General features: G+C 41.5%; 4 protein-coding genes across 5 annotated transcripts; 3 read left to right on the forward strand and 1 right to left on the reverse strand.

Moving 5' to 3' along the window:
- The first annotated feature begins 14,147 nt into the window (after positions 1 to 14,147).
- Positions 14,148 to 16,143, forward strand: LOC118793664 (protein FAM111A-like). Its single transcript, XM_036551893.1, has 2 exons — positions 14,148 to 14,210; positions 14,384 to 16,143. The coding sequence occupies exons 1-2, from the start codon at positions 14,169 to 14,171 to the stop codon at positions 15,662 to 15,664; spliced, it is 1,323 nt and encodes a 440-aa protein (XP_036407786.1). The 5' UTR covers positions 14,148 to 14,168; the 3' UTR covers positions 15,665 to 16,143.
- Positions 16,144 to 38,390: 22,247 nt separating this feature from the next.
- On the forward strand, positions 38,391 to 52,278 carry LOC118793132 (ubiquitin-conjugating enzyme E2 D2-like). Of its 2 annotated transcripts, XM_036551153.1 has the most exons (8): positions 38,391 to 38,714; positions 48,845 to 48,908; positions 48,995 to 49,026; positions 49,115 to 49,192; positions 49,361 to 49,466; positions 49,932 to 50,025; positions 50,287 to 50,336; positions 51,765 to 52,278. In XM_036551153.1, the coding sequence occupies exons 1-7, from the start codon at positions 38,691 to 38,693 to the stop codon at positions 50,333 to 50,335; spliced, it is 447 nt and encodes a 148-aa protein (XP_036407046.1). In that variant the 5' UTR covers positions 38,391 to 38,690; the 3' UTR covers position 50,336; positions 51,765 to 52,278. The 2 variants fall into 2 exon arrangements, with proteins under 2 accessions (XP_036407046.1, XP_036407047.1); XM_036551154.1 differs by lacking the exon at positions 50,287 to 50,336.
- Positions 52,279 to 59,106: 6,828 nt separating this feature from the next.
- Positions 59,107 to 90,992, reverse strand: LOC118793025 (nuclear factor NF-kappa-B p105 subunit-like). The gene is made up of 17 exons (XM_036550970.1): positions 90,973 to 90,992; positions 83,880 to 83,923; positions 82,698 to 82,788; positions 78,613 to 78,653; positions 78,195 to 78,293; positions 73,095 to 73,243; positions 72,060 to 72,223; positions 71,340 to 71,498; positions 69,789 to 69,893; positions 68,156 to 68,247; positions 67,806 to 67,944; positions 67,452 to 67,589; positions 67,049 to 67,156; positions 66,267 to 66,500; positions 63,782 to 63,915; positions 63,287 to 63,353; positions 59,107 to 59,769 (listed from the first exon to the last, which is right to left on the reverse strand). Exons 1-17 carry the CDS (start codon positions 90,980 to 90,982, stop codon positions 59,582 to 59,584), a joined length of 1,962 nt encoding a protein of 653 aa, XP_036406863.1. The 5' UTR covers positions 90,983 to 90,992; the 3' UTR covers positions 59,107 to 59,581.
- An 18,119-nt stretch (positions 90,993 to 109,111) lies between these two features.
- On the forward strand, positions 109,112 to 111,683 carry LOC118793026 (class I histocompatibility antigen, F10 alpha chain-like). The gene is given in 6 exon segments (XM_036550972.1): positions 109,112 to 109,415; positions 109,640 to 109,918; positions 110,075 to 110,353; positions 111,014 to 111,115; positions 111,350 to 111,370; positions 111,655 to 111,683. Coding segments are annotated over 6 exon segments (1,014 nt in total).
- The last annotated feature ends 6,704 nt before the right edge of the window (positions 111,684 to 118,387 follow it).

The following is a 118,387-nucleotide window of genomic DNA, read 5'->3' on the forward strand; positions in this document are numbered from 1 at the left end:
ATTACACTCCCTTATGTGTATTTTTGCATATTTTTACATATTAAGATTCAAAAATATATACAAATGAAGCTGAGATACGTGTTATTTTTTTTTTTCTATGTACTGTTAATTTTCTTACACATTCAAAACTTTGAAAAGTAATTTCATACTTTATTTTACATGTTATTATCAAATTCAAAAATGTTTACAAATGAAGCTAAGATGATGAATCTTATTTGAAATTCTCATTCATTTCCACTTGTGACCTTTGTAGTGACGCTACAGCATGGCAAAAGTAGCCCTGCTGGTCTTCTTTGCTCTGTCTGTGGGTAAGTTATTTACTTTTTTGTGTAGGTATATGTAATTTGGAAGGATTTGTGATGAATTCTTTCACAAAATATATTTTACATAAGAAATGGAATGGGAAATTTTCTTGAGGATCTGTCTAAAAACAAATTAAAAATCTAATAATAGGTCAAAGACAAATGCAGTTTTAAAAACTGGAAAAAAAACAAATGTGACACAAAAACCTTCAAAAGAGGAATTCTCAGAATTAATATGTTTATAATAACTATACTAATACAGATAGTTAACAAAATGTAAGGCAAATTCTCTAAATTCTAAAACATAGACATGACATAAGAAGGGTAGAACCAGAGGAAATTAAAAAAGTGGTGTGTTGGTTTCAGTTAATGATGTCAACACCTTTGAGTGAGCTGGAGATAAGGCAGTGAGTCAAAGTCATAGCACTAAGTTAAATATGAGCACTAGTGCGTATTCAAAATATATTTATTAGAGCATTGCATATTTCATGCTGATCATGTTATTAATTTATTAGTTTGATAATAATATTTACTTAACTGTGATTATTATTTACTGCTATTATTACTTTTATGTCTGCAAACAAAGTCTCTAATCAAAGAGTAACCTTTTATGCATCTTCTTTATTCCTTGAATGATTGCATATCAAAGATCACATTATTGATTTTTGACTTGATTTAAGCTCCCCCGTAAATTAGAAATAATTGCAGAGGCCTTTGTGCAACCATACAGCAGTCTGCTTTCATGCTTACCATGTAGCAAAAACAAAATCTAACAGTTCTGCTGTTCTGCTATATATTTAATGGTACTTCCACCTGTGTATTTATATCAAACATGGATAGAAAAAATGTTTCCTCAGATGTAATATGTGTTTAAATCATGTGACGTCATGCTTTTGTCATTTCTTCAAGGGAGTGGTCAAGAGATGGGCAGCACAAATCTGAATGAGTACATCAAAATAGTTTCAATGACTCAAATTCAATGCCAAGGTTTGTAATAAATCAGCTCTGACAGTAACTCAAACCCAGGGAAAGTTATTGTTTTGATATGCCAAGCAATGAGTCTCTGAATTATGTATAAATGTGGCTGGTATCTATGTTGTGTACAGTGTCTACATACTAAGCAGACTTACTGCACTCAGTTGAAAACCGTAGGCATGTTAGAGTGAGGATTGTATTATTAATTGAAATGACCCTGTTGAAGGCACATTAAAACAAAAAGCTGATGAAGATTGTGCAGATTCTTCTGTTTGTGTTCACGGCCTTACTTTACTATTATTGTTGTAGTATATGCAAACAAATAACTTCCCTGAGTGTTACATTTTTGCACAAATTAAATCATGCATAATAACAGAAAGCTCTCTCTCTCATGTACGTGTAATATAATAAGATCAGACCAAATTAGTTTCAGGAAAAACACTGGGGACACTTTAAAGAGGAACATTTAAGGTGTTATCACTTTTACAACATTTGACATAAAAGCAAATTTACAGTTATGCTTTCATGAATCCATGTAGTTTTAAGCAACATTATGCTGAAGCACTTCAATGTTTAAGCACACCTGCCACATTGAATGGAATCACTTCTTGGTGTGTGTCACTGCAGATTGCTTGTATGTCTGATAACTGCAAGTGTTACCTGTACTGTGAGGTAAGAAGAGAGTTTATAGTGAAAGAAAAGTTATAATACATAAAAAACAGTTTAATCCTCGTTTTAATTTTTCATTAACAGCCTGCAAATATTGGCATATCGACCCCATGATCCACAAATGCTTCATGGAGTTCTTCAGCAATTTAAAATTTCCACAAGCTAAAGGTATATGTATTTTATATATTGTAATTACAAAGTGCAAATTACTTTTTACTTTTTACAATAAATAATTTCTGTTTTGTAGCATGTTTACGTGAGGATGGAAACGCTGCGGTCATTGAATGTACCAGAACGTGTTTTAAGAACATTATGCCAGCTAAGTGTAAGCCTGTGATACACTTCATCTTAAATACGGGGTATCTATGGTGCCAATTACAGTCCTGCTCTAACAGGAAATACGGAATTCTATGGTACCAGTTACTCATGTCTTCTCACAATGCCACACAGCAGTACAGCTGTGCTAGGGGAGGAGTGGAAAGGGAATTAAGGCATTTTCTCTCAAAACTGTCAAAAATTCATGCAGCATGAAAATATTATGTCATAGAACATGGCCATTCACCAATATCTGCTTGTAATATTTTACTCCTGTTTTTCAGATTATGACCATTTGGAAATGCTAATTGGTAAATACAAGATAAGTAATTCATTCACACACACACACACACACACACACACACACACACAAATATACGTACATGCAGGTTAAATTGCACACTTACATAGTTCTAGATTAACAGTCTAGTGGAATCAAAGTAAACAGCAAACTAAAAAAGAACTTTTAAAGCAAACCAGTATATTCATATCTTTAGTACATAAAGCACAGAAGCCATTTACTTCTGATGCAAGTTCATGTTTATCAATAATAAATTTTAGCTAACATTAGGGTGCTTTTCACCTAATCGAGTGCAACACTTCTGTGTACTGTGTGCTATGTAATTATGTTATGCAGTGTAATCACAATTTACGCAGCCAATTCCTGTCTGGCCAAAGAAAACCAAAAATTCTAGAAATCTCCTCATTCACAATACAGTTGCAACAGAGCACTTTTTTTTTGTTTTACCGGTTTTCACATGTTCACAGAGAAAACCTCAAGTACTAAAGTACTGACTTTGAATACTTGGTGTGAATATCATCATGTGAAAGGGTTTGCTGAATCAATATAAATATTCTTCATTTCATCCAAAGGGCCATCAGGCACTTTTCTCCTTCTTCTTCGTAATTTGATCTCGAACAGTTCCTCACTTGCGCATTGTCACTCCAGTTATAAAGAAATACACAACTTAAATTAATTGCTTTTGGAAAAAAAAGCTATGCATTTTTAGTCATTAACCACAGGAAGTAATACTTTAACCTTGATAGCTATAATAAATTATTCTATACCTCTAATAGACATGTACTTCATGTGTTTCTGTAGGGACGGCATACAATGAAACTGTGGAAGGCGTCATTGATTGCTTTCCAGCCGACATCATTCCTCTCAGTTCTTTTATGGATTGGTTCAATGACCTTGACAATATGGAAGGTGCTGTAAAACATGACATGAACAGCAGTGGATGTGACCTCTTTATAATGTTAATTGTACATCAATCCTAACTGCACTTACCATTGCACATATACCTTTATACTTTTGGCTGTTTGTATTATTTTTGCTTCACAATGCTGTAAAAATGCCTGACATAAATCTATTAATTTATTTACTGAAATTAAATGTACACACTTCTTTCACTCTAACGGAACAAAAACTTGATATATATGTATTTCAGTGTTCAGAGAGTTTTCATTACAGATGTGTATGATAAACACATGCAGTTATGTGTGATAACATCCTGCATGCCTGTCATTTAAAGTACACATTCTCCTGTATGTTATAAACATGTGTATAAATATGTATGTACATGTTAAATTTGTTGCCACAGTAAGTTGTGTTTGCCGATACTGTTTTTCACTGAAATCTGCATGTTCTTCCTTTTAAATTGGAAATTTCTTCTGCAGAATGTCTTGGCCGCTCAGTCACAGCAAGATTGATGAGATTTTTAGGAGACAACGTCTTGAATATTTTTGAGAACCAAGGTAAGCATTGCATATTGGTGATTTCTCTGAGTTCATATAAATGTTAATCCTGATAATTGCATATGGTTGAGATCATTGTGAAATAATGCATTTAACCAGAATATGCACATAACAGTTAAGTCAGATGGATTATTTCTATCTTTCATTCAAGTATTCATGACCTGTTTGGCAAGGAGGGTCTTGACAAATCAGGCACAATGTTCAAACCATTTCTTCAGTCCTACCGGCAAAATAATTGGTAAGCAATAAATATTTCTTAAATATTTATGAAATCATCTTACTTTCTAATGTATTGAAATAATTTCAGTGACTGAATATAACATTGAGACCAATGTAACACTGAGACCAGCATCAACACTTCAGAGGCATACAATGGTAGATACTTATAAACAGTGTTGAGTATTGTTATTGAAAAATGTTTGACAGGCCAGAACTGGTTCCTTTTGCATTACCAATACATAATATATTTCTAAGCAAATGATGGAGATGAGTCTACCAAATGTATGTACATGTATTATTTTATTTTGTACCTAGCATGTTGTATAGAGTAGCATGTGAAGCTGTCATGAATGCTTTATAAAGGCCTTATGAAGTCATACTCCATATAAAGTGTGACCTGAGATTCTTTGCCATCATCTGTTTCTCCTACAGATCTAAACAGCTCAGTGTACCCACGGGCCATGAAGGGTATAAAACTTTTATCTGTATTTGGTCCTAAGCTTAGATCATACATAGGCTGCTCTCCAAAGTGTACAATCCACAAAACTTTACTCTAACAAAAGAGTCCCCCCTGCTGTTAATCTTTCAGTTTTAGCAGAGTAACGATTTTAATATTACATTGTTTGCAAATGACAACAGTGCGGTAACTAAATTGTAGCAAAGGGCGGTCACTTGTAAATCTGGCTTTGTGGGCACAGTTTCTGTTCACTTCTATTTGAAATGCATTGGAACCATACAGGTCAGTGAGACTTCTATTTTGTGATGGTGTGTGTGAACCACCAAACTTTATTATTCCATATCTATTGGTAAATTAAATCTTAAGTCACCAGTTCACCCTAAAGTTAGCAGGCTAGCTAATAAACAACCTGTAGTCCACTAGCCATTTTCTGAAAGACTACCAAGCAACTGCCACCCTTACTTGATTTAAATAATTAGTGTCCCCTTCATTATACACTGGGAAGAAAACTGCACATATCACCTCACATTATCTGATCACCTTTATCATTTTTTGAGTAAAAACACCCACTAAAAGACTATAAATAGAAGCAATCTCTGCTAACTGCACTATTTATGAATTTGGCTTGCTTCAAAATTTAATAGTTCTAAATTTGTTCTATATATGTGTGTATATGCATACACACACAAGCATACACAGTCACAGACAATCACGCGTGCATGTACTCCAAAATGACAGTTACTTGCAACAACACACAATTTTCACATTTCAGCACTTTCAGTAACATCTCTGATGCTCTGTTCTTAGACGCACTGCTCTGCATGATCCAGAAACTTATACAATCTACAGCAGAATGCTGAATATTTGAACCAGACAAGGTAATGTGAAAGTGGATGTTATTATCATCAAAATTAAGTAGCTCTCCAAAAAGGGGTGGAATTTCTCCCTACTTTCCTAAAAAAAGCTCTGCAGAAGTAGCTCTGCAGAAATAGTCCTCAATTCGTAAATTAATGACCATAAATTAAAACAGCAATGCTAAATATTAACCCTGACTCATTTTACGAATACTTATTCAAATAAGTATTATAAGTAAGATACTTCAGGTCCCTAAATGTATGTCTTTAATATTTGGCAAGCTGCTATTAATGAATAACTGAGAAAAATATCATTGTAGAATTAAATGTACTTTATAAATGAAGTATCGCTCTGAGCCACCAGTAGGGGGCCTACTCAGCTTTTTCTATCTCCCACAGGGATCAAGAAATGAAGGACTGGAGTGAGGTTTCAGACCACCAACAACTCTGCAACACACAGAGAAGTATCTGATCCCTGGGAGCCAGACAGTGAGAGGAAACAAATGCAAGCAAACTGAAAATACAGATTGAAACTGGACTGCAGTCATTTATGTAACACAAGTTTTGAAAATTTCATGAGGTAGATGTCTTAAGGAGTGGTGTGACTTCAGAGTGGACAGAACGCATGGTCTGGGTCTACGCTTGCGTTTCCAAGGATCTAGCCAATTAATTTTTCTGATTTAGGCACTATGTATATCTTCTGCGTCTATTTTAATTCTTTTTATTTTCACAATATAGAACTAGTAAATCATGTTGTAAGCATTCAGCACTAAGTCTTGCATGTGTGTCTTGTAATGCAGCCTCTGGCAATTCATACCCAAAAGTCAAAACAAATGCTGCAGGTGATATTTCAGATTAAATTAGTATCTGAAAAGAAAAATTATATGTGTTTCTCAAGGCAGCGTAAATGTTTTTGTGGTACATAGTGTACAATCACTGCACTATCATTACCACTGACTGTACTGAACATATATGTGAAGCCCTTCTGCAAATAACATTCTAAGGGCATAAATGTGTATATATGTGCAATAAAACAAAGACACTGAATGTGCTTTTGTGTTGCTATGAATTCGTCAACCACCCTGAAAGCACTAACACCTGCTGGCCAATAAGCAGTAAGCATGTGAAGGCCATCAGGTGATTCTAACTACAGTGTATAAAACTCCATACAATACCTCTTCTAATGCATTAATCATACTCCCTTGTTTAAACTTCATTTGTTTGAGTTCAAGAAGACATGCCCTACTAATGATACTTTTTGCACTGTAAAAATTATTGTAGAGATTTTTATAAGTGCATATTGTCCTTATGGGGAGCCTTCCTAAAAATCAATATGTAATAAAATATGAAATCAAAAATGTGACAAATACATTTCTAATGTATGTCACACTATGTGGCAGCAAAATATGTCTATATTGTTGTTGTTTCATACATTTCATTTAATGCAGATATAGTGGTAAATATTTTATAATACATGTAATTTTAAAATACATTCTACTATATGTGGTTAAAAGAGAATAAATTATATGATGTGATTTGGTTTGAGTGATACCACAGACAATATAAGAAATTGAATAAGAGTTAGTCAGGAGTATACTGTCAGGAGTTCCAGTACATTTGTGATTTAAGTGGAGTGGAATACCAGAATTTTTCTGTGGTCTTCTCTTCCTTCTTCACTCCAACTATGAAATCACCAATTGTGTATTAAAGTAGTGCGACTACAGATCTCCTGCAATCTTCCAGTATGCTTCCTATAGTCAGCGACAGTTTCTGACACTACATATCCCACAGTGCACTGCAGGAGCATAGCAGTTGTCGGAGAGGCGCTTCGCCAGAGAGTGCTGATGACCAATGTGAGGAACCCACATGTAAACCCACGCTTCCCTCCAGAAAACATATAACCAGAAAGGAAAACTTGAGGACGAACTTTAAAAGGGCTTGAAAAAGTCATTGGTAGTCATGGTAGGAACTAGTCGTTACAAGCCTTGGTCAGCAGATGGTCTGTATCCGTGGTGCTGTAGCAGGCCCATTGTGACAGCTTCCTGTGACAGGATGATCAGATACTGAACATTTCATCCATGGTAGTCCATGGGAAATGTTTTGATGTAATTGTAATGTTATTATTATTATTGTTCAAACCTACCTATTTATGTTATAGGATGTTATTGTGTTATAGACTAAGATGGTGGCGCATGCACAAGGCTCAGTGTCTTACCAGATTACTGCATTTCATTGGCTTTGTACCTGTACTCTGCGCAATGACAATAAAATTGAATCTAATCTAATCTAATCTAAATGTTCTGCCACTGTAAAGTCACAGTCATAGTCAGCTGCAGATATATCCTGACATGAATGTAACTAACGTGGAGCACCTGAGTACATAGACGAGAAAATAAATAGTTTACAGGAGTATATAAAGTGCTATTGTTTATTGTTATACATGTCCTTAGACTATGCATGTTTTGAGGGCTACAGCAGAGCTCTTTTTTCTGCAGACACTTTTCTGAGGGCTCTGTGTCTGTGACTCATTTTTCACTTCCTGCCTTTCCTCTGAACGGAGCTGTGGGGAGGTGTGTGGAGAATTATTTCTGGATTGCCTTTTGACTTTCAGACTTGGACATAATCAAACTGCACATTTCAGTAAGTGATACTAATTTACTGTAATGAATTGATTTGTGCTGAAACTGTAACGAGGAAAATGTAAGTGCATTGAAAAATGGGAACTGACCTGAGATCTAACAGGGTAATTCAGAGACGTCTGTCTGCACAGGGCAAAGCAAAAACAGGCTATTGGAAATGCCGAGTAAGACTTAAGGAAGCCCTATGGAGATGTATTTCCAGTGCATTTTTCATGATTCGATGTCCTCTTGTTTATTTACGTGCAGCAGGCTATGTGCTTACTCACAGGAATCACACTGACAGGAAGTCAGAACTCTTAATGGTTTCCAGTTGCGTATACAGCTGTAAAAAATAAAAAAAAAAACTCACATCAAAACTGCAAAAAGCCAAGCTCAGATGCTTAATTCTGTACTTAAGCATGTCACAAAATCCACTTTCTTTAAAAATTATTGAACGAATTTAACAAGAACTGAAAGCATGCATGCGTAGGATCTGTGTTCATATGGAATGCAAACAACGGGAGGCTGGTGTGAAGCCTGCATGAGCCTACATGTCTGAACCTTTGCTTTGGCACTGCTTTGCTCGACTCCTGTGCCAGAAGGGACCTCTGACTTAAACTGCCTACCTTTAGTATTCAGTCGTTTACATCGCTAGTTCATAGACAGCACTGTCAGGTTTAGCAATTCTACAAATGTACCAGCAACATGACTGGGACTTGTTAAAGGCACTTGCAGAAGATCACAAGCGTATGTACTCTGTACTATGCTTGTGGTGTACAATTCAGATTAAAATCATGCATCAGGATACATTTACATGCATATTACATGGACAGGAGTGTTTTCTGTGCAGCGCCTACTCAGACTCAGCGATATGTATTCATATGAAAGGGCTGGTCACAAGCACAGAAAATGGAGGGAACTAGCTGGAGGGAACCTCAACCATTCCCACCCCTGACCTTGATTGGTGCAATCTTTCCCGCCGCTGAACATGATTGGTTCCACCGCATTTACACACTTATCATCTGCTGCTCTAAGAAGAACAGTGTGCTGCACCTTTTTATTTGACATTGATAAAATTGCAACAGCACACCCATTTTATGATTGCTTTGGTTGCATACTTTGACCACACCTTCCGATGAACAAAGTTAACCATTGACAGGAACAGGTTTGTTCAAGTGAACAAGTCCAGCCTCCCAGGTCATGTGGAGGTGCAAAGTCCTGCCCCTCGGGAAGCTGCTCACGGAGTGCGCAGACTTTTGGCTGCAGGTTTCTTGCAGATAGTCAACAGTGCTAGGCAGCAACAGTAACTAGTAGACTGAAAATCCTATTGCATATTTTAAATGAGCAATTAAGAAAAGGTTTCCCGTGACCAGTGCTGTGTTCTACCTGCTGCCAGTGTGTTTCTCTCATTCATTTTTCTTTTTATAGCCCGTTTCCACTTCCTTTTCTGACATCTGCAGTAAAAGATAATGGTAGAGATGGGAACTGATGAGGTAAGTATCTTAAGCTTGCACTGTGTCTTGTTGGAGAAGCAATATTTGAAGCTTATTTACCTCACTGAATTGTAAAACTGAAAGTTGAAAGTTGAATATGAGTGAAAGCAAACACACCCGATCAGGAGAGGAAGCAGATGAAAGCCCGCCAAAACTCGCAGCACACAATTGGCTCCGTGTGAGCAGAATAGAAACAATAGGCAAAGAACTTGCACACCTGAAGGGAACTAACCTATTTAAATGTTGGATTGTTTCTTTTTAATGTAAATACAGCAGTTACATTACATAAATGTCAAAAAAGACAATAAAGAAAGCAAATGTGTTTTCAGTGTTTGTGATGGGGAAAATGATAGAGCAAAGATAGACAGCACTAATTACTAATAGTAATTAAATGACCTGTAATTAGTAATTAAAGGTCATGTGGAACAGAAGTAATTACTCTCTAAAAAATGCTTGTATTTTGACTAAAGTACAAATACATGGACAAAAGTAACCAAAGTAACAGAAAACACAATCTTGTACACAACATGAGTAGAAGATTTTAGCATAACAGTCATAATGTATTGCATATTAAACATATCAACCATAATATTTCAGTTTTCACTAAACATGTTTTGAACAGTGGATTTGCTTGTTACAGCATATTTCTATGGATCGAGCTGTGTTCCTTTCATACAAGGTTATTAAGATATGTGGCAATATATGCTTCATTTTCTACAATAATCTGTATGAATTTATACACTTTATAGACTTTGTCGTTGTCTTTCAATGACTTTGACACTTTTCTCATTTCTTTCAGAAACTGGTGGAGAAATCTTGGAGACCTGAGGACACAAAGCAGACCAAAATTCCGCAATATATGAGGGTGAAACAACCTAACTCTGCAAAAGCATATAACACCACAATGCTGTCGTTTATAGCATCTCACATACAATCTTCTATACTTGATAATTATTGATCAGAATGCATCTTCGTTCAGGGTGGTATAGCCATACAATCAAAGCTTAACAATCCTGAAGAAGAATGCACGATCATGCATCAGATACCTTAAGTGGAAATACAATTTGTGTGCATAATATTTAATTCACTTCACATTAACCTACACTAATCAACATGACACATGGATAACTACATGAAACATGGATAATTACAGCAACAAAAGCAAGGGTAATTAGGGAAACAGGAGTCTGCAGTCCTACTGTTGGTAAGGCATTACTTCCACAACTGGGGCAGCTATAGAGGGAGTAGGAGATTTATCCCTGAAGGAAGAAAGCGGTAGAGGTAATCAACCCAAAGGTGATCCCTAGGAATAACATAGGCAATTTAAAATGTTAATGTGATGATCAGGCAAAATGATAAGCACTGTGTTTAAAAATAGCACATGAAGTGAATTCAAACAGAGAGGTCTAGCATGTGAGAAAGGAGGAAGAGGGATGATACCTCCGTTACAATAGTGACATCATTAATCTTCATATTTCCATAGTAATGACACCGTTGATGCTTATGTTATTATGAATGTGCATGTTGTTTGTTATGATATCATTAATGTTGATAGTCCCCCACTAAAGTACCATTTTACCATTTTTTAGTTATTGCTATGGTCTGTGCTGTATATATGACCAAACCTGTCCCACACACACATACACACACACACACACACACACACACACACAAACCCACACATTGTGAACGAATGAGCAACTTTCTAGCTAACCAGATGTTCCCCTCAAGCTACCAGTTAGACATCTTTGAATACCTTCCCACCTTAGCAACTGATTACTGCTCTCTAATTTCTTATAGAAAAGGAAAAAAATATGGAGCCTTGAAGCTGCAAAGGATACACTGCATACACAGGTAAAACAGTTGCATTATTATTATTATTATTATTGGGGGCCAAAACACTCAATAGCTTTTGAATGATTCTATTTGTTCAGGCTTGGAGAGGGTAATACATAGGGATGTAACGATACATCAATTCTTATTGATGTATTGATACAAAAGCAACAATATAGCTGTATCAATCTTGCATGTTATTTATTTGTTTTTATTGATATTAATGCAGTAATCTGGATGAAGCAATCCTAGCTATCATTATTTATTTCAGTGACGTCTAATTACCTAATGGTTCCATATATTTAAAAGCAGACAATAATTTTAAGGTTTTGTTGATATTGTCATATTGTATTGAAATGTATCAGATCTTATCACATCATATTGCAGTGAATTATTAGATATATTCTAATGTATTTTATTGGTTCTTAGGTATCATTGTATTGTATTGCTGTTAGGCCAGCATGGACGCATTTCCTCCCGTACAAGTGGTTTCCACTTAAAGTCACACATTTTAAAATCTGATATGGTTTAAAATCGAATATGGTTGCCAATATCTTTACTAAACAGAAAAAGACAAAGAAAATCAATCATATTCCCCACAGAATACCAATACTTTCTGCATATGTATTGTAATTAGATCATTCCATTATGTTGGATTTTCTTTCTGTTCAAAAAATTACAATATTAGCCAAAACATGTTCTTATCAATCAGTAATTAGCCTTCTGTAAAAAAAAAAAAAAAATTTCTACACATCATTTATGGAATCTCAGACACTGGATGTATCAAATTCAGTTGTTTCAGATGAAACCACATGATCACCACAAGCAACCTTTTTGAGTAATATGAAAATGAGTATGTCTCCTTCATTGTCAGTATCAGTTTGGTGTATAGAGGTTGTGGGTTATTACATCACTTGCGTTCACGACTTTGAATGAAACCCACGGACGACACGACATTCACAATGAGTGAAAGAAAGTCATCATTTTCATTATAGTTTTTATATTTCAGGAAGTACTCAAAAACATTTTCAAGAAAAAAAAAAACATTTTTCGACGAGAAACTAATGTTGACATGAAATCAAGCCCCACTCCACCCTATCAATGGAATATGAGCTCCTGATTAGTATAAACCAATGCTTGTGTGCCAAAGCCTCCAAGGATCTGATACTTTCTAGTATCTATTTTTTTCCTACTTAACACTGTTTAGCAAAACAGCACTTTGCCCTGCCTGATAAAACAAAATAATCTGTTAAAAGGACCAGGGCAAATCACTCCTAGTTTCAAATTTCAGTTAGGGTGCTGCTGCCAAAACAGCTCTACCCTACAGAAAATTTAGTCTTTTTGGCTCCCAAATGTAAGAACTTTGAATGCACAAAACATCTGCCATCTCTCACGGAGGCAAAACTTTCTCTAGAAAGCAGCCACTCACAATATTACATGTTTTTGATTAATAGGAGCAATGGCATGGGGTTACAGGTATGTCACATTAAATGTTAATGTAAACTTTACTCCATCTGTCATCACCCCAGCTGCCTTCTGAAGATAGACAACTACACAGTCCCCCAAGGAAAAAGCGTTTGGTCGAGAAGGAATATTGCGATATCTTGACCAAAACCACAGTGCTGCAGTCCCAGACTGAAGATCTGACAGAGGACCTAAAGAAAATGACCTTGTGGCAGGATTGCATGGTAAGGGTGAGGAGTTGTGTACATTGAGCAAATCTGTCTTCACAAGCCTGTAGGATTTCATTCACTGTTTTGACAATTTTGTAATCTCTTCCAGAAATCAATAACTGAGAGACTTCAAGCTGCAAAACAGAGTGAGATTACGCGATACCTACAGGTGATACAACCTAACTCCATAAGATATAATGTAACACCTCTGATGAATACATATATGAAGAAGCATAGTGGTTGAAACCTTGTAGTAGGCATGACATGATGCGAACTCGATATGTGTTTTTTAACAAAACAGAGTTCACAATATTCCCCAAAGAAATAATGGCAGGTAATAGTACACTATTAGTAAGAAGACAAAGTATAACAATCCTGAGTAAGAATGAATTTTAATACACCAGATAAATTTAAGTATTATTATTGTTGTTGTTTTAAATTTAAAATACAAGACATAACTACAACAATGCATGTGAAATTTCCTACAAATCCTGAATAATAAATGCATTACTTGCAACACTAACATTAATGCAACACTTGCTGTTAAGGTGATGGCACCACTGATGTTCATGGACCCTCACTCACATCACTGCTTTCTTTTACCCTGTTTTTTAAACACAGCCAAGTGCCTCAACCACTAAGACACCCACTGTCCAGGTGAAGGAAGAAATTAAAGTGCAGGTAAGGAGCACAGTGCTGATGGGGATCTTATGTTATCTTATTGAGGTCTACACTTTTCATACACTTTTCCATATGTATCTCTGCCAATGGATCTTAACAGTGCCATTCCATAAATGACAGACACCAATGAATGTTTAACATCAAACTATTAAATGGCAAACAGCAAAAACTGCATCCTATACAGTTCCAATACACACCTGTCATTTTCAAGCTATCAGGGGCTCACAACCCTCTCCTAATGAAGAATAAACATCACTACAGGTTTTAGTGAATAAATTCATATTTCACTTTTTTCAGTCAAAGCCAAGTGCCTCAGAAACTATGATATCAACTGTCCAGTTGGAGGAGGACACTACAGACCAGGTATGGAATGTACTACTCAGTGGTGGTGATCTTATGACATTTTTGGCGTGTGGACAACAACAATGCAATGTTTCTCATTTAGTTTTAAAAATTTGAATCTATTTTGAATAAAAAAGGGCTGGTCCTACAGGAGTCTGTTGCGATGTTAAAAATCATCAACGCTTGTCTTCCAGGTTCCTAATGAGAAAGAGAACCAAAGGGAGATGCACCGAAAGAAGGGCAGGAAAAAACGACCATCGATGAAAATGTCGGATATGGAGACTTTGCATAAACTAAGCATGTCTGTCTGTCAGGTGTGCGTCTGCGGTAGACCTTGTGGCTCAGGCTTCCTACTCTTTGGTGGATTTATACTGACAAACGCTCATGTTGTCAGGAACATCCGAGACAGCGAAACAGGACGACTATTGCCATCTGTGACAGTCACCTTTGAAAATCTAGGAATTTCAGAAGTTCATGTAGAGCTAAAACTCATTGTTTATCAACATGGTAGTTCTCACCATGTACTGGACTATGCTTTGCTGCAGCTTGTGGAGTCACAGACAATCGAGCTGCCTCCAGGACTGCTTAGTATGTGTGGTCAACTCCCACAGCACGGTGAAATCTACATCATTGGCTATCCAGGTGGGGGTGAGAAAGAGGTATCTCTCGCTGTCATCGTTGAATTTCAAAAACGAGCCATAGCTTTCAGCGAATACTTCAGAAAGAATCCCGGCCACATTGGAGCAATAATAGGGGCTTTGCTGAAGGAAAACTGGAGCTTTAAAGAAATGGAGGATCCCTACCTGATGACCTATGACACCAGCTTTTTGCATGGTTCTTCCGGCTCACCTGTTTTCCTGTGCAACGGACGACTAGTCTCAATGCACACTGGGGGCTACTCCTATGAGGTGGACGGTGAAACATACAGTATCATTGAGTATGCCATTCCCATTATGCCTGTTCTGGAGGACATTATGTGGCAGCTGTTAAACAGCAAAGATATACCAATGCAACAAAAACTTGAGTATTTTACATCATTCATTGGTGAGGCCTGGAAGGGGTTTACCGATATGATAAGAATGATCGCCTTTTGCCTCACTGAGGTTTTAATGAGGCTCAGTGAAAACCAGCTACACCCGCTGGTACTGCATGTTGTCCTGGGTGCCGTGGAGGTGACCGAGAAACATGCTAAAACATGGTTTCGTAAGGCACTAAGAGAGGCCATGGATATGAAACCGTCATTAAAGGGAATATCTAAACAGGGTCTGGTCGACCTGGCAAAGACACAAGAAGAACAGTCCAGTTTGCACGCTCTGGGCCAGTTCCTTTTCCCTGAAAACCAAAGAGGCGCATTGACAGATATAACTGTAAATACACAGGGTGCAAATAAATGGAGGAAGAGAGGGAAGGGGAAGAACAAAGGTGGGGGAAAACGAGGGGAGGGAACACTGCGCAAAGGATTATACAGACTTTAGATTCAAACGGTGTTCTGTATTTAAAAACCAAAGTCATATTATTCAGATATTTGTTGGAGCATTTGCACTGCTGGTGTAAATACATTTGTGAGTCTGCCTGAAAAAAGATGATGTCACATGGCACAGTGCCACATGGTGATTGGGCAAGACAACACACACAAAAATACTTTAATCCTCTGGTCATTTTACGCCCCTCTACCGGAGAGCCAGGATTAAAAATAGTGGTGTGGTATAAAGATAGTGAGGGCTATCTCAAGGTTTGAATCAGCATCAAGTCATGCAAAGCAGGAGTGCCATGGAGCCATGGTTTGGGTGCTGAAACATGTTTATTATGCCATTTCATTTTAGTATTTTGTCCCATATGTGGGATTGCCAAACACTTTGGATTTCTGAGTATGCCAGAAATGAGTAAACTCCAAGAGACTTACTAACCTCTGCTCATTAGCCCAACTTGCACATTGCAATTAGTCAAGCCGAAAGACAGACATTACTGTGTAACATTTTCCTTCCGAATATTTGTCATTTTCACAAGATTTTCCATAAATAAAAGAAAATGAGAATTTTAATACTGCCTGTTTTACTTCCTCTTATGCAGTAAGTCTTTGAGCTACTGTGATTAAGAGAATAACATTATCAGAAATATCACTTATGGTCAAAATCAATCGGATGCATAATTTTGGCCCTTGGCTGAATACATTAAAAAGAAAAACTTGTTATGGAAAAGTAATTTTGAGTCTTTCTGATTTTTTTGTATCTTTGCATTTGACACATTAAGAAAATGGTAACACTGGGTAAAAGTTCAGGGTACTGCTTAAACTGCCTAAGCTAATTTTCTTTCTTAGATAACATTGTCTGAATGATTGGTATACCAACAAATTAAGATGAATGAATATAGACATTAATTTAAAAACGTCATTAATATAATTGTTTATATTACTAGACAGCAGTACTACATCTACCAACAACAGCAAAATAATTCAAATCAATTAAATGAATAAAACAATCCCTGTCTGTAGTGGTCTCTCAGTGGTGGAACTTCCACTGAGGTTAGGACAGTGGAATCACTGGCCATGTTCCGATGTAGATTGAAGACCCACCTCTCAAAACCACTTTCACCTCAACCCCTTCTACTTGGTGCTCTTGCTGTTTATTTTACGTGTAGTATCGGTGGTTTGAATTCTGTGATCCAATTACTGGTAGTATACTAGTATACTATACTATACTATGGTAGTATACTTGGCCCTTAAATTCTGGTAGGGCTTGAATGGTGTTTTGCTCATACTCACGGGTCTGGGAGTGTTGTTAACCTTGTCTGACACTACTGCTGATTTAACTTGAATGGATACACTTCTGTTCTTGGAAGTCGCTCTGGATAACAGTGTCTGCTAAATGAATGTAATATAATGTAACGTCCTATGTTAATCTCACTGAGTATTAGTAAGAGTAGTTTATCAATTTTAAAAATTTAAGCATGGAAGCTGAAAGAGTTAAGGGTCATGATTTGGGATTGTGATGATCTGAGAGGTGGCATCAGCATGCCTGCTCCTGTTTTCAAAATTAGTCCCGAAGGCCATCTGACTCCTTTAGGTTAGACAGTCTCAGAGGAATGTCAAGACAACACATTGCTTCTGAAGGCCAGCCTCAAGGTTTAAAATGGCAAGAATTAATTTGATTGCTTGACTGGAATGGCGCTGGGGCCTTGGCAGACTATAACTGCTCATGTTCAATCTGTTATTTGTGCACTCTGAACAGATACCCTCTGGATTCTGTGACTGTCTTTCATTTTACCATGGAGGGAATTTGCCTTATTTGCCTAATCTTACAAAGTTGTTGAAAACTTACCAATATCAGTGTATTTTATTCATTCTCATTAGTTATATGCGTCAGTGACAAGATTCATTAGCTGTTCTTACGCAGGGGGCACAAAGTTGTGATGAGGAAGAGCAAATAACTAGCTGATACAGGATAGTAAACACAAACGTGTTTTTGTATGGTTGCCATATCAAGATATAAATGACTGTGTTGACCAATGATTCTCACACCTGCAGGTGGCTATAGCTGATGTGATCTGACAGGTGATTGGGTGTGCTGGACTGACACCCCATGGTGTGCTGGATTGGATTGCATCTTTACAGCAATAGGTGGAGGATATGGACAGGGAGAATGTGTGTAAAAACAACAAGACCTGTCACTGAAATCACAAAAAACAATAATTAAATGTCAGTGCAGGTGTATTTGCCACATCTCCTGTAGTTTACGATTATTTCTTCAGTTTTTTGACAAATTTGTCAAATGGAATGGATACAGCACCAGCTTTCCACTAGGTCCTAGGCTGCAGAGTACAAATGCAAAGCTGCCTATTACACATAGCCAAAATAGCACTGTGCCCCTATTATTGACCCTTTCTTTATCTAAATAATTAGTGTCCCCTTCATCATACGCTGGGAAGAAAACTGCACATATAACCTCACATTATCTGACCACCTTTATTATTTTTGAGTGAAAAAACACCCACTGATAGACTTTAAATGGACACAGTCTCTGATAACTGCACCATTTATGAATTTGGCTTGCTTCAACATTTAATAGTTACATATAGTTTCGCTTGTCTACAAAGCCTATTTCTAGTGCTGAATTATATGGCGTATTTTAACCCTTTCCTCTCAGATAAAGCTCCTTTTGTGTTTGTATTATGCTGCTTTCATCCTCTAATGCACACTCACTCAACTGTACATACTCCACAGCATGCTGGGTGCATACATTGTCTTTGGAACCCAGGCAAAAACTATGATCTGTTTCTCTATTTATAATATTATAAATACACACACATACACACATGCATGCACGCCTCAACTTCCCAAACATTCTATAAAGTTTTGCATCACACTTTTAACAAACGTACAGCAACATTGTAAGAACTCTTAAGGAGACAGGGCAAAATGAAAGGCACTCACAGCTCCCACCCAAGTCATGGAGACTATCTGATCACAAAGACAACTAATGGGTACACTTTCAAGTGATGGTTACATAAATTCCCACCAGGGAGTCTGCACACTACCGTGTATGCACACACAATCACTCCAAAAGAAATGATATAAAGGTTGGTATAACCCATGCCATCAGTTCATGCTGCTCTGCCGGGCCTACCTACACCTCAACATAAAAATAAAAAAAATACAGTGGTCTCGCTCACCATCTCCACTCATTGTAGCACCTTGCGAGATCTCTCTCCTGCTGTCAGGGAGGGCAGGCAAGAAAGGAGAAAAGAGGTGGCTTCATTCTAAGCCGCAACTGACTTTTGCGATTTAAAATGCCAAATTCGCTACTCACTAGCCAGCCAATCCCCCTCACTGCAAACTCCCAAACAAAGAACAACCTGTGCCTTCTTTTGCCCACACCTTTAACCCTAATCAGTCAATTTTTCTCAGTGTGCTAAATAATCCCACAGCGCCCTGCACTTTGCTCAAATCGTAACTTCGCTCTTCTTCTACCGCAGTTATCCTGCTCTGACAGACTGTTGCCAACAGAACTTTCCTGTTTCTTGAGAAGGCAGTACTGTTTCGCAACCCTCTTTTGCAATGTGATGCATATGCATGCATGCAGCGTTGCGGTTTGCAATCTGGCATGCCCGCTTCTTCACCACTAGACTTCACCAGCAGAGACGCCCTTCCTCTCCAGGCACTGCTCCGCCCTTGCCAGCTGCCATTTTGTGAGTAGCCTGTGTTGGCTTTGCGACACGCAGTGTGCCATGTCATTTTCAGCCATTTCAGCAAGGCTGTCCGGGCTCATCATCGAACTTAAGCGGCTCAAGACGAATCCCTTAACTGCTAAACCACTCAAGATTCCCAGTACTGGACTTTTAAATGTCGATGTAAACGTCACGCATCGAGTAATGGTGAGTAATCCTGTGTAAAAAGAGGAATTTATCCTTATCCTAAAAGTATGGTAAAGGAAACTTAAAATGGCTAATTGGTGCTACAGAGACAGACAAATATTTTCTCTGCTAAGATACATTTCAATAAGTTTGTTTTTACAGTTTAATATCCTATTGTATGTGTGGCAGGTTATTTGCTCACTCACAAGACACACACTTACAGGAAATGAGAACACTATAGCACATGAAATCAAATTTGGTTAATTGCAATCCCACCCTAAAGACAGTGTGGTGGACACAGACAGGCTGTGAGTGCACATTCTCCATCCATCAATAAACAGTGCAGTGATGGTCGAGGCATCTCACTGTTTGCGGCCGGTAGATCAACAGGCGGGGGTGCCACAGAAGCAATCTGTAGCTCTGGCAAATGCTTTGGAGTAGAAGGGGAGGAGACAGATTCCATTATTATGGAGACGTACATGGATGGAGAGAAGATTAACTGTATAAGCTTGTGTGCAATAAAGAAACCTCTAAGTATATTTTGACATGTATTCTTTATATGTTTTATTACTACCATAAAAGTAATTGTAACCATAAGAATTCATGTACAAGTGCAGATTGAAAGATATTTACTGAAGTAATTGAGGTTAAGTAGTGCAGAGGTAGCACAGTGGTGCTCCACCGGGGAACACATCCTCCTACCACCCCAGTTATAAGCCCAGTTCTTTTACAGCTACATCCTCCTGCCGTCCTTGTTTTTCTATTGTTTGCCTCTCAAAGTGTTTTGCCTTATTACTTGATCTACGGGGACTTCAAATGTAAAGGTTTGACAAAATAGCATTAATTCTGTATAACCCTAACAGTGGAAAAGCAGTAGGAATTTTCATTTTAATACAAAGTAAACACCAATTATGATTCAGGTAGGCATATGTATGACAAAATGTACTGCAGTAACCCATGTATCTCCCTAGTTTCTCACTGGTATATATAAAGTATTTTTTTTTTTTTTTACCACACAACAGATTTGATCAAACCATTGGCATCACATTTTAATGCCATTAACAGAAAACATTTGGTCACCATGTGAGGACAGTTGCAACATGTAAGAGAGGCAGCAGTTACTCAGCTTTATTTATAATGTGATAAATAAAGCATAAGGCAACACTCACATGCAAATGAAGTGATATTTCAGGACATACATACATAAGTAGATGCAAAACGCACCTCCCAACTATCCATCTGGCCTTAAGGTACAGACACAATGTTCAGGTCAAAGTTTACTTTCTGTGCTTATTATCTGTGACGTGTACCCCACATGTATAAATCACTACACACAAAGCACATACTTCTCTGCCATAAGCTTTAGTTTGTTTAGGATTTGCTTACTTTGCTACACCATCTCCTGCCAACAAGTTTTTAAGTGCCTTGCCATACATACACTGTGGAAATCTGTAAGGTGGGAACGGGAGGCGCCTGACAACATACGGACTGTGGCACACCAAATAAGGGACTGTTGTCCAAGTGAGCATTCTTGTGCCATAAACGACAGTGACCCAGCTGACAAATGTGTCCCCGCTCCTCCACACCTGTAACCAATTAAATACTTCCCTTTTCTGTTCAGGTACACTGCCCTGGAGACATGCCCCAACCTGGCTCTTCTGCTTTGCTCCAGATCCGACAGGTAACACTGCTGTTCTTATTTATTTGAAATTATTGTAATTGTTACTCTTAATTATCTAAAATTGGGAGTCTATGGCCTTACTTTATAGCTTTCACCTGAGTTCACTCCCTGAACTGACTTTCTTTCCCTAATCAGACTTTTTATAATTTTTTTTGGAAAATTACATCTTCCATCTCTAGACCTTAGTGACAGATTCTTAGTGACATAAAATAAGTACACATTTATGCTCAATTTATGAATTTATGAATTCTTTATCTGAAGGCCTGATTCCATTTTTTAAGCTTAAACCCCAGACAAACTTTTTTTCCTGTTCAAAAACAAGCTGTAACCTTTCTTGTTCTTCCTTTGCTCTTTTCTTCTCCAATTCCATGTTAGCCCATCTATCCTCCTGGTGTGGTATTTGGGACAGCTTATCTTTCTCCATCTCTGTTTTCATTGGATGTATTATTGCAGCATTTTCAACTAGCTTGCCTCCATTTGTCCTGCTCACCACTGACTTCATTAACCAAGAGCTCAACCAGCTCTCCCTATTACATGCCAATCTAGGCACACATGTCTGTACTGCTGACAAAATGTCTGCACCTCATGACATAGTCTTTGACCTGTTCATACATGCCAGCCTTAAAGAACCTCTGTCTAACTAGGTGTCACATTCTTGCTTGCCCTTAGTGTGTAGCATCAATATCCTTTTTGCACAGATCCCTTGAGTGATAGGGACACCACAAACTTTTCTTTCCGTTTTTTTCTTTGGTCTGTCTACACAAGATCCCATCCTTATACTCTAAGTTTTCCCAATGTTTTAGGAGCCTTTGTACATTGATTGTTTCATGTTTTCTCTCATGACATGGTGGTCTATGCTTCCTTTCTATGTAGTAAATGGCATGTACCAGGGTCTTGTTTGCTTGCAGTCTCTCTTTGATTTCTCCTAGTGGCAAAACTAGAAGTGTTTCTTCACCCCCCATTAACAGTTCTTGAAATTGCTGTCCTAGAGGAATACAAGGACACAATACCCTGCTGGTATAAACAGTTCTCCACAAGTGTCTTTACTTCCTCACCTGAGACCTCAGTTTTCACCTATTTACCTATTTACCAGGGGATGGTGGAGTTTGTGTATTTACAGAGAGATGAAGGATATCTTGTAAATCCTCATTTTTCACATACTGAGTATCACTCTCTCTAGCAAAGGGAATTCAACTGAATAGGTTTGCAGGGACATTCTGGGACCTGGAGATGTACCTCAAGTCAAAATAGTATGGGGTGAGTTTAGACATCCATCTCAGTTCACAGGTATCTCTAGGTGTTCCAGGGCTTCTTGCTCACATTTACCAAACACTAAATCATCTGAGTCACACAGCAGTGAGAGGTAGTTTTGGTCTGAGGCATGTGATTATAATCAAAAAGACTAACTGGGGTAGAACAGGCTGTGGACAAATTTTCTTTATGGATGGGAAAAAGACATAGTCCTGAAGAGGCAGTTTCTGCCCAATGATGCCAATGCATCTGGTTTGGTAGGGGGTATGCATCTTTTACCGTCTTTGGATTCAGCCATCGAAAGTCAGTACATGGTCTTTCAATGTAATTGTCATCATGTTGACCACAGTAGCTACTGTTTTATTTCCAGATTTTCCAATCCGATACAGGCATACAGATTGCTCTCTCTCATTGTCTCAGCTGTCATCTGATGGAGATGGAGAAGAATACCATCCTCCAAAGAAGGTGCGGTTGGTCCAAATGAAATCTGGTCACATCCTACCTAAAACCACAGAGCAGTATGATGATTGGCGAAAGGATCCAAACAGAAAGAAGAAGAAAATGACATCCTCAATGGTAATGGCAAAGGTGATGACTGTGAAGGTGTAGACTGAGTGAATTTGATGTTCAGTGATCTACAATACTTGATACACTATTGTCTTTCATTGACTCTGAATCTATGGAAATGAAATGGTCACTTTGAATCAAAGTAGGGGTCAATTCCTTTATAACGAATTCCACAGGTCAATAGTTATTTATGGTTTTATAAACGGGTAACCTAGCAACATGAAATGGTTGCAAAAATCAATGACATTTCATCACCCTGGTCAACTGGGCATCCGTTAATGTTAAGCCCTGGGGGTGGAAAAAAAAGTTAGTAGAAATAGCAGCTGGCATACCTTTATATTCTGTAGGTCTCCCCAAAATTTTGTTTACAATGCAGCAGTCTCATGTGCACAATTATTAGATGTATATTCCCCGGAGTTTACAGCCACTTGTAACTATTTAAGTGGCAAGGTAGCTAATCACTGACTCAAGGTGCAACCTATGCAGCACCAGTCTAAAGGATACAGATATGCTATCTAATACTAGATACTGTCATTTTTAGGAGTTTCAAAGTATTGGAAAAATGACAGTTTATGATATAACGTATTGTTAATGTTTGCAGGCTAGCTGTGAATAATTGTGATGAATTACTGTCATTCAGAATGCATGGGAGATACACTATTATTATTATTATTATTTTGTTATTGTTGTTGATGATGATTATGTCATAATTACAGCGCATTAAATTTCCATAAATTTAAATGAATGTTGTTAAGATAATGACATCACTTATGTACATGGTCTCTCATACACCTCTCTTCACTGTTTTACTTTTTTTCTCAGACCATTGTAAGTGCCCCAACCCCTCAGACACCCACTGTCCAGATGAACAAGAAAGAACAGGCAGACCAGGTGAGGGGTATCTTAGAGTTTCATTTCTATAACTATTATGACACAGTTGCAGATACAGCCCTGTCTGTGGATCTTAGCTGTGATAGTTCAACAAGGACAAACACCAAGAAATGTGTAAGGTCACCTCCGAATATTTTATTACACAAAACATTCGTCTACATGGCCAACAACACTTTGCTGGAAATTAAATTAAATGTGCTTGGCTAAACAGAATTGCATTCTATAAGGTCACATGTCAGTTTCAACCTAAACAGTAAAATCTTGGTGTTTCATTTGAATTCTACTTTGAAGGAGTGTGTCCAATACCATTACAATGCACTTCATTTAGTTTTATTCACAATTCCTCCTCTGAAGAAAGGGAGGGTCCTTCAGGAATCTGCCGAGACCCTAAAAATGAAAAATAACCCTAAAGAACACTTGTCTTCCAGATTCCTGATACAAAGAAGAACCAGAAGACAGAGACTTACCGAAACGTGGACTCGGTGAAAGTGGAGAATAGGGAAATTTTGCATAAACTACACAGACCTGTCTGTCAAGTGCGTATCAACAGCAAACCTTATGGCACTGGCTTCCTTCTCTTTGGCCCATTCGTTCTCACAAATGCTCATGTTATCATTAACAACTTAGATACCAAAACGGGCTTACTTCAATTTCCTGTGACAGTCATATTTGAAAACAGGTCAAAGATTTATGAAGTCCCTGTTCATGAAAAAGTCATTATTTACCAATATTATAAAAATAATTTAAATTCTGTCCTAGACTATGCTTTGTTGCAGCTTAAGGAGGTACCGAGAAGGTACCTGCCTCCAGGGCTGCTTAGTAAATGCAGTTGTCTCCCACATAGCGGACAAATTTACATTATTGGCCACCCAGATGGGGGGGTGAAAGAAGTGTCTGTTGCCAATATCATTGAATATGAGAAACGATCCATAGATATTAATAAATACATTACAGATAACCCTGGCCACATTGGAGTGATAAATGCAGCTTTGGAAAAATGGGACTTGGAGAGAATCATGAAGGATCCCTGGCTGATAACCTATCACAGCAACTTCTTTTATGGGTCTTCTGGTTCACCCGTTTTTCTGTCCAATGGCCAGCTAGTCGCAATACACACTGGAGGCTTTGCCTATAAAGTGTATAATAAAACATATAGTATCATTGAATATGCCATTCCTATTATATCTATTTTAAAGGACTGCATGTGGCAGCTCTTAAGTGGCAGACATATACCAGATTTTGAATTGTTCTGTTGTGAAATGCTGAAAGGGTCGGATGATATGGTACCACTGATGGCCAGTTTTATCACTGAGGTTTTAATAAGACTCAGTGAAAACCTGCTATACCTGCTAGCATTGCGTATTGTCCTGGGTGCCGTGGAGGCGACTGGGAAACATACTGAAATGCTGTTCCGTGTCGCGTTGAGACAGGCGATGGATACAAAGCCAGCATTGAAGAGAATATCTAAACAGGGTCTGGTCACCCTGGCAAAGACACAAGAAGAGCAAGCAACCTTGCAGAATCTTGATAATTATCTATTTCCAAAGAGATATATTGTCAGGGATGAATGTATCTGTGCAAAGTGCAAACCGAAAGAGAATGAAGGGAAAGAACTGAGGTGGGGCAGAAAGAGGAAACAATTCAGGAAAGTGGATTCAGGTTGCTCTCTTAACTTCTAGTATTTTATGTTTAGAGTGAGAGTGAATTGTGCAAATGATATGAAATTGTGTGAAAGATAAGAAATTGTTTGGTGAAATGTTTTATATTTCATAACAAGTATAAGCAGAAAAAATGATGCAATTCACACATTTTTTTCTTCTTATTTCAAAGGGAACCCTACGCCATTCCAGTAGGGCTAGTTTTTGATGAAACCTGTCAATAAGTAGTGAATGTTTTTGATGTTTTGGACTCCTCTCAATTTTAGGCAGATTACTCAGGATCCAGAATACTGAGTACACCAACCAAAGGTGAAAAATAATAAAAAATATTATATAGTATTATATAGTAGTATAGTAATATATAGTGAAAATAATTGAATAGCATCATCTGTTAATAGATGTTATCCATGATAGATTCATCAGCCATAGGCTGTCAAACAAGGCTAAGGTGTCATTTTCAAGGGGTAAAAGGTGAAATACACCAAAAGTAGACTTTTTGCTAATAATCATTGATTTAGACAATATTCCTTGAGAATGTCAACAAAGGCTTGTTGTATTTTCCTGAACATATATCTGGACTACGTAATGGACATAATCATTATTGCCTTATCCGTACATTTATTGACTAATTAAACAGAAACGTACAAAAGATTGGAATATCACCACAATTGTGGTCATGTCTAGGGTCAGCGATACCCGCCTGGTAAAAATTCCTTGGTGGATTGGACAACGTGTGAAATTTTAACATTTTCATAAGCTTCAATGATTTACAAATTCAAATCAATTCAATTCAGTTTCAGCTCTCCGATGACATGGATTTAAATCCATACAGGTTGCTGCGTGTAGCTGGGCCCTGTAGAGTTATCCATACCTGCCATATATCAGTTTCTCATGCATGCCATACATGTCACTTTATCAGTTTTTAAAATAAGCAGAGAAGTGATGGAATTCATGTATTTTCTTGTCATTTTAAAAGGGTAATTAAAATTAAATTTAAATTAAATTTAAATTAAATTTTTTTTATTGTTTTCTCTTCTATGTTGAGCTGTGTTGTGGAAGCAGCACAACTCCTTTTAAATATACTGGAGTGAAATGTCTGTAAAGTTGTTAACTAGCCAGCTGAAATTGTACATGCTACTTGGTAGCAACTTGTATCAGCTTGATGAAGAACAACCTTGGCTGCTCCTAGACGACTTATTTCACCTCTTGTCAAAGACTTCACTGAGGTGTGGAACCTCGAAGAGAAGCATCTCATCTGTCACAACAGTCACGACGAGCACAATGCCTGGACTGTTGCTGTACCATCTGCTCTCAGAAGGAGGGTCCCCACTCATAACCTGTCCAAGGCCACAAGGGGATCCCCTCTCCACTTCCATGTAGCTGTAGAATGGAACTGTTGTGATGAACTGATACTTTTTATGTGCTATCTTTCTGTGTTATCTTTTTATAGCTGTTTTGTTATATAATGTGTTCTTTTCCAGTATTTCCCTGCAATCTCTTGATGGCCTTTCTCTGGTTCAGGGAAACATTTTACATTTGTTTTTTTTTTTTCTGTTTTTTTCCCCAACTGGCCTGGGTTTTCTGGTTTTTTGATTCCCTGGAATATCCACTGTGTGCCAAATAAAATTTGATTGATTAATTGATTGAAATGCATAAGTGTGGATTGTCTCCTTGAGCTCGCAGCATACTGTAAAACTCTTTCAGCTGGGGCCTTATTTCAACCATGTTCCAACTGGGGCCTTATTCCCTTGGGTCTGTGAAAGGATGCTGAATATTTTTTCAACACCTTCCTCCTCTTCACCTTGCATCTTTTTCACTATGAGCTTTGCTTCACCATTAAGATATTGTCAAGTCAGGTACACAGGAAACTCAAAACGTTGACTTTATTACATCAACCCATGCTTGGTTAGAAGATTCATCCAATTTATCTGCACCTCCATTATAGTCTGTTACCTTATGTTCTTTCTGCTAAGGAAAGAACCTCCGAGAAGAAATTTGACTGCATTAAAATTATTCAAAATATGCATTTTTGCCATAAAAGAAATGAATATTTCTTGTGAAATTTAAAACAATCACAATTTTTTGAACATGAAAAAAATCTAGAAGAGAAATGAAGTTTTTTGCTCAAACGTTACACAGACAATAATTGTTTGTCCTGTTTAGTTGTCTATGCCAACAAGTAATGTTTTTATCATTACCTTTAGCCTAGAGGGAGGTGGGGTGTCACCACTGAGGATTGGAGGTGGTTCTTAAAGAAATGAGAGACACAGTATTCTTTGTGATATTTGGTCTTCAATCAAAAACAATTGATCATAACAAATGTGTCATACAGAGTCGCATTGATTGATGGTTGATTTAATTGCTTGCTTCACCTGTTAGGTTCAATGCAAAACATCACCTAAATCCATTTAAATCCCTTTAAATAGATCATAACTGTGGTGCCTAGTACAAGAAACAGAACCATAACAAATCAGACAGCCATTGAAACATTAAATACTAAACTGAGACAAATAAAAGGTAGAGATGTCAGGAATCTGAGAGAAGGATCCAGACGCAGACCATATTAGTGAGAAGTTCGTTTTAATGACAGGTCGGAGCCAAAATCGAGGCGACTAAGCCAAAAAACATAAGACAGACACAAGGCAGACAGGAACAAAGGCTAGACCAAAACAGGGGCAAAAAAACACTGAGTCAATCTGTCAAAGAACTGGGAAAACGGATATTTAAATACACAGACTAATAAAGACAACAGGAAACAGGTGAGTAGAACGAGCTTCAGGTGGTGGGTGTGGCAGGAGGGCAGAACAGCAGGACAGGAGATGGGATGATGGAACACATGGCGCCTATAAACAAAAGCAAAGACACACCCACAAAGACAGACAGGGGAAAACACATAGAACAGGAGGACCTCGGACGAAGGTCCTGACAAAATAATTAGCTTTGCACCGTTTTAGCATGGTTTTACAGAAAACAGTTTGTCAAAGCATTTTGTGTTGAAAACTGCTCACACACAAAGGTGTAAGTCACGTAATCTCTTATATATGGAGCATTAAATGCTAGTGGAAAATACTGAGGCCCTCTGTATGCAGTCAATAGAAGTGCTTTAACTTCCCATTTTAAGTCATTGTTTCTCACTCTTGGTCCTGAGGACCTAGGATTAAAAAAAATGTATAGAAAAGTTGTGGAGAGCAGACTGTCAATGAACGTAGGGCCCACAGCCCTGCCCAGCAGAGAAATGCCCAGCTGTTAGTGTTAGTCGCTAAGGGGAAAAAACAGCGAGTGTGGGAGCACTCCACACACAAACACACACAACAGAAAATTCATTATATACATGGTGCTCTGGTCTCCACACTGCTGCGGTCAGAGCCACCTTCAATAGAAAAAGGCTTCAAAATCCCACCTATGTCCAAATAAAATCATTCAGTTGGTTCAGACACCACTTTTAACTCCATCATGTGCGGCTGCTGTCTCCTTCTGCTGATTGACGCCAGCTCTCTGGGACTCCTGTCAGGTAGGTAAACACACGCAGGACACAGAGCCGATCCACCCCTCATCACACACTGACACAGGACAATCAGGTGCATGCCCCTGTGAATTTGTGCAATCTCAAATGCAGCTGGCACACTAGCTCCTCCGCAGGTGAATATAGGAATCTGCCTCCGTGTTTTTTCCTCTTTTGTCTGAAGGCATGGCTCGGCTGGTCACTGCCCTTTCAGTCCCATACCACGAACAATACAAACACATTACAGAAACTCTAAAAACCCCAGCACTGCACACCAACTGTCTCCCCTAGCTGCTCACTGCAAACTGCTTAAAACACAGCCATAGAGCCACCAGCTGCCCTCAAAAGCAAGTGAAGAGAATTATTCAATAAGCAGCTAATCACACCTTGGCTATGCTCTCATTTCCAGGCTACCTGTTTCACTGCCTGACAGTTACATGTACAGGCTTTTGTAAATTATTAATTATTCTGCATTCTGTAGATTGTTCAGGCCTCCTAAAAGCTGATCCTTTGTAATTTTAGCCTTTTTCTGCCTTACACAACTTGCTGCAGGATTACTTTGTAAATGTGTAAACCAAGCAAATCTGTCTATCATCTGCATAACTTAATAACCTATTGTCTTTCACTGACTTTTCTAATTGCTTACAGAAACCAATAACATGCCAAGCTGCAAAACAGGGTAAAGGTGCACATTACCTACATGTGAAACAATCTAACTGTGGGATTAAATAATGTTACAGCCTTGCAGGTATGCCATCCAAGTTGTAGGGTAGCAGTAGGAACTGAAGCCTTTTTAGATGTGTAATAATAATAATAATAATAATAATAATAATAATAATAATAATAATAATGTTATTACCATATTCTGTGTAGGTAGGTTTGTAGAGAGTAATGGTTAGGAGTAATATTACATCAAGTCATGTTGATACATTAGTGCAAAACAACAATATAGCTGTGTCAATGTTGGTGGCACTGGCTTCCTGTTCTTTGGTAAGCTCATCTAGACAAACTTATGTTATCAAGAACATCCTAGATAGCAACATGGGTAACAGTTGCCTTCACCTGTGATAATTCATTGCAGAAGGTGCCCATTGAACTAAATCCTATTGCTTACCGATGTTATGTTCAAGCCATCTCCTAGACCACTGATTCTCAATCCTGCTTCTGGGCCCACCCTACTCCGCACAGTTTCCATCTTTCCGTGCTCTGCCTACCTGAGTGAACTCATCAGTGGCACTTTTGATTTGCTGAGCACACCTGATTTAATCAAGAGGTATCTTAGGAGCAAGGATAGACAGAAGATATGGAGGACAGGGGGGCTCCAGGAGTAGGATTGAGAAACTGTCCTAGCCTATGCTTTGCTGTAGCTGCAACTTGAGGAGAGACACAGCTGATCCATCTGCCTCCAGGACTACTTAGTAAGTGCAGCCAGCACACACAGTGTGGTCAGGTTTACATCATCGGCCACCCAGATGGTGGGGTGAAACAAATGTCTCTTGCCATCATTCAATACGAGGAACGAAAAATAACTTAAAAAATACTGAAGAGATAATAATAATGAAGAGAACCCAAGTCACATTAAAGCAATAGAAATGAAGAGAAAATGGGACTTTAAAGTGTTGGAGGATCCCCACCTGATGACCTATCACACCGGCTTTTTGCATGGGTCTTCTGGCTCACCTGCTTTCCTGTCCAACAGACAACTAGTCTCAGTGCACACTGAGTATGCCATTCTAATTATGCCTGTCATGGAGAACATTATGTGGCAGCTGTTAGACAGCAAAGTTACACCAATGCAACAAAAACTTGAGCATCTGAGATCATTCACCATTGAAGCTTTGAAGGGATTGAACGATTTGGTGAAAGTGATTGCCTTGTTTATCACTAAGGTTTCAACAAGGCTCAGCGAAAACCAATTATATCCAGAGGCACTGCATGTTCTCCTGGGTTCCTCCTGGTGGAGGGAACTGAGCAAGGGGCTAAAACTCAGTTTTGTGAGGCACTGAGAGAGGCCATGGATATGACACCATTGTTCAAGGGGATATCTAAAGAGGATCTGGTCAAACAGGCAAAGACAGAAGAAGAGCAATCCAACTTGCATTCTCTGAGCCAGTTCCTGTTTGCTGAAAACCAGAGAAGACCATTGACATAGATGAATATGAATGCACAGGGTACAAACAGAAGAAGAAGGGGAAGGGAAAGAGTGTAGGCAGAAGTAGAAGAAGGGAAAAGACACCAAGTAAACTTGTTCTTTGTATTCTAAGTCATGAAGCCACCTTCATTTTATTCAGAGATTCAAAGAAATTGTTCAGACAAATTCCTGGTGTAAGTTTTTCAAAGTTTGTGAGCCAACCTGAAATAAGGTGCCAACCAGAAAGTAAAGGTGATATTATATATGAGAATGCCAGGTATTACCATCATGCTAAGTGTTGACTGGAGAAGATAACACACACAGAAGTCATTTAAATTGCCATTGGCTCTTTCGCTCCCCTTCATAGAAGGTTCAGAAATAAACAATAGAGATACATTACAATACATCTTAGCATCTTATCCCGTGTGTCAGTTTGCCATATCTCAACAATGGCGATTTCCAAATGGTGCACAACTAAACAATGTCAATGGAATTGCCAATTGCTTTGCTCAGCTCAATTACTCAAACTCCCACCCAAATGGTGCAGATGAAAAATGGTATTTATTTAGAATAACTGACCTGCACCACATCCCGTCCCATGTGCATGCTGCTGCCGTTAGATCTCATTGTTCCGAACTAACAAGTGCAGGTATGGTCCTCTCATGCCCGGTCTACTGTAACTGTCAAGGGGCTCAGGCAAGGACTCAATCGCAGACCACAAGTGCGTCGGTTTCCAGGCAGATTTAATGAAATCGCAAAAGCAGATCGTTAACCAGTTCACAGGCAATGTCTAAACCAGAGAGGCAGTCCAAGGGAAAATCCAGGTACGGGAAAGTCGGAACAGGCAGGGTCGAACAACGGGCAGGCAGAGAGATCGGGCGAACAATGCAGAGCGGCAGGCAAAAAACAGATCAAAAAACAGGCAGGTCGAAAACGGGAAACAGCAACAGACGGAAAAACCACACAGGTGCATACACACAGGTATGGCAACTCAAGACTGAGCAAGGACAGGAACAAAGGGCAAAACTTAAATAACAGTGATCACAGGTGAAACTACTGTATGAACATATGAACTAAATGTGACATAGAGAACATAAGGAAGTTATATGGCCATCTGGTGGCCAATGCAGGAAGCAGCAGCTGCATTCCTGACAAAAACATCGCTCATAGTCCAGTCCATTTAAATGATCAGTTTGTTATTAAGCAGTTTCAGGAGTTCATAACGAGTTGATCATTTGAATCAGCTGTGTTGGAGCAGGGACAGGTCTAAAACATACAGGACAAGGGGTCCTCCAGGAGAGGTTTGGGAAACGCTGAATTTGATCACACCTGATTTCAACCTTCAAGATCGCTATCTTGACTGTCGGGGAGGATCTGAATGTTATCTCTAACAGAAAGACACAATGCAATTTCTGCCTGTGTTAGACCTTGACTGAAGTACAGTCTGATGTGTTGATCAGTAATGGGTACTCCTGATATTTTCAGCTTAAATCAGTTGCCACAGTTGTCAAGATGCCATCTATGCATGCTGGCATGGCACTCCTGATCTCTGATAAACATTATAAGTAATAATAATGATAACGAGCTTTGTTATCTTGAGATAATGATATAAATTAACCCGTTATCACGAGAAAAAGAGCTTTGTTATCGCGAGATCACGAGTTAATTATTTCGTTATCACAAGAAAACAAGCTTTGTTATCTTGAGATCATGAATTTTACTTTATCTCGAGAAAACGAGCTTTGTTATCTTGAGATAACAAAATAATTAACTCGTGATCTCGAGATAACGGCATAAAAAAATTGCAAGCATGGCCGTTCTCGGCTTCCGTAAGGGTACATGCTTGAATCTTCATAAGTTACAGGTAAGTACCAAAATGAAGCAAAAAACAACATTTATCTTCAGAGGGTGCTGGGCCATCATGAGCCACCAGAACAGCTTCAGTACCCCTTGGCGTAAATTCTACAAGTATCTGGACCTCTGTTGGAGGGATATGATACCTTTTTCTATGAGAAATTCCATCATTTGGTGTTTTGCTGATGTTGGTGGAAAATGCTATATCAAGTGCTGCTCAACAATCTCCCGGTAGTGTTCAGCTGGGTTGAAATCTGGTTACTGACATGGTTTACATATTTACAAATTTTACATATTTTCATGCTCATCAAACCATTCAGTGATCACTCATACCCTGTGGATGGGGGCATTGTCATCCTGGAAAAGATCACTCCCATCAGAATAGAAATGTGATAACCCAGTATGGTGTTGTATAGCTTGGCATTTAGCAGTAGTCTTAATCAATGTCATGAGCATGCACCCCACACCATAACATAACTGTCAGAAACATTTACTGTTGGAAACAAACACCCTGGCCTATATGTTTCTTTTGGCTTTCACCACATATGCACTCGTCTGCTTGTTGAGAGCAGGTTGAAGGATGACTCATCTGACCATATGACTTTTTCCACTGTTCAGTATACCACTGCCTTCTCTGCACCATTTTACTCTCAAATGTGCATTTTTATGTGTAATATAGTGTTAATGCACTGCGACCTGATCATAACATCCCTTTCTATGAAGTTCTCCATGGTCTGTTCTCAATAAAACTGCCTGCTCACATCCTAAGTTGATATTTTCAGTCAACTGACTCAGACTTGCTCATCTGTTTTGCCTTGCATCTCAAACCCATGCATGGACATCAGTCAAGGAGAATGCACTTTTGACCACAGTTGCCCCTAGCTGACGATACCTTTTCAGACTTCCATGACAGCATCATCTTAGCCACTGTTAGCCATCAGCAATTTGATCAGTCCTCTTCACTGAAGCTCCTCTCAAATATATCCCAAAAAATGCCCCTCTTTACTGAGAACTCTTCCTCTAACGATAGTAGCCAAAATTGGCCCTGCCCTGCATTTTTATACATAACCCTAAGCGTGATGGGATGTTAATTCCTTAATTTACTAGGAACCATACCTATGACGTATTGTCTTCTCAATATAGTTTGCGTCCCTCATTTATTCAATTGTCTCCTTTGTTATGGCAGTTACCCATAATTTTCTTTCTCAGCTATTTTCTGCCTCTAACTCAAGGCATTCTGAAGCCATCTAGTGGTCCAGTATTTATTCCTGCACAGAGCTGGCTAATAATTTATTGTTGTCAGTCAATTGGTAATGAGACTTACCAATTATGTAACATAACATTCACCAGTCCCAGAGTAACACTGCTTTACAATAACAGATTATATGAACCAAACTGTAAAAAGAACTAAATTACTACTGGGTGTGACACTGGAATACATTCACAATACGTGCAAAAGTGAACTTATCTGAACCTGAAAGTAGAGATTACAAATTGGCCAAATATCTTGTCACTTCCTTTTCAAGCACAGGCTCAAAAACCACAGTCTAGCCATTGAAAAAGACAAGCACAAAAAAGTTGTGGCTATCAAAAGAAGAAAGACTACGTGGTCAATGTAGAACAAGTGATGGTGAGCCAGAGAATAACAAACATTTTAGAACTCATCAATTTCTTCTTACCTGGAATTTGTCCCTACATACGAACAAATCACATGTCTGCTTCAGACCACTCATACCACATACACAAGACACAAATTTCAGCAAGACGTTTTTATTTGCCATTCCAATAAAATTGTACAAGTATCAAATATGTACATGAACAAAATCACCCTTGAGAAGTTGAAATATATCATAACACCTGTCACTTTGCAGAAAATAAAAATAATAACTAATCTAATCAGTAAGGTTCTCTTAACACACTTGCCAAATTGTAACTCTGTGACTCCATCTGTACAGTAGGTGCCAGCAGTTACTTAATAAAAAGTATTTGATTCTGCACCTATAAGAAGACACTGAACTCAGCCTTTTCCCCAGTTACGCTGGTTTAAGGAAACAAGCCAAGATACAAGTTGACCCACACATCATTATTACCTGGGACTACAAAAATCCCAGCAAAAGAAATATTGTAAATGCACGTGAAGTAGACTGATAGTAGTCCAAGTGCAGAGGCTTGAGTGCAAACTAGCAAATGTTTCAGTCAAGTGATCGTCATCATTGCTATTCTCGTTCACCTAGTTCTGAAAACCTGGCTGATGACACTGCTGGTCAAACTGCAGCCACCATGGACGGTTCAGCACAACCATGTGTTCGCAGGCACTTAGTAATAGAGCCCATTAATCTTGTGCTAAAAGGTTAGTGGATGTGTTCAGACACAGCAGGCAGCATCATTTTGTACATAGCAGAGAGGGTAAGTGAGATGAGATATTGAAATTAGAGGTCATTCATTACTTTATTGGTTTATTACTTTGTATTTTACTCTGCCTCACGTGTAAGTCGCTTTGGATAAAAGCGCTTACCAAATGCATAAATCTAAATGCTTATATTTCTGTGATAAGATTTCATTCTAGCATGTTTTACTACTTCACCAGGATTCATTGACTCATAGAGCTGGGTATCGTTTGCATAGCAGTGAAAGTTCACCCTTTAGTGTGGATATTATTACAAAGTGGCACCATATATGATGAGAAAAGAAGGGGGCCTAAAACTGAACCCTGTAAAATACCATATTTGACTTTGATATGAAGAGCTGTCATTTAACGGCACAAATTGTTATCTGTTGGATAGATAAGACCTAAACGAGGACAGAGTGCAATCACTTAGGCCACCATGGTTTTCGAGTCTATTGATGAGAATATGATGGTCTATCAAATCAAAAGTAGTGCTTAGGTCAAGAAGTATGAGTAGAAAGACATAATTAGATTCAGAAGATGAAAGTATGTTATAAATGACTCTAACAAGAACAGTTGCTGTGCTGTGAAAAGACCTAAAATCTGACTGAAAGGCTTTAAAGCTACAGATCTCTCCAGGAATTCTCCAAGAGGAAAGTAAGGTTTGAAATAGATTCTTCGAGCTCTTTATAGTCAAATTAGGAATATCTTTAGGAGGAGTTCTGTAACAGTCAGTGGCGTCACTAGGTCCGATCATTCGGGGCTATAGCCCCGAATATTTTTGCCCTGAAAAGAGAGGTGTTTATAGCAAAACAACAGGCAGACTGTGTAACAGAGCAGAACTTGACTTGCAGCGTCCGAAGGTGAGATAATATTTATTTATTATAAAGGTAGATATAACCTTCCCAACCTACCAATGCCAATCTCCCTTCAAAAAAAAAAAAAGACAAGCCCCAGGCAAACTTGACTTAGCCCCAGATCTTTTCAATAGCTAGAAACGCCCCTGGTAAGAGTAATGAATTTTGGAGCATATCCTAATGACAAAGACTGGTAATATTCTGTACTGGCACAAAGAACAGAAACAAGTTATTTTCCAATGTTTTCTGGTTACAGATTTTCCAGACAAATTGATAGTTTAGTAAAAAAAAAAAAAAAAAAGAAAAAAAAAATGGCAGGTTGCTGGTGACATCTGTTTCGAAACAAGACACAGAGGATGTTTCTTAAGTTATTGATATCACTTCTGATATTGATGAGTTTTTTGCTAGAAAAAATTGACAAGGCCATGACTGCTATGTGATGGAGGAATAGTAAGATGTGAGGATGGCTGGAAATTGTTAGCTTGGCCAGAGTAGAAATCTAACCTAGAAATCCAGGATTCATTTTATTTTCTTCAGTTAGGTTAGAGAGGTAAAACCACCAAGTGGATGACAATATGTGCTTTAATTTTGTGATGCTGTCCTCCTAGGCTATTAAGAAAACTCACATATTGATGGATCACCATTGCTGTTTAATTTTGTTTAATTAACAGAACAACTGTAATTGAATATCAAGGTGTAAGTTTCTTAAGGGTATCCCTTTTTTCTTTTTAAGCAGTACAACACTGTCAAGTGTGTTACACAGGGTGTGGTTTAGCACATTCACTTCATGATCATGACAGCAAGGGCTGCTAATTGTTTATTCTTTGATAAGGTTATATGGCAGCTATATTGCACATTTGGGGCAAATGGCCTGTTTTGCTAACTATCCTAAGCAATATACAGGTACATAGAAAATTATGTATGTGGGGTTGTTTAACAAGCATGTTGGGTACATAGCATATTATGTAGATGGAGCTGTTGGATGAGCATGTTGTATACATAGAAAATTGTGTATGTTAACTTGTTGGACAAACATAATCAATACATTGAAAATGATGCATGTGGAGCAGATGGAGAAGCATGTTGAATACATAGAAAATTATGCTGGTAATTCATTTCAGACAGATTGTCACCCCATGAACATTTCCTGTTTTTCTCTGAGGTGATAAGATCAGCCACTTGAGATTCTCTGAAATGTGTTGTTGTGTTAAAAAAGCGAAGTTTTTGTTTTGTTTTGTTGCTTTCTCTTGTCTGTAATTATATGTTTCAAGTTATTATATAGCTTTCATGTGTTCTCTCATAAAATAGTCAGACATTTTAGATTTTCAAGGACTAAAAAGAAGAGAACTTGCTTTTTGTGTCAACTGTTAAAAGATTCCATTCCTCATCATTACAGTACTAAAACAAAGGTATATGTGTTTCTGTCCTGAGTCTGGCATTTTTCAAACCATCAACAAGCTGATTTATTTGAAAATTGTATCTATGCACTGCTGTATGCATGAAGCAAAAGAAATCTAAAATAAATCACATATTAATTTACTATCATTGTAAGAACACCTCATTATGTAAATTATTGCTCCAAGATGTGGAGATGTTATATCTGACGTTTTTATTATTATTCTACGTACACATTTTATAAATAAAAATAAAAATTTAATTAGCAACAATGATGAGCGCTGATTCCTTGCTGGATTGGTTTTAAATGCAATGAATGCAACATGGAAAAAAGTTTTGGAAAAGACCTTTGTTTTGAAGTAGTTTTCTTGACTTGTGGTCAGACCACAAAAACGTAACTACAGGTAAACCCTAATTATACATAAGACCTCAAATGAAAGGGGCAGATTAGGTTCTACAATCTCACGTTTCGATACTTCTAACGATAACGCTGCGACCTGCTCGCATGTGCCCGACGAAGTACCATAAACCACAAGCACAGATGACTCCCGCCTGTGGAGATCCTTGCTCTTTGACGTTGTGGTGCGGTGAGTGGGCGGACTGATACGAGGTCGGCCCGGTTGCCTGGGCGTGTGTAGTTCCGGCAGGAGGCGGCCATCTTGTTGAGTAACTGCGGAGAAGACAAGAGGCAGGGAGAGAGAGAGAGGGACGGAGGCAGCGGAGCCTTAGGCAGTTAGCTAGCAGTCACACAAAGGAAATCAACCCATAACGCCAAGTGACTGAACAATATCAGTTACTGGCGGTCATATCTGGGTCACTGTTGATCGTGTGACCTCGGGATAAAGAGTGGCCGTTTGTTTATTTTTTCGTACTTTGCGTGGCCAGTACACTAGATAGCCATTTGGAACAGATTAAGTTAGCGACACCCAGCTATCTAGCTAACGTTACCCCCTTCCTCGGCAACCCGCAGTGAAACAGAATGGCGCTGAAGCGAATTCACAAGGTAAAATGTTTGGTTAAAATTCAGATAACTCATCTGTCGGGACTATTATGTTTTGTCGTTTTAATGCCTTGTTGCTGGATTCCAGTGATGTTTGTTTAGCTGGCTAGCGTTAGGTAACATGCTAACCAGCTCGTTTGGTGTGCGCCCTGGTTGACACATCATTGTAATCCAGATAACACAAACTAGCTGGGTAACCATCAACACTGAGAAACGATATTTATATGTTTGTACTTAACTAGCCGGTTAGTCAGCAATACATTGCGAAAGCTAAAGTACTGCTAGCGTAGTTTTGCTTGCGAGCTAACGTTAGCTCATGAGCAAGCAATAATATTAACTCACTGCTATGGTATGTGTAGTTTACGAGCCATCGTTAACTCAATAACACAGCTACCCTTGGCTGTTACTGTCAGTTCTTATGTAATGGCGGTGTGACTGTTTGAAATGTGTAAAAATGATGGCCGCCTGGTATTTAGACTGATATTTTCGCGTTATGTAATCTCACAGTTCCCCAGAACTGGCAAGATAGCTGGTGTATCTCAAAAAGACACCCGGGCTGTCATTTTAAACAACAGTCTTGCTGACATCAATTAAATTCACACATTCATCTAAATGTTTGATAGTCGTGTAAAAACTGAGGTCTGTCGTTTTGCTTTGTGGTTTGATCGGTTCGCCGGTAGCGTTAAAAAAAGCGTGGCTAACGTTAGCTACCCAGCTAACTAATTGGATGTAAATCCAGTCAGCAAGGCAACAAGCAAGTTAGGACAGCTTGTCTGGTCGGTGGCTAGCCAGCAGCAAGGCCTCGCTGATAGCTAGCCGTATCAGCTATTCTAGCTAGAGCATAGCTAGAATAGAGCTAGAACAGAGATCATAGCTAAATTGCGATCAGTCAATAGTCCTAGCGGCTTGATCGTCTGGGAATGGTCTGGTAACGTTATGTCATAGTGAGACACTTGTTAGTTGTAGTCAATTGTCCAATCGTCTTTATACAGCATTGACTGTAATTTAATTTAGCTGGCCAGCACTTTACGTAAGGTTTGCGCTTGGAGAAGGGCCGTCGCTTTGATCCTGTGACAGCGGAGTAATGAATGGGCTGACACTGGGGAGCAGAGGCCACGGCTGTAAGCAGATGCGTGAGTGTGTCCTCCCCAGAGTTAACTCCTAAACCGGGTGGACCCAATGTAGGCCCCGTTCGCAGGTTGTCGCTCCTTGGCACATATCTGGCTGTTTCTTTAAAATCGAATACGTTTTGAACGAGGGACTTACTGATCATTTATGTCACAGGAGAGAGTTTGGTATATTGCCGTATTCCTCAAACTACAGCCGCTGAGAACGAACATTTAAATCTACCTTAGTTCCCTGTAACTTTTATACAGCGCTGCGCTGTCGTAGACATTCTTGAAGTGTTGCCAAATTGAGCGTCTCTGTTAGGACAGCATCTTTAACACGGGATGCACTCATTAGCTTAGCTAGTAGAATATCTGAGAGTCCATCATTGTAGTCAGTGCTCATTGGGACTGAGCAGAATGCTGATATTCTGCAGTTTAATTTTCAGTGGCAACCATTTGCATGTCAGATTAGCTGAATGATTTTTTTCCCCCTGAGAAGCAATAGTTGAACAGTGAAGTACTTTGTCTCAGCTGTCCTCTTCAGTCCGCCTTGTAGAGCAATGTGATTTTTGTCAAGCTGTGAATTTACATGAGCCTTGCTGGCACCAAAAATTTAAAAGTGAGGGTGATTTCTGTCCGTGGGAAAACGCAGCGATTACCGTAGAAGAGATTTAAAGGGATACCTGTGGGTGTTTGGGGCTGTTGTCTCGCTACTCTGAAATGCAAAGGTAGTAGTTCTCCTGCAGGTTAGCCATTAGTGTGCTGTGTGTCACAATGGAAGTATTAAAATAGTTTCCTAAGGTGTAAGAAGAACAAGATATTATGGGAATTGTTTTGCTTTTCTTTCACCTTGTAAATATGACAGTGTACCAGTATTTGTTGTTTGGTTTTGTTTGTTGTGGTGATATGAAATTGTAACTCCCCGGGAGAGGAGGTGGGCCTAAGCGATGAAGCGATGACAGAAATTATTAAGGCCTTCTGAATGCCTTTGTAGTAATTTTTTTTTTTTAAGAACACTGCTTCTGTTGTACACACTTAAGTTCTGACCCGTGTTCAGAGAGCAGCATTTAATGCAGTGTGTGGAGCTGGGTTTGTCTTCCGGTCTGTTGTGCAATGTGCATTGGCTTCCAAAAAGAATAAATTTCCCTCCCCTCCCAGGCCCCACGTCCATCAAACCCCTCGGTTCTGTTTGAGTTCCTTTCCCGTGAACTGAAACGTGCCGCTGGGGGAGAGGTCCTGGTTCCGATTCTGGTGTCCTGCCTACACTGAACTTTAACAGGTGGCTTTTGAAGAAGTCTTGAGCCGACCTGGGTGATTCCATTCTGAGCAGGCGAAGCGCAAGGGAGTAAGTAACGTGGCTCATCACCTGTTGGTGGTTGCTCTCGCCTCAATGATCGGAGCAAAAGCGTCGTGTTTATGTTGGAAGCCTTTGAGTCAAAGCTGTGCATTTTAAGAACTCTGTCCCACAGACTCTCGTGGCTTTTTGGTTCCAGGTTTAGGCTGTTCTTGCCATTCCCGAAGTCCACTTACAGGAACATACCCCAAAAAGTCACGTCTGCACTGCAACCGCTTTTGCGCATTGTTGTCTTGGTCTGAGCTGCAGTGCCGAATCCATTTTTCCAGACCTGAGAGGGTTAAAAATGAAGCCCTTCAAATCATGTTGTTTTCAAAGAAAGATGGCGTGTTACAAGCTGTGTTAAAATAAAACTAGAGCAGTTGGAGGATAAGACCATCTGTTTCAGAGGGTGCGTTATTTATTGCAGAGCAAAATGCCGGAGACAAAGTCAAAGCGCTTTAAAGATCAAACTTGTGCTTCATATAACACAGGCCCACACATGCAGGTGGAAGAGGGACTACCCTGAGAGTGGGACCAGACTGCTGAACGCAGAGCTTTATTTTCCACACAGCAGTGCGGATAGCACCCCCCCTTCCATGCTGGACATGCAAGCCCCGCCCTCCTACGAGCCGAGTCCCCCAAGTGGCCGTCCTCACATTCCCTCCGCCCAAAAAAAGAAGCGCAGGCTTATAAATAGACGTCGTCGCTGCAGTGATGGCGCTCATATCATCTTCAGGACCACTCTGTCGCATGCCCCTCTCCACCTTGCACTGCACCGAATACATAACTCAAAGCCAAGTGCCATTCTGTAGGGTGGGGGGAGCTCGGCTGCCCTTAACAGCTGTATTCATAAAGCATGTAAGCCCTCATTGGGTGGTCTAGTTAATTGCTGTTTCACGTGGAAAGACCCCTCATTCAGGTGTCAGGTTAGATTGCCTGTTTTACAGCTAAATGAATTCCGTGATGTGTAGCAAACTGTCCAGAAATATTTCACTTGTCCTTAATGGGTGAGAACAGATTCAATCACATGTGAGCTACATTTACATTTACATTCATTCATCTGGCAGACGCTTTTATCCAAAGTGACTTACAAGTGAGGTACAATACAACACAAGCAAAAAAAAAAAACATACAGAGTCAACAGTATTAGAAGTGCTGCATGACAGAGTTCCAAAGACAATGACTGACCTCCAAACTGTCTACCAGTACCAGGAATAAGGCGCGAGAAATCGACATGGGTGAATTTGCACAGCTTCTTTCCAATCGAGAAGTCGTCGTTCATCTGGCTGAGAGAATCACGGTTTACCTCCATGTTGGGTTTCCTGCAGCTGTCTCCACAGATTTGTTTTCTTGAGAACATCAGTTTCTGGTTGGACTCGTGGATTGTTTCATGTCAACGTCCTGAATTACTCATATCTGCATCCTTCACCACTGTACTTGAAGTGGTGGAAAGGAGTGTGGTATTTCAGAATCATTACACTGTCTGCCGCAGAAGTTATCATTACATTTCCTCACTGTAGCTGAGAAACATTCAGTTCTAGAGGCTAACCTGGATATACGAGAAAAGTATATGCCAGCCCATTAGGTAGTATTTGAAGTGTTTTTTTCTACACTGTAGTTTCTAGGGGATGTTTTATTTAATTGAAAGTTTCAGTTTCAGAAAGCTCTTCTGAACTAGTTAATACAGTTCCCATGGATGCAGAAATCTGTCTTCTGAGCCAGATGGCTTGAAACTTTGATGCCTTGAATATTGTCTCGATTCCTGTCGCATTTATTTGTCATGTTAAAGTTGTTTGAACTCCCTCAGGTATTTTTTCACAGAGGTATTCTGGCAGGAAATGAAACCGTTTTCTCTCATACCTCTCTGTGAGGAAGACACCGCATCGCACATAGACCATTTGCATCAGTATCGGTTTTGTAGGGTTTCCAGCGCTGCCGCACCATGTTGCCATGGGAGGAAGGGATGGGGGCTTGTGCAAGAGCAGTGTTTTCCTGGTCCTTTCAGTGAGTCAAATTACGGCAGCGAAGCCAAGGAGTGCACACCCCCTCCCCCAGGTTCCCCACGTCAAGGTCACCTGCACTTTGGTGTCGGACCTGTGCAACATTAGTTTCACACCTGAAAATAACCAGCTTCTCAGAGGAAGTCAGAATGTTTACAAGTGCCTAGACAAGGGCCCCACGAGTATGCCCTACTTAATCGCTGACCCAGGAACAGCGTTCTCTTGAAGTCTTTTGTCTTACCTCACAGACTAGCACATCTGTCCTGTTCTTCACACACACACACACACACACACAAAAAAAACATTTGTACAGTAGTTTTTCCCTTTACACTCGACATAAACTGCGCACTTCATGGGGCAAGTGCCATTTCCACCAACCAAATTTCCATTTCCAGATTAAGGCTATTATTGACTAGCATTGTGCATAATGTAGAAATTCTGTATTTTTCTTAATAATGACTTGTCTATCCTGTATTCAGAATGAATTTTTTAAAAGGTGACCTGTACCTCTTTTCAACCTATTGTGTGCAGGCCTGGTGGTTGTCTTTAGTTCTTTCTTGTCACCGTAAGTGACGGTGTGCCATTAAGGTTTGAAATGTGTGAATTATTCAAACCAGACTGTTCACTAATAATTATTGTTAACTGTGGCAGAGTTTGCTTCATCTCCTTGAGTCAAGGTGAAATGCCAGTTTGGGTCATTACAGCAGAATAGCCATTAATGATTCTAAGCACAGGTTGAAAGCCACATGTTTAACTACAGCAATTAAAAGTTGCTTACATGTTTGTTTGAGCGCATGCACAGACTTGCAGAATTCTAAGCCTTTATTACTGCCTATTAAAGGTGTGCTCTCATTAAATTATAGGCCAACTCTTAGTGGATTTTGTGTAGGATACAATAAGCTCTGGAGGACCACATATTTCCCCTTTCCCTAGCATCATTCCAAACCAGGTCATTCTGCTGCAAGAGAGTGTCTCATGTAGTATACAGCAGAGAAGATGGCACATTTGTCTGCACTTCAACACCAGTGTCTTCAGCAGTCATGCTTGAGATTTTGTACTGTAAGCTGGTGGTGAGTCTGCCAGGCCCGTCACCGTGACCACAATGAAAGAATGTGCTCGCACCAGGAGAATGTGCATGTCACAGACTTTACATCAGGTGAATATCTGCCGTCCGACTGAAGACGTTTCCTGTCATTGTTAGAATAATGTGCTGTCAGTAAATGCCCCCCAACACACACACACTCACTCACACACAGAAAGTGTGTGACACATTCGCTCATCAGAAAGTGTGTGAGATTCTAACCCTTCCCTGTAAAATCCCGGCTCTGTGACTAACAGTGAATAATGAGGTTGTTTTCTTGTTTGTTTTAGCATTAAGGCGGAAGGGATATTTACACCGCACAAAAGCCTTTAATCCGTGATGGAGCGCGTCCAAGCTGCGTGTGTGTTTTGCCTGGATGTGTATATCTGCTGGTGACCTATGCAAATGCAGTCTCTGTTCAGTGGTGGCGAATACGAAAGGTAGGAGAGGCACAAAGGTGGCTCTGTGAGTCAGGCGTAGGGTTTGGCCCTTCGGAGCCCACAGTGCGGGCAGCATAGGCAAAATCTTCACAATCTAGATATCAACAGTGGAATGAGGAATACCAGAAGAGCTCAGGATCAGTTTTATATTTAGGCTTTGTCACAGGCAGGACATGCAGGGTATGTCTGACCATCCAAGTGGTCCATATTCATCAGCTTCCACAGCAAGTTGGTTTCCACGTTTCTCAGCCTCCATACAAAAGACAAATTATGCATCTGCAAAGAACTTCCTGATGAGAAAAAAAGATCAGTGAAGTTGTTGTCCTTACTGAACAATAAATACAAATCTCCTCCAAGCTGGCTTTTTTAATGTTTTGGTAAAAATGTCTCTCTATGTGTATTTCAAAATTGAAGTTCATGAAGCAAGTAGGTGTCAATTTTTTTTGTTGTTGGATTTTTTTCAGTGGTTTTCTTAAAGGTGTGAAACAATGTGGCCCTCATGTTTTCTAGAATATATAATAAAAGAAGGCATTTTCTTTCTTTCTGTGCAGCGATGCAGCAGTTAAGAGTACAGGGTAATACAGGCTTTTGATGAGTGAATGACACTTTGCTCAAAATACAAACTCTGAAAATCTGTCACTTCCATTCCATTTAGAGTATTTCTCCCCCCCCCCCCCCGAGGTCTGTATATGTGAGCTTCAAAAAAAAAATGCAGCTGCTCAAGTGTTTGCATATGTAGCTTCTGTTGTGCAATAGGTGTCTTATATTACGCGCAAGTCATAAACCTGACTCATTTTTCGGCACTGATCTGTAAACTTTTTCCGGTGTGTCGTGCCGTTTTCAGTTTTCTGAATTTCCAGTCCGCGCCGCGCGTGATGCTTGTATCAGACGGCGAAGCGCTGCTCGTTGTCCCACTGCAGGGCGGTGCTGGATGTCGGGTTTGTTTGGCTGTGAATCGCTCTGCACAGTAATCCTTTCTGCACAGTGACCTGTGGAATACCGAGCTAATGAGCTCACTGTGAAGTCCTGCAGTACGCTGTAGCGGCATACTGTTCCATACCCCCAGCTCAGGCCAGCAAAAAAACGCGTGTTACCCCTCTGGAAATACATGTATGGCCAGATAGTGTTTTATTTATTGTACAAGATGAAACAGACAAACTTTAAATTACTTCATACAGTGTACTATTATGTGTTGTTGCCAGTGTTGATATTTATACCTGTCCATACCTGTCAAAGGAGAACAAGTCGGTGTAATACAAGATGATTTTATGCATTGCACTGTATTACTGTTTGCGTTTGCTATAACCCATGCAGCATAAAGTTGCTGCCAGTGCGCACACCGTGCTATCCTACATTATATTTGGCCGGTCTCATGTAAACAGTATTATGAGGGTTTTCATATTTTCGTGTTAATTCAAAGCAAGTGAAGCGTCTCTTCCTGTAGGGTAGAAGAACATCAAATATTTGTTGTTTTGCCGTCTACCGGTTCAGGTCAAATCAAGATAAGCGGTAACATGTTGATTTAGGTGTACAACACCAAATCCATGAGTCGATATTATTGATGACTTGTTGCACCCTCCCTTGAAAGTTAACATCCCAGTACCCGTGTGACAGTAGGGTCTAACATACTAGCAGATGTACCTGTGTATAATTCCCTGGCAGATCAAAAAAAAAATGTTTGGTGTATATTTATTCACATTCTGGATGGAGTGTGTGCGTTAGGCGTTGTCAGAGAGGAGCTCAGCCTTCATTGTGGTGTTAGGCAGTTTGCTTCGTTTATATAAAAAAAAGCACTAGTTTAGCACCTAAATCAGTACCTTACTGACCCCTCGCGAGACCTCTCGATAACTACTGTCAGCATTGTGATGCACTTATTTGGAAATCGCTCTGGGTAAGAACGTCTGCTAAATGATGTAATGTAATGTAATGTCGTTCATTGTCTTTTTCGGCGCCTGATTTCAGAGCCCTCGCATACATGTGAGAAAATGAAAACGCCAAATTGTTTTTGGAAAGGAGTTACATTTAGTGGAATCCCAGCAGAGAGCATTGCCCCCCCCCCCCCCCCCCCCCCCCCCCCTTTCGGGTGATTGATTGAAGCGCTGCCTGGAAAGCTGTTGTGACGTTGCGCACCTGTGAGCAGTGTTTTGACTGCTGTCGCCCCCCCCCGCAGACGAGCCGCAGAAGCAAACGCTCAGACAGAGCGCCCCTGCCGCCTCCGGCCCGTGCCCACTTCCTCCCTAGCCGCGCTGACGCACTGCAGACTCACTGCAAAATCGCACGCTCTCAGCCCCGACCGCAAGGGCGGTGCAGAGCGGCCCTGCACCCTCTCATGAGCACAGCGACGCTCATGCCTTTCCCACACTGTTTCCTCTTACATTTTCCTTACACAAGATTTTTCTTTACTCCTGTGAGTATGTTTCCTAAATTGACTCGGTTGCCGATTGGGAAAGTTTAATTTTGGTGAGCTTGTTTAATAAACCCATGCTGCTGTTTTAAGGTGTATAGGTAAATTTAATTCTGGCAGTTTACATACCGCTAGCACGCGTATTTTATAATATCTGTTCAGAGTAGTCTTTTAGCCTGTGTACAAAGCCACTCCTCTCCTGCTGTAGGAGGTGCTTTGGTAACCATACTGAGCAGAGCCGGAATGGAGGCATGTGCTGCCGCTGGGCCCCAGTTTCCAAGCTGGCAGTGTTAGAGAGAGGAAACCGCACAGCCAGGGAGGGTTGGCGGCAAGTCAGCAGAGATGAACCCACTCTCTCCTGAGTATCGAAGAAGTGTTACCATGCACGCCTGCCTCTCCCCCTCAAGGACACAATCTAGCGCTCCGCTGTTTGAAGATCGTGTTCCTTTTTTCCTCCCTCTCTAATTGGGTAAACTCTCATCGAGGTTATTTCTGCCATCCTTATTAACAAAAGATGAAAGCGACCGAGGGCAGCGTTGCGGTGTCGCGGTTAAACTGGGCTGGGCTTGTAGAAAATGTAACCTGAGCAAATCCCTCACCAAATAGATAAATATTTTGTGAAGCTGGAGCAGTGATGCTTTCTGAGGGCTACTTAGGGAAGCATGCGGCGTTGGCCGTTGGTGGGTGGTTCCGACTTTGACGGACAGCTGTTGGGTCCCCACATCGTGCGCCAAAAAACACAAGGACTTGTCCGTTCTGGAGCCCGGGGCCCCTCGTCCCTTCACTTCACCCTGGACCTGTAGCGGACCTTTAGCCGCGAGTCACCGCTCATTCCCTTGATGCCGATTTGGTTCAGAACATCTGCTGCGGCTGCGTCTTAAAGCAGTTCTGCCGTTGTGCTGGTGCTCCAATGGTTCTCACCAGTGGCCCTGGTAACACCCGCACTGGTGTTGGGAGGCTGTAATTAGGCATTTCGACTGGGTGCGCTGCCATTTTTGACATGTCCTGTGTTCATCGTTGAGGTTTAGAAACTGGAAGGATATAGAGCGGCACTCACTGGGTGATCTAAATTGGCCAAGACTGTCAGCAGTGTGAGAATTTAGAGCTGTGGAAGTGTACTGTTGAGAGCCTGAGATACTTCATTGATTCAACTGTTGCAGTAACAGTTACAACAGTTACAACAAGTGTTGTAACTCTTGTAAACATCAGGTGAAAAAAGGTTGTACTTTTTCAAGCCTTGAAAGGATCCTGTAGATTTAAGAGGATTAAAGATGTTTCTGTAGCGTAATTTCTTACCTTCATTTAGAATGTCTTTGATTTAGAATATGTTTATTACTGCACCTCTGAAATTGCCATGTTTCTTAGCATGGCCCTCTGGAGCAGTTTTATCATCAGCATTGACTAAGTAATATAAATGAATTTCAGCTGTTCCTCTCACAAAATTTTAACATTCAGATTTTACCTGAAAAGGGAATGCTTGCTATGCCTTCATGAGAGTCTGAGACCTGTCAAGGCGAGTGGACGAACAGTGACTGACTGGGCACCTGTTTGGGTTATGACCCTGTCTGTCAATGCGAAGTGCCCAGGTTATGTTCACTGTTAGCATTGCTGTGTAAGTGCTGAATGCAGGCATTGCCACTCAGAGGGGAACCGGAATGCACCAGTGAGGCTGGTTGGCATGGTGATTGGGGGGGGGGGGGGTGATCTGTGTCAGCACCTACAGTCTCATCACCTCTCTCGCTCTCTTTCTCCCCCTGTCTCAGGAACTGAATGACCTGGCACGTGACCCCCCAGCACAGTGTTCTGCAGGCCCGGTTGGAGATGACAGTAAGCCCCGCCTGCTCCTCTCCTTCACCTCAAACTCCCAGCTAACACATCCCACTTTAATGGCACTCATATTCTTTTTATTGTAGTGTTTCACTGGCAAGCTACAATCATGGGACCTGTGAGTATTCCCACCCCTGGCAGTCATGAGTTCAGCTCTGCCGTTTGATTGGCCGCCCCTTTGTGACCCCCCTCTCTCTTTCCCCCAGAACGACAGTCCATATCAGGGTGGTGTTTTCTTCTTGACAATTCACTTCCCCACAGACTACCCTTTCAAACCCCCAAAGGCAAGTACAGTCGAATGCTCTTTTGAAATGGAAAACGGATACAAAATTATTACGAATATAAAAGTAAATATGTCCAGCTGCATTTATGTAATACAAGGAAATAATCTTTCTGCTGCAGGTGTCTAAACAGCTCAGAAGCGTGCTGACTTTTTGAATTTGCTGTTCTAGGTTGCATTTACCACAAGAATTTATCACCCAAATATTAACAGTAATGGCAGCATCTGTCTCGATATTCTAAGATCACAGTGGTCTCCTGCATTAACTATTTCTAAAGGTAAGACACCTCCTCCTCAGAATATCTGCTCCACACTTTTATCCTTTCCTTTTCCATCTGAGTTTTCAGTCGTAGTACTCAAGAGGAACTTATTCCTGTTTCTGGTAACATTGCTTCATAGCCCAGCTCGTAGGCACGCCTTGTTCTTTGGTTTTAAATTTTTATCGTTGTAAGTAGCATAACGACACCGCGCCCCTTTAAAGACACCTACTTTAGTTCTAAAAATCTGCTGGGCTTTTTTGTTGTTGCTGTTACGTTTGTTACCCTCAAATGAACTGTGTGTTCCTAACATGCGAAACATCCGGGGGGGGGGGGCGCTGTTCTAGTGCAATACCAGCATATTGAGAATCTTCTGCCATTGAGTCCTTATCCTCCCACGTGTGTCACACATGTAGCTGCCGTGTCACATGGGGAGAGTGAGATGGAAATCGGGTGGTTTAACCTTTGCTCTCTCCTCTCTTACAGTTCTTTTGTCCATTTGTTCACTGTTATGTGATCCCAACCCCGACGACCCCCTAGTGCCAGAGATTGCGCGCATCTACAAAACAGATAACGAAAAGTGAGTACGCCCAAAACCGCCCTCCCACCGCGCCACCAGCGCGACGGCTGAACCCTTCCCCGTTCAGCAACCGCTCTCCTGACACCTCAGTGAAAAATGTGGCGAGGACCGTTTCCGTTACATGCCCGTGTAGACTGGTTCCTCCAAGGAAGCATGGGGAACCGGGCACGGTCGGCAGTCCAGCTGATTGCTAATGTGGTGGGAATGTGTTGAAAAGGCGAGGGAAGCCTGCCGTAACGGTGCACCGCTTTGCCCCGTTAGGTATAATAGGCTAGCCAGGGAGTGGACAGAGAAGTACGCCAATCTCTAGGGTAAGGTGCCCCAGCATCATGGTGGATGGGCTGGCCCGTGGTGGGGCATGGAGACCGCGTTGCTCCCGCTAACAAAACTTCCCGATTGGCTCGGCAGCGCAGGGCTGGGGCGTGGCCTCTGCAGTCTGCGCCCGAGCCAGCGTTCCGACTACATTTAACCTTCACATATTTGTGTGCTTTGGTACAAGGGTGAAGTGCAGAGGGGAGGGGCTGTGCTCTGAGTATCTTGGGGGCTTTTATTTTTTATTTTCTCCTTTTTGAGTTGGTGTTGCGTGTCTGAAACGTTTTGGAATGTACCCTCCTGATGCATGCTGTGTTTCAGAGGGATCGTGCCACTTGCTATGTTGATACCCACAGTTGACTCCTCTTGCCTGCCTTTGTTCAGAAACAGTTCACACGAAATCATGAAGCCGCACAAGGTTTTATTAAAGACAAATGTGTCTGTGTTGCATTACCTTCTTATCAAATAAAGTTTGCTTCCTCTATAGTTAATGAGGCACTCCCAAGCTCATGTTGTGAACATTTTTACAAGGTCTGTGTTGGGTCCAGTTTTGGCAGGTGCCAGGGTTTGGATCTTCAGAAACGATCGGGGTCTTGCATCGCAGCAGTGTGTCCTGAGGGAACGTAAACAAAATTTCATATGGAGGCGCTAATGACGTCATGTTCCCCGTTTGATCGGTTCCCATCCCCCCCAACGACACATCGTCATGGTTACTGGCAGGCATGCTGGGAATGCGGTGTGCTTTGCAAGGGCTCTTCTGCTCCTCCACATGAGTCAAGCTGTAAACTGTTGGAGAGGTCTGCACTGAGAAAGTACTGATTACCCATTGAGAATGTAGGGAAAAATGAGTAAGGGCAACTTCCTTTGTGAATGCTAAGTCCAAGACGGTGTGGGAAGGACATAGAGCGGTCATGGCTACACTGACCTGTGTTTGATCTGTGTGGGTCTTCAGCATGGCTGCATTGCCCAGGTCCCAGAGAACCACAGTGTCAGCAGGGCTGTTCAACCCTGCTCTACGTGGTTCCTAACCAGCTGATTGAGCTGTTTCTGGTTTTTATGGTCTCGCAGCTTCAACCAAAGTTTGTGGTTTTGAAAAGAGCTGGAAACTGCAGCCCTTGTGAACTGGAGCTGAGTTTGATTTGTTCTTAAGCGCATTCGATTTGTGACACTGCACAGACAGCGGTCTCTTATCCTGTATGAGTGACCGCGTTTGCTTTGGGCAGAACACGTTAGGCTGGATCGCCTCGGGAGCGCAGCACTCTCAGCGGCTCAGAAGAATGCTGCTGTGACACTTCTGTTTCCTGCTTGGTGCTGCCGCTTGCACAACGCCACTGTTCAGCCACATGAAACTATTAAAGCAGCATTCACTGTCAGAGGTCAGAATACAAGGTTCTCTAATTCTTGTGTATTGTGTGTGTGTTTCCCAGGTACAACAGAATAGCCCGGGAATGGACTCAGAAGTATGCAATGTGATGCCCCCTTGTGGCAGTCGGAACAACCCACATTATAGCTGGAATAAATTTTAAAGTACTGAATTTTTTTTTTTTTTTTTTTTTGGGGTGGGGTTCTCTTATTTGGCTGCTCCCATGTATCAAACCATATCAAATGATTTTATTTTATTTTTTGTTTTTTTTTTTTTGCCCCTATATTCATTCACATGCTCTTAAAAAGACACTGTAGCATCTCCGGCCTTGGAGGAGACCAGCATTTTTTTCCCCGCAAGTTTCTAAAACGTAGTTTTAATTTGAAAGGAATGAGTTGACCGTAAGGTTGCCCACGGTTCTGAACTCTCCATGGGGCATGTGTCCATTAAAAGGCCAGCATACCTCCACAGTCACTCGGTTGTGAGATAAAAAAAAAGAGAGAGAGAATGAAATTAAGTGTTCATCATCGCTCTGACACATGCTGAAGATGCCAGGGAGACAAAAAAAAAAAAAAAAACCAAGGATGCTCCATGCTCCACCATCCACATCTCGCAAGGATCACCTCTATGGAATGGCATCCATCTCTTTTTGTAAGCTTTTTTTTTTTCCCCCAATGCAATAGTGTTAAGAGGGGCCTATGAAAAATGTATTGTATGCCCATGACTGACCAGGGCGAAGAATTACTGAAGGGTATATAAGCAGCAGATTGGAAAACAGTGCTCTATTTTATGCATGTTAATAAAGAAATAAACAGTTTACGTTCTGTCAAAAATGGAAATTTAGGGGGGTGGGGGTGGGGTCGGGGGTGGGGGTAATCTCACAAGTCCACTTTTAGGGTCAGAATTTATTTTGTAATTTCTGTTTTTTTTTTTTCTTTTTTGTGTTTTTGTTTTTAGAACTGAGCTATTAGTTAATCAAACTTCCACAACACTGTTCTCTTGTAGCACTGAATAAATGATGCAAAGCTGTCAATGGTTGACTGATCAACTAATAGCTCTGCTAGTTAACAATTTTTATTTTATTTTATTTTTCCTCAATAAAGTTGCGTAAACCAATGCCTGGTAGCCTGGTGCTGTTTGTACAAAGCTTTTTCTGTATGCCATTGTATTTGTCTCGTGTTGGGGTAATAAGGCGGTTAGTTCTGGGACTGCTGGCTGTGGGCAAGCTGAACCTGTCTGGTGTGGTAAGTGGTGAGGTCATCAGGGGCCACGTGATTCCTTGCATCTTCCCCTCTTGTCCAATGGACCAAAGAGTATGTCTGACCCTTGTGATAGCCAACGTGCTTCAGATATGATTTTCCCTCCAAATATGCACCAGTTCCAAATAGGCTTAGTCTCATGCGTCATTATGACTGTGTTTAGAAAATTGTTACATGCCATGTATATCCTGCAGATTAAAGACAATTTTAGTCAGTGCTGGGCAGAGTGACCGATCTTTAAGTCATCTGGATGGGTATTCCTTTCATTGACCTCATTTTGCAGGCCGATCCACATACGCTAAATATCAGTGAGGTGAAGCCCAGCAGTATTTTTGTGGAGATGCACCATCACTGCAGTCAAAAGACCGGTACCTTCACAGTTGTAATGCTTGCACGTCAACGATCGGCAAATAATGGTGCAACGTTACACAGTCTCTGTCCAGCAAAAACCCAGCAGATGTCCAGTAGGTACCTCCTGGCTGACTGCACATATGCAGTCAGTATGTGTCCTGTGCTTGTATGTGCGTGGTGTGTTACAAACGCAAAGGTATTTCGGTTGATGTGCGCGCGGTGATCAGGCAGTGACAGCCGAGAAGTACCAGAAGAGCCAGAGACCTACAGACAGCTGCACCCCTATTTATACTCCTGAGAACGTCTCTGCTTTGGGGCTCACCCCAGCTCCTCTCGCTTTCCCGGCTGTTGCCGCAACATGCACTGCACTGCCAGGCGCAGCCTAGCGGTCAGAAAGGTGCGCTTATAAGGAGGGGGTTGCAGGCTCAATTCCCAAGCTGGGCTCTGGTATTATTCCCTTCGACAACATGCTTATCTTTCATTTATGTATCTCCTGTTTGGAAGCATACAATATGACAATATATGAAATCCGATATTTTCGCAATATGTTCAACATCTAAGTACAGCAAGTAATGACAAAGTTTAATTTACCTTCGTTAATGTGTAATTTTTCTCCAGTACCAGGGAAAATGAAAAGTGATGGAGAATCCTTAGACTCCGTATAAGCAGTTTAGGTTTTGATTACCATTATTGTTACTAAATAATACTTGGGTGTTGAAAGGGAAAATCAGGATTCTCAATTTCATGAGAAGGTTGTGAGTGGCAGTGTGACAAAGGCGTGCTTACGGTCTGATGCAAGTCATGACGTTAGCATTTCAATTCAAATGTGTGCCTCAAAATAAATAAAAGTATAATTAATCTATCATTGTCATCTTTATTTGGTGGGTGTACTACCCAACTGTCTTTTGAGCTGTGACTGGATCTTTACCTTTTGGGTCCAGCACTTCTCATGGAATAATACATGTCGGTTGTTGAAGCACAGTCTTGGTGTACTTCTAAGAGTGACAAAGAGTCTTTTGTGCACAGTGTCACTGTATATTATACTGCCAGTGAGAGAACTGTTAGAGAGCGTATTTGTTGCTCTTTGGCTTCTGGTCTTTTCCCAGGTTACACAGGTCAGATCGCTCTGGTCTTGGCTTTGTGTTAAGCGGTAAAATCCTATCACAGTAACCTTTGAGAGGTGATCAGTGCGCACACACCGCCTTAACGGGCTCATTTTGAAATCTGCGTCACTCAAGGTGAATATGAAAAAAAGAAAACAACAAAGAATGCTTTTAGGTAACTGCCAAAAACGCCTCAATTATTGGAATGACTCCCTCCCTCAAAATGAGCCCGTATAAGAACTGCATGGTGCTCTAGGAAATCTCCAATGACATTGTTTGCTTGTTCTTTGTGGGGCAGGTTTTCAGGCTGAACTCTGACCCAAAACCCTGGGAAAGGTACCAACCCCACCAGCTGGTCTGAGGTCCTTGCCTTGAAAAATGTGATATTATTTGCTTTGCAGAAGCTCTTATTAGAGCAAATTACAGTGCCACTGTGCCAGCAGTGCTTTGCTGCTGTGCGGCTGATAGATGTCAGGAGCTGGCATTCCAAGCATGTCCTCCTGGTTTTAGTTACATTTCATTTGGCAAATAAATTTACACATGGGACACACAGAGAGGTTATTACAGATGTACCAAAATAAAACCTCAGCTAAACAATGAAGGCTCTGATACTAGCAAACCCTGTGGCCCTCCAGGACTGGAATTACCCATCCTTGACTGACTTTGCCCGTTTAACTAAATGCTGGGCTGTAGCGTGAACTGAAATCCACCTCAAAACAGGAGATATCACAAACCATTGCTGATATATCTTTCATTCATAATGTGGCCTAGCAGATGCCAATAGCAAGATAGCACAAGCCCCTGGTCTTGTATCACATCCTCTTACATGTCATTATGTAGCTGGCTGCTTGGCTGAGGCCTGGTACTTATCAGATGTGGTATGGCGTATCTGTACCTGTGTCTCTTTTTCCCATAATGCATTTTGCTGAGGTCTTATCAACGGTTGCGGTTTGCAGTACAAACCTGTCTCCTCCATTCTACTGTGAACAGTTTACTTAGTTAGAGACATCCTGCAATAATGTCTAAGCAATCACATTTCTGGTGTACCTGCGCTTTCTTGTGAAGAAATACTATGACACCTGTCTGACACTAGGTGTCGCTGTGTCTGAGAAATTCTACTGCTCACTAAAATTATATTTTGGCCAAAAACGATCCAGTTGGCCTGAATCATCTAATTATCAAATATAACAGCCTTCCAACGTGAAATATATGTTGTATTAACTAGAAGTATATTAAGAAACATTAACAAATAACTACAGATTTTTTTCTCTCTATGCAATATTTTTACAAATGGGCTCAAGTGTATGTCTTTGAAACCAAATTATTTTAAGTAGGGAGCCCTACACAGGGTCCAGAGCATCTGTATACATCTCACATAGGTCATATAGTGGGACATCGGTGATCTGTAGCAAGGTTTCCTCCTCTCTTGCTGCTGAATGATGCAGTAAGTTAAAATGTTGACATCTTACTAAAGCATCGGACAGGTCATGCCGTATGGACAAGGGACAAGGACCATTTTTTTCATATGTCCTGCCTCCAGAAAAAAAAAAAAAATCTCTGGTGTGAATACTGTATTTCCCATTCCATCTCAACCATCCGCTAGGTCCTTTTGCTAAACTGCCCATCTGTCCACAGGGGGGCAGCCTTTGTATTATCATTATTGGTAAGCTCTACCTGCATACTACAATGCAAAAAGGCACAATTAAATAATGACATGCTATGAACTGTTACATAGTATATGTAGTAAATACTTGATAATATATTGTAAACTCTTCTCTACCAAGATGAAGTGACTCTAAAATGTGACCTCTCCATAAAAAAAAAAATAATGGGACACTTCAAACCATTTTACATCATTTTACTTAAAAAGTATAACCATCAAGCCCTTTCAAATGCAAACATTTTCTTTGCTGTTTCTCAGTATATATGTACAGAGAACTTCCCCATGTTTCAAAGAGAACTTACAAATTTTCCAGCCAGACACCAGCATCAGTGCCCAAGGACAGTACAATCATTTGTTTGGAACAGAAAGACAAAGTGAGAAATTAAGTGCTGAATCACAAAAAAACCATTGGTTCAGATTTTCATTTCATAGCAATTATTTAAACAAAAAAATCTCACGAAGCCATTTAAGGGAATACAGATTTATACGTTTCCAGAGTCAACTGTCTTCCTTTAAATTTATTTTTTTTAAAAAAAGTACAAAGACATTCATTGCATCACAAGTAATGAAGGTGCTTATTACTGGGGCTCAAAAATTTTGGAGCTCAGTGGCTGTCTGGCGATTTATGACATTTTCGTGACTGAGACAGCTACAATTCATACTGACAACAGGATCACTTTCTGCTATGAAGTGTAATCGAATTGGCTCTCAAGTTTGGACATACACAGTAAGTTTCCAGCATATTCCAGACTACAGATGATTGTTAAAATGGCCTCTGCAAGGAGACAAACGCATAGTCATAGCTGCAGCAAATGTTTGTCTGCTTAAAATACCTCTTTAGTTTCACATACTTTTTAAACTATTCTTTTAAACAATTTGTCCCAAAGTTCACATTTTCTGAGCTATGACCTTACAATATGCCCTGCAACCCATCAAAGGGCCATAAGACTAGGTAGCTGGTGCAGTATTTCCTTTTTTTATTCAGGCTGATCTGGAAACAGCCCTGCCACTCATATAGAACGGAGTAGGATGCAACATCTTCGGTCAGTTATTTAGAATACCAGTCAGTCAATGGTATGTCTGTGAGGAAAGTGACAAAAACACGTCGCTGATGTGCGTACAAAAAGGGACTCAATGGGGCAACTGTAATGGGACTTATTGCCAGCGGGTCATTGGGGCTTAGCACAGGACCATCCAGTCTCCATTTACGTTTTCGATCATTGTTCCCGGCTGCAATGAATATTTCACTTGCTTCGGTCACAAGGAATCACATGAAATCCTCTATCAGCTGTGTTTGATCTCCCAACTGCAGCCTTTAAATTGCTGCTCTCTGAAGAAGACTAATACTACAGGATTATCCTTCCAGCACAAGATCTTTTTGTTCCTCTGCAGGTTATACGGTTTTAGACAAAATCCCTTGCTGGGACAGAGGGATTATCTACATATTCCTGTCATTCAGCAGCACCGTACCCCTAGCTTTTGGAAGTGCACCTGTGTGTTTGAAAGCACAAACATCATTAACTGTAAATGTTGCTGAGTACATTTTGAGTACATATGTATAAACACTGCTTCAAGCTGTGAACTTAATACAAAGACAGATGTAATTATTAATGATTAAACAGCATATTAACATATCATGTCAATTTAATTTTTCATTCATATGATCATCTGCATTGCAACATTTTGAAACTATTCGTCTCTTACCCACACATCACTTAACGAACCAGTTATTCCACCAATCACATGCAAGGCAACATAACAAATAAAGGAAATATTCAGGCTTCTAATTTGCTATTAAAACATAGCTGCGTTAAATTTAGCCCACAGCATGTGTCACTATCATTAAAGATACTTGACCTTTGTTTTGCATAGGCTTGCTCCCTCACAAGGACAGCTCACCCTGAGAAACCTTCCTTAAGCTAACAAAAAGTCAGTGAAGGTACAGCAAAAAACAAAGACTGCATGTGTTGTCAAACAAGTAGCATACTGGCACAGATTTAAGTAAACCACAAAAGGTGAAATACTCAGGAGACCGCTGCAATAAGGACCAGACAACACACCGGAAATCACTTTGTGGTTGCTGCGGTAGCTATCCTCTGATCCTGTGCAAAACCCGTTGTTAGCAGCATTCTCAGATAAGTTCCTTGCAATTGCCCCAAGGAATCACTTTTTACTTTGATATGAAAATAGTTGTCCTGTTTGACAGGCTACTTTTAACACATAGATGTGCATTTTATGAGAAACAGTCTAATAACCTACATACCAAGTACAGTATAGTTTGACCATAAGATTTCAGTAGCAAAACTCAATTATTCAACAAACGGTAACAATTCAAAATCTTCATATTTACAGACTATTTTGATTCATTTGACTTTAGCAACTATAATATAGCAACTGTAGAACATTATTCCAAAATTTAAAAAAAATCAACAGTACCAGTACATAAATGATATGATATACCTTAAACAAAACACATACAATATATATCCAAAGCCACAGCATCAATTTTCCTTTTTTAAAAGTGGTACTTAAAGGACCAACAAGCCTCAAAAAAAAACAGTAAAAAAACAGATGGTCAAAATGTGCCACATGAGAACAACATCCATCTTCATGTCTTTAGGCAAGACTGGCCAAAGAGCTTCACAATGGAAATTTGTTTTACAGACCTTTAACCCTCTGACACAAACCTGATTCTAAACAACATAAAAAGACAGCAAGTAAGGAGCAACTAAGGCTCTCATAGCTGGTAATGGGAAAGCAAGGTTGTGCAAATCCATTAGAAGGTGCAGCTACCACATGCTACCATTACAAAACACTGTAAATGGTTCAACTAAAATATCCTTGAAAGCAGATGGTAGCTCCACTCATTTTGGGGGTCACAATGCTTCCATCACTTCTTTTAGCACCCCTTCGTATGGAATTGTGGAAGTGACTTCCTGTTTCTGCCCCACCCCTCTCATATATCACCCCCCCCCATCCACATTCCCTCCCACCCCACCCCACATGCAACATTCTCATGACGGTCCTGTGTGTAAAAATTCAAACTGTAATATTTCCAAAACATGGCGCTAACTTTGGCAGAGCGATTCCACCAGGTCCTGCTGCCGACTTCATCTGGAGGAGATACAGAGAACTCATGGTGAAAAGTAACACCATCCTGTTATACGGCACTGGTCAACCCCATCCCTCCCTCTAGGTGTCTTGAACTAGGAACACACATTTAGCTTCTTGAAATGCCACTGTATGATATTAAGTTTCTGAAAAGAGGTCATCTTAATGCAGGAAAAACTTCTAGCTTCTTAACAAATACAAAAAAATCCCTGAGGGTCCTCATCTTTCCCAGAATTCCTGGCTGGATGTAGAGTACCTCTTCATAGCAAGAGGCTTGACTTTGCTGGATGGAAAACAAAGAAATGAAGTTTGTGCCATTTTGGGTGAAAGTTTTCCCAATGTAGAATGTACATGATCCAACCTCTTCTGTTTAAAAGAAAAAGGAGGCAAGGCATTACATTTCCCCATGTAGAATTAAGCTGCACCCAGTACCCTGGGCCAGCGCTGGGTGGCCACAAAGAGATGGCAGCACACTGAGCTGGGGCTTCTGGAAGGAGGTCTCCACCCCACTGTCACGCCTGCTCTCCTCGCTCTCCTTCATGAACTCCTTCAGAGCCAGCCGCTGTGGAGAGTCGGTGTGACCTGGAACAAACAGGGGGGGGGGGACAGAGGCAGTCTTACTGAGGCAAGGTTCAGCTGCTGGCCTTCTTGTAAGCCATAAATACAAATATGAAAAAAATCTTGTGCTATGCAGATAAAAGACAAACTGGACTCGTTGTATCACATTAAATAGTGGTTACAGGAGAACCTTAATCTGCAACACCAATACTGGCAGAACTCACAGCATTGTTTTAAACAAGACAAAGACTATAGTCATCTAAAAATTCCCAGATCTCAGTACAGCAGACACTGCTTTACTCTAGGCAACCCCAGAAAATACACTGAGTTAAATCTAAGCAGTGAATTTCATTGCGCCAGGGAGTGTCTGGCAGTTAAAACATTCAAAGGAAAAGCTTGCCCAGCATTGTATGCCATTAATGTAACATTTTCTAAATGTTCCCATTAGAACCTGGTCTAAATTTGCTGGTATTGTCATCCAGCCAATAGTATAAAAGTGAAATATAAGGCTAAGTCAGCCAGTTAGACTACAAATCAAGTGTTCCTTTCAGGCAGCTTGGTCCCGGACCTCACAAAAAAATAACACACATCAGCACAAACCAGCTTCTGGTCAAAATTACTACACAAAAAATTCCTATCTGCAAAGAAACCAAATCCCAAAAACCTAATGGCTATCAGGACTTGTACAGAGAATACACAATAGCTGGGTATCTCTTCACTTGCAGAGACACAAAGCAGAGCCACACCCCAGCAGAGACGGATGCTGACAAAGTACAGGCTGAGTGACCACACCCTCGCAACTGAAAAAGAAAGACATGGAAAAACCAAAGCTGAAAAAGACTGTACATGTGGTCATATTCACCCAAGACAGGAGAGGTAATGATGGCGAGTCACCTCCTTCTACGCTGTGCAAACTATACAAAACTAAGGGAGGTATATTACCACACAGATCCTCAGATTAGGAATAATATCAGTTTAAACACAAATAGTGAAAAACTGCGAGTCCCATTAGGAGAAAGACAGACCCACTTGCAATGTGTTACACTCTGAGGGGCAGTGTGTAACCGCCTAGCAATGACTAATACCTAAAAAGATCACACAGACAGACATTTTTTGGACAATTTTTGACAACTGCTTATTATAACCATAATGTTGCTATCACATAATTATAAATACAATTATGTTTATTTTATGTATACTTCTATGGCTTTAAATGTAATTTATTTGTATTTTTTACAGAACACTACACATTTACAGAATGAATATCAAGCCAATAAAGCATCATGAATTGAACTGAGAGGAGGGAACAGAAGAGAATGGATTATATTATACAACTCCTACTGTATCACAGTTACTCTTCCTTTGAAATATAAAATATAAACAGCAATCTTTCTCATAACAGCCTCTCAGTGTGGAAACGATCTAAAAGGACCCAGCTGACTCCCAGGACACACCAGGACACGTGTTCTCCAGGGAAATGATATTTTGTCTCACGTACCCATTAAAGGATATCAAGACATGCACTACGACTGGATTTTGGCAGCAATGTTGTTGACTGAAAGCGATTCAATACAATACAGTTAAACACACTGTGACTTGGCACCCTTTGATGCCAATAACTCAAGCTCAAATGCGCAAAACCACATTACAACATCATAAAGCCACCCAACGTTACAACCGATTTCTATGTGCACAATACTGCTTCTATCAGTCCACACCTCTGGGAATGTCCACTGAAAACACATGGTGGAGGAAATTAACTGCATTTCCTTTCAGTCATACTGAATCCTTGATTGTTTTGATGTCGACAGAGCGCCACGTTTGGAGTTCATATCGATCCATAATTACGCCAAGAAGAACAATCGTCTGCATCGGTGAACTGACAGATGGCAAGGGTCAAAGGGCAGAAAAGGATATCCAAGGAACTCTTTTCCTTTCAAAGGCCTCCTCAGTTCAGTCCACGGTGTGAGGACCACAGAGTGAGAAAGGTGTTAAATGAAGGCGAGGTCTGTATTGTGAACGGGCCATTGCGTCTGTTCTTATTTAAAGCACCGCCTCATCGACTTCCCCTACATTGCATGGATTCTTTCACCCCCCCCACCTCCCGGGGAATCCCCTGCACCTTATGGCAGGAGGCATCGCAACGGACTGCGACTGTGACCGCAAACGGAACCGCGGTTGACGTTTGGTCACTCCCTTGAGGATCTGAGGGGAAGCCCCACACAGTCCACTGAGAGAAACCTCTGTGGCTGTGGGAGTCATTTGAGGTGAAAGGGTGTGTATGTAGGTGACAGGGTGCTTGCCCTTTTCCCAAATAAAAAAATCCAGATGCTTTCCAGACTTTTTCAAAACTGATCATTATTTTTTTAAGACCTCGATTTTATGCAGTTTTGTGCTTGCGTGCATACTTTTTTGTTGAGATTGTAGCTTTTGTGTTTAGTAGAAAAGTTAATTTTAATAAAAGCATGAATGAATGCAGAATTCACAGTAAATCATGTTTTACTAGCAAAAATGTTTTTAAAACGTATGAAAAATGAAAATCAAAAAAGTGCATCAATTTTACATGAACATGTTTCACCAAGAGCACAGTCAGAACAATAAAAGTATGAATGAATGAATGAATGAATGGATGGATGGATGAATGACCACAATATGGTTGTACTGCTAAATCAGATTTAGCTATTTTCACTCAATTGCAGAAACTAGGCACACCTAAACTAATGAATTCTATTGTAATACAATAGTGCTGGAATAAAGCATCATGTTTGGTATGATTTCACTTTTGTTGAAACAATCTGGGACAGAGAGTGATTATTATGGTGGCTAGTCTGTGCCACAGACACTGTACAACAGCCCTGCCTTTAGCAAAGAGCCTGGCTCTTTGGCATTGCGGTCAAGCCGCAGGTTTGGTTCCCCGTAGACCCGGGTTTGAGGCCGGGTGGGGTGACTACTCTCGCCCTTCGCTACACCTGGGCAGCGCAGTCAGTCTGAGGAGCTCTCAATGGCAAAGACAATGCTTTTTTGTTCCAGGGAAGAAATCTGTCTCCTTTCCAGTGAGACCATTACATCAACAGTATCATGTTCAGCTCTGGGCAATACACTCTAAGGAGGACATGAAAGGTTATACTCTACATTAAGTTACATTATATCAGTGTAGTTACACTGTAACTAACTGTGTATTTACTGTGTAATGTCATGTCGTTACACTCTTATTACATAAATATTTGTAGAACGCAACTAAGTAAGTTACAGCGCAACTACACTGGTATAATGGAAGTTAATGTAAAGTGTTAGTGGAAAAAACACAGAGAAGGGCAACAAGACTGGTTCTAGGCATCAAACAAGTTGTGAAGAGAGATTCTTCAGTATCAGCAAAAGGAATCTCAGGGGGATCTGATTAAGCTTTGAAAAATGATTAATCAAATGGACTACAGAGAGTATTTGGAGAAGAGTTCTGTTAGCAGAGCTGGGATCCCATGACCGTTCTGCACAGACAGCGAACAGCTAGAACTGAGGGACAGCGGCATCTGGCTGGTTTTACCTTGTGGGGCTGCTGCGATAACGCTGCCATTGGACTGGTGGCATTTGCCATTCAGAATTTCACAAACCTGAGGGCGAAAAAAATCTCACTCTCCGGAAAATCTAATAAAGGATTATATAGACAAACCAAGATGGACTTTTTTATGCAACTGACTATTAACTTTTTATAACGTCATCATTTCACTTTCACAGTAATCTTTAATTATATTCTTTACGATGTTTGATGTTTGTGTATGTTGACTGAACTAAACTGTCTTTAAATACTGACACAGAAATGAATAAGTGGTCACAGTGGAACAGAGAAGGACGTAGTAGAATGCTTGTAACATAAAATGTAAAATAATGTCATTGATGTTGAAGTTGCACATACTAACTGGGGACAAAGGGGATTCAGCCACCGTTTTTGAATGCCTGATTATGATGCAGAATATGACTAATGGAGTGCTGGGACTGCCAGTCAGACACTGATGATGTCACATCCTCAGGCCCCGCTCACCTTGGGGGATACTGCCATGTGGGGCGCTCTGTCATGTAGGACAAGGCCTTCATCCTCATCTTCTATCATGCAGCCCTCATCCTCACTGTTACACTGAGCTGTTAGCTCACGGCTCTCCTTATGGAGGTGTACAGCTGTGAGAGAGAGCAAGCGAGAGAGAGAGAGAGAGAGAGAGAGAGAGAGAGAGAGAGAAAGAAAGAGAGAGAGAGAGGGGGGAATTTTATAGCGTTGACACTACTGCTCTGGCAACACTGCCTTTGTGTGTCCTGCCAATGATGCACCATTGTACTGAACTGAATGAAACTGAACTGAACTGAACTGAAAGAAAGAGAGACTAAATTAGAGAGAGAGAGGGCAGGGTAGGCAAAGAGGGAGTATAGTGGGTAGAGAGAGAGCAGGGTGGGTAGATAGAGGGAGGAAAACAGAGGGAAAGAGAGAAGGACACAGCAGAAGTAGGAGGGGAGGGAGAGAAAGAGGTAAAGTGAAAGACGGGAGGCAGAGAAAGGGAAAGAGACAGGAGAGAGATGGGTTAGAGAAAGAAAGAAAGGATGGAAAAAGAGAAATAAGAGCAGGTGAGAGAGACAGGATACAGGGATGTGGTAGGGGTTTAGCGTGAAACTGAAAGAGGGAGGGACAGAGACAAAGATAGGACAGGCATGAGTGAAAAAGGAAGAGAAAGAGGCGAGTTACTCATTATCACAAACAGGGGCCTCTGCACACTAGCCATGTGAAATTGTCAGTCAAAGATGCTGATGTTTTATCAATGGCGTGATGTCACACTGTAGGGATTTCCCCTCCAAAATGAGCCAATCAGAGCCGGCTTAAATGGATCACTGCACAAACAGAGCTCACAGAATGTTCACCTGAAACTACTGCTTTGTCCTATTCATTTCATCAGCAATGTATTGACTCATTTCTTTGGAAACACTTTAATCTTTGATTGAGCCATGGGGTATTAAAGGGGAATTCCACCCCAAAGTCAAAAATGGATATTTTGTGTCCTCCCTTAAGAACATGTGGCATCATTTCTTTCATGTGACAAACCCATGGCTTTAGGCCAGGGCCAAAGTGCGTAATCAGAGCTGCATATCTCAGCAACACACCCCTTTTGGCTCATTAATGTGGTAAATGAGATTTTCTGTTTTCTTGGAGAGTCAAAACATCACTAAAATTTTAGAGGAACTTCGATGACTCAAAGACCAATTTATATAGTGCAAGCCGTTCTGAAGCAAAAATCAAAGAATAAATACATAAGTAAAATTTCCAGCATTTAAAGGTTACAGTATCAGTACAGTACCAGTCAAAAGTTTTGACACACATACTCATGTAAGGGTTTTTCTTTATTTTTACTATTTTCCACATTTTAAAATAATAGTAAAAACAGTATACCTATGAAAACAAATGGAATTACACAGTGGTCACAAAAGAGTTAAACAGATCAAATTTATCCCATATTTTAGATTCTTCAAAGTAGCCAAAAATATTTTTTAAAAATAAAATTTTTGAAAAGAATTTCATACATAGGCATCGAACATCATTATTTACGTTTGTCTAAGAAACAAATTTCAAGCACTTGAGCGTAAGTCTTTAGATCAAAATGTCACTGAGGGCATGCTTCCCATTCTCTTAACCAGGTATGTCCAAACTTTTGACTGGCACTGTATGTCCCTTGTACCAAATATTCTTAATTCAAGAGACAACACACCCTTTTTTATTTCGGCACGGAATTCCCTTTTAAGGCTGAACACGCTTAACATGTCTAATCCACTTTTATTTTCTGACAATCACCCAAGGTGTCTCCTGGCCATTTCTGACAGGTGTAATGAAATATATAATGCTCTGTCTGCCATCAGAATTGGGCAGATGGTTCATGAGCAGGGTGGAAAAAATCAAACCACAGACGCGTGGAAACTCTGAAGGTCAGAACCTATCACCTGCACAGAGGGGGCACATTATTTTCCGTGGCCAGAGATAGCATGTGCTCCATCCAGTAGCTATGCTCCTGAGGATGTCCACCTGCCTTGTGTGTGGAAATGGTGACAGGGGTGAACCCAACAGGGACACACACACACACACACACACACACACACATATATCTACGTCTATTTCTACCAGCGCCTCCCACAGAGCAGAAACTGCACCCACCAGTCTCCCTCCATCTGCATTTCCACAGCTGAGGAGAGCAAACGATGTTTCCACTGATCTGAGATCAGCTACACCTGAGATGAGCCGAGGCTCTTCCTCATGCCCTGCCTCAGTCATATATCAGCTATACCTGAACCGAGCCAGAGGCGTTTCCACTGATCCAAGGTCAGCTATACTTGTAATGAGCTGGGGGTATTTCCACAACAAACTAACCCAAGGCTGATAGCACACCGTCCAACCAAACATGGATAGACAGTACCAGTGTGTAGTAGAACACCACAACCAGAAAGCGTTGACGCAAATGTGAAGAAAGGAAATGCCTCCAGCAGACATTGCTTACCGTTGTGGCAGCGTTGCTCCAACGTTGCCGGCGCGTTCCCATGTCGCTTCTCCGTCGTTGTCTCGAACGCTCTCTCTAACACTTCGGAGAGAGCTTGCCGTCTGCATCCGAGAGGCCCCACCCCCACTCCTGGCCACAGCGCCCCTGCCCCACTGGATGCGCCTCCTCCCACCGTTAGGTCATCGCCCACAGGACCCGCCTGACTGCCGCCAGTCCCTGCACTTCGAGAGGCTGCTGCAACACATGAGACGCGGGTCACACTGAGCCACCAGGGGGCGCACGGTAGCTCAGCACTCTACAGTCAACTGAAATGGGGCCATCTTTCAGTACAACAGCCCTGTCTTTAGCTAGTAATAGCTACTGAGGGGCACTTGGGCATTTCGGAAGGCGCTCTTCCTGTTGGTATTATTTTATACTTCCCCATTATGATTCATTGCTTTCTCAGTGTGTTTTTATCTCACTCTGTCTGTTGCTATGACGCCTTTTCAGCAACATCCCAGCATGGATGGGTTATGGACTGAATCACCGTCATTAATAACGTAGTAATGCTGACTAATATTAACTGTATCCAAACAATCGCATCTCTGTGTTGCACTTTGCAAATGTGATTCCCAATGTGAATGCAATTCTTATTGTCTACAGAGCCAAACAGAAATTTAATCTGGCAGGCTGACCAGTTAATATTCCAGAGTTCTAAACTCTGCCCCCCTGCCATTAGGAGACAGAGCTCTGTGATGATCAGCTGGCTGGTGATGTCTCTGAGTGATGGCTCCAGTACTCACCATGCTTCAGGCCAGCCCCGCCCCCGCCCCCGACCCCACCCGTGCCATGGGGGAAGGAGTATGCAGGCCCGTAGTTGTTGTAGGAGTAGCTGTGGTAGTAGGAGGGACCTGTAGGAAGAATATCACAGGTTTAGAGGCAGTGCATATGTAGCCACTGATACACTGGTATCCATGATCTTCAGTTGTTCTTCTCCTTACAAAGCATTAAGGGTTAACATATTCAGCTCCACATTGGTCACTGATGCTTGATTGACTCTCTCTGAGTAACAGATCTCCTTTATGACTCTCACTTGCAGATGTGGCAGTCTGTGCAAGAGGATTTCCACATCTGATTGAGTCTCATTTGAATAAGTGATGGCATTTGCTCATCGTTGGTGAGCGGTGAGCTGCGAGCTCCACCCACCTCCTCCAGCGCCGGGTCCGCTCCCTGCCCCGGGCCCGGGTCCGCCCCCTCGGTACATGCCCCCGCCCCCGCCAGGGGGGCCGAAGTCCTGGAAGTTGGGCAGGGTCTTCTGCCTCTTCCGCTGCACCTCCTCTTTGTCTGTGCAAGGAGAGAGAGAAAAATCGCAGGCAGTCAGCCATCACTCACATTCACACTAAAGACAACTGGCTACAGGGATACACACATACATACACAATGTATAGCGGTGGGGTGATAATGGTGCAGTGCTTAGAAGCTTGAGCCTTAGGCCTTTGCAGGTGAATCTGTGCAGGTGAAGCAGGTGTGATCTGTGACGGCCAGCGATACGAGGCTTACCGATAACCTGTGGGTGGTAGGTGAAGGGTTTGGGCTCGCTGGTCTCATTATCGGACTTTCTCTTCAGCTGCACGAAGACTGAGATGGGCTTCTGCAGGTGGAGGTCTCGATATTTGGGCGTCTTGAAAACAATGGCAAACTGGAAGGAAAGTCATGAGGACGAAACCGCCAGGTGAGTCAACCGGCGACAACCACAAACCGCAAAAACCCTTGAGCAAAGTCACAGCAGCCACCGAGAGAGGCCACTCGAAGACCTGAGATACTGAACTCCAGGGCAAAGAAAACCTCCCGCATGACCAATGTGTGGCATCCCAACCAGATTCCTGTAACGCTGCAATCACATCACTGACCTGTCGGTGGACGTCTGTTGGGGAGAAGTCCCCGAATGCCTCCCAAGCCAGCCCGGACTCGTCGTCCTCATAGAAGCGCACCTGGATGTCATCTGCCGGGGACAAGGTAAAGGAAACATCACCAATGGAGATAAAGAAAAAAAAACCTCTGGAAGCTCTCTGAGCTCCTATAATCCACCTTCAGAAGGTAATGTTGTTTGCATATCCGACTCGCCAAGCACGCCTTTGCTAGATCCTCTTGTTTGGTCTGCGGCTGTGGTTTCCTGCACATTTGAGGGCTTTGCACACGTGCAAGAAGAAGCCATGCTCCTGCCAGCCACGCATAGCTCCGGACAGCAACTAACTTTAATACAGACCCGACAAAGACTGATAACCATAAGGCCACCCCTTACTGAATCTCAATCTCTACAAAGTTACAAATGTTTTAGTTGCTCCTGCTGTCTTCTCATGTATTTAGGACCTTTGGAAATTCAGGATAGGCGTGTCAGAAAGGGCTCATAAGCCCACCCACTGTGTGCGGGGCAGGTGAGAAGGTGCGACAGGTACACTGGTGCACGTCGGGATTGGTGCTCTGCTGTTTGGGGCTTCTACGCAATGCCTGGCAGGCCTTACATCTCAGTTGCTACTATCAGGCACTCTTATCCAGAGAGACTTACAGAGCTTCATTTTTTATGCATTTATCATGCATTGACACATACATACTGAGGCCGTTCGGCTTAAATTACAGCAGTGCCCTGCCGGGGAAAGGAGGCGGCAGCATTTGGGTTAAGGGCCCTGATCCTTACCGCTACACCACAGTGCTTCCCACTCTTCCCTCCCCTGCACACAGACACCGTTACTGTGCTGGTAGCAGGGGAATTCCCCAGGCAAGACACTTCCTTCACACAGAGTACAAATAACTGTTCTGTACATACGTCTGAGCAAATAAGATGGGCAGTGGTTCACTAGAGCCCTGACCCAGAGAGTGAGAGTGTGTGCGGAGATGTTCACTTGGTTGGTTTCAGTTTACAGTGTTGGCTGCAATGCTGGTCTTTGTAAGACATTCTCTCCATGACAAGGTAACATTGCATTGTATGACAGTGCTATGAAAATGGTATCTTTGGCATTTTGTGATTTTAGAAGGTTTGTCTAAGTGAGAACAGGAATCTGGCGCTGTCCAGGTGTAACAACGCTGTGGCAATACTGTAAAAACATTATGTCCCTGACTCATCCAAGGATTTTACTACAGTGGGGGTTTACCCTCCTCTCAGCAATACTGATCTCAGAGCAGTACTTGGTCAGCTGGTGGCTGTATCCTCACTCCGTGAGCTGATATCAGTGTTGAAGAAGAAAGTTGAGAGCAGCTCATATAGCAGACTCTTTAACCACAAGAAGCTGCTTCAGGCACCAGGGGATTACCACCAACCAGACAGGTACCCCAGCAGAGAATCGAGAGCCCCAGCGTAGTCACCCAATCAGCAGCAAAAGGCAGAGACTTTGGGCCAATCACCTGAGTAACCACTGACCTGCTCTGGCCAATCAAAGCCACTGTTTTTGACAGCCACGATCGCTAATGGAGCAGCTTAAGCACATCAGGGTGCGTAAAGGTGACCCTCTGTTCTGGGAGGGTAGGTGGTATGAGACATGGCCTTACCTTTCTGGACCTTGTCACAGAGCAGGTAGACCTCCTCGCCCCCTGTCACAGACCCTGCCGTGCGGTCCATCCTCACGATCTTCAGGTTGGAGGCGTTGGGGGCCTCTAGAGTGGAGGGTGGGGGGAAAGGGTTGGGGAGGAGAGAAGGGTTTCAGTCATTAGCCACCTCTGTCCGATACACTCCGAGTACCACAGTTCAATACCTACTCATTTCACCTATTCATCACATACTGTATGTAAGTTTATTAGCATTTACATCAGACAAACAGGCAAATACATGTCTACAAACCAGCTGTGGTAAGGGTGGCAATACCCACATTAAATCTTTCCAATTGCAAAGAAATTGAGACACATAAAATAATTTTGATCAGAACTATGACATGATGACTGTTTCAGCCAGTTACCTAGTTTATTTTCCATGAGGCAAAGGCACCCTCATGTTAAGACAAAGAGAAGTAAGATGCTAGTCAGTGATCCTGACTTAAAAGGGGATGGTTATCATGAAAAATCATCAATCATCAAGAACAAGAGTCTGGGCCCACTACTGCAGGAGAGCTGTCTGCCTCCCCCGGTCTTTTCTCACGAGTTGCCCCTGGCGCAAAGCCACAAGCGCTCCAACACCACCAAAACGTTCCATGCGGTTACCAGATGGGATTTCGTGTGATTTCACTGCTGACGTAGTAAGAGGCCACACTGGTCCCCACGTGTGGTGGGTTCCCCACAATCCCCTGGCTGCTCCGTGCACCACTCCTTATCGTTAACATTAGAGCTGCATAGGCCGCGCTCTCCTCTTCTTGAAATATTCTCTTGCTTTTCTGTTGAGTGCCGTTCTGCAAACGCCCCCCTCCCCCCAGAGCCACATTTAGAACGTTTCGATCTGAGCGGCGCCCGGAACCGCAGGCAATTTTGAGATGCCAATACCGACATGATAAAATCAGGCCCCGGGATGACGGTGGGAGGGCCTGGTTTCACTCCCGAGTGGGACCTGAGGGGTGAGGAAACTACACGCGGAGGCGTTTCTCTGAGCCGAGGCAGAGAACCGAAACCAGAGAGGGAAACTGGGCTGAGTTTTTTTTTTTTTTTCTGTTTTCCCTCCGTTCAACGCGCAGGAAGCTGCCCGCCTGCCTCTGTCGCCCTGCACTGCGCATTACGCCCTGCGCTGGCAGCCAGACTAAGCCGGCACTGCTGTGGTGATGTCACACTTTTTAAAAATGGAGAGACAGGGGGCCTGGAAGTAGTCCTGAGAAAGACCATGCAATCACTCCAGACTGTGTAGGGCTTTAGTGACTCACTGCTGTGGTGTGTACTATCTTGGTACAGAACTGAGTCGACACACATACTTCTGTGGCAGGTTTGGGGGGTTCTTATTTGGGGGTATTCTGTAGTACATAATGTACAAATCTGAGGATGCAGACACATGGGGAATTTATAATCCACACACTCAGTGCTGTTGCAGTTTTGAGGGTGCGGCTTTGGGGGTATTTTGTGGTACGCAGGGTACAGATTAGAGAATGTGGACAGATGGGGAGTATATGGGGCGTGCACACTCACTGCTGTCGTAGATGGGGTCTGAGATGATGGGGTCCAGCCTGCGGGTGAAGCCCCCATCGCTGTCGGGCAGGAAGGCAGTGAACATGAGGTGCACCACACTCAGGTCCATCACCCTAGACTGGCTCTGCGCCGCACTGGCTATCAGGCTCTTCTGGTGCTCTGTGTGACACACGCACATGCACACACACACACACACACACACACACACACACACGTGCACAGAAAAACACACATACACATGCGCATGTACATACACACACATGCACAGACAAACACACACACACACACATGCGCGCACGCACACACACACATGCATACACACACACATGCACACGCACGCACACACACACACAGGCCAAAGAAAAAAATACAACCTTACTGACCCTTGGCCCCGAGAATACAGACAGTATTGGAAACAGATGCACAGTGATGCGCACAGGATGTACACACTCACAGACTCACACACTCACAGACTCACTCACTCACACACACACACACACACACACACACATACACACACCATACAGACTCACCCTGTTGCCCTGATATACACAGTCTCGCTCCGTCACACATTCACAAATATACACAGACTGTCAAGACTGGCACATACATACACACAGGTACATACACTGTCACACACTAACAAACACATAGTCTCACTAACTCTCTCACCCCCCCCCCCACACACACACACACACACACACTCACATTCACACACACCTGTGAGCTCCCTGGGGAAGCAGCCGACTGCGGGAAGGCAGTCGATGTCGGGGTGGATGGTCACACCATGGTTGTAGCCCATGCGGAAGGCCTCTGTCATGCGCTCCTCCAGAGTCTTGCTCACGTTCTTCTTTGTCACGTGGAGGATTCCCAAGTTCGGGAAACTGGAGTGATTCAACAACAGGGCTGTCAGCGAGCTGGCTAGACCACCCCATACTCTTTCTGCAGGAGCTCCACTTCTCCCTCACATTACCATCTGATCACAACAGTTAAAGTAAGCATATCTAGAACAGGGACCACTTTCACTCATTAAGATAAGAGCATCTAGAACAAGGAACATCTTCACCCATTAAGATAAGTGCATCTAGAACATCTTCACTCATTATAGCTGCTGCAGGTGAAAGTGGCTGTCTTATCAGGGGATTTTTTTAAAAGTGCTTTATTACTGTATAATGATTTAACGCATACAAACTATCCTCAGTTTTGGGTATGAAACAAGAACAAAAAAAAGTATCACAAAATATTCCAGCCAGGGCATGCAGTTACATTTACATTAGTTAATAAGTAAATACTCCGGTCAAGCTGAGCGTCTGGACTGTCGAGTTCAGGACTTTTCTTTCCAGGCTGCTTTTACAAAAGCATGGTGTAGCGTGTACAGCACACCAGTGCAGACTAGATTGGGAGCCTAACCTACCAAACTGGAATCCCAAGCTTACATGGCACTGACTCACATAGTGGCAACTCGACATCCTGCTGTCTAGACTGCAGCATTCAAGGCAAAGTAACCCCCCCTCACCCCTCCACCCACCCCACACCCCACAATGCACTCAAGACCAAGGTCCTCTCCCCAAGCTGTAAGATGAGGTCCTACAAAGGCACTTTATAAAAGCCAGTAATTAACCCAAAACACCAAATCCAAGCCAGAAATGAACCCAAACCCCACATCAACTATCCAGCTGGCTTTACGCTACCCATGTGGATCGGACGGTCTTCGCTCCTTGTCCCCCTCCCCCCGTACGCCCGCAGGGTGCCCACCTGATGCTGGAGTCTTTGGGCTGCAGCTCGGCGATGCACACCCCCTTGTCGCACTGCTTACCCACGAGGCTGTGGGCGTGGAGGTGGGCGTCCTTGGAGGAGGTGATCAGCTGCACCACCACACGTGCCGGGCCCTGGTAGTTATACACCTGGCAGGGGGGACAGGCACCACCCGTTATAACCTCGTTATAGTATTACAACCCCGTTCATCCATTGCCTCGCTGTTCAGCCGTCGCCGTCCATTCATTACAGAACTGATCACTCATCACTGTAAATTCATTCCTTCACTGTTGATTCATTAGAACACATTACCTCACTGTTCAGTCATTACAACCTGGGTCATTCATTGCGTGACATTACATCACTGCTAACTTTGCTAACGCTGACTTTGATTCATCACATCCGTTTCATGCATTGCAACACTGCTGGTTTACGGCGCCACATTTCATACACTATTAATTCACCGCTCCGCCGATTCAGTTACATTGTGGACCTCTGTCCAGATCTAACACCGTTCCTCCTACTGCTGACAGCACATATATGCCTTGCATCCGCTGGGCAGTCCACGGCCTGTCTTGACCAGACTGGATAGACCTGTTTGGTTAGACAGGTTAATCGTCTCCATTGTAAGTTGCAGTTCATCTGTAACAGGTGAAATGCAGCATCGTTGCTGTTAATTTGCATCTGCTGCTGTAACTGTCAGTTAGAAACAGAATGCTCTTTTGAAACTGAATGGTGACTGGCCTTAAATATTAATATGGAAAGGTGACACAGTGGCTTTAACTAGAATCGAGTATTTAGCAAGTACAATCCACAATATACCACAGTAGTGTATTTTTATTTACAAACGTGTTAGCTCACTGACTGGCTGCCTCCTAGACAGGTTTGTATGAGGAAGTAAGCTGCCCGGGTCAGGTTCAGACAGGGCTGAATGACAAAGGACACGCTTCACAAGCTGGTCTGGAGTCAGTGTGTATCAGTGAGATGGGGCAATCCGGTATTGTAGCGGTTGTGCCTGCTGTGACAGGCAGGCTGAGGCTCCTTGGCTCGTTACTGACCTATGCTGGTCTCGTTAAAGGATCCAGTGACGCGGTGCCACATGCTGTTGCATGGGAGACTGCAGATTCACTCCTTCTCCCCTGTTCTCCCCACCACCAAATCGTGAAATTGTATTCTACCTGAATCATAACGTAATCAATTATCTCACCTTGTCGTATTGAAATGGACACCATGACCTATTTAACTTGTATGTGAACTGATAAAACGATGGCATTTATTAAGGAGGTAAACAGCATTTAAAAAGTACTTTGTTCAACCATTTCAAACGTGAAACATTAAACGAATAATGTGTGATGTTTAAAAAAAAGAACTGAACTGAGAACAGAAAACCATACTCAGCATCTATAGAATCTCAGCATCTCATGTATCCCGGTGACCAAAACTGACATTACAATAGCAAATTTCCCTGCCTGCTTGGCTTTAGTTAAAACATTTGTTGGGGTTACGCTCATTGTTTTAATAGAAGGACATTAAGGGGCAGTGATGAGCAGTGGCACTGCACATAATAACAGACCACACAACTGAAATAACTAAGTTGGTTCACATTTCTGGACCTACCTCATTTTTTTAAGCTTTTCTACTCTGCAAACTCTCTTATCCAGAATGAGGTGTATAGATTACAATTTTATCCATTTATACAACTGGACATTCAATAAGGCAACGAGGCAATTAATACCTTGTCCAAGGGTATAACAGCAATGCTCCATTGGGGGATTGAACCAGCAACCTTTCGGTTAAGAGCCCTGCGCTTTTCCACTGCACTACACTACTGCAGTTCAATATTTGGACGTTAATCAGTGAACTGGTAATTAGTTGACATGCTTAGATTTTACATACGTGCATTCTAAATTTCCCTCTATAACTGTGAAAAAATAGAAAAATAACCAAATATGAAATGACTGATTAAGTTTAAATTTAAATTAATGATTAAATTTGTTAAAATCATCCACTACACAATTTACCCACAACGACATCTACAGACATCCCATGCCAGTAGATTTTGGGGACCCATGCCCTTGCGGATGTGGTGGTTGGGGGTAGATCAGTACTGCAGCTTCTTCTAGAAGCTGGGTTTAGTGGTTTTGGGTTTCAGTTCAGTTTCATGCTGGGTAGAAATTCAGGAGAAACGGCCTCCCCTCGTGGGAAACGGCACCCTCATCTGAACTTATGGGCCTGTGGTCAGGATTTCAATTTACTGACCAATACACCACAACAGCGAACAGGAACACAGCACAGATTAGTTTCCCATAATTCTTTGCACAACTTTTGCCGCGTCATGTTCAGTTGCGTCATGTTAATTACACCATTCCGGGTGGCATATGTGGTGACTGACACACAGATTCTGAGCAGTTTCAACAAGCTTTGATGTGACATGCTGGCAGTTTGCAAGGCATGCTGAATGGTGCTGTTCTAATCGCTTTTCTGCGAGAAATCTGCCAACAGAAAATGGATTCAATCGCTCCTGTTGCCCTTGACACATAGGTGCTGGGTCATGGGACAGTTTCCCAGAAAATCCCCTGTCTTTAAAAAGAAAAAGAAAAAGAACGAAGCGCAACAGCAATTCTTGAGATGGTTTGTTTTCAACGTTTTCTGTCAGCACACAGCCTCGTGTCCTCGTACGGTTGGCCCGCGTGACGTCTGCGATAACTGGAAGCATGGCGGATGTGAGTCACGCCGGCAGACGACAGGGCTGCCCGCCTCTCTGCCTTTGTAGTGTTTCACACGTGGCTTCAAAACGACACTTTCGCTTGGACAAAATGAATCACTGTATGCATCGACATCAAAAAAAGCAGTTATCTCAGCCGTGCAATATGAGAGCACTCAAAATTTTTTTTTTCATTTAACCGAATACAAGGCATGGAAACTTACACAAAAACCCAGTGACCAGAGGACAGTTCAGCTGGGAAAACACATACACACACACACACACACACACACACGCGCACGCACATACACAGACACACACACTTACACCCTGAGTCCAGATACCGTTTACTGTCCTAGCTCACAGTTCAACCAAATAAAAGGCAACCACCTCAAATGCTCAATTAACAAAATTGAGCGCTGTGGAGTCCTGCCCCACTATAACCTGCTACAATGAAGAAACTTTATGTTAATTTATCTGTAGTTTATGTTGCTATTTATTAATAAATTATAGGATTATAGTAATCTATATGATATGCAATTATATGAGGGCAAATGTGTTTAAAATCTGTTTTAAGGTCCAGTAGAGTATTTTGCATCCATTCATATTTGTTTTAACATGATATACAATATCATGAATGCATTTTTGAGCAATATTCATCTTTTTACTCCCCTGAGATCTTATGTGGTATAGCCATAGCCGCTTTTGAATAATATATTTTCTGTATTGTCCACAAACTCAATTGATGTATACATCATATTAATGTATGAATTGAATATTGATGTTTACAGAGAAAAAAAAAGACACATTTTCAAATATGTCCACACATATTCATATATGTGTATATATATACACATATCATGGCACCAGCTTCGAGTAGCCAAAGGAGACTTTCTGATGAGCAGTTCTTGAAAAGCACAAACTGTAACTCAAGTTGAATATCTCAATTAGCAGCAAAATCACCAAGCAAACAAGAACAAAACAAATCAAAACAAAAAACTACCAGAGGAAATGGAAACCCCCATGTTTACAAATGCCATTGTTCTTGTAGAGAAAGAGCTGGGTGATTTCTTGAAGGGCTGAGTGAATTCAAGTGAATGTGACTCAGCGCCTTACCAGACACACTGTGGTGTGTGTCTGTCACTTGCAGCTTCCAGCTGACGCGAAACGCTCCGACTACGTTGTGCCCGCACGACCGCCACATTGAGATATTGCAACGGTGCTGTGAGAAGGTAATGCATTGGCTGTATAGCAGTGAAGCCAATTCTTGTATGCAAGGAGGGATTCACGCCACGCAACACAAACTGCAGGGCGGACTGCAGTTCAGTCACTTTCGAAAACGCTGTTGATTCCCAAAACTTTCCAGAAGGGCCAAAGAATTTTCCCCATCTGAAAAAAGTCTTGCTTCCCTCCTGATGCCCGAAACCAAAAAAACAATACATTCTTTCAATTTCAACCAAATGAAAGAACAGCAGCAAAATCAAAAAGCAACTCTGGGTTTTAAAAGGACACAAAGGGCAGATCCAACACATTATTAGCTAGCTGCTTCAGCTCAAGTTCAATGTAAATTCAGACCAACACCACAGTAATAACTGTCTCAGGTGAGCACCGAAGCAAACCTCACAGTATTTCACCATGAAAATTTGAAAATTATGTAAGAAATATACTTGGTACCATTTACATTCAGCCTACACAACAGGTGTCACCTCAGTGATAATGAAAAGAAATTATTCACGAGTGCAGATTGTCTCTACATGTGAGACAGAGGAAGGGCTGGCCTCACTTCCTGTTGGAGGCGATCTTCACCACTTCCTGTTCACTGCGTCAGCAGCGGGCAACAGGGGTTGCTGAGGTGGAGGGTTCGAGAAACCCAGAGTTTCAATGACAGTTTGCTTTATTTGAAAAACACCGCCTGTTATGCTAGGACTCAAACTTCTATGGAGCATCACATCAATGTCAAAATGGTTTACTCTGTATGTTCACTCAAATATTACAGCACAAAATCACATACTGACCCAAATGTTTCCTTAGTGCTTTTTTTGGACTCTAAACATACAGGTCTGCACACAAAATACACTGGAGCAGAATAGAATGACTCAGAACTGAGCTCTGATGTGTCTTTAAGACTGATTATAAATAATATTTGAAATCATACTATTAAACAGTTTGGTATTTCATTGCTTGCCGTTTTCAGATGTAACTAAGAACTGAAACTGATTACTTTTGAAATGACTCTGTTTCCTAAGAAAGAGAGAAAAGCACTTTCATCTTTACATGAAAGCAGAGCAATTCAGTTTTCACATTACTGCAGAAACACTTATGATGATCAGAGCGTGGACCTTGCGCTTGCCGTTGTCCGTGCCGACCCTCTGCTGTGCCTCGATTGGTTGACTCACCTTCACCTGGGGGTAGGATTTCCTGTTCTTCTCACTGGAGGCCCCTGGAAGCCCCCCATGGGATGGCCCCTCACAGCCATAGCGAAACCGGAATCCCCTCTGGAAAAGAACCCATCCCCGTTAAAAAGACCATCCAATCGGATGCCTCTTACGTCAAGCAAGCTGTCCTATCGGATGTTCAGCGGGGGATGTTCAGTCCATTATTATATTACCCCCAGGTTTATCTGACAAACTCAAACAGCACCTATAAATATAATGAATGTTCCGTGTCTTCACACCCTCTGCAGTAAAGAATGTTCTCTGGGCAGATGGTCAGAGCCAATCAGACTAGAGGAGATGGTGAGGAAGAAGTCAGCTTCACCGTAATGTAATAGTGTTAGTGTGTGATTTGAACATCAGCATCCTTGGGAAACGTTACCTGTTTTGGCTGCTCTATAATTTGAAGGTAAGGTCCGTCAGCTGCAATTAAGACAGAAAAGGTTTGCGTAAATGTATAAAATATGAATTCATATGTGAACGGTTTACATTAGAATCCATCCAGAATTTCAAAATGTGTTCTGTATGTTGATATTTCAGTAAAGAGTAACTGAAATCAACTGACAAATTGAACTGATCATAAATACACTTGCTGAAAAGTGAGGGGGGGTTCTATATGTGGTAACCGTAATTTATTTGTTCAGCATTGCTTTCTATAGAAAGTGGACTTTGGTTAGAAATTCCCTGTCTGACAGCAATGGAAAGTCCTGTGTGATGATTCTGAGACAAATTTGTAGGTGACAGGAACTAGGCGAGGTAATGCCTGTGGAAGTCCCTGAAACACCTCCATTCAGCCAAAACAAAACATATTACACACAAACAAAAACATGACATAATTTATATATGACTGTAATATGCATATACAACATTCTACGTGTAAACTCTGCTCTACCGTATATACAATACACTCCCCTGTATACCCATCACTGTGATAACGTACACTATACTGCCCTAGTTTTATGTACTGTAAAGATAGAGAAATAGGCATTCAGAATACTCCTCAATCTGTACACACTGCTACACAATGTACACATATACTCCTCTGAAATATTTAGACTCAATTCTATAATACTATGCACACAATACTATGTATACACAATAACAACATACTACTGTGGTGCGCACACACTATATATATATCACTGCCTTCAGAAAGTAATCACCCCCAGTGATTATTTCTCTTTTCACTGTGTTGCAACATGAAATTATATCCCTGATGATACACATCATATATACTGTAGTACTGTAGTATAAACACAATGGAGCATTCCATTCCCACCTGTACGTTCAATATATTCAATATTCAATACATTCAACCATCGTGGGTGATTTTTAGATATCCAAAACACTCCTGCAATCTTGACGATGACATTTAAAATGTAAATAAAGTACGCTCACATATCATAAGATTGCAGCGGCAGTGGCAGGGAGCCACTGTTAAACTGGCTCATATCCTTTCCTCTGCCAAAGCACAATGGTGACATCCACGCACAGTTTACGATTAATCAGGATTTGTTGTTTCAGGACGGCTGTTGTTTGCATTATGAACTGGTCGCTGCACCAGCTGTTATGGTTATATTCCAGAAGCTGCAACAACACTGGCTAATGCTAGCAAGGAGGCTAATTTTAACTAGTTAGCTAAGAAGCTGTTGAGTGTTACTGTAGGACATCTGTGTCTCCACACCTGTAGGACAGATTCCAGAAACAAATCAGACAAAGAAATGCATGGTTGGAAACCACACTTCAGCCAATGCAGATACTATAGCTCGACAGCTGACAAGCTTGCAGGTTGTTTAAACCATACATACTTAAGCTAGCTAAAGCTGATGTATATTTGTGCTTGCCTTTGCGTTCTCCTAGTTCATCATCATTCATCACTCAACAGCTTCATGTATTGCCACCTGACATACATGCTGTGCCTTTAACAGGAAGCATGTTTGTGATCGAAGAAGCCCACATGTGCACAGGAAACAGACACACACACACACACACATATAGGCATGCAGTCTGATTGTGCTGCCTAGCTCTGATCATGCATGCATTTATGCACGTTGAGCTAAATGGTTTAGATGTGGATCAAGCTTCAGCCACCTGATCCCAGATCAGGGCTTAGGGCCACAGAGTCCCAGTCACTGAGCTGGGCTCACATGACGCATCGTTCTAAGCAGCCCCTGACACTGCGCTGCGTTCACGTCGAATGCCCTGTCACTGGTACTCTGCTTATCCTCATAGATTCAAGGAGTCCTCAGCCAGAACTAGAAATGTTGCCTATGCCAAAGAATGCTGGTCATTCACCACACGCAGCCATATTGAAGATTTTACAACAACAAAAAGTAAGAGTCTGTCTTTGCTGACAGCTCCTCCCTGCTAACTGAGTGAATATTCAGGGGACTGTTTCCTCTGTGTCCTGGATGGGATGCCCACATCAGTCCTCTCACATTCTGTCTGTACTTTAATCTAGTACATGCTATTCTCATCTCTCAGGAGCAGAAGGTGCAGCACTGTAGCTACGTCCTCTGCTTTACTGAAGCACATGCTTGCACATGTTTTCATTGATAATCTCCACCTGCCCCTTAAAACATATCTGTTTAACTAGGTACTTTTCTACTTTCCAACAATTTCAAGTCACTTGTCATCAAGTTAGCGTTACTACATTCCAATGAGAAATTCTGTCGCAGTTTCAAATGCTGCATCACAGAAGTCTGAGTAGTCTCACTGAAAAGTTCATGGGGCGTGAAAGTGTGCTTGCTTTCGGATAACCACTGCTTTCTTTGCCCTTTTTCACCCTTAATGTTGACATGTCCATTTACTGTGCCCCTCGCCCACTGACCTCTGATCAGTCTTTAGCGAGCGAGTGTTAACACTTTAAGTGACTGCCAGCTGTTTGGAATGCAGCCCGGCCGGTCCATGGATGATTTGCGTAGCAGGTTCCCTTATCCCTAGGCGACTTATCCATTGACACAGGCTCATATTTCCACTGAGGCGCAAATGTGAGGCACCCTGCCCGAGGACCCAACGACATTACACGGAACCTGAAGGTCACAAACCAGGTCTCTTAAGCGCTACGGCGTGCGCGTTTGCTCTCACGGTCCTGAACCCTGCCTCCGCTCACAGACCGCCACTCAAAGGAGTGGGTGTGGTCCCTGCTGGTTTTAGAGGCAGCTGGAGAAGGGAGAAGTGAGAGCGGAGGAGGGAAGGAAACAGCAACCCCCTTCCCCCCATACTGTGACATCACCAAAATGGAAAAAAAAAATAAATAAATTTTTTTCCCCAAGATGAAATGGGGTTGGGGTTCATTTCTGGCTGGTTTGTCCTCTTTTCTCTCTTCCTTACCCTGCAATTGTGGGACAACCTTCTTCCCTACACAAACTCAACGGTTGCTAAGGATGTGCATTTCGATTAATATTGCATTTGAATATTGCGTGGTGCTGAAGATCAAGGATATTCAGATTAGCACACTCTTCTCTCTGTGTGAATGGTGACAATGTAGAGATCTGAATTCTCCCATACTTTCAGGCAGGAAAGCAATTGATTTAAATAAAGTACCTGTTCTTTTATGCGGGCCTCTTAGGCACTGCATCATGAATATTGATGACAGAGAATAAAACTCGGGATTTGTCCCCTTTTCTTGTTAACTAGCAAGCATTTTAATACTTATTCAAACAATTAAATTCCATCAAGGGCTGTGAACATTAGCATTTGACAGGTACTTCGCAGAATATTGTATGTTTGGTATTGACTCCGACTATCAGTTGATGACACTGATGATGTGACTCCGACTATCAGTTGATGACACTGATGATGTGGTATCACGTACTTTTGTAAGTCACTCTGGATAAGAGCACCTTCTAAATGACTAAACGTAAATGTCATTTTTCATATACGTCAAACAGGCACAGATGATTATAAAACCCAGCGGGGAGGTGCTTTTCTATTCTCTTCTGTTGAACACAAATTTAAACCATAGGTGCCCTTTAAAGTTTTTTCTGTCAAAGAAAACCTAGGAAAAATTCTTGGTTGGACATAACAAGCATTTATAAGTTGACCTGTGCCATCTTATTACATCCAGCAAAAATTTTTGTTTTTTATTCTAATTATACAAAGAAAATTCTTTCAAAAAGTACTTTCAAGAAATACTTTCAAACACCTATTTCTTTATAAATGTACAATAATGACAGTGAAGGTGAACTCAAGTTGAGTCAAGTTCCTATGACTGACAGCTGAATAATTGCATACTCTGTTTTACTGTATAGTATGCAGCTGGTCCCTTTTCAGTCCTACTAATTTTTATGTACACACTCTGGATAACAAGTACACACTCTGGATAATAAGTGCACACTCTGGATAACAAGTGCGTTACTGCATTACAACAGTCCTGAGCTATGCATTTACCAGGAGTCAACTCCACAGAAATATAACAGAGCTGTAAGGATACTCTGAAGATGTCACTGCTGCAGTGGCACTCACCTGTTTTGAGTGAGTTGGTGGGATGTGACACAGGGGGGAAATTCAGATTGTCGATTCCCATCCAGGGCATCGGGTCCAGGTCTAAAAACTGCTGGAGAGACAGACAGGAAAAAAAGAGTCACGGTACAGTCACACCAGCGTTCTGTTTCACCTACCAGAGTAGGTGGTCTTATTCTTGACATTCTTGGGAGTCAAAAAAAAAAAAAAAACCTGTTGGTTGTTGCCTGATCAGTTGCACGTCCTCATGTACAGAGGGTGGGAATCCTGCACAAACAGTCTGAGCTGACAATGTGTGGAGGTGCACTCACTGTACTACGGTTCTGTACGTCAGGGCCCCAGACTGAGCTAATCGCCGCTCAGGCACTACAGATTATGGTCTCTGGAGCAGCTCCAACCAAAATGGCTCCTGCTCATGTTTAACCTCAGATTGGAACTACTGGCAATGTGAACTCATCTGAGGACCCATGCACCCCTGCTGACACATAGGTCTAACTATCCTGGAACACATAACATTCCTACAACATTGCAAGACTGTGAAGCAGGATCCCAAGTTGTAGGAGCTGGATGGAGTCAGATGCTAACTGGCCAAGACCACAGGAATCACTGATGTCTGATTTCAGGCTCAATTTCTCACAGATGCTTCTACAGCTCACCAATATCAATCTTTCTGCCCAACAAGAGGCATGACCAGTGTTACAGTGGACCTCAGGACACCGTACATCTGCTGGAACTCGGTCATAAATTAACATCTTCACGGGGCCAAGCACCACATGCATTTAGGAATTCTTTTGATTGTGTTCACATAATTATTTTTGGTACGACAGACTCCTTATCACTTCAACTTCATGTGATATACACTCTGTTTTACTGCATCAAGTTTAGGCAGTGCCATGTTAACTCCACTGACACCTTATCACAATGCCAGCATGCCCCCGAGATGTCTAACCTGTCAGTGAAAAACAGGTTGGAAGCAGACTGGGTTGTAGATCACGACTGGATGGCAGATCAGGACCAGGGTCAGAGACTGCTGGTTTATGTTAAAAAGCCAACCCACGTGTAAAATGTTTGCAATGTTTCTGTTACATGTGCAGAAATCATTACAGAAGTTGCGGCAACATTCAGAGGATCTATGAATTCACAGGCTTAGTAGTGTGCTGCCATGGAGACAACAGTGATACTTACTGGTACGTGAGCAGGAAGGTAGGAATTTTCCTCATTCATGGTTTCTGCATGAAAAGGTACAGAGCGTTACCTCTCACAGTGCCCCGCTTCTTCTTATGACATAATTTATCTGTACAGCAGAAACATACACTTTTACACAGATTACAATTCATACATTGCCTACTTACACGGGCAAATATTTGCACAAACACTTCAGTTTCAGTACACTGCTCAAGCACACAACAGCAGTGACACCACCAGGATTTAAATCCTGCAACATTCTGGTCGTAAGGACAGTTTCCTAAACCTGATTCTAAAGTGAAGCAACCTAATTTAAACTAAGTTATAAAATCAGAAAAGCAATCCCACATTCACACTGCAGGTGTTAACAGTATGGAACATTTACTAAAGTATGCGATTATCACTAATAACTCAAGGTAATAACTTAAGGTAGTGGGGTTACATACAACACAGCGACATAAAGCATCCACTGAGTGTTCGTTTTATAGACTTGTAACCCCGGTTTTTACATCTCGACCACGGTAGTACCGCACGCGTCTACACGATCCGACAGGGAGGTACACGTTTATATGCTGCTTATGTTCGTCGATGCATCCACTGCAAGGTCCAATGCCGACAGCTCCCCGACAGTCAGGCTTCCAGAGAGCGGCTAATCAGCAAAGCATCGCTTGGCATACTATATCTACAAGCTCATTAATTAAAAATTTTATTCAAAACTCTTCAAAAAGCAGCCAGACAGCTAACGTTACAGTAACCGATACAGACATTTGGAAAACATAACGTTAGACAATCAGTCAATGATCTCTGTGAGCGATTCGCCTAGCATTGGTAGACAGTTGCGGCTTAAATAAACTGACATTAGGTTCAACAGGTTTGTAAACTGGATGAGTCGCTAAGGTTCATTATTCAACAGAATAACTTAAATGGATGTCGCTTCAATTTTCAACACCCTACTGTCGTTAACTGTCCAGCAATGTCTCAGCAATGTCTCACCAACTGGATCCACCCGACCACACAAGTTCAAATAGTGTTACCTACCTAGCGTTTGGTGCTCCGACGCCAGTTTGATACAGTTTGTATTTTTCAACAGAGCGGTTTTTATTGCATATTTTAGTGCCTAGAAGGAAGTGTACCGTTAGCGATCTTAGCAATGTACACCGTCAACAGAGCGAAAGACAAATCGTACTCCCTGACTTAAGTTGTTAGCTCTGTCTTATCCATCAGTAGGGCTCAGTGTTTTCTGGTGAATAGGCAGCTGGCTAGACCAGCCTTCCTGGATCGCACACACTAGTCCGTTACACGACATGTTCACAAATTATCTTTGCGCGCTAACGGCTTTCAACAGCTAGCGATAAAGATACAGCTAATGATATACTCCGGTGGTCTCTCTCATCTCCAAGATAACACACACACACAAAAGCACGCACTAGCTTTTACTCTGATGAAAGACGCAAGGTGTACAACAATGATCTAATACAGGTGCGAAAACGAAGACAGCCATTTGGTACAGCTAAACTTAATTTGAGCACATAATCTTGATAAAATATTTTATCAAGGCATACATTTAGCAAGATTGTTATTTGGTTGACACCACCAATTCACTGACACAGCAGTATGCTTACTCTATCTTATTTTACCTTTTGCGAATCCGATAGCGTCCAGGTTTACAAAGACGGCAATGCCACTACGCCAAAATAACAGCGGAGCTGCAAATTATTGCGCCATGTGTTTTAGCTAAACAAGGTGGCTACACGCCCTCCATACAACTGTGGGTCTGTTAACCAGCTAGCCGTAACTTTAACGTTAGCCAACTTTACTCGGAACATGACTTCCTCACTGGAAATTCCCAGTGACGTGAAGCTGCAACCAAGCTTGTGTTTGCTGCCACCCAGCGGCGATGAGGCTGGAATAGTTTAGCTTTCCATTATTGCCCTTTTGATTCAAGCACAACGGATTTTACCTGGATGTAATGACAGCTTTTTGCCATTTAACTACTCACTTACTGCACCTCGTCCCTTCCACAACGTTATCCCATCTTAAAATTTTTCTTACACTGACAGTGCAATTACTTGTATGCAGCAGCTTTTTGTGGAACTTTTTGTGGAACTTTAACTGTACCAGCATAGTTGTCTTTATCACTGTCCAGGTTAATATGAACTAATAGATGAATCAGTAGAGTCTGAAGATCTAAACTCTGACAGTAATTCACATTGTTAATTATATTAATACTGACCTGACCGCGCAGAACTCTGCCAGCTACCTAGGAAACTGTAGGCTACTTAGAGGAGACACTGGTCTGTAGTCACCTCTACTGTATCAGCGTCATTACTGTGACTCCAGGCTGCTTTAAATTATTTTTAAAAAGTTTACAATACTGACAGACAGATTTCATATAACACCCTTCTCAAGCAAGAACCTTTGCATGCTTTTGTTTCTGTATAGTATGTGTTACTATAATGAAACAATGAACACCAGAAACACCAGCAACTCTGCGCCAAAATATTTTACTGAAGTTCTAATTTTTTATCAGCCTACATGTGGTCTTAGATCTGTATATGCCAATCTGATAGTTCCCAAAAGGTAAAATCCCTTAAATCCCAGAAAAGAATCAGGAAACAGACTTTACTTTTGACACCCACAAATTGTGGAACTGCCTTCCTTCAGCCTGTAGCATCACCATCAGAGATTAAAAAGTTGTTTAAAGATGTCTTTAACATTACTTTTTTTTTTTTTCATTTTTCCATTTTCTCCCCAATTTGGAATGGCCAATTTGCCGAATTTTTGGAATGCCCAATTTGTCATTGATGTTCGGTCCCATTGCACAACCCCCACTGTCAATCCGGGAGAGCGTGGACAAGAACGTGCCCTCCTCCGAGACACATGATGTCAGCCGCTGGCAGGGCCGTGGGAAGTAGGGGTGCTGCGGGTGCTGCAGCACCCCCTCTTGGAAAAGGCAGACATCACAGGACTCTACCAGATGCAAAAAATAAAAGATTTTATAAATATTTTAATTTTATAAATATTTAAAATAATTATCCTGTTGTTATTTACCTAAGAATTGAATGCTTGATGAAGTTTTGATAAATAATTAGCAATACTGAATAATTATTAGCCTAATTAGGCTATTAAAATAACACCAAGCATCATGGTCAACGGACGTCACGTAGCCTAGTCATCCGGACATTCTAAAACGCTTAACGTGAAAAGGCTTTACGTGGCTTAATGTTCCAAGACAGCGATCAGTGATCACCAATTTCCGCTCGGACATCTCTTGTCAGAAACACTTTCACCTGTCAAACAATCAAAAACGAAATCCTAGGAGTATGGTCGTTATCTCATGTTAAGCGTTTTCCTCTCCATTGACACAAAAAGCTTAACGTGGCTTAATGTCCCAAAACCGGTAGTTGCAAGACTGCCATACGTTTGATTCATATTATAGTAGTGTATAGTAGCATATTATAGTAGCTGGTCCTGTCGCAACTGCTGCTGGTCCAGGGTTTCCACGCCGCCATTGCCACTTGCCGGAGAGGTGGTGTCGTCGCCCGGGGGAATGGTTTGCAGGGTTGCCACCACTGGGGTCGCCGCATCCCGGTCCTCAACGCGCTAACAGTACCGGCACTCCTCTCCCTTGCAGGGGCATCTGGACAGGGCGTCTGCATTGGTGTGGAGATGCCCGGCTCGGACTTCGAAGTGGAAGTCCTGCAGCGCTTCGAGCCACCGAGCCAGCTGCCCCTCTGGCTCCTTGAAGCTGAGGAGCCAGGTGAGGGAGGCGTGGTCGGTACACAGGATGAACCTGCGCCTGTAGAGGTTCGGCCAGAAGTGACAAAGCCCCAGGATTACGGCCAGCAGCTCCCGACAGGTGACGCAATAATTCCGCTCCGGTCGGCTGAGGGAGCAGCTGAAGTATGCGATGACCTGCTCTCTGTGCTCCCCCTCCTGGGAAAGCACCGCGCCGAGGCCCACGTTGCTGGCATCAGTGTCCACAATGAATGGACGCTGGGGGTCAGGGTACGCCAGCACGGGAGCTTGGATGAGCGCCAACCGGAGCTGGGCAAAGGCGGCGGCGCAGTCTTCGCCCCAATGGAATGCCTGGCCCTTCTGGGTCAGCTGATGCAGCGGGTTGGCAATGGTGGCAAAGTCCCGGACGAGCTGCCGATAATAAGATGCCAGCCCCAGGAAGCTTCGCAGCTCTGCAATGTTGCGGGGAACAGGCCAGTGCCTTACCGTAGCCACCGTAGCTGATGGACCTCCTGGCTGGCGGCGGTGGCGGAGCGGACCCTCCGGCTGATGGCGGCAGCCTGGTGGACCTCCTGGCTAGCGCTGGTGATGGGTCGGACCCTCCGGCTGATGGAGGCAGTGCGGTGGGCTTCCTGGCCGGCGGCGGTGACGGGGCAGTCAATTGCAGTCCCTCTTTGCCGGCGGAGTGGAGAGCCACAGCGTCCGACCCCAGGTAGAGCATAGCCCTGGGGACGTCCACTGTGGCCTCCCACTTAGCCAGCAGGTCCAACCTGATGAATCAGGGGTCCTGGATGTCGGCTAGCCAAAACCGATGGTTACTGCTATGGCTAGCGACGGACACCCAGAGTGACTTTTCCCCCTGCATCTGGGTGCGTTCGCCGGTGACTGTGGTGATGTGCAGCCTGGTGGGTTTCCAGCCCCGCGGTCTCGGCCCATCAGTGCCAGGCATGATGTGCTCGATGTGTTCTGGGGGAGCCGGAGCCGGGCAGTGGCGTGCGACGTGACCTGGCTTTCCACACCGGTAGCAGCCCTCCGTCGAATGCCCACGCTCCTCGTTCCCCGTCGTGGTTGCTGTGGCGGTGCGGTGGAGACCTGGCGAGCCGCTTCTTCCTTGTCACTTCCTTCACACTCCGCCTGCCATACGCGGTGCCTCACGCTGGGGGGACGCTCTCCTGTGCGCAGCACATGCTCGACCCACTCTGCTTCGAGCAGGGCTGCCAACAGAGTCCGGGCGCAAGCAGATGGATGTGCTCCTGCAGTCGTTCTGGCCAGAGCCCCTGTACGAAGGCCTGGAGGATGAGCTCCTCTTGCGTGGTGGCGTCAAAGGCTGGGTACCTCCACTGGGCGTACAGATGTAGGTCCGCGGTGTAGGCACCCAGGCTCTCTCCCTCTTCCCTCCAGTAGCCGACCAGTTTGTCCCTGGCGTCGTCAGTGTGCTCATGGTGGCCGAAATGGCACTGTATCGCCCCCTTAATCGCTGCCTAGCTGCGACGCTACTCGGGCTGGAGCTCTGTGAGGACCTGCAGCGCTTTGCCCTCTAACGCCAGAGCAACCTGGATGGCCGTCTCTTCTGCTGACCACCCGTTGAACTGGGCGGCCAGCTGCACTTGGGGATGAGATAGTAAGATTGCTCCTGCTGACTTAAGCCAACCATTTTTTCTCCTCTCCATGTCAGTGGGGGGAGTACATTCGTACTCCTTTCTCTGAGCGATTGGAGCATCCCCATGCAGCACAGCAAACCATGGCGGAGACTATACACAAGGACAACACGGAGGAAAGGGCACAGACAAACTGCTTAACATGCTATTCATGTTTCTGAGTTTATTAGAGATGTATTTAATGAATTCATGACAATCATTGATAGTCACCTGTCAGTTTCCTTCTGTCCAGTCTGAAAGTCATAAAGATTACATTAGACATTATGATTACTTAGGCCCTCTGTTACCATGGGATTACAGAAACCACTATGAATTAAAGAAATGTTAGAAAATTAATCTGATCTGAATTTTGAAACATTCCTTCCCTTCCCCTCCGTCTAAATATATCAATAAATATTAGGATATGATTGCTCTTGACTACCATACTGGTTTAAGAACATAATAATAATAATAATAATAATAATAATAATAATAATAATAATAATAATAATAATAATAAACAATTCAAAGCAATAAACAGCAACACGCTCTTTAACCAAGGTAACGTTAGCCTAAAATATGTCAACAAGGCAGGTAACGCTAGCTGTTCACACTAATCCTCAAATAGTACCGAATTTTACTTTTAAAAAAACATATTGGTGTAACTACATACACACGTCGGTGTGCTATATAAATACTGTAAATCAATGCATTTATTGACTACTAATTACGAAAAATCGCAGTTCTGTCTCTCTACGCTTTCAAATTGCCCGCCAAGAACTTCCTGGAACTATCTGAAACCTACCTGAATCACGTGACGATCAAGCATTTTGGACTTCCGTTGACGCGACTCTTTCTCTTCATGGCTCTGATACAGACGAGCTGTAGGCAGTGATAGAATCAGTGAGGTGTGTACCAATTCGTTCGCTGCTTGATGGTATTTACTCTGCTTGTCCTGATAGGCTGGTCAGCAGCCACTGCCGGCCCCGCTGTATTATTCCTCCATCCACAGTTAGTTTTAGTTTTGTCGATTTCCACAGGCTGAGGTGGTTTTGCGACCGTTTTTCTTTTCTAGTTTTCCATAGGCTGAGATTTTTGAGGAAGGAGGCGGGTGTTGACTGGTGGCTAAAAACCCAGTGAAACAGCACTCCATACAGCACACTGAAGATCGCAAAAAAACTGCAGTACACACCATTAGTTGAAACGTAAAGACATATTGCAAGCTACCAATGGTCTCAGCAGATCAGAAAATAACGTGGATGATTCTGCGGAACATCATTGCCACCCTCGCTGGTAAGTTTTACTCGAAAAGGAGTAGCCTAACGTCTCCGCGAAAAAGAATGGGATCATTTTGGCACCTAATCAATACGCCATTGTGAAAGTTTTGCCTGACTTGCGTATAGGCAAATGGTCGTGAATCGTCACATCCAAGTTAAAAATTCCGATGTAATGTGTGTGCCTGGTTGTAGTGTGTTAAACCTCTGCAACTACGTGGATGTCGCGTTTTCGACAGGTAGAACTTCGTGCCTCGTACGTTCACCGGTGACTCAGGCGTGCCCCCGAGCAGCGCTACGCACTTGTGTTAAAGAAAAGCACAGCAACGAATTCGAGTCTCTGTTTATGAAATAGCCCCTTTAAGGAAATCAAACACACGACGTTATCAAACCGCGAATAAAAGTGTAGTTTTCGTAAAACACAAACACAATAATTGTAATTACCTTTTTGCATGCGTGCACTGTCGAAGCACTATCTGGATGCACTATCTGAATGGCCTGCGGAGGTAATGAACGCACAATTTACAGGAGAGACTTGTGACTTGGCAGCAATTATATATATCAGAGCCAGCACTGACCAATTTGGTGTCCTACGCAAGCTTTTAGCTGGTGCCCCTTGCATCGCAGCCAATTCCACCACCACGGTTGTGGTTGTGGTTTTAAACCATTCTTTATGGTCAGAACATGACAAACATTTGCCAAACACTGGAACATTTCACAAATCTGAGGCAGAACATTCAAAACAATTATAATGATAAAACCTTTTTTCAGCATCAAAATGGCATCAAAATCAGCACCACTCTTGTCAGGTACTTGTGTGTTGCGCCAGGTGCACATTTCTGGTCTCAACCTCATGGATTTGACACTGGCTGTTCATCTGTGGATGAGAGTTTCTTTCTTGTGCAAGGATTTGTGTTGTTTTACTGGATGTCCTTTGTGCTTGACTTCTGGAGTCACTTTGGACAGAAGTGTTACTGGATATCAACAATGTAAATGAAATCTTATACATAAGATTACTCATCCTGTACATCACTTTCGATAAGAGCATATACTTGAGGTCAATAATGCAAATGTAATATGTCGTCATCTTGTATGTCACTCTGGATAAGAGTGTCTGCAAAGTGACAAAATGTATGTGTAAAAATTAATTCAGACACTCTGAGGGCTTCAGAATCTTTAGGTGTTACTCAATTTTGCCATTGCAGCCTCCATAGCTTTGCTTTAATATTTTATTTATGTGTTCCTCAGGATATTTACAGATGTATTCAGATCATTTGCCTTGCTCAAGGGTAATATGCCAGTGCACTGATAATCAAATCTGCAACTTTGGGGTTACAAGCCCAACCTATTTACATTTACATTTATTCATCTGGCAGACGCTTTCATCCAAAGTGACTTACATAGGTTACCATTCTTTACAATGTTATCCATTTATACAGCTGGGTATTTACTGAGGCAATTGTGGGTTAAGCACCGTGCCCAAGGGTACAGCAGCAGTGTCCCAGTGGGGATCAAACTGGCAACCTTTCGGTTACGAGTCCTGCTCCTTAACCACTATGCTATACTGCCGTCCAGTTTATCAAATGCTACAGCACACTGTTGCCCTCTCATTAAAGTTCCAGCATTTGAGTTACCCTAACCAGCTTGTGCAGCTCTTGTGTGTGTTCTTGCATGCAAATCCATTCCTTTCTCTGCCAGTGCAAAACCTGCACACATAAAAACCCATAATAGATAAAATCTCTGTGCTTTTGATGGAGCTGTGGTGTTCTGTGCTGGAACTATCAGCAGGTGTTGGGGCACGGCCCACGTCCTAATGTACAGAGAAGAAGCACATATCAAGAGCAAAAAGGAGATGTGTTGATGTATAGGTAACTGAAATCTATAATTTCTAATACTATAACCCATTAAGTGTTAATAACACAGTTCTTCATGATCTGTGGAGTGCATTTTCACGCTTTAGCTTGTTTGTAAGGAGCAGGTTCAGGCAGAGTGCTTTGCTCCAGGGCATAACTCCAATATCTCATGTTGATTAGGAAATTGCAATTTTCCTGTTGCTGCTTGAAGAAAGACTTTCCTTTTCTCCATGTTACTTCCATTTGTGTCTTGTACATGTTTCAGATGTGTGCACATTTTGGCATTGTTTACAGTAGGTTAAGAGATTCTGTGGGTTTTAGTGCTAAAATTAAAATTTTTGGTCACACTTGGGTCACAGACACAATCCATTTGTCCTTTGTAAATCACCCTGCACACAATTAAAGTGGGAGTGGCCTTTCTTTGACTGCATCACCTTACATTACAGCTGCTTAGAAGACACTGTTATGCAGAGAGGCCTACACAGATTACATTTTTTGCAGGTTATCCATTTATACAGCTGCCTGTATTTACTGAGGCAGATTTGATTCAGCACCTTGCACAACGTGAATTGAACCAACAACCTGTAGGTTACAAGTCCTGTTCCTTAACACTATGCCACGCTGGCGCTTAATGATGCAGCTTTATAATTACTGCCCATTGGACAAGACAGCGTATTAAGTCCTGCATTACCTTCGAGGCTAGGCTTCCTGTTACAAGGTGAAAGTAACTGCTTCTGGCTTCTTCTCTTGGTTTACAGTCAGTTTTCATAGCAGTGGCTCAGTCTCTGTGCCAGGTAATGCACAGACGATGTGTAGTATGTTTAAAACTAAGTATCGCAAAGTACGCTGGATTTCTGCTCTGTCTATTAAATATTGTTTGATAGTTAGTCTGGGTAAGTCTGAAAAGTAATCTGGTTCATTATTTCTACTAATTAAGCACTCCTGGTATCATACATGCTGTATTCTTCAAACACAAACATAAGGGGTGGAAGTGTAGCATAGTAACTGAAAGGTTGCAGGTTCAATTCCCTGCTGGATCACTGCTGCTGTACCCTTGGGCATGGTACTTAACCCAGAATTGCCTCAGTAAATATCTGGCTGTATAAATGGATAAAATGTAAACAACGTAATCTATGTAAGTCGCTCTGGATCAGAGCGTCTGCTAAATGATAATAATGTAATGTAATGGAAAGGAGACTCTGGCTCTGGTAGAAATCTTAACTAGGATCCTGGAAGAATCTTTAAAGATCTTATATAATCTTTGTGGAGTGGAGATTTTGCAAAAATTTTAAATCAAGATCCTACTAGGATCCTACCACAACATTTCTCCCAGGGGAACAGTGGCATTTTCAAACAAACTCAAAAAGGCATAACAACAGTTGTCCAAAAATGCCTTTCAGTCTATCAAACAGCAGTATCTTCTCTCTAAAGCCCCAGAGCTTCGGCAGCTTCACCACCACTGTGTTCATCAAACAAATGTCAGATCTGGCCACCCCTAAAGGCATGGTGACTAGCTTCATTCCCAGCAGAAGTTAATCCTCCCCCTGTTATGCTCTTACATCATGCAGAGCACAAATCTAATGTTGTGTGACTGTGTTTAAACACCTCTACTTCATAAAACATTAGTATTGTCCCGATAAAGGTGAGTGGTGTTACTGATATGCAAGTTTGAGATACTCTGCTGGCTGTTTTTACAAATGTTGAGGCCAAGGAGGATTGCACCACATCAGATACTCTGAAATTCCAAGGACTTTTTGGATTGAGTTACTGTAACTTGGATTAGACGTGCTTTTTTAGGTTGAGCACTGGTGGAGTTTTTATGGTACAAGACAGATTCTAGTGTGAAAGTGTTCACTAAGATGCTGTTTTTCTGTTTGTTTTAAGGTGGCAGCTACCAAGTAAAGTCATGCATGCGATCCTGTGGACCTCAGTAAGTGTCTGGCAGTTTACTTAGTGATTGTGCAGTACTTACAGTGTCCTTCATAGGTAAATAGGAACAAATAGCACTGCACAGAGCAAGCTCATATTGTTCGCAAACTATGCATTTCACTCCAGAAAGCATAAGGATCACATTTATTGTAGTTAGTGTTTTGAAAACATTTCCCTGGCATAGATTACAAGCCCTTCCTTAAGACCCTTCCTGTAGAATTTTGTGAAGTTTTGGCACTTCTTATGCCACATTATTGTCCATTCAATTCAATCAGAATCACTTTATGTCCTTTATATCCTTTAGGCAGATATAATAAATTTGTTCTGTTTTAAAATGTTTTGATATAACTGTTATCCCACAGAGGTCAACATGCTTTAGTCTGTGGAAGCCAGTTGTCAGCTGTCAAATGAGTCATAATTTTGTGGCCTGGTGTTTAGGTGTGCAATCTCCTATTGAAGCCATACAAATTGTCATCAATAACTCCAGTGTGAAATAACTGTATAGGAAATGTAAGGAAACATACATATTGTTTATATATATGCTGCTTTACAAGTTATATTGTATTCATTGTCATACTGCCATGTACTTACAGGGACCTACTGATGGAGCCCATGCAGTTTTTAGGTAAAAATGAATCATCTGAGACTTGTGACATAAAAGGACAAAAAGGAAAAACAACTTTTTCTAAGTCTGCTCCCACAGGGCTTTCAGTTTCTCATACACAATTCAGACGCTTGTTACAGTGTCTTATTATCCTGCAACTTGAACAGTGTACATTTAAGATGGTATCCATTCATACAATGCATTTTATGTCTTCGTTATCAGATATGCTTATAACAAGGAGCACACATTAGTGTGTTTTGATGAAAAATTGCTTCAAAAAAAAAAGATTTTTGGAAGCTGTGTGTAGAGAGTGTGGTTGCATATTGAAAACTGAAGTTTGTATTTTCTGTAAATTAAAATGCATTTTGTTTTGAAGGTTTGTGTTTTGGATATGCAGTTGTTTTTGGAACAATGTGCAGATAGTTTCCAAGAGTATTTTAGCATCTGTACACAGAAGGACATAGTAGATAAAACATTTTGCTTAATTTAGTATTTTCTGTTGTTTTAAGTGACTGGTGATTGAGCTGATGTTTTAACAACTAAATGTATTTCCACTGCACAGCTGATTACTTTGAAGAAAACAATTTTATACGATCCTCTTCTGTTTCCTCACATAACTTTGAGTAAGTATTATTGTCACACAATTTTTCTGAAACATAAACCTTTCCACAACTCATAAGGTAGAGGTGTAATTAAGAACTATTCACTATTATCTCTATTGTATATCTCTATTGTATCATATCTTAATGTGGAAATGTAAACTTTTGTTGTTTTAATTAATATGGAAAAGTAAAATTTTATTGTTTTAATGAGGGGTAACACAGAAATGGAACACTTGAATGTGTTAACATTCAAATTTTTGTATTGTAGTGGACTGGAAGAAAGAATCATTAGTATTTGGAACCCATTGAACTGTCTGTGTAATACAGAAACAACTTGCCCTTTTCCTGTTAACATATCTCTTCCTCAGTGTAAAATTATTTTCAAAGGCAGAGTAGGCATATATAATACTGTGTGTTCAGTTTGTTTTTCTTTGCTTTATTAAAGACCTCCAAACATGGCAGAAGACAGTAAAGTTAACTCAGGTAAGATGCATTCACAGTTTTATGGACATTAATAACATGACAGTGTGGAGACCAAAGTATTTGTAATACTGGCTATATCACAGTACCTTGAGCATGTTATTTGTGTATATTTTGTGTTAAGAAAGAGGTGTATATATCTGCCTTAATGAAAGCAAATGTGTGATTTGGATTGTAGAGCATATGTTCTTCCCGCAGGTGACAAAGGCTACTTGGACTCTGGTTCTGTGGGTCATCGTCCAGATTAGAAGATCAGAGGCAGCCCTAAATGTCAGCAGTGAGATAGCTGGAGTATTTCAGCTACAGATGATCCAAACAGTTTAAAGGCAGTGATACACCGGAAATTTTATAGAGCAATTTAGCTGGCCATTGTTGCTGGAAATTAAATAGGTGTGAGAGACCAGAGTTATCAGAATGCTCAGCTCACTGTCACTATGGAGGTGCTGCAAAGAGAGTTAGCTACTTTAGCTAGCAACTAACCAACCCTATAACCCAGACGGGTGTTGGGGGCGGGGGCGGAGGTGGTGGTGCTACCTCCCTGAAATGAGTTTTTGCAGGGTGGGATGTCTGATAACCTAAAATAGGTAGATATCTTACGTTGGCACAAAACATATCAATCACTACTCTCAATCTCATTACCAAATTTTAAACATGGATTTAATGACATTAATGTAACCTACCTGAGCAGAAACTGATGAGTGCATTTTTGTTCCCCTCAGTCCACTGCCACTGAATGGATGCTATTTTTCTGAAAATTTCTTCAGGGAGGAGAAGTTGTCATATGAATGCTATCTATGGTTTGATTGGAGGGCATCAAAATTTCCACTCGGTGGCACTGCTGATCAAAGGTTGGCCACTGTCCAATGTCAAATATCAAGGAAATCACTGCTGGAAACAATTGCCTTAAAATTACTAGTGTATCTTGGCCTTGACTACATGATTTATTGAAGGAATTTACTGAATACTATATGTTTTAACAGTTTAAAGTTTACTGTTTAATACATTTTATGTCTAAGCATGAATGAGCAGATAGCATTTTAGGCTTTGTAACCTACTCTGTCGCCAGATAGTTCATCCCAGTCATCTTATTTATCTGTCAGTTCTACATACTTGTAGGGACTTGTAGGTGTTCTTCATTTTATCCCATTACACTGCAGGGCTGTAAGCAGCTCAGCCAGCACAGCTCGGCCAGCTCTTGTCTTAACTTGCCCTATGGCCTGGGTTTGAAACCGGTTGTCACCAGCTGACAATAACCAGAAAGCCACCGCAGCAGAACAAATTGGCTGTACTCCACTGGGAATAGAGGTGGGTCTGTCCATGAGGATTTCCTTGTCTCACCTGTCTCACACATCAGACCCTCAAAGAGTACCCACTACTCCATGGTGTACTGTGGGACTTGCGTAGTGTTGGCTCTTGGTGAATTGATGTTCTCGCAAGCTAACTAATAAACTGTTACACAAAGAACTTCAGTCTGGAGCGTGGTCGAAGATGAGGTAGAAACAGGTTTTATTGATGGTCTTCAATACAGCAAGACTTCATACATGAAGGTCGGCTTCAGGTACTACACGCACTAAGTCTCACTTAGAGTCTTAAGCCTTGCACACTCGTCCTCACGCTCAGTCTGTCTCTAGTGCGGCTAGGTAATTCTCGCACCCACACCTAGATATATGTTCACGACTCTGGTCCGTGCCACGTTGTTGTTGCGTTGCTTCTGTACTAAACAGAGAACAAAGAACATCTTATACCATCCCTGAGCTGTCCAGAGTGGTTAATTATAACTGTCCTTGCATCGCCTAGAGTCTGGCGCCTAATTGGAAAAACATTGCTTCTGAAGGTATCTCTAGATTGATAAGGAGTACACTCTGACCCAACTCCTCTTTGTCACAGACACTGACAAGGGAGGCAGAGTGGGAGAAAGTTCAGCCGGGTAGAGAACCCCTATATCACCTAAGAACAAAACCTTTATTATAAAAGAAGCTTCTAGGAACTGAGGTACCTTGGTTGTGCTGATCATCCCAAATGGTTAAACATGTCATGACTAACCTAATACTGAACTACAGCTACATGAGTGATTTCTACAGCTATATGAGTGCTCGAAATCATAGGCCTCACCGTTGGGACGGCCTTGTGCCACGTACACACTTTCAGTGTGCCTTGTGTGCATGATTAGTTCAACATAGCAGCATCTCTTGGAAAGTAGGCCACAGGTCACAACTCCGTGAGCGGCCTAAAAACTACACAGTCACATTATACACTGTGCATACTAATTCTACCAAACTAATCAGTCTACCAATATAATGAGCACTAAATAATCACCACTATTCTTCAGTCCCCCGTCTGATCATTCCCAAACTCATCAATGATCACAAAAAAGGAAAGTGATTATATGTGATAGATAAAGTGATTATATATATAAGCGAAGCGAATCTTATACTCTCAAGAGCATAGGCATCTTGCGTTTCTAGCATTAATAAAAGGAAAGGAAAGCTAATAGAAAAACGAAGTCTCAGTCAAGTTCAACGTCGTTGTCATCTGGGCCACACGTGCAGGTGTCATAGCTCTGCTGACCAAGCAGGTTACACCCTTAAAAAACAAACATATGCCCAAAATCAAAACAATAAAAGGTGTCACAATCTGAATGATCTGGGGTAACAATTCTCCCGCCCAAGATCCTAACCATGTCTCCCAGCTCCACTTCTGAGATGCTTTTAAGTGGGCCACTTGCTCGTAAATGTCTTGTACATATGTGGTGACATTAACAAACGCATCTGGTACATACGTGCAACATTCTTGTTTCAAAACTGCACATGTTCCGCCTTTATCTGCCAGAATAATGTCTAAGGCTATGCGGTTTTGCAACGTCATTTGACGCACTGAATGTAGCTCCTGATTTATCAGTGTCAATGCTCCTGCTGTATCATTAGCAATTTTGTCTAAGGCAAAAGCCATCTGCCTAATCTCATCTAATGCGACAGTAATACCATAAGTTGGAACTAATGAAGCAAAGAAACGTTGAGTTGGGGTAGCAACAGTTTCTGTGCTGTGGAACACGTCCCTCTTACCTCTATGCTTGATGTTAACCATACGCATAGCTGGTACTACATATGCCGTATAGCACGATCCTGACCATTCAGCAGGCAAATATGAATAAGCATGCTTCCCACAAACATACATTGTCCCATTTGGAGCGGCTTTGTCTTCAGCTCCTAAATTTGGCATTAAAACGAACAAGGATATTACAGCAAAATGTCCATGCCAATGCATCGCTTCCCATGGTCTTAAAGTAGAAAGACTATAGTTACATGAACTTCGTCCCAAAAACATACCCGTACCATTGTTTTCCCAACATAACATACCCTCAGGCGCATAACTCAATTTCACTCGCTCTGGGGGGCTTGATGGAATTGGTCGTGTATAGAAGGTCACGTTTCCCTCAAAGAAGGGGCTTTGTGTGTCATTATATGCTGTAGCATAGTCGGCTAATGTGAATGGAACTGATACGTATGGATATGTGTTAGAAGATGTTGGCAATAACCCACACACCCAACATGAATCTTGTCCCTTTGCCCTAGCATAGCTGTGTGCCATGGCTAGAAATGTGTTATCCCTGTGCGTATCATGATGACTGTCATAATGTGCTTGAACTTTCAAAAACAACACAAACACCACAACAAACCACATATTCATCATAGATGTTATCACACAGAATGTCAATATATCAGTTCATAGATGATCTTGAACGATGTTCCCGAAGATTCTGTCGTCGTCCCTCAGGCACTCTCGATGACAAACGAGGCGATGTCGCAGCTCAGGAGGAGGGTCACTCGATCCACAGGTTGATCCAGGCCAGCTCCTGTAACCTCTGACTGCCCAGGACTCAGAACCCTGAAAGATACACAAACACACAAACACACAGGAAAACGACCAACACATCATAGCCGTAATGACATTTTAAGCGTCCTAACTAACTGTCAATTCCAGTAATTCCACTACTTTCCCCCGTCTGGCCCTCCAGCAGGGTCGTAACACAATGAGAAGTATTAACATGAAACAGCATGAAACATGTCATTTCATGTTTTCTTCGTCTTTAGGTAACCCCTGGAACATACTGCCTCCAGTTCTACCCTCCGACTCTTCCCATAGCGCTGCTGTTGTACTCTCCCTATTCTTTTGGGGGCTCAGCTAATTTACAATGACTTGCATGAATCCATTTCTGCTTCCCCTGCACCTTGACTGCAGCGTCTGTCACCAATAACACCTGATAGGGTCCCTCCCATTTCGCTTCCAATGGTAACCTTTGGGGCTTGTGAACCATGACCCATTGACCAGGTACTAAAGAATGTCCCCCGTCAGGTGGCTGTTTCCACGCCTCCACCACCTGCTGGGCAGCTGTTCGAACTGCTTCAGTCAATTCAGTGCAATAAGAAATCAATTCCAATTCGTCAATTCATTGGCGCACATACGTAAGGTCCGTCGTTCCGTTGTTCAATTGCCGCTGCGAGGGGTTGCTTGGAGGGGACTACTCGTGTCCCAGAAACAACTCCAAGAGTTCCCTCTGCTTCTCTTCACTCAGGTTCTTGAATTCCCGAACCAAGTTGTCTTCAGCATCCTTACGTTGTGGACCGTTGCCTTTTCGGTTTCCCGTGCGGCATTCTCTAGCCCAATGTCCGTACTTCCCACACTTCCTGCAGGCTCCTGCCTTGCCCTTCTGATTCTTCTGCTTCTGTGCAGCCACATTGCGGATCTTGCATTCAAGATCTGTTTCCACTCTTCTTGCTGCTGTCACCAGGTCTTCAAATGTTGTGCGGTTATCTTCCCATCCAGGCGTGCTCAACTTGACCGCCTTCCGCACTTCAGGTAACAGGCCTTGCATGAATGTTGCCTTCAGTGGGCCATTCGCATTCCCTCCGATGTTCCGTTCATTGAGGCCTTCTATTCCAGAATGTCTCAGGAACAGCTTGGAAAACCGGTCTGAGTAGTCATCAATTGCTTCTCCGGCTTTCTGGATGCAGGCAGCAATTTTTCCCCAATCTGTTGTTGCTCTTGTAGCTCGTTGGATCCACAGACGAATTGCTTCCCAGGCATTACCCAAATTCTGTCTATCATCTCCCAATGCTGTTTCAACTTCATGAGTCACTCTAGCGATTTCAGCAGTGTTAAGCACTGTACACAGTAACTGAAGGCCATCACTGGGATGCAGGCGATAGATGTGACGCAAACGCTCAATTGTTGTCCAAGTCTCCATCCCTGCCTTGCGTGGATGCTGCAGGCCTTTGGACCACTTATCAATTTCTTCTGGCTTGCATGCTTTGTGAGCGTAGATCATCTGATCCCCGTGCCTTTTCACCACTAGGGGCCTTAAGCGCCTTTCACTGTTGGGCTCAGAATCATCTGCAACAACCGTGCTTTCCTCGTCATCATCACTAGAGGCGCCCATTGCCATTGCTCTGAATGCATATCGTCTTTCAAACTGAACTGCTTCCTCCATTTCCGCATACGGGTAGACACTGTAGGGAGGAGCAGTGGGGCAGGCGTGAGCTCCCCTTTCAACTGTAGCTCCGCCCCTGCAGTAGGGCTCCTGCTCCTTCCCATTTTCTCTCAGTCTGCCTCTGAGCTCCGACAGCTCCTCTTCTAGCCTCTTGCATTTCACATTCTTTTCTCTTATCTCCTCAGCCAACGCCCTGACATTTTCTTTCTCGTGACTCAATTGCCTCTCAGACTCCGAAATTACTTGCTTTTCGTATCTTTTCCGCAATTGACCCAACACCACCAAAGTTAATGGCACTCTTTCTTTTTCAGGCACACGTTGCGACTTTCCCCAAGCTTTCTTAACATCATCAATTGGCCACACACCACCAGATTCAAGCTCAATCCCATACTTTTGCTCAATCTCTTTTTCAACTTGTTCCAATTTAAAAGTGGACCGCAAATACGCCGTACTCATTGCCACCATTGTCTCAAAATCAACATCGGGCGCAGCTCTCCCACCCTTCTCAGTAGTAGGAATCTGCTCCGTTTTGTCAGCACCAGGTTCAGAGTTTCCCTGAGCACCCGCCATTATCATTAATCTCAGGCTGTTGTCACACCAGTGCTAGTTCTCTCACTAGGAAAACTCAGATGTCTTTTACACACTACTCTCCTCCTCCCGGAGAGTTTCACTCCGTCGGTTGTTTGAATAGAGCTCTTTATCCAAACACCGTAAACCACAAGATATATACACACACACTCACTCGCTCACTGTCGACAGTACAAAAACACATAAAACAAATAAAACACATCAACGTCTAGACAGCTCTTCCGTTCCCTGACGGGCTTCTACAGATCTATTTCAAACTGTAGGAATATCGCGATCTTCCGTGACAAGGCACGTGCATCCACGAATTCAAGCGTACACATACAAATGCTAATTTTCCACCAGTGTACCCTTCCTCGTAGGATATCCGCTATAGCGCTCTCCCAAAGGAGCTATGCATTTAACCGGTCACTACAGACTCTTTTTCTCTGCAGTCAAGGTGCACCACACACTTTGCAGTTTGCAAATTTTCTTTCACCCTCGTGTACACATCAAACATACAATGATTACAGCTCTCTCATTGTAGGCACGTATCTTCACAGTTCTTTGTCTAACTGTTAGCCTTTACTTATAGTGTTACATGTACTCTGTAAATGTCTCGGTTCTTTCTGGAACCCAGCAAGGTAAGGAAAGGGGCTCACCAATTGTTAGAGAAGATCAACAGATGTTGAAAGCGCGCAAGTGTCTTCTCTTCACTTTCTGGCAGGATCTCTCCTTTTCCTCGTGGATCCGAGTCACGGCACCAAGTTGTTGGCTCTTGGTGAATTGATGTTCTCGCAAGCTAACTAATAAACTGTTACACAAAGAACTTCAGTCTGGAGCGTGGTCGAAGATGAGGTAGAAACAGGTTTTATTGATGGTCTTCAATACAGCAAGACTTCATACATGAAGGTCGGCTTCAGGTACTACACGCACTAAGTCTCACTTAGAGTCTTAAGCCTTGCACACTCGTCCTCACGCTCAGTCTGTCTCTAGTGCGGCTAGGTAATTCTCGCACCCACACCTAGATATATGTTCACGACTCTGGTCCGTGCCACGTTGTTGTTGCGTTGCTTCTGTACTAAACAGAGAACAAAGAACATCTTATACCATCCCTGAGCTGTCCAGAGTGGTTAATTATAACTGTCCTTGCATCGCCTAGAGTCTGGCGCCTAATTGGAAAAACATTGCTTCTGAAGGTATCTCTAGATTGATAAGGAGTACACTCTGACCCAACTCCTCTTTGTCACAGACACTGACAAGGGAGGCAGAGTGGGAGAAAGTTCAGCCGGGTAGAGAACCCCTATATCACCTAAGAACAAAACCTTTATTATAAAAGAAGCTTCTAGGAACTGAGGTACCTTGGTTGTGCTGATCATCCCAAATGGTTAAACATGTCATGACTAACCTAATACTGAACTACAGCTACATGAGTGATTTCTACAGCTATATGAGTGCTCGAAATCATAGGCCTCACCGTTGGGACGGCCTTGTGCCACGTACACACTTTCAGTGTGCCTTGTGTGCATGATTAGTTCAACATAGCAGCATCTCTTGGAAAGTAGGCCACAGGTCACAACTCCGTGAGCGGCCTAAAAACTACACAGTCACATTATACACTGTGCATACTAATTCTACCAAACTAATCAGTCTACCAATATAATGAGCACTAAATAATCACCACTATTCTTCAGTAGGTACAAAAACAGCTGTTGACTGTGCAAGTGTACCGCAGGACTGCATTCCTGCGTGAGTGGTTGTTGCGGTGAGACGAGGCTTATGTGCATTTGCCAGTTCCAAAATAGGGTGGCATAAAGGGGAAAAAAACATAAAAAGATGTAGACCTTAAAAAATGAGACAACTAATTTTGTGTCATAAGTGCATATGCTATATGTCATTTGAGAGTTGCCATAACAGATATTACAGAAATATGTGGCATTCTGTGTGTAATGTATTTAAAGGTTAAAAGTGTAAAATGTTGTTTCCCTGCTTTTGTTTATTGACTTTATGTTCCTATTATGTGCTCGATACCTTACTTCTGCCAGTATAGTGTTTGAACTTCCATTGCTTAGTCTTAGGTGGTTGATGTTATTGGCTTGTTCAGCAAGAAATCCCACCATTTTGACACTACCATTGCTGGTCAGTGACAGTGTCATTCAGAAAGAACTTCCAGTGAGGTGAATAGCGTGACAGCATACCGTGACTGGGAACATTAGAGCACACAAGTCATGCATTTGAAAGCACCCTCAACAAAACAAAAGCCACAGAACAAAAGTTTGCATTGTACCATATCTAGCTGGTTAGCGATCTAACCAGCTGATGGATTTCTCCTATTTTACTGTTGCAACATTGTGTTCATGTACAGGTGCCACGGGCGCTGTTAGCCAAGTAGCATGTCTGGTTGGTGCCTTTTAGCTCACTAGCTACAGTCACTTCAGGACACACAACTTCAGGAGTATGGATGTAGAAACCACTAGCAGATGCCTAGTAATACGTTCTCGTATATAAATAGATACATGCTCTCACACACACACACACACACACACACACACACACACACACACACACACACACACACACACACACACAAGTATATAAATACATTAAGCTATGTGTATATATCCCTCTATTGCATGCATTATTATGCCATCATGGAAAAAATAGTGTTTTATATCATGTATAATGGATTGAAATTAACAACTTTATTTAAAAAAAAAAAATTTGATGGGGGGGTACTTTGGGGTGCGTTGCCATATGGCATAGCACATCTCCAGTGACTCAAGTCATCAACAGTGTGGGAAAAGAGTAAGACTTGCAGGGGGTATGAAGCCATGTGATGCCCAACCAAGCACATAATTGGTTAAAACAATGTTCTAGTTTTTATTTAAGACCATGTTCAAGTTTATTTTTCAAATTTCAGGAACTTCCATATGGCAACACTGTGCAGTAGAGGGTGTGTATATATATATATATATATATATATATATATATATATATATATATATATATATATATATATATATATATATATATATATATAAAAATATGCAGTTTTGCTGTCTGTTTCTGTCGGGTTGCAAAGTTGCAAAACTGAACAAACTGAACAATCTGCTGATGGCATAAATATTGTAGCAATGCTGGATACACCCATCATTTGGGTAGTTTAAGTGTGAAAATAATACAAAATGAGGGTGTCTCCCAATCGCTGACCTGTACTGCTGTAGAAAATTGTGCATAATCCCATGAATAAGAACTACAGAAAAGTATTTGGTTTCCTCTGGCAAACTGGAAACTTGCATACTTGACTGTATTTGTATTATGCTTGCTTTCTCTATCACCACCTGGTGGCTGACATTGGTTTTGATATTAAATAAAATATTGTTAAACCTGTGCTTTGCCTCAGCCCTGATTGTGTCTCTTCTTAACTTCCCCAGTTGTGGTTCTGGTGGGTACAAACTTCACACCCCTGGCTGTACCATACACCCCCACTCCAGTCTGTCAAGTCATCCTCTGAGTTATAGAAACCCCTTCAGTCTTGATCACAATACTTTGACTGCCCTGACAGACATGGTGAATGATCTCTTCATAGCTGCTGACCGGTAGATTTGTATGTTTTAATCCTACTCAATCTCAGTGTTGAATTTAACACCTATGGTCACAAGGCTGTTTTGAATCAGTGGGAGAAGTCTTCCCGCATGTACACTAAAATAATATTAACGTGTAATAAATATCATTAATACTAAAGGCATTGTAGCTTCACCACCTCCATCACTTATCGTCTCTATAATATTACATATTGGATGTAGACGATTTTGTAGATCTAATAAGAGCAGTCTCATTGACTCTGCAATGCTTCTCCCTAAAACAACTGATCTTACCAGGAATACTAATGATTGTGCAGTTCAGGCTGTACTGCTTATTGAAAACCAGGATGTTATTTTTATTCTGGTTGTTATGAACTTATTTTTAACCATACTTTTCACGACTCCCAAATCAGCACTGAAAGTAATCTGTGCCCAAGGTAAACATTCTTCAATAAATATTTGTGCATTCCAACTCAGTTTGATTCTACTTGATAATTGTAACATCTTAGAATTACTAATAAGAGATAATACCATTACATCAAGGTGAAGGTGATGTTCCTGTGAAAAATATTAATTTTTTCTCCAAAAAACTGCAAATCTGTTGTAAGCATGTTGTAATAAACCAATATCACCAGTCTGGATGAGACAGCATGCAGCTATCACCCCCTTTTTCATGACTGATGAGGTTTGGTAAGTCATGTCTGGTGTGAATGGATGCTGCACACACAGACAGCTGGACACAAAGGTACTTAAAGCCTATATAAGTGTAGCAGAGCTGAAGTGAGTAGCTTGTGTGAGTCCTGCGTAAAGCCTTAGGTAGCGGGTAGCAGGTAGCCGAGCGGTTGCAGTGGTTACGTCACTCCCCGAGACCTGGTTGAGTAGCATTGTTGCCGACAGGCTAAGAGCAATTTGCCTTTAGCTCAACTGGCAACGACGCTGGCCGTAAGGGGTTAGCAGCGAGCAGTAAGAACCTTGGTTCGAAACTCACTCGCTTGCCAACCCACGTAACATCAAATTAAACACAATGCAAGATACCGCCCGTTACATAAGCATTATGTTGCATCAGATCAAGAAGTACTTCTTTGAGGGATTGGAACGGGTCATGGCGTATTACCTGTCTGTGTGTAAGGCTTAGTTTTTTTTATTAAAAAATAAAATAACTATTAAGGACCTCAACAGTAATCCTGTACATGGCAGAGAATTGGTGGCGGGTGATGGCTCTGTTGTACACGCGTCTGCTGAACAGGGGCAAAGTTACTTTCACTTTCAAGGTACAACCTGTGTCGCTCTATCCTGCATGGATTCTTATGATGTTGCCAGGAAGCGTTGGATAAAGTCTATACCCAGTCAATCATATTCCACTGGCTCAGAAACATACTGGGTGTTGCCGTTCGCTTCTCCATTTGACTGCCAGGGAAGGGTGAAAAGAACATGTAGGGCCCTTACATTTTAATTCAAGAACAAAATACAGTTTAGTGGTCAAAATGGAATGGGAGATTGTTTTACTGAGCCTGTATTACTTCAGTCTCACATCTGCTGGTGAGTTTTTCTCAAAATTAAGCAAACATTCCGACAGCTTCAATGGAAAAAACAATACGGTTGTTTTTGGCACCTTCTCAATACGCAGTTTTGTGAATTGCTTGCTTTAAACTTTTTAAATAGATGTATTATTCTGAAATATTTAATTGAAAGTAATCTTCTGTTAAAATTATTATTATCACTGTTCATGTGTATTAAACTGCCACAATAAAGCCGATTTTGTGTTTTCTGCCCTGTGGACTAGTCTAGGCTGCTTTCACAAAGCCAGTGTATTGAGAAGTGCATTGGAAGTGGTGTGCTCGTGGTGCGCAGTTTTGTAGCAATGTGTTAAAAGAAAGCAACACACTGCTACACATGTGAATGTAAATGATCCCATTATATGTTTACAGTAATCTATCCAATATACTGTAACATTATGAAATCTCTAAAGGCATTCAGAAAGACAACAGTTTATTGTCTGCTACAGGTTATTGTTACATGAGAAACACTATCCACGATTAAAAATAAAAAAACTGTCAAAAACACAGCTTTCTGAATGTTAGTAGTGTCTTCTCTGAAGGATCTGATGAAGGACAATAATTACACGTGCAGATTTTGCTGTGAGAGGAGAGGTGGTTTTGCAGCAGAAATGGAATTTTAGGTTGAATTTTATTTAGTTGCTAAGCAGACATTCTTATCCTGGCTAGGTTTCATTGCTTTCCCTTCTACATTCTGTTCATTAGAGATGGATGTTTACTGAAGTCAGTCCAGTTTGAGTTACCTTGCTCAAAGGTTAAACAGTAGTTCTCTGCTTCGGAATCAAAACTGCAACCGTTGGACAACAAACCCAGCTCCTAACCCACACTGCCACACCTCTGCATTTTTTTACTCTGGCACCTACTTTGGCACTGTGCAGAATACTGAATTTTACAGAATTTTTCCTACTGAAGATTTGTTACATCTCTGCTGTTAGTCCATTTTGTTTGCACTTGTGTCACTCTGTATAAGAGTGTTTGCTAAATGACTAAATGCCAATCTAATTTAGACCATGTAATACATACAGGTAGTCTCATGTCATAAACATTAAGGTATGCTTCTTTCCATCTGAAATTCATTACCGTGCTTAGTTTTAAGGAGCAATTTCAGGACAGGGACACAATATATCATGGTGATTTTTTTCAGGTTTCTTGGTACAATCCAAAAACCATTATCTTAAAATTGTGTCTTTTGATTTCAGTATTGTGTTTGGTGCTATTCTCATGATTCCCTGCCTGCTTAAAACATTCTCTGGATTTCCAAGATGTTGTTTGAATTGGTGCTGGGCATACTGTTTAGAGGCCAGTTATGTGCTGCAAGTAGGTTTTCATAGTATTGGCTAAACCAGAATAGAATAGTATGTTTACAAATCTGTATAATTAATTAGCCCATGTTCATTACAAAAAACAGTGCAAGTTTCTTTTGTTTTTCTTTCAATGACAAATAAAACATAGATTAAAAACTATATATATAAATGCACAAAAACGTACTTAAAATGAGTTGTAAAGTGTTAATAGTACAATATGTTTCAGGGTAATTGTACTTTTAAAAATAGCTGTGTAGATTAAATAAAAAAACAATGAACAAGAGCATTAGAAAATGTGGGGTTGTGTCTGGTGGATGTGGTGAATCAAAATTGAGTTTATGGAGTTTAGCATGTAACCTTTGTGGACACAGACACACACACACACACACACACACACACACACACCGCATTTGCACAGTCTTATTACAATCAGCAGCATACACATTCTGCTTCCTTAAAATGTGTTGTGGAGCTGACTCGAAATTAATTCTGTTTGGTTTATTTCTGTTTTTGTACAACAATATCCTACTTAATACTACATTTACTACTTACACCTACTACCTACTTACATTTTGGAATTTACAGGAAATACAGTTTACTAATCCATTGTATTTTCAATATGAGACTGTTGTAGTGGGTGAACCTGTGTATCTTTGTTGCAGCAGTCCACTCCCTGCAGTACTTCTACACTGCAGCCTCAGGTATTCCAGGCTTCCCAGAGTTTGTGTCAGTGGGGAAGGTGGATGGAGAGCCTTTCTCTTACTATGACAGCAACATCCCCAGAATGATTCCCAAGCAGGAGTGGGTAGAAGAGGCAATGCACACAGAGTACTGGAAAATAAACACACAGATCTCCATTGCTGAAGAGAATATTTACAAATCGGACATCAAAATTTTAAAGAAACGCTTTAATCAGACAGGAGGTGAGTGCAAGAAACACTTAGTGTGTCAGATTACCTTTCCATGCATGTTTTGTAGTACTACATTGTTTTCTTGAATCAATAACCAAAGTGCTCTCCAGTGCTTAGTCGAAGATATGTAACAACATTTGCAATTTGCTAATAAACAAAAAAAAATTGCTTAAAAATATGCAATACAAAATATCTATATTGCTGAGATGAGTAAGAGTAAGGTTTTCTCTTTCCAGGTGCCCACACCTTTCAGAAGATGTATGGCTGTGAGTGGGATGATAAAACTGGCAGCACATATGGGTATAATCAGTATGGATATGATGGAGAAGACTTCCTTACCTTGAATATGGAGTCTATGTTGTGGATCGCCCCAGTTCAAGAGGCATTCTACACTAAAATTAAGTGGGATTCAGACAGTGCACTATCTCACCATCAAAAGACGTACTTCACTCAAGAATGCATTGAGTGGCTGAAGAAGTATGTTAACTATGGGCGAAGCAAACTGGAGAGGAAAGGTACAAATACCCTCTTTCATACTGCATTTAAGAACATGCTGCAGGCTGATCTATTTTGTTTGAAGCTGCTGACTCTGCTGTGTTTCTGCTTTGAATATGATTGTAAAAAGTAAAGAGTTGGGAGGTATTTCTTATGAGTGCTCTGTCTCTCTGCAGTCCCTCCTGAGGTGACCCTGTTACAGAAGGACCCCTCCTCTCCTGTAACCTGTCACGCCACGGGCTTCTACCCCAGAGGGATCGTGGTGTCCTGGCAGAAAAATGAAGAGGATCTGCATGAGGATGTGGAGCTGGGAGAGACACTGCCCAATGAAGATGGAACATTCCAGATCAGAAGCTCCCTGAGAGTCTCTCCAGAGGACATGAAGATGCATAAATACACCTGCACTGTGCAACACTCAAGCCTTCAGGAGGACGTTGTCAAAAGTCTGAATGAAGGTAGGATCAAGAGTAAAGTAGGTAGTAGGGAGGGAGACTGTGGTATACGGAGAAAGAGAGGTAGTGATATAAGAGGGAGATGCAAGGAAAGAGTGAGAGAACCATGTATGTTGTGTAGCAGTGTGTACTCAGGGAGATGAGAGAGTGAAAACATTCAGATTAAAACTGCTTGTTGATTGAATACCTATGACCTTCAAGGGGTACAAACAGCAGGACTGGATCTTTACTCCATCAACTAGATGTCCGATTTGAACATTTTTTGAGCTAATGTGATGTTAATTAATGTAACTGTAGAATGATAACACATTTCAATCTTGGTGTAGTGTCTCTGTTTTAGGTTCTAAATGAGTGTATTTTTAAGAAATTGCTAAAGTAGATCTGCAATTCAGTGCTAGTATGATCTTATTTCAAAGGATGTAGTTACATATTCATTTAAGACATGACTGTCATTTTATTATTGCACATTCCATTGTGGGTTCTGTTACATGGCTAATAGAGTAATTGTAATATTGAGAGCAGACTTACTTGTTCCAGAATGATACACTGTTTACTGTTACCTGTTGCAACCTTTTGAATAATACTCTGTAAATGAAGCAAGTGGTTATGGTCCCTGGTTGTGATTGGTCTTTGATATCTGCGTGTATGTGTTCATGATTAGAGATCAGGAGAATTTCCTTCCTGTTGCTGTTATCAGTGTTGTGGTAGCAGCTCTTCTGAGTGTGATTGCTGTGGTTGGGTTCCTTGTGTGGAAGAGAAAGTCTGGTGAGTGAGAGAAAAGGTGCTCTGATACACAGTCACACTCGAGTCTCCACAGTGGACTCATGCATACACACAGAGCAATATACAGTCATACAGCAACACACACACACACGAGGAAACATATATACACATTCACACAGCACATATTGCCACTTGTCCCAGTTGGTGTCTTTACAACATTTATGATAAAAGCAGTGTAACAGACTAGCATTAACTCTGTATCACTGTTTATTGCAGGTTACAGCAAATCAAACCTGGGTAAGTACATCACTCTTATTTAATACCATGACAAAGATTAAGATGACTGGTAATACTGTACCTGATAAGTGTATGAAATGAGATGTGTTCTGCTCACTGCTTTAAGTGATAAGAGCAAGCAAGATTACACTGTATCAGGTATTCTAAGATGACAAAAATCCTTTTGCATAAGAGCCAGTTAAATTTGTTGAAACATATTATCCTTAATTTAACACTGGTTTATACATGCTGTAGGGCAAGATAGATCAAAATGTGTTGAAATATGTTGTTTGTTTTTGTTTCAGAGTCAGCAGCAGCAGCAGTCTGGATCTAAGTAAGTGGCTGTTTTTTACTGGGCTTTTATAGGCAACACATATCTAAACTCCAATGATAGTATGGATTGGAGTGTCATTCAGAAATGGACACTTCAGGAAACTGATTTTGAGGTGTTTCATCCTGTGATGTCATCTTTGTAAGATGTACATGATCTCACTCTGACATCCTGCATTGAGTTTAAATTCGAAGCAGCCGTGTCTCCTATACTGTTATTGTATTACCCAGAAACCATACAAATTCCTATCAATAGCTTCATATGATGGGCTTCTGAGTGGCTCACTCGGTAAAACTGCTTGATGTTTCAAGTGCAAGGCTGAGCCCTACGGACCAGGTTTGACCCCAACTGTGTCATCAGCCAACAATGACCAGGAGCACACAGTGGCAGAACAATTTAGCTTTGTTCTGCAGGGGATATAGGGGTGGGTAAGTTAACCAGGGGTTTGTCTGTTCCGTTGCTCATCAGCGACCGCTGCTGGCCAATAGGATGCCCATGGACTGCTTATATAAAGTTGTGCATAAAGTGTCTTCCACCAACTCCCTCTTCCAACCTCCTTTGTGCCAGCTTGGCATTGGGACTTCATCATGTTTCAGAAGACAGCAAGCGTTTGTCTGTACCCTCCCAGATTAGCAGTGTGGGTTGCAACAACGGGCGGCTGGTCTGTGACATAATTGTGCATTCTAAATGGGGAAAAAATGTGGGAAAAGTAACAGGCATTCCAAATTTGAAAAAGACATGACTTCCTATGATATAACTTTGTAGGGAATTATAAAGTATAAACTAAAAACCGCAAGCTGTGCATTTAAACTGACATCAGATTTGGGAAAAATTTGGACTCATTACCATTTTTAGAATTGATCATAAATACAATAATTGCTCCTCTGCAAATGACAAGAAATCAATTTTATGTTCACTGCACATTACAGTAATGAAATGTGAGCATGAAATCAAAGAAACGTTTGTGTGTATGTGCTTATGTATATATGTGTGTATTTATTGCCAAGCTTCCATTGTGTTGAGCTGTTTGTTTTCTTCACATGAATTTACACTCTTTTCTCTCTTGTCTGCTTTCTTAAAGACACCTAACAGTGAAAGCAGAACAAAAGTGGGGTTCGGGTAAGCTTCAGTCTATTAAGCTTCAGGAGTTACCTCAGTGGCATCACTGCTCTTCATCCCAGTCGGCCCTTCCCCCCTGCAAGACCTCTCGATCACCGTCGATGGCACCACAATACCATCCTCTCAGTCTGCAAAGAGCTTGGGCGTCATCCTCGACAGCAACCTGGACTTCAAGGAGCACATTGCTCGCACATCAAGGGGCTGCCAATTCCTCCACAACATCAGGAGGATTCGTCCATTCCTGACAACATACGCCACGCAGCTCCTTATCCTGGCCACAGAATTAACTGTTCAAAAAATGAAAAATGCTTCTGTGTACAAAAACACAAATGATTATAACATTACATTTACTAAAATACAATTTTATTGAACAAAAACATAACAAGGAATAAGATTTAGCTGGAGAAGATGATGGGCCTCCATTGCCCATTTTGTCCTCTAATGAATCTTATCTAGAATTTGGATACAACTACTGATTCTAAGCCAAATCAGACTGTTACAATATGGACCTACGCTGACATTGCACATAGTTTTTAGTCCCATGTTTTAAAGTTTCTCCATCATAACAAAATTAATCCACCTTACTCAGTATAGAAAATACACACCTTATACCTGGTTACCTCATAGAGCTGTGTCTCTGCTGTGTCTTATATTAGGGAGGTGTAAATATCCCACTGTAAAGGCGAATGTTTATTGTTTTATGTTTTTATCATTTCTTGAATTGCTGGGCTCCATGTAAACAAATGGGAAAGTATGTGTAAAATTTGCAAATTTGCAATTTGCAGTTGCATTTGGTTGCAACAGAGAAGCAGCTACAGATCCACTGCAATAACTGCCTGACTCTAAATAAAACAGGCCAATTGGGATGCTGTGACAAGATGCTGTGGTAGTGAGTGGTTCTCTGCATGGTATTATCCAAAAGCCTAAAATGAATGTATACTGTACATGTATATGATTTGTATACAACTGTATATGATTTGCTATCTGTATTCTGTCAGTACAGATTGCTAGTCATCACATTAATGTGTAGTAATGTAGAACAGTATGGTTTCTCCTCATGGTGTGTCAACTGGAGCCACAGTAGTGCTGCTTTTGTCATACAGGTACCGGCCAACCCAATGTTCAATGATTCTTCTTTCATTCAAATAATTAAGGATGTTGTAAATGAATTGCTACCATAGCCTTTGAAATTGAGAGGAAACTTTGAAATGGACGGGAGTTACATCATGTTCGTAATGGTTAAAGAATTAAGGAAACTACATGAACTTACCATCATTTTCCAACATGTTTTTTTTTCTGTATTTGTAGCTGCTATTTGTACAAACTGTCGTTTGTATTCATTAGGTCCCCGTTCATATGTAATTGTGAGCTTTTTTTTTTTTTTTTTGGTTTTCCGTCACACTGCTATTGGGTGTGGGAAGTAGGGAGTCGATGCCCATTTCTTTTTTCGCCCTGGTTTCGTTAGTAATGGAGAAAGGCAAGTTTTGTCGTATTTTGTTTGGTATTTATTTTGTGTTAGGTCAATTAGTTTTCCCCCCTTGTTAGAGTGTGTTTTGTTTATTATTTTGGCTTTATCGACTCCTGAGTTTGTGTTCCCCGTCACCCCCTCTTATTTTGTTTGTTAATAAATCCTTGTTACGTTTGCCATATTACGACTTTGGTCTCCCATTTTATCCCTGTTACGGTCTGACCCTAGACTGGGCCGTAACAGGCAGTTACTGTGGTTGTTGCTGGAAAATATTATAGTTGTTATGCACATTATACACTATTACACTCAAATCAGCAGCGCCATCGTCCTGCTATTATCTACAGGCAGTGTGACCTCAGTATAGATGCATTGAAGGACATATGGGGCAGAGCTAAAAAATGTTTGCAAGTTAAAGCAACATCTGCCCTACCTGCGCTACAGAGGTGGTTACTAAAAGGTAGTAGTCTTCCGTTTCCTTCGTGGCCAGAACAAGGGAATTTGGGTAGGAAAGACTGCAAATATCAAATTCCACATTTCACTAAAATAACATGTCCACCCTCCCCCTTTTTTGTCATTTTTTTTCTTTTGAAAGTCACTTAGTCACTAATTATATTTCAGTCAGACATTTCAACATACTGGCTGTTATGTATTTACCATTTTAACATCCAACACACCACTTCTGAAATGACAAGCTATATTGAATATTGACTGGCAACATCAGATGCTCCAAATGTACAGTGCTAACACAGCAGTTTTTCTATCCATTTCTGTTTGACTGTTAACATTACTGGCTGAACAGTGTCTTCTTGGACTCCATAAAATGTTTTGCAGGGACATTTGCAGATAAAAAAAGTTTCAGTTTTCCAGGCAATGACCTACAATATTGTCGAAATTGGTGCATCGCCTGATAAATCAATCCTACATGTAAAAGTGTTTTGCTTTTTCAGAAGAATTAGAAATGTTTAAACCATCTGTAGAAAACTATTTGTATTATGCTTGTTTCTTGTAGCGCCACCTGGTGGTTGATGTTATTAACAAAACATTAAATAAAATATTGTTAATCCTGTGCCTCTCCTCCCTTTTCCACTTGGGGCTCTAGTGGGTACAGCTGCCGCACAGTCACTGGCTGTACCACACACCCCAGCTCTCGTTTGCCTTTTCGTCCATTGTCATAGGAATGCCTTCAGTCTGGATTCTGTACAAATGACATAAATGGGACAGTGCTGACAAGCCATTAATGATCTCTTCATGACTGCTGACTCAGTTAAATTTTGTTGGATTTAAGTGTTGCTGTCAAGGATCTCTTAAATCAGCTTGAGAAGTCTTTTAGCATTTGTACAATTTAGCACTAAAATTAACGTTGAAGTCTAATAAATGTAATGTTAACACTAATAGCATTGCAGCTCCATTACCTTCATCTGTGATTGTTAGTCTTTATGATGTTATAATATATAATATGATGTGTAGCATAGTGGTTAAGGAGCCGGACTTGTAACTGAAAGGTTGCCGGTTTGATCCCCGCTGGGACGCTTCTGTACCCTTGGGCAAGGTACTTAACCCACAATTGCTGTAACCTATGTAAGTTGCTTTGGATAAAAGCATCTGCCAAATGAATAAATGTAAATGATGTTATAAGATTTCATATAGATCAGGGGTGTCCAAACCTCTCCTGGAGGGCCACTTGTCCTGCATGTTTTAGATCTCTCCCTGCTCCAACACAGCTGATTCAAATGATCAGTTTGTTATTCAGCAGCTTCAGGAGTTCATAACGAGTTGATCATTTGAATACACTCTGTAACACATTGGCCAGTTTATGTTAGGAGTTGTGTGACACCCTGCCTTCCCCGCTCAGGTATCCACCACCATCACACTAAACAGCAACCAGGCACAGAGGCAAGCAAAGCTGTAACAATCCTTACAAAGCTCAATTTGTAAGTTGTACAATGAACACATTGTCAAGGACCTCACAATGGATGCTTTTGTTTCTTTTGTAACCACCCCACCTGCCTCACCATACCAGCCTCCCCCTCCAGGAACTCCCAAATGCTGCAGATAAGCTTCACCATATAAACAATTCACAGGCATATCAGGTTTTACAAAGACTAGTGCAATCTCCCCACCACACACACACACAGAGCAGCACTCCACACTACTTTGGGGCACATGCAAATATGGCTGGTTGACCCTGCGTTAGGTCCCCTGAAAGGAAACCCCACATATCCAACACTCACTGACTGCAAACCCAGACTACCCATAATCACAAGAGAGACACACACAAAGCAGGAAAGGACAGTGTCCTGCCCTGGGAAACTGATGACCAGCGGATTGTGAATTGTTCTGGTGCTGCAGCTGAAACTTATTGCCAAATAATTGTCATCACTGGCCAGAAATTACCATCAATGTTAACAGTACCACTTCACATGGGTACTTTCACTCACAGAATACTTAACACTTTACATATTGTCCTGATGCTGGCTGCTCAATGGAAATATTTTCAGTTTTTCTCTGGTTCAGTTTTTTACAATTGCTAACAAGCGTTTACCTATACTTAAGGCACTTTTTCTAAACTCTTAACACAGCAACACACCTACATTACACAATTAGCCAGATAGTTAATTTTCTGCTCAAAACCATATTTTGTTCATTAAATGCCAACTCTACATTTCAAAATGCAAAAAAACTTTCTGTACATACACTAACTCTATGAAAACATGGTAAACCTGACTCAATATCAAATCATTCTTTCAAAAAACTAGCACATTTTTTTTTATCCAAGAGGAACATATAATCAATCATAGTACAATGACTTTCAAAATACTAACAGTTGATGGCATTATAAAAACTGCATTACTTTTCATGTTTCAGTTCTACCTGCATACAATAGACAATACCAATATCCATTGTTTTTTATAATTGAGTTTCCTTTTACTGTAAATCACTACATTTTTTGGTTGAGTGTGGAATATGTGCATTTTTGGCAACATACTATCTAAAAGTGAATGAGTCATCTTTACTTTATAGAATGTACAGTAGAAAAAAATAGTAAGTGACAGTATTGCTACAGTAAAAGCTTTATTAGCAACATGAAATTGCTGCCAGTGATCAACAAAAAATCCAACATACATGGCCTTTGGTTCCAAATGTGTAAAAATAAAATACACATATGCAGTAAAAAGGCACAGAAGGGAAAAACACAAAAATGCACAGTCCTGTTCTAATCTATATGATCTTCAGCATTTGGCCACATGTTCTCGTCCACATCACATCTTATGTCGTCTCTCGCTATGCACCTTGGATAGAAACGCTTGGCATGCCTTATCCACCCCTGGCAGTCTTCAGCTGAGATGTCTCTGCAGTCAGCATCCATTGCATCCAGGAGGGACATTTGGTCATGTGATGCACGCATTCTTACTCCTCTCCCTCTACTTTTCCTTCTCCCTTGTCCTGGTCCAGCTACTCCTCTGCCTGGTACAGCTACTCCTCTCCCTGGTCCGGCTACTCCTCTCCCTGGTCCAGCTACTTCTCTCCCTGGTCCTCTTTCTCTCCTTCGTCCAACTATTCCTCTCCCTTGTCCAGACATTAGTTTTTTTTTCTCTCTTCTCCTCTGTGTTGTTCTGTATCCACATTGAACAAAATTGATACAAAAAGTCCCCTTTTTAACTGTATATGTCCATGTAATTGAAAGAACTTCAACACCTGGCTAAGTCTCCGATTGAGATTGGAATCAGCTGTGGTTGGTCTATTTTACTCAACTTAAATCAGCTATTTCTCAATGTTTCAATGATCTGTTCATTCAAAAATGCTTATCAGCTGTTTCAATATAGCTATTGAGCTGCTGTTGTTGCAGATGTAGAGGCTTTATACTATATTTAAGGTTTTGAACATTAGGTTTTCATTTCTGGCATGCAGTGTGCAAGCATTTGTAAACAAGACAAGAAAGATCCATAATTTTGGTAAGGGTAAGCTTGTATGTAAAGAAAATTTAAGCATTTTAGAAACGTGTTGACTGCATATTCTGTGAAAACAACATGAATTGTGTTAATTATATGGTCCATAACAGACAGATGTTGTGCTAATTGTGTTTAGAGTTTTGAAAATATGACTACAGATTGGACAAAAG

This window comes from Megalops cyprinoides, chromosome 18, assembly GCF_013368585.1.
Source record: "Megalops cyprinoides isolate fMegCyp1 chromosome 18, fMegCyp1.pri, whole genome shotgun sequence".
Taxonomy (NCBI): domain Eukaryota; kingdom Metazoa; phylum Chordata; class Actinopteri; order Elopiformes; family Megalopidae; genus Megalops; species Megalops cyprinoides.

What these genes read in the sequence shown, in the direction of transcription:
- LOC118793025 (XM_036550970.1), bottom strand. An exon ending in ACCTTCCTGCTCACGTACCA is followed by an intron (nt 82,789 to 83,879) that starts GTAAGTATCACT and finishes CTGTCTCTCCAG; the next exon opens with CAGTTTTTAGACCTGGACCC. An exon ending in TATCGCAGCAGCCCCACAAG is followed by an intron (nt 59,770 to 63,286) that starts GTAAAACCAGCC and finishes TGTTTGTTCCAG; the next exon opens with GTCACACCGACTCTCCACAG.
- LOC118793132 (XM_036551153.1), top strand. Translation starts at nt 38,691, where the DNA reads ATGGCGCTGAAGCGAATTCACAAG. An exon ending in ACCCTTTCAAACCCCCAAAG is followed by an intron (nt 49,193 to 49,360) that starts GCAAGTACAGTC and finishes TTGCTGTTCTAG; the next exon opens with GTTGCATTTACCACAAGAAT. An exon ending in TGCATTAACTATTTCTAAAG is followed by an intron (nt 49,467 to 49,931) that starts GTAAGACACCTC and finishes CCTCTCTTACAG; the next exon opens with TTCTTTTGTCCATTTGTTCA.
- LOC118793664 (XM_036551893.1), top strand. Translation starts at nt 14,169, where the DNA reads ATGATATCAACTGTCCAGTTGGAGGAGGACACTACAGACCAG. An exon ending in AGGAGGACACTACAGACCAG is followed by an intron (nt 14,211 to 14,383) that starts GTATGGAATGTA and finishes CTTGTCTTCCAG; the next exon opens with GTTCCTAATGAGAAAGAGAA.